The sequence below is a fragment of the Arvicanthis niloticus genome, chromosome 10, assembly GCF_011762505.2.
Source record: "Arvicanthis niloticus isolate mArvNil1 chromosome 10, mArvNil1.pat.X, whole genome shotgun sequence".
In the NCBI taxonomy this organism is placed as follows: domain Eukaryota; kingdom Metazoa; phylum Chordata; class Mammalia; order Rodentia; family Muridae; genus Arvicanthis; species Arvicanthis niloticus.
This window is the reverse complement of record NC_047667.1, coordinates 26645375-26789553: the sequence shown is the minus strand read 5'-3', so window position 1 is coordinate 26789553 and position 144179 is coordinate 26645375. Positions and strand designations below refer to the sequence as shown.

General features: G+C 37.9%; 1 long non-coding RNA gene across 1 annotated transcript; it reads left to right on the top strand.

Moving 5' to 3' along the window:
- The first annotated feature begins 40247 nt into the window (after window positions 1-40247).
- On the top strand, window positions 40248-84339 carry LOC143443791 (uncharacterized). The gene is made up of 3 exons (XR_013113081.1): window positions 40248-40360; window positions 41595-41729; window positions 82964-84339. It is a non-coding gene; the product is annotated as an uncharacterized LOC143443791 (long non-coding RNA).
- Window positions 84340-144179: the final 59840 nt, after the last annotated feature.

The window sequence follows — 144179 nt, the reverse complement described above, 5'->3', positions numbered from 1 at the left end:
AATTAATAGATCTTTAAAAACATCCTTTCTACAATTAAAAATATTTCTATATAACCACATGTATTTTATATTTTTTAAAATTTGCTAATTACATGAATCATGAAAGATAAGTATTTCAAAAATGTCCCTAAGCCAATGTCAAGTCACATTCAAGCACAGGTACAAGTGACAGTTGCCTTTAAGCCAGAACAGCTTTAATTAAATACCTACCTCAGTAGCACACCAGGTTCTGATCAGTTTCCATTTTTGGTTTGTATGGTATCGAAGATAAACACATATATCAATAGCTGCCTTCATGTAGATATCATAATACTCAGCATATTCTCAAAGAGCTCATTAGGTATTGGTGGTCTTATTCATGTGCTTTATTCCCTTCATATGCTTCATGGAGCTTACCCTTCATATGCTTCATTTTTGAAAACAGTTGCTCTGGAATTTAAATGCTGATCAAATCAAACAAAGACCTGAAATGAATGAGTTATGATAACAAGGGGGTATATTTGTCTCTGGGAAGACAAGACTTGTAAAAGTCCAAAAGAAACAATCATATTTGTCTTAAGTTGAGTGTCAGATTGGAGCTTTCTGCATCCCATTTGAAATTTGTCAGGTAAAGTATTTGTGCTGGCTATATATGGGGCCACAGACCCTCCGAAATGCATTGATAATTTTCTTAGAAATCTTAAACCAATTGTCAAGATTTCTTGTAACAAATTGAAAGTGAAGCCAGCATGGATGTGCTATACAGGGCTGTGTTTAACCAGCATGCCAAAATGCATAGTTGCTTTGCTCATTTAAGGTTGTGGTGATGTCAGTTTCCTTTAGAACAATGTTTTGCTTTGAAACATTATATTGGTAAAGTGTCTGACACCTTGAAGAAACAGGTTTAGCTCCTTTGCATAAGCAGTTAAAGTCTTTTAAAAAACTGGATTTGTAAGCCAGTTATCATTGTCAAGTTCTTCCACAAATCTGTGTGCTACTACAATCAAATTGATATCATGTTCCAGGTCATAAAATCTTTTTGAAATTTAGCCTTGACTTAGCCACTGTTCTTCCACAAAGTAGGTGATGTCACCACTGTCAGCCTCAGCACATTGAAAGAAATTCTCAGATCACTTGTGACTTAATACCTTGTCCCCTATAAAATTCACAGGATGATTGTAAGGATTTGGATGGTAGTATTCATTTTAATGCATGTGTATGTGAATTTTCTACACACACTATGCAACGATAACTTGCTAAATGTGAATTTGGGCCTGAAATTTTATTATCCTCTGTGAATTTTTCAGGTCTCTCTCTTAAAACCATTGCTGAAGCAACATCAACCACATCAACAACGAACAACAACAAAAACACTTTAGCACTGATCTTCTGATTTAGTTGTATCTTTTAGTGTATGTATAGGGGCATGTGGTGCATGTGGAGGTGAAGCACAACTTTGTAGAGTTGTGTCTCTCCTTCCATCTTCTTTTGGGTTCCCGTTATCAACCTATGATTCCCAGGCTTCTGGGCAAATGCCTTTTCCAGCTTAGCTGAGCCATCTTGCTTGCTCCAATGTGGGGAGCCGACAGATGGTGGCTATCATCCATGCAGCCATCTTGAGGCATATGCCCTGACAAGAGACTTGGTTGCAATAGCCTACAACAGCTGAGCACACTCTGATAACATCTTGTTTTAGATGCCCAGGATTTTCCCTTGGGTGTGTGAGACTTAAAGGTGTGTGACTTAAGGGCGTGACTTAGAGATCAGATTTAGAGACAAGACCTAAGGGCATGACTTAAAGGCGTGACTTAAAGGCATGTCTTAGAAGTGAGACATATGAAAGGCGAGAGGCAGACAGAAGAAGATTATTAAGTATTAGGCACTTGGAGTAGGCATTTGAGACTCAAGATAAGGAACTAGGATTAGACACTTGTACTTGGATGAGACTCAAGACTAGAACTTGGAACTTGAAACTTGGAACTTGTAGGCACTAGGGACTAGGAACTCAAGATTTGGGACTTGGACTAGAAAGAGAGACTGAAGAATAAATGGGATTGAATCACACTCTGTCTGGTCTCCATTCCTTGTGTCCATCCTCACTATCTCTCTTGCTGAACCCTGACCCACGGACTGGAGCAGCTTGGGGCAGTGTGGACTCTAACAGCTTAGCCCCCAAGGCTTTTGGCAGTGGCAGTTCCAACATTGACAGAGCGGTTCCCGACATTTTGGCCTCCAAACATGGGGCAGCTCGGGCCGTAACACTCCAATGCATAGAATTTTAAACTAGTAGCTCTAGTCTCTAAACACTTTGATTTTTCCAGCTCCTTCAACTCTTCTGACTATAGTTTGATGTGGAAACTAACTTTAGAAACACTCCCCCTTTGTCAGGGCATAGTATACCTACCATGTTTTTTGTACTTTGTCTAATGTTTTATCCATCAGTAAGTGAATTTGATTATTTTTTGTTTAATGCAATATCACAAAACTAGCTCTTACAGGAGAGTCTCAGTTGTGACTTTAAAATGTTTGTTGAGGCAGTATCTCTCCCATGATATGTTGAATTTAGCACAATGTTTTACATATAATAACTTTTCAAATTGTAGTCTTGGAAAGCTCATATGAATGCCCTACAAATCAAGAAGAGGCCTTCTTATTTGCTGTTTATAAAAAATAGTCATGTGTCTGCTTTTCATTGAAGAATCTCTTTTAGTCTTAAATTTTTTCAAATTTAATCGCTCAACTTTTCTTTTATTGGTATTATGTTATTTTTTTGAGGAATTATAGAAATCATGCTGGGATTTAAAATGTTGATAATTGATAAAGAAACACATTTACTGTTCTTATGAAGAATTAATCAGCAGGAAAACAATAAAGATTGGACCCTTTCTCATCTCAGTCTATGATGCTGAGAGGCACAGAGCTGAGAACAATTACAAATGCTGTGAGTAATGCCCTCAGCACTGCTGAGGTATGGAAGCATCCTTAATAATAAAATAGGAATTCTGTCTTCTAAAGAACGCTGAATGTCTGTGGTTTACATTGTTATGTCAAAACATTGCTAATTGCTGCATGTTACTGAGCACATGCCATGAGCACAGGAAATAATCTGATGGTGCTAATCCAGCTGTAACACTGGAAGGTACACACTGTTAAACTGAAGCCATACATTCTATGCCCATGCATGAGGAACACATTAATTTTCTTTGCATGCCACTGCCATGCTACCGTGTCAGCTAAAGTGTTTATATAGTTATTAATATTGTCCCTGTGTGAAAGTTCTTGATCCTTGCCTCCACAATCTATGTAGCTCCTGGCTCTAGTTTCTTTCAGTATCCTAGGAGGAAAGCCTATCAGCTCCTGCTCACACCATTCAACTACTTTTTTAGGGCAAATTCTCAATGTTTACAATATTCGTTCAAGACAGCATGGTCAGGTCTGTACAGCAATTGCCTATTCTCTAGTACAAAATTCTGTCATAGTTACTTTTTCTATTTCTGTGACAAAACAAAATGACAGGTAAACTTATAAAAGATAGAATTTAGACAAGCTTATGGTTCCTGGGGTTTAGAGCATGACAAACACAGCAACAGAAACAGCTGGTAGATAGATAGCTTCGTCCATAACCACAAGGAAGAGAGAAGATGATGAGAATTACAGGAGTCTTTTAATGCCTCAAAGCCTGCTGCCATTGACACACCTCCTCCAACAAGACCATACTTTCTAATCCTTCCCAAACAGTTCCACCAACTAGGGATCAAGTATTCAAAACAAATGATCCTTTGGAGGCCATTCTCATTAAAACACCACAATCAATTTATATACATTATATATTATATTAAAGTAACTATTACATAATGAAAAGCACTATATAAAAGATTACTGAGACTGTAAGGGATTCTATTAGCTATATTTTATTTAGTGCTTATTTTACTCAACTGCACTGTGTCTGACACATTCTTGAAGCCCATTATGTAGAATTAAGTTTTAAAAAAAAATAAAAACAACTGTTTCATCTAGAGGAAAGATCCATAAGTAGGCCAGCAATAGAGTTTGTGTCCCAACTGTTCCTTAATTGAGAAATTCCACAAAGCAACAAGTAAACTATATGTCCAAACAATAGCTATTTGAGCATGTTACCCTAAATTAGTAAGCACCAAAGCAGCTCAATATAATATATTGTCAGTCACATAAAAACTTGACATAGTTGTTCTTTTTCTATTTGGAGTTTTTTCAGATTTATATACGTAATATGTTATTAACTTTTATTTTATCCTCAAAATATTTTATGAGAAATTAAATGATCATCTATAGAGTTCAAGGAGAAGTGATTTTTCACAGAACACCACAAGTTGTGCACCATCTAGACAGAAAAATAATTTTTCTTGCTATACTTTGATAGAGGGATACAAATGAGTTCAACAAAATACATAAAGTTAATGTAGAAAAATAATAGATGATAGAGATATATAAGAATGCATACTTACATACACACACAACTGATAGACACGGAGTAGATTGATAGATTGATATATATATGTATATATGTGTGTGTGTGTATGTGTATATATGTGTATACACACACACATACACACACACACACACACATATATATATATATATATGTGTTTCTTTGTGCATTTCAGATCATGAAGCCCAGTCCATTATCCTGTATCTGTCCTCCACTCTTGCAACTTTCCCCCTAACAGAGAAGAAGAAAAATCTCATTGTGGAAGCTATAAGGTGTCATACTATGTCCTACAGTATACAATTTTGTCCACATGTCTTTACTTGCAAATATTGCAATGACTCCTTGGTCTAGTACAGGGCCTCCTCTTCTACTCTATCAATATTGGAACCTCACCTGGACTCCTCTTGGATATCCTGTTATTGCTCAGTGTCATGGAGATCCTGTAATTTTGGATCTGTAGAACTAACCCTTCATGTACTCCAACAGTTCATCGATGAGGTAGATATTGGAATGGGCCAATTCAAATCACTGAATCTGTGCCTGAGAGATGTCTGAACTGGTCAGCCTGCCAGCTCTCCTGCTCTCATGCCCTCAGGGATGTCTCATTGGCAACCCTGTAACCAGGGCCAGCTCTACCCTGCTTTCATGTGAAGTTCATGGTTTGCTCTCCAGAGTGTTGCAACTAGTGAGGGACAGGGCCAGTTTTCCTACTCCTGTAACACCAGAGACAGCTCTCCTGCCTGCCATAGGTAGTGAAGAATGAGGAATGGGAGGAGGCATCTCTCCCTCAACAGGGCCACTGCACAGCCGACAGGAGGCAGGGCTAGCATGCCTACACTCATGCACATGAGACCAACTCATCTGCAACACCATGTCCAGGGCCAGCTCTTCTATGCTACCCAAGAAGGGGTGCAAAGTCCACTCTCCTGAGGGCAGCAGCAGGTGAGGGGCAGGGCCAGCTCTCCTATTATAGGTAGCACGGGGTGAAAGTGGGGGAAGGCACCTCTCCCTTGCTTATGTTGCCACATGGTAGAGACTTTCAGGGTCAGCTCTCCCATTTGCATAACCCCCAGCAAGGTTCTTCAGCTTGCTCCCTACCCTAGAGCTGATCCTGGTAACACCAGACCGAAGGTTATCTCAGGTTAGCTCCCTGGTCTAGCCTGGCCGCCTGGTGCCTGACTGGTGGTGGTCTCAAGCTTGCTTTGTTCGGGGAATGTTAGGCTACTAATCATTGAGATTTTCCACACAAATTTCAAATACCTATGGGTTACACAAGGGGATTTTTGTTTGTTTTGTTTGTTTGTTTTTTCTTTTTTTTCAGTTGTATGGATGAGCTTGGGACTAGAAGGGAAGTTTTCACTGAAGTTGGAATCATTCATTCCCAAGACTATGCAAGATCATGCCACCTGGTATTTAAAAAGACAAGAAGAGTGAGACTGCAAACCTGGGACTTCATTCTCTACCTGTTTCCTCTGCCACATCTTTTACAGTAATTCTTTTTAACTTGAAAGAGTAACATATTGTTAGGTATTTGGAAGTACAAGTGAAAGCAGTCTCTTCCTTTCTTCCTCTCTCTCCTCCTACCATCCCTCCTTCCTCTTCTACCATCTCTCCTTCCTCTTTGCAGTGAGTCAATGAAGGACATGGTTTTCATGAACTGCATAATTTAGGAAAACAGAGTGTGTTTTGCTATGGGATAATAGTGAAAGTTAAATAAATTTACGATGCTATTTTGCTTTAAAAATAATAAACATTATCATTAAAATTACATGGTAATAATGAGACAAACTTTCTATTTCATATTCTGAGGGATGCTATTAGCTCCCTTCTTGAGCAAGGAGGCCAATGGTTATCTCCTGTTGTTTATCCAGGGAGAGCATGAGAAATCATGATGCACTGACAAAAAGTGGCACTCTACAGTCTCTGGACACAGATAACCACATCATTCTGTATCCTATATTATGCTACTATATGTGATACTGTTTCCTGATGCTATTTGGGGATCCTCTCCTGGTACCATTGTTTGCTGGAATCACCTTGCTTCTACAGTAGAGTCAGAATCAGCAGTTACAGAGCTTTTTCTGCAATAGCCATTGTCCCTCATTAACTAGCAGGGAATTCCGTTCCCCCCATTTTGACACAGGTTGGTAACTCCATACACCAACTAATGAAAATTAGTATACTCCAAGACATTTGGGTTTTTTTTCTTTCTGTTTAAAATAATATAAACTCTGGGAAATATTCATTAATCAAGGTCATAATTTTCCTCTGTAAATGCTATCGTTTTGGTAATGAGAGTACAGTTGAACATTTGATGACTCAGATTAAGCAGAAGAAAACTAAATCCCAACCATTACAGTAGGTAACACATTCGTGATCAAAAAAGGATCTAGAAAACACATTTAAATTCTTCTTATGCAGATATTCCAAAGACTGATCACAATAAGTACACAGAGTGTCCATTTATCTATGTTTGCAAAGAGACATTATTTTAGGCAATATCACATTGCCTAAAGAAATGTATCACATGGATGTGATCAATTTTTAGTCAATGCAGTAATTTTGAAAAACAATACTGCTGAGTACGTACTCATCAATACAGAATAAATAGCTCATCTGGTAGTCTTGCCTTAATCACTAAAGTGCGTATCTTTAACAAATTCAATTTGATCATTTATATGGTAATCAATTATTTTGTTATTGATCTGTAAATGCCATATCAAGAAAACCCCTAGACTCTTCAGAATATAACTCCACCACACACTTAGTTGCCACTGTGTGGGACCGTGAAAAGGATAGCTTGGTTTCTGGTAGAGCACTGGCTAGAGATGGCTAGAGACCCTGCAAGAGACGGAATACATTTCATCATGCTCCCAGACTCTAGGCTCCTGACACACAGTCTAAGACCTCCATTGATCAGCACCTTTCAGTCACATAGGGCAATGCCCCTCCCAGCCCCTCCACAGATAGAGGGCATGACTACAGGCTTCAGGGCCTCAAGAGATCTACATACTAATGAGATACCTAAAGACCAGAGGGTGTAGCCAATTAAGCATTCCTTCTTAGACCCTTCTCCTTCCTTCCTCCCTATTTAACTCAGGTCTGACCTGAGTTCCAGGGTACAGCCAGATCCATCTACCATCTACCATGACAATAAATCTTGTAAAACCATGGACTTCATCGTGTCTTTGGGGCCTGCCATGGAGGACCTCTGAGTATTGAGCCACCACCTAATCTCTCATGAAGGACTTCTCTTTGTTCCAGCCACAGAGGCTGCTGATTCAAGCAAGCTAGCCCAGCCAACAACCCAGCCAAGACAGTCTCAATAACAAAGAGTCTCCTTCCCACAGTGTCTGGGAGCCCCAGGACAGAGACCAGGAGCCCTGTCCCCATGGGAACTTCAGGCTGAGATCGCTCCATGCCCGGGCAGAGCCCCAAGCAGAGCCCCTATTGGCTTCTCAGCCCAGTGTCCACCCAGTGCCACGTGGAGGGAACTCTGTTAAATTTCCGCACTTCCACTCCCAAGAGCTGCTTCCAGCGGCCTGGGGTGGCAGGCACGATGGAATCACAACTCTGCCCAACAGGACCCACACACACACACCCAAGAGCGAACTAACCGCCCCACAGCCTCTAAGTCACAATTCCTCAGCCTATATTTGGTTCACATGAATACATTTACAAAACCAATTTTTAGTCCATTAAATGTCAAAATTGAAACTATAATTTGAAAACACTATGAATTTATTTCTTTTTCATTCTTCTTTATAAAAAAAAAAAACCCAAATGCTCATAAATAAATTCGAGTGGAAACATTAAGGATAGAAAGTCACGATGCTTTGTTTTGGCATACATATTCAAGATTAATTTTAAAACTAAGAACTTGCATAAAGAATGTTTAGAAAAGCATATGGAAACATCATTTATGCCTACTTAGAACTATATATACACATATATGTATATATACATATATATACACACATACATATATATATTCACATAAATACATACATAAACACACACATATACTGAGAGACAAGAAGAATCTCCATAAGAGCAGTGAACTATTGACAAAAACTGCACTGCTATGCATAGGAAATAGCTTTTTGATTTATTGGTTAAGGACGTTCAAGATCTTCCAAAACATTATAGCTATTGTCATTGGTGGTAGTTGCCTCCGAGGACATAAAGTTAAAATCCTATTATGCAAATATTAAATACTCTGGGCACAGGACATATATAGATAGGGCTAGAATTGTCCTGGAAGCCTCCTCTCTAAAGAATATCTCTCATAGTATCTGAAGGTGCTTTGTAAGTAGTCATTGAAGAAAAGAAACCATAGTGATCCTCAGTGCTAAAGTCTATGAACCACAACAATTATCATCCCATCAAAGGGGTGCATAATGTCATTTTATTTAGAGAATAACTAAAAGCTGTATAATTGAATTTGAGCCCTGCTCAATAGAAGGGAATTCATTTTCAGTACTGTACAGTTACCATACTACTGCCCAGACCTGGAGAGGTCATGAAATGAACCATAGAGAAGAGTCTACTACTATCCTTTGCCTAAACCAATATAATCTTAACCACATTCTGAATAGTTATAGTCACAGATGAGTATAGCTGTCAATCGTCATCAACAAATCCTCCTCTTTTTTCAGTAGAGACCATTACATAGATCCACAACTTGTCAAAATACAGAAAACAACCTACTGTTGGGCTCCAAACCCTAAATAATATATCTACAATACAATTCCTATATCTAACACTCAGAGAAAACTGATAAAGAGAGGACAGAAAGTTTGTGTGAGACAGAGTACTAGTACACCTGCCACAAGACAGTGTACTATACAAGACAAGGGAGCTATATCCATAAAGTCTCAACAATACGGTTGCAAAACTAAAGCCTGAACACTGACAATAGTGGTTTACATCCTATATGGATTGGAAAATTTTCAACAGGCTCCACCTCTAGATGAAAAACTACAAGTAATCAATCAATAGGTGCTGTGATAGACTCAGTCTTTGTCAGATATGAGACCCCTAAGAGATTTTCCAATATAGCTTACCAAATAAGGCTAATGTGTGTGTGTGTGCATGTGTGTGTGTGTGTGTGTGTGTGTGTGAAAAGTCATGAATTTGAAATGGAATTGGGGGCATAGGGGAGTTGGAGTGGTAGAAATGATGTGAAGGTGGTTCTCATGTATGGTTTCTAAGACAGTAAGAAATGTCGATTTTTTTAAAGTGCATTTACTTAAGTTTCTAGCACCTAGATGCTTAATTATAAATGATAAGCATCATTTAAAAAGGAAGAAAGGCTTTTCCATGCTATAGAGTAGAAGAGAGCTTTAGATATAGTAAGATTATCTATCTATCTATCTATCTATCTATCTATCTATCTATCTATCTATCTATCTATCTGTCTGTCTATCTATCTATCCAGGGCTCATGTAGCCTAGACTAGTCTCAAACATACTATTTAGCCAAGAAATTCTAATTCTCCTGCACAGCAGCACCCACTTCGCTCAGTGCTAGAGCCAGAGTAAAGCACCTCTTGCCTGAGCTACGTTTTCAGCTAACTAAAAGATTTTGAAATTAAAAAAAGATTATTTCTGCAGTGAAGTAAGGCTATGACCAAGCTTTATACTGCTTCTGTTGTTTTGAAATTTTTTATTCTTATTTTTTGCACTAGACACTCATTGGTATAAAGTAATGCCACCAATATAAAGTAAGACACTGCCTCCAAGAAAAAAGAAAAAGAAAAAAGAAGAAAAAAAACAAACAAAGAAACTAAACTAAAATTTACACTCACATCTTCTTAACAATAACTTTAATTTAAAATTGCTTGGTGTTTACCCTGTGATTTCTCTGAAAAATGAAGTATCACTGATCTCTATTACTTTGTCAGATGGGTATATCAAAGACTGGCTCAGAACAGCCTTATGAGTCAGAAGTCGAATCAGAATGGAACATGTGTGTTCATGGCAATTCTTTCCAAAGACCAACATGGAATTTGTAAAATCACCTTGTTACCAACAACTTCTGTTGCTTTAGCTGCATCAACTCTCATTTAATATAATTATTTTTCTTTTCTGTTTTGGTTACTTGTGATAGTTTATGCTAATTAATTCTAATTAAGGAACTGGAGAGATGGCTCAATGGTGGTCACTGGGTAGCCAGTGAGTCAGATTTAATTCTTAGCACTTGTCTAGCTGCTCACAACTGTCTGAAACCCCAGTCCCAACGACTGATGAGAAAGATCACTGAGAAATCTGTAAATTGAAGACACACAAAATCCACTAGGCTGAATCTTCTGGGGACTTGGCTTGGCATGCTCTTATTTTCTGCTTCTATTTGTAGTTTCTTCAGATGTTTGTGATGTTAATACCAGGAATTTTACTGAAAATATTATCTAAAACTGTTAATATTTTCTTAGTGTATAAAACATTAATATTTTCTTAGTGTATATAAAAACTTCTGTTTCATTTTAAACATAAAGAACACATATTTTAGTTTTGCTTTGATCATTTATTCTTTTATTTTTTAAGTTTTTATTGGATATTTTATTTATTTACATTTCAGATGTTATCCCATTCCCCCATACCCCCAAGAAACCCCTTATCCTGTTCCCCCTCCTGTTACTTCTATGAGAGTGTGCCCCACCTATCCACCAATTCCCTACTTCCCGCCCTGATATTCCCCCACACTGGGGCATCCAGCCTTCATGGGACCAAGGACCTCCTCTGCCACCAGTGCCTGACAAATCCTTCCTTCCCTACATATACAGCTGGAGCCATGGGTCCCTCCAAGCATTTTCCTAGGTGGGCAGTTTAGATCCTGGGAGATCTGGCTGATTGGTATTGTCGCTCTTCCCCATAGGGCCACAGGCCCCTTCAACTTCTTCAGTCTTCTCTCTAACTCCTCCATTGGAGACTTTGTTTTCAGTTCAATGGTTAGCTGCTAGCATCTGCCTCTGTATATGTCAGGCTCTGGCAGAGCCTTTCAGGAGACAGGTATATCAGGCTTCTGTCAGCATGCACTTTCTGGCATCCACAACAGTGTCTGCATTTGGTGACTGCACATAGAATGGACCGCCAGGTAGGGCAGTCTTCAGATGGCTTCTCCTCCAGTCTCTGCTCCACACTTTGTCTCCATACGTGGTCCCGTGAGTATTTTGTTACTTCTTCTAAGAAGGACTGAAGAACCCACACTTTGGTCTTCCTTCTTCTTGAGCTTCATGTGGTCTGTGTGTTGTATCACAGCACCCTTATTTAGGACAGCCAGAAGCTGGAAAGAACCCAGATGTCCTTCAACAGAGGAATGGATACAGAAAATGTGGTACATTGTTACAATGGAGTATTACCCAGTTATTAAAAACAATGAATTCATGAAATTCTTAGGCAAATGTATGGAACTAGACTATATCATCCTGAGTGAGGTAACCCAATCACAAAAGAACACACATGGTATGCACTCACTGATAAGTGGATATTAGTCGTTTGTTTATTGTATGTGTGTGGGGTTTTTCCTGCATGTACACCTGTGCACCATGTGGATGCTCTGGGGTTGGAGTTCTGCAGGTTGTGAATTGCTATGTGGTTCCTGGAAATTGAACCTGGGTCCTTTGGAAGAATAGCCACAGTGCTCTTAAACACTGCAATCACTGCTCCAGTCCCATGACTAGTTATTATATAATTATCTTAGAAAATAATTTATTTCTGTTATCTACAAAAGCATGAATGACAATGTCTAGTAACCCTAGCTTCCTGTGTGTTGCCAGATATAAGACCAGAATTCTGCCCTAATAAGTAAAATAGTCTAATGTCAGGGTTGCTGATTTAACTGTTCTTAAATAGGTTATCCTTGAGACTTAAAATTCCATAAGACAAATGTTGATAAAGGTGTTAGTCTGAACTGAGATCACATTTTAACTGCTTCCATTCTTAGGCTTACTGATATAATACCATCTATGGCCAGCAGCTTTAGTGTTTGAAGAAGTGATTGAATTGTTGGATTGGATTGTCTAACCATGCTTTCAATGTGAATATCCTGGCAAAAAATGAGTATTTAGTTAGCCACTATAGTAGACCTCACATCTAGAGGTGTTACATGATTGTCTTAACGTGAAATGATGAGATAGGTCTTAAAACTTTTCACGTGAGGAAATTGTTCAAGAAACTACTTAACCTGAACTTTGTTTATCATTGCTGTGGTTGCCATGCAAGATGAGTTTCTTTGTCCTTGAAGCTGGTGACAGTTTCAATGCATCAATTTTTCTCAAAAGGAGAAACACTGTGTGCCTAAGGTTTGTTAGAGACTCTTGTTAGGGAAAGTTTCAATACATTTGATAAATCTGATTGACTGGGATTTTAGGTGTGAGAGGAGCTTAGAAAATTCCAGTGGAAACTGAACCTTTGATGCTGTCTTCTGGCCAACAATGATGTTTGGAACTAGCCTCAGTCCCAAGTTCATCCCTCTCTCAACTAAAAGACCAAATACAAATGTTCTTTTTTTTTTCTTTTATACTCTTTGTATTTTATAAAAACTTGTTCCTAGTGATAAAGATGAAGAACTCTCTGAGAATCTGAATATTTTCTTAATAGTGGGTGACAATGTAAATAATAAATTTAAAAGCTATTTGTTAAAACAGTAGTGTCGGAAAGGTAATCAAGATGATAGGTATGACTCACTTATAAAATCAAATCATCTTGGGCCATGCAAGATGGCTCAATAAACAAAATTTCTTTTTGCCAAGTTTGGCAACCTGAGTTTAATTCCCTGGACTCAGACAGTGGAAGCTGTTCTCTGCCCTACACATACACACACACACACACACACACACACACTGAAATAAACAAGTTGACACAAATATGCCTACTTCACACAAGATAAATAAGTGTAATGAATGAATACAGGATCTTGAGAGAAGACAACAAAGACTTAATCAAGCACTAGAAAATACACAAGAAACAAATTCTGCCCCCTGTGGTAAGAGTATAAACCTTGACTGTGAATGAGCATTGCGAAGACAAGAGCTGAGTCTAAAGCTGTATGAGAAAGACAAATGTTATAATGACCATAATGATGTTAGCTAGCTCTGCACCCTATGAAGTACAAGACCAACCTGCCAGGCAAGATGTAATCACTGGTAAAAGAGTGTTTGACTATTGTGGGAATAAACAACCAGCATCTAATTTCATCTAAAGCCTGCTTTGCATGTGAGAATTCAGGCATGACACTGAATACAGTAAAGAAAAAAAATGGTTGATGAAGTCTTAGGAACAAGGAGAAATTCACTACAGCTATGTTGCTAAATTGACATAGTGGCAAATTACCTTCCAAATACCTAAGTATAATCTAAAAGAAAAAAATGCTACTCTTCACATTTACCTGAGAAGCTTCTCTTTGCAATGTGTAGTGATGGATACAAAGATATAGGGCTGGCCAAGGTGCTGAGAATAAATACTAAATATAGAATATATATCATCTCTTCTGAAGCTCAGGAAATACCATGGAAAAGGAGGTTGAATAGAAGCCAGAATATACTAAGAAGTTGTGAAATACAATCTTCTGAGCATTAAACAGTCATCATAACAACAATCTCATAGTAACAACAGCTGCCTGAAGTGGAAATATACAACATGAGGTTTGTTAATATATACTCTGGTAGAGTTTATGGTACTCTACCTCTTTCTGGTGAACTATTAGCTACTGACAGATTAAACTATCATTGTCTTTGGTTATATAACCACAGATGAACCTACCAGGTTCCCATAGATAGTTCCAAATCTATGCTCACATAAGCAGCTCTGATTAACGTCAATATATCACCAACAAAATAAAATATCATTGTAGGGAAGGGATATTCACAGAGAAGAGGATATGTTGACAAGATAGGGAGAAAATAAGAGAGTATGGAGATCAAAGGAAACAGAATACTCTGTGTGTGTTTGTGTGTGTGTGTATGAAATTATCAAAGAATGAATTTAATGAAAGCTATTGTTAAAATGATCTATAATACACACACTTCCACCATTGCTTCTTTTGTCAACCTAGGGAAAAGAACTTAAAACTAAGTGAAATAAAAATGCAATATGATGAAAGTCCACACATTATTAAATACCTTTCACAAAATAAAGAAAGGACTCTCATTCTCTTTCATTCTGTGCAATCTGAAGTTTAGTAGAGGACTCTAATGGTGTAGCTGACTAATGACATTTATTATATTTCAAGGATATTGCTGCAAAAGATGAAGGACATACTCCTGTGTCATGTGTGACATAGAGTAAGACAAACGGAGTGTTTAGCCTGAGGGGAAGAAGTCAGTATATATGATAGTTATCTTTTTCAATTTGACAAACTGTCTTATATAAAATGGATAGACTTATTCAAGGAGGCTACAGGGTTTGAGATGAGAACAAGGAAAAGGATCTTTCAGGATTTCCATCCATCCACAGTGGATTCTGTGAAAATTAGAGAAAAGTACTAGAAAGAGCATCAAGCAACACCAACCTGACTGTGCAGAAGACTAGAGATGAGGCTCAGTGCTCTGCCTGACCTCTGCTGCCCCATGTTCTTGCCTGGCTTCATTTTCATTTTACTATTAGCATATGGCCACTACTTAATAAATGTTCTTCAATGAATCAATATATAAGAATTTATCACCATGAACATCAAACATGGATTCCATATTCCAGAAAGAACAGCATTCCTTTTTCTATTATTCCCTTTGTCCCATGATCAACTTACATCCAAGTCAAGCTAGAGAAAATATGCCCCTGGCTAACTGTGACATATAATTGAGGATTTTTTTCATTGGTAACAATGTATAGAAGGTAATTCTTAAGTTTGTTGCTTTTACACACACACACACACACACACACACACACAACCTATTATTGAACAATATAAGAAAGGTCAGTGCTAGAATAAACATCTATCAGATAAGGGAATATGAAAGAAACTCAAACTTCAAAAGGGAAAAATTGTGCTATTACAAATAACTCCTGACTGTAATAAGATGGTTGAAATACATAGCCTGACATATGTGAAGAACTTTAAAGTGATTATTCAAGTCTATCAGAAAACTGTGCATAACCATAAATACACAAGCCTTCCAGCCCAATGATGTATAAAATGCCAACAACACCATCATTTGTGTTTTATTTAGTTTATTATCTGTATTCCTCATGTGAACATCTTGAATCAGGAAAGATGATTCATGCTTTCAACCTCTATAAAATATCTACTTTATTATCATACAGAATATACCATTACTTTAGTGGTTGCTGAACAATAAATAGGCTTTCCCCAATAAATAAGGTATTTGTAAAACTCAACTTTTATTTGAATTTTAACTTTGATTATTTTCATTTTAGATGGCATAACATATTTTAAATCCTACTCAGTATTTGTATGCAGTGCTTTAGAGTTTCAACGTAAACTATCTACTCATGCAGTTCAGTTGTAAGCCTCGTATAGCACCACATGTTGTAACAAATTGACCTCATGGCTATTCATATATATGTGTGTGTGTGTGTATGTGTGTGTGTGTGTGTGTGGTATGTATATTAAATTATCATTTATCTACTTAATAACTGGATTACTCTTCTGTTATGTTAAGGAGTCCTCTGAATTCTGAGTATCAGTCTTCTGTCAGATGACTCTTTAGCAAAGAGTATCTCCCACTCTGTCTCATCACTCTGCTTACTATTGGTACTGCTATGCAGAGGATTTTTTAAAATACAGATTTATTTGTAACAATGTTTTTTTTTTCTTCTAGAGATAATACATTTTGGAAAATGATCTCTTCTAATGTCTGTTGATTTTTAACAGGGTAGGAGGTAATGATCTCATTTTAGTCTCTTCCAGGTGGAAATCTGAACTTCCTTGAGTAATTTATTGGGAAGTTATGTCTTTTCCTTAATAATTCTGTAAATAATTGGTTAGCTGTAGGTATATGGGCTCATTGCTGCTTTATTTCCATGTCTCTTATATGTCCTATTTTATTGGTCTATGAATCTGTTTATATGCTGACATTATGATTTTTCTCTCTATGACTCTGTAACCTGGTGTTATGGATCCTCCAGCATTTCTCATTTGATTCAATATTTCCTTGACTAATTGCTGTCTTTTTGGTTCTACATGCCTTATATGATTATTTTATCTATCTTGACCAAGGCTATTATTGCTATTTTGATGGAGACTGTACTAAATCTATAAAGTATTTTCAACACCATGGCCATAGCAAAACTGATTTTTTCCTATCCTTTAACATAATACTTCTTTTCATATTTTGAGTCTTCTTAAGTTTAGTGATTTTTTAAAAAAATTTCCTTGTAGTGTTCCTTTACCTCTTTGGTTAAGCAGTATGCTCAGTCTATGAATACCTTTGGTGGTGAGTTTCTTGCAGGCAGCAAGTTGCTGAGTTTCATGTTTTAGTCAGGTCACCCACTGTATATTTTAGTAAAGTAATTCAGATTAATTAGATTCTGTGCTATTTTTAAAAGGTGTATTTCTATCATTTTCTCTGTTTTTTTTCTGAAGTTTAATAATAACATATGTTTATTTGTTTCATTTTAGAAGGCTGATTGTTTATAAAATTAATCATGGTTGATTTTTATTTTGTGATTCTAATTTGCTTTTCTGATCTACTATGAATTATATTTTTTCATGCTCCTGTAATTGTACTTGTCTCAATTCCATTTTTAAAGATGAGATTCTTTTAGTGTCTTCTGTAATGATAACTTACTGCTTCTTAATCTCTTTAATTTACATTTGTTCTGAAAATCCTCTTTATAAAAAAAATTCTATGGATAAATGCTGGATGTTGTAATCTAGAATAGCAGTTACTTTCTTTCAAGGCTTGAAACATGTTATCCTACCCCAACCTATTCCAGTTGTTAGAATTTCTGCTGAAGAATATGTTATTTCTTTGACTGACTTGCCTTTCTAAGGGGGATGAGGTTTTTCTTTTCGAGATTTCAGTTTTCTTTGTTTTTTACTTTCAGTAATTTATTATATTTTTTTATGGAGGGTCTTGTAGCACATATGGATTCAGAGATGACAATGGTGGCCTAATATCTATACTTTTCTCAACATTTGGGGAGTTTTCTGCTATTATTTTATTAAATGCATATTCTTGTCAATTATCTATGCATCTCCATTGTATATATTAGTTATTTCTAATTATAATCTGTCTTTAATTATAGATATGCTTTTTCATTTGTGTCCCATATGTCTTGTATCCCTTTGTCATGATTTCTTACATTTCTTTTATTGTGATCTGAATGTGATAATTTGTCACCCCCAGCCTCAATACCAACTATTATTTCTTTTAATTTACTGGTTTAACTTTTACTGAGGATAGTTGTTATTTTTTAATTATTCAGCTTTTTATTTTTATAGATTTCAGTTTAGTTGCTTTAAGAATCTTGCTTTATTGATCTTTTCTCTTTTTATCTGTTTATTTTTTCTTTTTTTAAATTTTATTTAATCTTTTTTACACCATATTTTATCCCCCTCCCAGTCCACCCTCTGACTGTTCCACATCCCATATGTTCCCCCGACCCCTGTCTCCATAAGGATCTCCCCACCCCTGCCCACCCCAACAAACCTCCCCTGGGGCCTCCAGTCTCTTGAGGGTTAGGTGCATCTTCTCTGACTAAACCCAGACCTGCAGTCCTCTGCTGTGTATGTGTTGGAGGCCTCATATCAGCTAGTGTATACTGCCTTGTTGGTGGTCCAGTGTCTGGGAGATCTCGGGGGTCCAGATTAATTGAAACAGCGGGTCTTTCTACAGGATCGCCTTTCTCCTCAGCTTATTCCAGCTTTTCTCTAATTCAACCACAGGGATCAGCAGCTTCTGTCCATTGGTTGGGTGTAAATATCTGCATTTGACTCTTTCATCTGCTTGTTGTGTCTTTCAGAAGGCAGTCCTTTTTGTGAGTACTCCATAACCTCCATCAGTGATAGTGTCAGGCCATGAGGCCCGCCTTGAGCTGGATCCTACTTTAGGTTTATCGCTGTACCTCCTTTTCCTCAAGCTCTTCTCCATTTTTGTCCCTGAAGTTCTTTCAGACAGGAACAATTATGGGTCATAGTTCTTGACTGTGGGATGCTTTGTTTATAATCAATTTGAATTCATAGATCATGTTTTTAATTAACTTTTTAATATTTTTGAGAATTTTATAGATAAATACTGTATTTACATCATTTTCACCTTTCTCTTCAACTCCTCCTATGTCTCTTTCAACTTTAAAGTTCATGATCTCATGACATATTATTCTAAAATTATTGTTGTATAACACACTTTTGTGTGTATATATGTAAATATGTATATATATGTGCATATGTGTATGTGTGTATGTGTATATGTGAATATATGTATATAGATGTGTAGGTCTATATGTGTATAGGAGTATATATGCTCATATGCATATATGTATACATATATCATCGATTTAGTGTTGATTTTAAATATATGTCTATAGGAATATACTTATAGTTCTCTCTATTACAATAGTCATTGATTAGCTGTGGCTCTTCATCTAGTCATTGTCATATTTTTAAAATTATTTTTTATTCTTTGACTACCACTCCACCATCTTCACTATCTTTTCATTCACTTTCTGAGGAGTTACAAACTTTTGGAGAAGTCATTTTGTCTTCTTTTTTCAAATACAATGTATTTCATTATTAATATTTATACTTTTTTTGGAAAACCTTTTCTTCTCTTCTAAAACAACCTTCTCAGAAAACAATCATGAGGCTTTGTTCCCATGATTACTCAGAGAGAACACAAATCACAGGAGCAACGACAATAGCATTTTAATAAGAATAAAAGATGTGGAAATAGAACTTCTCTTTGCTTCCTTTCATGTTGCTTTGATAAAATACACAAGAAAAGCAGCTTAAGGGACACAATTCTCATTTGGCTCACAAGTCCAGGTTAAAGGCTATCATTGCAGAGAAGTCAAGGAAGCAACTAGTTATGTCACATTTGCATTAAGAGTAGAAGTGTATGCATACTAAATCTCAGTTTGTGTCCCCACTCCTAGATAAGCTATCCAGAGAGAAAATAGAAATAAAGTCAGGAATCCATGTATAAAAATGGGAACTCTTACATGAACAGGTCTTCCCACCTCAATTAATTCCCCAGAGATATGTTCACAAACCAACTCCATCTACACAAGCTCACTGAGAATTCTTCCACAAGCAATTTTATATCTTGTTACATTTACAGTTAAAACTCAATATCACAGAGCCTACCAGCTGAAAATGAAAATATATATCAAAAATAATGAAAGAAAAGTGGTGATCAAGATGTAATAACCTAAAAAGTTAAAAAATAATAAAGACATGAGAAAATGGAGAAGCAAGAATAAAAAAGCAGGAAAAATTAAAACGCGAGAAAATAAATAAATACATGATTTTGAAAAGAAATCACTAAACAATACAGAAGGTGGGCAATTAAGATCATGAAAATGAACATTTAAAACCAAATTGACAAATAAAAATTCCATATAGCCTATGTTCTTAGACTAGTACAGCTTTCTTCTGGGTCTTGTAATACCAGAAATCATCTAAATATGACAACAGTGAGTCACAAAGAAACCTGGGGGAGTTTTTTTAATGCCCACCTCACAGGTTGGTACTATATGAAGGTCAATCCCTTCTCTGTGTTTCTCACAGCACAGATTAAGAATATCATTTCTGTATTCACTCAAAGGCTTTGAAAAATGTATCTGGAACTTCAGAAGTTTGTTGACCTAGTAAATGACACTGGATTCAATGTCCCTGGGTCTGTGTGCCAGGAGTTATTTCTGAACCACAGTATAGAAGATCTGCTGTAGCTAAAGCAGCAGGTAAAACAACTACCCACGTATAGCCACAAGTGCCTCAGAGAGCAATGAACACAAACATATCACTGAGTCCTGTGCAAGAGGAGGAAAGCTATAGAGACTGAGATATCTGCTGTGATCTGGCCATCACAAGGTGAGACCACTGGCTACTATGTCTTTCACAACCAATCTATTTTTAACTTCTATATTGCTTTAACTTCTTAAAGTTTTGCAACTTGCCATCTCTTTCCCTGTGTCTCTTATGGATATATTCTACCTATTCAACATAGCAGGGCACCCCTGAGAACTCTGAATTGTGTGTACTCTTTTTTTCTTATCCCCAGTGTACTTTAGTCCCTAACAATAGGCCCTTTCTTCAGATAGGTCCTGGATAGATCACTGAGAAATGGTTAGTTTATTGGATTTCTCTATAGCTAGCATCCCTCATGAAAGACTACTCTTAGTGCCCACAGTGAATTTACTTTGGAAGAACCATGTAAATCTCCTGAGGATATGATAACCAGTCTACACTGTAGCTGCCTACACTCCTGGGCTTAGCACCACCTCTTTAGGTTCTATTCCTTTCTACTTCCTACATTTTTGCAAGGCCCAAAATTCAAGTTTCAAACTACTTTGTGCATATTTCTAAATTGTCTTTCCTATTTTTTATGCTCTCTAACTTCCTTTCAACTTTTTTTGAATCCCCCCTCCCTCCTTCTCCCTCTCATTTCTCTAAATGTTCTTTCTCCTTTGTCTCCCTGATACTTCTCATTCATATATTCCTGCAAAGGATGCTTTTATTCTGCATGCTATCATGGAGATTCTGTTGTCTTGTTTTGACTTAATCATCTCTGAGAGACTAGTGAGACTTTTTTTTTTGTTAGAACATAGAAAGCCCCGAATATTTCATAGACATAGTTACAAGCTCTACTTTTAATATGTCTTTGTTCTTCCAAAATTTACTCTAAGCAGAAAGAAGCTTTAATACTCTGCAACATTTTTCATGGCTAAACATAAGTTGTTATTGCTTTTTATTATCCTTAGGGGCAATCTATCTGAAATTTTTTCACTGTGTGTAGAACACAGATTGTTTTTACTCCTGTCCATCAATATTTTCTTTCTTGCCATGAAGCTCTCACTAGCAACGCCACTGATACTCATGAAGTTTTAAGACTTTGTGCACTGCTCAGCCTTCTCTCATACTTTCTTCAAGACTCTTCCAGTCCCCCTTTATCTACCTCTTTTCCTTAAAAATTTGGGTATGGAAGTACTCATTTCCTCATAAAAGAAAATTACTTCCAGTTATTATGTTTGCATAACAAGTCATTGCCAACATAGTGGAAGAAATCAACATCGCAATAGTGTCCTACTTTCTGTCAGGATTCAGACCAAGTGAAGCAGAGAGGCTCATCTCTACTTCCCTGGACTGAAATTCTATGGCAGCTCAACCATAAATCTATCAGATAGAGACTAAAATAGCTGAGGAATGGGACAGCTGAGCTCTTTGAGCAGATTCCTTTGAGTTTAAGCCCTGTCTCCCATGAACTTTCTAGCATACTGGCATATAGGTAACCAGCCTGTTCAGACATAAGGTCAAGGATCCTCAAGTGTATATCTTGAGATCCTGTCAAAAGCTTGGTGTTTTCTAAAACATACATTCAAAGGTCTCATGGAATAATTTATGTTATATCCAAATCATTGCAAGTAAGTCACTGAGGCTGAGTCACCTTCTCAGGAAGGAGAATTAAACTCCGCACCTTGTAGCAGAAAGCCATCTATTGAAAGCCATCACATATGTGTAAATAAGAGAGAGAGAGAGAGAGAGAGAGAGAGAGAGAGAGAGAGAGAGAGGGAGGGAGAGGGAGAGGGAGAGGGAGAGGGAGAGGGAGAGGGAGAGGGAGAGGGAGAGGGAGAGAGAGAGAGAGAGAGAGAGAGAGAGAGAGAGAGAGAGAGAGAGAGAGAGAGAGAATACATATGAATAGAATAGTTATATTGACTTTTTATACAATGGCTGCATTTATCATGGCCTTTGAGAAGTAATGAGAGCCATAGAAAGAAAAACTAATGATGTTAGACAATGCATCACATTCCTTAGCTCTTACTCCCCAGAGCTTAACCTGGTTTCCCTCCTCTTGTAGTCTCAGCCACCTGCTAATTCATAGATCATGCCTGATTTATAACAGAAGATATTCCAACCTTATATTCCTATCCTCTAACTCGCCACTGTTTAATTCTTCATATGAACTAATAAGCTGCATTCTCTGAACTCTACCTTGAGTTCCCATTCTTACATAGGAATTTCTGACTTTATTTTCATTTTCCTTCTACATATCTAAATCTGTCAGTTTGATGGACCATCAAATTACGCTTGTCATAAAATAACAATTCTAATGAAGTACATGTGAGAAAAATAGTTGGAGCTTATTGAGATTGATTTCTAAAGCAGATATTTTCATTGGCAGGCTGCATGAAAAATTCCTTATCTCAGTTTAAGAAACACAGAAGAGAATCTTCCACGTTGCACAAGATTGTTGTGTAAGGTTGGAATTCTGAGAATATACACTAGATTAAGAAGTAATACTGTAGGCCATAGAGAAAGAGAGTTAAAATTCATAGATATGTAGACCAGAACAATGCATGTGGTATTTCATGTAGAGCCATAGTTTACTAAATGTTGGACTCCACAATCATTTCTAGATTCAGTCATATCCCTTATGCCTATAACATCCTGGCTTTCAATACTTAATTATTAAAGTAGAAAAAAACATGTGTTGGGCTCTTGAGCATTGGTTTAGCAAAACAGAAAATGGGATCTCAGTAGGCAAACAATCCTAAACCCAAATCTAAAGTTACCTCTAGTTCTAACTGACCTGCTCTGAGTTCTTAGGGTTGTTTAGGCACCATGAGAAAGTCAACAGGAGCATGACTTTAGTCTTCATGATTATGCTTTCTCTGAGAAAGTAGGAAGAGACTATATCTTGATGAACCATAGTTCTCTTTTGCTTCTCAGTTTTTTTTTTTTTTTTTTTTCAAAAAATTCACTTCATCTGGGAGACAATGCAGATCTGCTTTGTGTGGGCAAAGAAGCAGATAGTAGAGTTGAGCTCTGGACCATTACTACCTGAGACCTTTCCTTTTACAACACACATAAAAGTGAAGGCCATTTTCCCTGTCACTTGCATTTCATTCTATATCCTATTGTCCACCACTGACAACTCGCTAACTTCAGAAAATGCAATGATTTTTAGGCAGAGACACCTCAGCTCTTATCTCAGCTTGGGCAAATTTTAAAAATTATAACCCTTATTATGTTTTACTTCACTGTAATAACCAGCTAGAATTCAGTTTTCATTCTCCCTTGCAGCTATGAACATTAGTGTGATGAGGTCAAGCCAATAGTGCAGGAAAGGTGATTTATAATAAAACCATTTCATATTGATATTATCTGATGCAGTTATCTTAGAACTAGAGAGTGAAGATGGTAGGTGACAATGGAAGGTGGTTTAGCTCCTGTATTGTTACCAGGATTACAGATGGTTAAATAATCACAGTTCCTATCTACCGTATTTGTGATATGTAAATTTACATTGTGTGGTACCTCTGAGAATTTTGAGTATATCTTCTTGTTCAGTTCTCATAACCTTAATGAATAAGGAAGGTGTTATAGGATAAAGGCAAGGAGATGGAAGACCTATACAGAAAAAGAAACAATGTAATATGTATAGAAATATTTTGAAAAACGACTCAAAATAAGATCTTAATATCACTTAATACCTAGAAGAAACACTTCTATTCAATACTTCCCCACACAAAGTAAATCTAGGTCTACATAATCTAATTGGTAAATTATATCAATATTTAAATAGAAGTAGCATATTTACACAGTTCTTTCAAAAGGTATAGAAAAATTGTATATCAAGTAATCTTTGAGAAGCAATATGCTGATAACAAAAATGAGAAAAGTCATATAAGGAAATAAAATTTAAGATGAAACTCTATCTAAACAAAGCTCTTGCCAAAATCTTCAACCAAGTTTTAGTAAAATAAATCCAGCAACATAAAAATTACTAAATGGGCTCAATTTAGAAATATCAGTTTGGCCGGGCAGTGGTGGCGCACGCCTTTAATCCCAGCACTTGGGAAGCAGAGGCAGGAGGATTTCTGAGTTCGAGGCCAGCCTGGTCTACAGAGTGAGTTCCAGGACAGCCAGAACTACACAGAGAAACACTGTCTCAAAAAACCAAAAAAAAAAAAAAAAAAAAAAAAAGAAAGAAATATCAGTTTGATTTGACATTTGAAAATCAATAGAATTCATCATAGAAATATGATAATGGGAAAAATAATAACGATTAATGGACAAAGTAATATTGATCTGTAAAATTCATAAGTGAAATTACATGCATATTGTCAATTGATTTTTAACAAAAAGTCCAAAGTATCCAACATTAAAATCTTATCTTTTTCAATAATGCTGAATAAATTAATATTCATGTAAAAATAAAATAACTTTAACATCAACTTTTTAACATAAAAATTTATTTTAAAATAAATTATGATTTACCTATAAAAGTAAAAGCCATAATATCTCTTGAATAAACATAAAATATCTTTGCTCTGAGAATAGAAAATACCTCTTACGTGAAAAGAAAAGGAGGGGAAAAGGGGGAATGAGAGAAAGGAAGTCCAAATAGAAGAAGAGGGAGGACAGAGAGGAGAAAAGAAAAAAGGGGGATGGAAGGAAAGAATGAAGGAAGGAAGGAAGGAAGGAAGGAAGGAAGGAAGGAAGGAAGGAAGGAGAGAATGAGGGTTGGGAAGGAAAGGAAGGAAGGAGGAAGGAAGGAAGGGAGGGAAAACGGAAAGGATATAGGGAAGAAAGGAGAGAGGAAGGAAGAAAGAAAAAAAGAAAGAAGGAAAAATGGAGGGAGGGAAGGAAAGAGCAAAGAAGAGTAAAAGAGAAAGAAGAAAGCAGGCCAACTCTTGGGTAGATTAAAGGCAGCATTCTGAAAATGATAGCTCATGAAATTAGAGTCTTGTGGTTATTTGAAGAAGAATGACCTCCATAGGCTCATGTATAGGAAAACTTTATTCACAGTTGGTGTAATTGTGTGAGACAGGTTGGGATGTGTAGCCTTGTTAGAAAAGATTATGTCACTAGGGGTGGAATTTGAGGTTTCAAAGTTCACAGAATTCCATTTTAGTTCTGTTTCATGTTTGTGAATCAGATGTCATATCTCAGCTAATGCCCCTACACCATGCCTGCCTGCCTGTCTGGTGCCATGCTCTGGACAATGTTGGTCTTAGACCCACATTCAGGAACTGTAAGTCCCAATAAATTCTTTCTTTGATAAGTTGTCTTGGTACCAGTCGCTTCACTGCAATAGAAAAGTAACTAAGACAAGAGCCCTTTTGCTTGTAGAGAATTTAAAAATAATTATAATGCCACTGGCTAAATTTACTGTACTGTTTCTTTAACCATAACAGCTGCATAATTTTAATAGATACATGATGAAGTACTCTTTGTGTTAGGGTTTCATTTTGAAAATAGCATCTGAGCAAATCAGTTGAAGGGGTGATGAAGGACATGTTAACTCTGAGTGTCAGAAGTGTCGGTCTATCATGGTGGAAAGAGAATGAAGGGACAGAACAGATCTCACATCATAGTCAGGGCATGAGAGTGAGCCTAAGAAAGCAGGCATTCTATTTATTTTCCACTCACTCTAAGCAGACTTTCAGACTGTGAGGTGGCTCTTCCCATCCTTGTTATCCCTCCAGACGTGCCTTCATAGCTGCATCTACAAGTGAGCTGTACTAATCTGCTAGGCACTTCTCCAACACCATTAACTTGATAATCAAGATTAAAAATCTCAAACACATCTCTCATCAGTGTGATATTTAAATACATCTGAAAGCAAAATATTCAACATGTCTGCCCGAAGAGGCTCATCACCAATTCATAACGTAGATCATATATATTTTATCTCTAAGAGTCTTAATACCTGTTAACAGTACTAATATTTTCAAATATTTAGATAGGGAGTTTTTTTCAAGGCTCAAAACAAATTTTTTGCTGTGAGAGTCTATACAACCAGACAGAAAATTATATAGAGTAAATACTACCATTACAGAAAGGGAAAGAGGTAGTAATAACATTAAGAAAGGATAAGTCTAAAGGAAGGTTGAAATCCTGGAGCTTCACTATCTAGAAAATATTTATATCAATATTCAATATCTAGAAAATATTCAATATCTAGAAAATGTAGTGATATGCAGCATTCTGCAACAGACTTGGGGACCCCATCCCTATGAACTTGTCACTTTAAACTCTCATGACCTTTCTCCATAATTCCTCAGCAAATGTGCTATTTTCATGTTATGTCTGGGACTTTCAAAGTAACCTATATTTGAACTGCACAGCTGGACACATCACCCTTTCTAGAAGAATCTGTAAGATTTCTAACATATCCCACGGCCCTTTGTCCAGTCCTTCTTTTGAAATCTGAGTAGATGCTCTCAATATTCTATGACTCCTGAGCTTACACACCTGCACCACCAGTATCATGTAGATAATATCAAAGTTGGCTGCCAGCTCAATCAGAATCCTGGCTCCTTGGTACCATGGATATCATTTCCAGATAGTAGATCATCAGTACCACTTTGCCTAGTGTCTGTGCAAGCTGGGAACAATGGAGGTCCTCCCAGCTTTCTAGCCACTATCTAACATACTCAGTGCCTGTTCTACATGCTCTTGGCGGGAGGAAACTGGTGTACTTGAGAGTTAATCAAGCTGGTAATAAGCTCAGATGTCCATGCTCACCCCTTTGCTAGTGCACATTCCCTGCTACTGTATTTTTCATGTCTACACAAGAGCTTTGAAGCAAAAAAAAAAAAAAAAAAAAAGATAGGTCAGAGAATAACTACAAGACAAGGAAATACCCTGAGTTAATTTAGCCTTTTCTTTCCTTAAGAATATTTGGAATCGCATGGGTGAGGATAATTTAAAACCATGAAACAGACTGTGAATTATCAGGTGCCATATTTCTCCTTTTAAGTGAAGATACTGATTTAGAAGAGTTTCTGAATTTGAACATCTCAAAATTAAATTTTTCTCTAGTTTGGTATTAAAGGAATAGTGAATCAAAAGAAGTGAAAAGGGGCTCATAGTTTTACTATTATACCAATTCTTTGATACTATGATCCTATGGTCCTGTGATGCTATAGTCCTATGGTCCCATGATGCAAGGCTACACGTACAGGCATCTAGATACCTCAGCTATTTAATCAAACCAGAACTGAGAGGAGGCAAATATCTCACATGTTAGCACTTAGAACAGGACCTGGCAAGTCTGGGAATCTTCTTCACAGGTCCTCAGATGTCTCAAGGTGAGCTGACCTCCAATTATGACATGCTATGACAATGGACAAGTTGAACAGCACCCTCAATAATACACGGTCATTAATCCTTACCACTCTCCTCTTCCTAAACCTTCCCTTCCCCAAGTAATTAAATTAAATCTCAGGTTCTGATTCAGACTTCAATCATGAGAGACTAAAGTATCTAGCATATGAATGTTTTATATATAATTTTTGTTTTATAGATCCTGAATCCAGTTGTTAATGAGCTTTTGTAATATCTTTTTGTCTTGTTTAAGATGCACCACTTTCTTTGTGTCCCTTGCCAGTCACATATCAATTTGAACTGTGTTTGGCTATACATATATTCTCATGATTATCATGAAAATAAATTGTATGTGTTATCTTATAATTAAAGATTATCCTCTGGTCCCATTTACCTATCCAACTCTATTGCACATTTTCTCCTAATGAAGATCTTTATTTAATTCTTTGTAAATCTGCTTTCTCCTCTCCCTGAAATTTAAAATTCATTGTGCTTCAAAATATTGCCACTTCCCTGCCACTTCTTTATCATATGCTACCTGTTTCTCAAGTGTGTGCAGCTACTTAGTATTTTGTACAGATTGCATCATGTATTTTTTTAGAATGAATAAATGTCTTTACAGACAGGTAATGGGGATTCTGAGAGGCATGTGAAGTATGCGATGGCAAAGCTAACCTATGCAGCAGGATCTGTTATGCAGGGTACAGAGACAGGGAAAAGACAGACATGTTTAGAGAATTTCTATTCTGTTGATGTTATGTTAAGACCTTAGAGAGATTAAGAAAGTAATTTTGAAATCCACTGCAACCCATGCAAAGAAATGTATTTGAGCACTGCAATCTTCACCAGTAAGTACAGTATTTTAGAATTCAGCCCCATATGATGTTGTCTAGAAATGGGAAAATTAGAGATAATTGGAGGAAATCAAATATTAGCAAGCTTGCACTAGGCCAGAATGTTAAGCTGAACTGGGAACTTCATGTTTCATCTAGGCTGACTGTCTAGGGATATCATATCCTAGGATCTTCTCAAGGCATGCACAGCCATCCCTGGCTCTATTAGATGGGTTCTTGGTATTCAAACTAGAATCTGGATGCCTACATAGATTGTTCTCTTACTCACTGACTCATCTCCCTAGGCACAATATGCAAATGTTTAAGGAGCTGCCAAGATGGCTAACTGGTTAAAAGTGATTTCTGCTCTTCAAGAAGACCTGAGTTTGGATACTAGAGCCTACATTTGTTTCTTAATAATCACTTTAACTTCAGCTCCAAAGGATCCTAGATTCTATTCTGGCCTTCATGAGTACAGTACCCTTGTGTACACACATACACACACACACACACACACACACACACATTAAAATAATAATAATAAATGACTAAAACTTTAAAAATACATATAATTTGGTGCAAATAAGATTAATTATCAGGCAAAAGAACCACTGCCAAGCTTGATAACCTACCTAACTTTAGTCTCAGTGACCCACAGGGTAGAAGGGAAGAATGAACTACAGAAAGTTGCTCTCCGATCTCCACACATCATAGTATGTGCCCCAACAATATACAAAATATTGTATATTATATTAACTAATATATTAACTAAATATATAAATATTTATAAATATATATATATAAATATATAAATTAACTAAAATATATTTAAAATTAAAGGACTATTTAACACATATGCCATAAAATTAGATTTTTGAATTTACCTAAATAGTTTAGAATTACTCAGGGTTAATTTTTTTTTCACTCCTTAGAACCTGTCTCTAATTCTCTGTATTGTTTCATTATATAATGTCCCTTAATTTTTGTTGTTCCTGTTTTGTCCTGTTGGTTGTTTTGTTTGTTTTGCTTTGGTTTTGGCTTCTAGACAATTTGTGTTTGTGTCTGAAGTTGCTCCATGTCTCATGGAAAAAGAATGTAAGAATAAATGTAATTGTAGCTCAATATTTTTGAAATGAAAATCCAGTTTCTCCTAAGAAAAACTTCAGTTTAACCTAAGAACTTTAGATTTTATTTGGACATTAAGAACCATTGCAGCTGAAGGGCAACTCAGGACAAACTAGTGTTCTCAATTTCCTGATTTACATGTACTCTACAGAAATCTGAGAAAGACCTGTGAGTTGATACATTCTAGAATAGCTTTGTAATGGTGATTACTTGGATTTGAACCCTTCAGAGGCAAATGTAAAAGCAGTCCCTCCTGGGAAAATAATCCAGGAACATTGTCAATCAGCAAAGATTCAATATCATCATCTATGTATCAGTTTGTTACAGAAATAAACATGTGGTGAGTTCTACCACTTTGGGTCCATGTTTTGTTTCTAGTAATATTTCTCTGACTCACTATCTCCTTGACAATGTAACTGTATTTATGCTAATGGCTGTTGCCAGCAATACTGCAAAACAAATAAAAATAAGATTTTTAAATGATGAACAGATCCCAAGTTGCAATCAACAATTGGATGGAAAGTAAATGCTAAATTTTCATCATGTGAAACCAATTTAGTAAAGAATATTTGAAACTCTTAGCTTATTGGTTCAGCATTTTCATGAGAATTCATTATATTGCTAAAACAATTTAGTGGAGTTTGCATGTAATGTTTAAATTGGCATAGTAATTGGTACAAAGCAAAATGATACTTCTGCACATATGTAATAATTTTATTCTCTTCAGTGATACTCACTCCCTCTATTTCTTATTTCTACCTGATCTCCACCTTATGGTTCCCTCTGTATCATGAAAAGTCTGCCTTTTACTCTGATGTCCTTCTCCCCATAACAGAATCTATATATGAGAGAGAAAAAAAATGATTCCTGTCTTTATGGTGTCTATTTCAATAACATAATTATCTCCAATCCCACCTATCTTCCTCTACCAACGTAATTGCATTCTTCCTTATGACAAAATAACATTCGTATATATCACATCTTCTTTGTTCTTCTGGTAGGTACCAAAGCTGATTGGGTAACTTGGCTGCTAAGAATTGTGACAATAAACATGAGTATACAGATTGTTCTCAGCAACCTAGTTTGACTTCGGTTTATGGTTTCAGTAGAAAATATCCCCCACAACATACTGGTTTATGCACATGCTCCCAAGGTGATGGTATTATTTGGGTATGATGTGGGGAACCTTTAGAAGATACAGTGTACCAGCAAATGGATGATTAGAGGACATTGAAGGGTATAACTCAGCCTCTGGTTGCAGCCTTGCTCTCTGCTTCCTGGTCCACTGGAATCTAAAGAGTCTCTGTCACATGTCCCTGACACCATGAACACTTTGATGTCTTTCATATCATGAAAGAGTGAGATAATTGTATCATTTGGCCACCATAATGTACATGTAACTATCACAAATCCTTCATATATTCATAAGTAATTTCACTGATCTTCAAGTTCTATTTTAACATTTTGAAGAGCTTCCTTACTGATTTCCTTAGTGTAGAGACATACCTCAATCATCGTAGGAGCTCACAGGGGCCTAGTTAGTGTGTGTGTGGGAAGGGTGTATGTGTCTGTGTCTATGTGTTCTATTTTTTTTTGCCTCCATTGTTATCTGCTTTCTGGATTATAGTCATCCTGATTGGATCAATGGGAAATTTCAACATAATTTGGAGTTGCAGTTCCACGTTATCTAAAGACAAATATAATTTTTAAGCGTACAGAGCTAAATAAAGAATTCTCAACCAAGGAATCTTGAATTGGCTGAGAAACACCTAAAAGAAATGTTCAACGTCCTTAGTCATCAGGGAAATGCAAATGAAAATGACCCTGAGGTTCCACCTCACACCAGCCAGAATGACCAAGATCAAAAACCCAGGTGGCAACAGATGTTGGCGAGGATGTGGAGAAATAGGAACACTCTTCCACTGTTAGTGAGATTGCAAGCTGGTACAACCACTCTGGAAATCAGTCTGGTGGTTCCTCAAAAAACTGGACTTAGTATTACCTGAGGACCCAGCTATACCACTCCTGGGTATATACCCAAAAGATGCTCCAACATATAACAAAGACACATGCTCCACTATGTTCATAGCAGCCTTATTTATAATAGCCAGAAGAACCCAGATGCTCCTCGACAGAAGAATGGATACAGAAAATGTGGTATATATACATAATGGAGTACTACACGGTGATTAAAAACAATGACTTCATGAACTTCTTAGGCAAATGGATGAAACTAGAAAATATTATCCTGAATAAGGTAATCCAGACACAAAAGAACACACATGGTATGTACTCACTAATAAGTGGATACTAACCCAAAATATCACAATGCATATGATACAGCCTAAAGACCATATGGAGTGTAGAAGGAAGGAAGATCTGAGGTGGATGCTTCAGTCCTGCATTGGGGAAATTAGGACAATTGTGGGATATGAAAAAAGAGAGAAAGAAAGGAGGGAAAAAGGAGGAGGAGGAGGAACTAAGGGTGACAATATCAGCATCTGGAGGAGATGTGAGAGAGGTACAGAAGGACAGGAACTTGAATAAAAATAAGTAGCAGGGAGGATGAGGAACTGGGGAGAGCTACTGGAGGGTCCCAAACACCAGAGAAATGTAAGACTCCCAGGACCCAATAGGATTGACTTAAGCTGTAATGCACAGAGAAGAAGGAGGTGGAATATGTGAAGACCACCTCCAGTAGAAAGACATGGACCTTGGTCAAGGGATGGAGTCACTCACCCATATCAAAGATTTTTTAACCCAGAAATGTTTAAGTCTAAAGGTAGAATAGGGACAAAAAGTGGAACAGAGACTGAAGGAAGTTGGGGCCAGTTGGGGAACAGACATACCTGGGGATATGTCATGTCTGTAGACACCAAACCCAAAACTGTTGCCATGGTCAAGAGGTGCTTGCAGAGAGGGATCAAATATGGCAATTCCTGGGGAGGTCCGGCCAGCAACTGACCAATGCAGAGGTGACTGCTTGGAGTCAGCCATTAGGCTGAACTCAGGGAACCTGGTGGGGGAGCTGGCAGAAGGACTGGAGGAGCAGAGGCAGATTGCAAGCCCACTGAAAGAACAACATAGGCTGGCCTGACAAGCAAGTTCCCCCAGAGACTAGACCACCAACCAAGGAGTGTACCTAAAGGTATCTTTGGCTCTAAATACATAAGTACCAGAGGATGGACTTGCCTGACAGCAATGAGAAAGGAGGCCATTGGTCCTGGGGAGGTTTGATCCCCAGAATCCCCAGAGTGGGGGGATTCTGAAGTGATGGAGTAGAAGAGTTTGCGTGAGTAGGGGAGTTCTCTCAAACAGGCAAAAGGAAGGGGAGGGCAGATGTGGGATGGGTGGGGGGGCAGAGGGGTAATTGGGAGGTGGGATATTATTTGAGATGTAAATGAATGGAATAATTAATAAGTTTTTTAAAAGAGTTAACTTTCAGTTATCTGTTTTCAAAGGTGCAGATTTCTAAAAGTACTTTAGTACCTACATATGTTTAGTGCCTTATATGTTGGTATTAAGAAATCCTTGGTGGATTTCTGAATTTTAGGCCAGCCTGGTCTATAGAGTGAGTTCTAGTACAGCCAGGGCTACACAGAGAAAACCTGTCTCGAAAAACCTAAAAAATAAATAAATTAATTAATTAATTAATTAAAATAAATAAATAAATAATTTAAAAATTAAAAAAAAAATCCTTCTGTTAGGAACTTTCTGCTTCTCTAGTCTATGACACTCTATAAATAGGCATACTTATGCATAGGTAAAAGGGAAGGATCCAATTACCGGCATAAAGGCATGATCCTGATCAGGTATTAAATATGAGGAAGAGGGGGCATGTCGTGTTTTTTCTGCAGGATGCTAAAGGAGCATGGTGACCATCAGAGCAACAGGTGAGGCATGCTCATGCCAGGATAAAGAATGATGCTGACTTGTGAGCTTGTTGAGAGTCCTGACAATGGTGACAAGGAAGCTGTATTGGACATATGCTCCTGACCCACAATTGCTTACTTATACCCCTGATGGGACAAGCTGCCTTGCCTCAAGTTCTAAGACCTTGTGGAACAGAGGATCAAAAAGAGAAGTTTACAATGCCTCTTCTCTTGTTATTAAATGTGACCAGTTATTCAGACTCAATCATGGACTGGTCTAGAAATCAATCCAATATTGGAAATAACAGTCTTCATTTGTAATTCTGGTTCTGGACATTTTCAGAGACATATATGGAAATTAGCTACAGTTCTCCATGATGTTATGTTAGCAAGAGATAAAGTTGGGGCACGATCTAGATTTCAAGTGGGTGTTAGCACATGTGTTAAGGCTCTTCTAATTGTCAAGTTAAATTTACTTTTCTTTCTTTTACAGTATTTAAAATAAGTTGCATTGATTATACACCTTCTAATTGTGTTTGTGTTTTGAAATCCAGCATGTCAGTTATGGAGGTCTATCAACTAACTTTTGTTTTAGTGCCCTGAGTATCACAGAACCTTGGTATTCTAAAAGTAGCTTGCAAGTAATAGAAGAAATGAGTCAGGTTTTAAGCCAAGCAAGAAGGTAGTAGGCTTGATTATTGCTGGCATAACAGTTTTAATTACATTAATTGCTAGCACCACTGCTTCTGCAATTGCTGTGACACAAGAAGTTAAGACAGTTACTTTTGTTAATCATTTAGCCAAAAAAAAATGTTACTAATGTGTTGAATATACAAGAGGATTTAGATAGGCATTTGGAAGAACGGATTGATGCTCTTTGTCCTATTCAAATTAAAGAGAGAAGTTAAGAATTAAGGGTAAGGAGCCATCTCGAGTGTCATGCCAAATACCATTGGATTCATTTTAGTTCTAAAATTTACAGTGGTAGTCATTATAATTAGGAAGAAGTTTAAAGACACTTGCAGTGTATTTGGCATAATTCTAACACCTCTGGAAGTTTTAATGATATATAGGGAGCTTATGAATTTTAAGACTGCTGCTCCACTGAGTGCTAATGAAGTAGATACTGCAGATAAAATTACCCATAGCCTGAGGTCAGTATTTCTATTTTGGTCAAGTTTCAAGAATGGCATATATAGCTTGATCATGCTAGCCCTTTTGGTCCTGGGAATACTTTTACACCTGCCCAACTTGTTAAAGCTTTTCTTTAACAATATCAACATGTTGGCAGCCAAAATACATGGCTTGAACCTGAAATCCCCCCCTCCCCGACATAATTATTAAATTAACAGTCTGGCAAGCCAAGAACAGGTAAGATTCTGCACAGAGCCTTACCAACCTAAGACATAAATGCATTGCTTTGGATAATGCATATTCCATGATGGGTAAGAAAAGCATTCTTGTTAGAATGACCTAAGACAGGCTCAGACTTGTTAATGAAATAAAAAAGGGGGAGAGACAGAGAGCCTTTGGGTTGCTTGGAAAAAATCTGACATGGGCCAAGGACAAGGAAATAGGCTGCTTGACAAAAATATGACATTGCCCAAGGACAATGAAGTAAGCTTCAGGCAGGAATTGCACATTAGGCTAGAACAAAGAAGTAATTTCAGGTAAGAATCTAAATCTTAGGCTAGAACAAAGAAATAATTTCAGACAGGAATCTAAATTCTAGGCTAGGAAGTAGGCTTCATACATGAAAGTGTCTTTGGGATAAGACAGGGAAGTAGGCTCAGATACTTTGGTCATCCTGATAAACCCTTAGAAACAGTGATCATGGGAGTGTTCACGTAATTGAGTTTAAGGCCTTGCTTGTTCTTTGACTACTTGTGTTTATTGTCTTGCTTGTTCCTTGACTATTTGCATCTATTGTATTGCTAAATTCTCAATCTAGAACTGACCTTAATACATGCATGTAATTAAAATGCTATAAAAGCAAAAAGCAAGAGGGGGAAGGGATGGGGGCTCTAGGGAGGGGAAATAGGGAAAGGGGATGACATCTGTATTGTAAATAAATAAAATATCCAATGAAAAAATAAAAAAAAATTCTCATGTTTATAATTACCTTAGCCTCACAGTAATTAGAATTGTTGGAGGAGAAACAATGAACAACGTGAAAGCATCTCCAACTTCAGAGCCAAGACATAGAAATATGAACATGTATGAAAGAGAGAAATTTCATTCCAAAATATACAACAAAAGAAACACTAAGAAATGCCAAATGTTGCTTCTTTACAAAATCAAAACCAGTGAGATGGTTGGGGACTCCCTGGCTCAACTTCTAAAACATCAACAGGCTAATGAATGACTCTAGCACAGAAGACTGAAGAAACTCTAAAACATGAGAGTTGTATTGGAGCAGAAAACCAGAGTCTTGACTTCTGCAAACCACTGCTCAAGTGCTAGCCCAGAAGTTTACAAGCATACCAGGGCACATGTAGTTTTCAGGTGTTTTATTCCCAAAACTTTAGCTTATAAGATGAAGATCTATTAGAAGTTTCCAGGTGTTTTAAATAGAAAAAGAGAAGGCAAAAGAGAAGGAAGAAAAGAAATAAATAAAAATGAAAAGAGGCAACTGTTCAGGTAAAAATCCCAGGGGGGAGGGGGCAGCACACAGGAAGCAGGGTAGCTGAAGCAATTGGCTCTGGAAGAATGGTTTATAATTTAGAATTAGTATTGTATGATACATGAGTTTATATACATATAGATGTATATATATACACATATATCATACATGGCATCTGTCCTCATTTGCTGTACTACAAGGACATTGCACATGCACCCAGACCTTGATGTGCTCCTTCTATAAGGACATTTTAAGAGTGATGAGAGAGGCATTTAGATTGAAACAGAGACATGAATAATTCCTGGTCAAATTTTTAGAAAAAATCTGATATTTTTCTTAAATTTAAGAAAAATTAATAACTTTGAAGAGTTAACAAACAGACCATTTTGAACCATACAAAGGAATCATGATGATTCTACAGAAAAATGATAATCTACTCAAAATCAAAAATTACATATATATATGTATATATATATATACATATATATATATATATATATGATTTAGTTATTTTTATGTGTTTTGACACTTGCTACATGTATGTCTGCATTCTGTGCAAATACAGTATCTTATGGAATACTGAAGAAGGGCATTAGACTGGAGTTACAGATCATTGTAAGCTGTCATATGGGTGCTAGTATTTAAATATAGGTCTTCTGGAATATTTGCTGGTTCTCTTAACCACTGAGTCATCCCTCCAGCCCCTCAAAGTCAAATGTCTGAATGTAGGGTATTTTAATTTTAATGTATTTAATTGTAAGGTATTTTAATTGTAAGGTATTTTAATTTTAAGGTATTTTAATTTGCATTTGACAGATTAAAAGAAATATAAACTTCTAAGACTTCCAAAGCCATAGAACTTCACAGAAGCAGAAAAACAGATTATGGTGGCAATGACTCTTTTTGTTTGATTGATTGGTTGGTTGGTTAGGTTGGATTGGTTTGGTTTGATTTGGTTTGGTTTGGTTTGGTTTGGTTTGGTTTGGTTTGGTTTGGTTTTCTTTTTTTGGATGCCTGTTACTGGTTGAAGAATGATGGTTGGGTAGTTTACCATTAGCAGTAGCAATATTCTGTCCTTGGAAACTTACCAGCAGGAGATCATATTCCTAGATATCACAAAAAGACATTTTCTGGAATGGCATTTCCATACCAGATTCAACAATGATGACAGATAAAAGAACTTAGATTTGTGTTCTAAAGATTAAGAATCATTGTTTTAGTTTTTTCAAAGTAAGTTTGTCTAACACTTACTTTTACCATATGAAAATGAGGTTATAAAACTTTGCTTTTTATGTTTTGTAAATTGAGTCTCAATGCAGCTAATACATATTAACTAAATCTGGCTAAATACTTCTTGAGGAGTCAATAATATTCAATCAGTTTGAATTGTTTTGTTTTTCTTTTATTCTTAAAAGGGCATTTTTTAAAAAACATCTTCCTGTGGCTTTATCAGTTATTTATAGGAGACTTTCTGATAGGAAGTTTAAAATAAGAGGACCTACAAACACTATCAATTAGGAGAGCTCATCAGTTATTCATACTGTGAGTCTGAACATTCATCTCTCTCTGCAATGGTGCCAAGCCATTTTAAGGTCGTGGATCATCTTGTGATCAAGGCTCATATATTTTCATCCCAAAAATATATGCTTCCTATTCACAGTCATTGCTGAGATTAGCTCATCCCTTTGAATTTTATTATAATAGACACATTGGGGTTGGCTACTGCTCAGTCTATCCTTTCTTGTTAAGAACTCTGTCATCCTGGCCCAACAGCTTTGTATATGATTCCAGTGTTGCTTTTCACAGAGGCAACTTTTAACCTACAATGCAAACATCCTCATTATGGGAAGGCTGAGCACAAACGACAGCAGGTACAGCTGTCTTCTGGGCTGTGCTCTTATTGACCTATTTACCAATTATAGCTTTCCTGTTTTAACATTGCACATCACAGATATTCATAAAGGACAGTAAGTAACTCTTCTGAAAGTACTTATTAGCAAGAAGTAGAAGTAATGCCATTTTCTATACAATTTGCTTAAAAGAATTTAGGACATAGAAATGAATATGAAATTGAAGGTCTGGTAAGTCTATAGCCATTTCAATAGTGGATATTGAAACAATGTATTTAATAAGATTTTTAATATTATATAATTAAGTCATTGATATCAAATGTGCATGCTGCTCCTGGATTTGGTGCTACATACCTATAGTTCCCACACTTGGGACACTAAAATAGAAGAATTGCAAGCTTGAAGTCACCCTTGATTGCATTGCTATCAAGAATAGCAATGCCTCCATAGCAAAATCACATTCCAGAAAATAAAGAAGGAATATAACAATAATATAGTATGTGAATGAGTTCATGTGTTTATTTTTCTAAATTTTTGTATATGACTCCAAAATATCAGAACTACTTCCCCCTGCTCTGGCAGGTTACAGTTTGGCATCTTGAATGAGAAGAAAATCACTCCATAGTATAAAGTCTTTGCCATTTCTAATATAAGAAGTGCATCCTTGTACATGCCTAACAAAATGAATTAAATAAACTTTATGTAATTAAGCTCTGAAAAGCCAACAAGGTTACACACACACAAAAGAATTAAAATTGAAACCTATGACTTTTAAAATTTAAAATTGTCATAAGGACCAATCTTATTATCTCTGCTTAGAAATTGCCAACAATATATCAAATTAGGCCAGAGTTTGTTAGTACATTGAAGATATTTTAATTAATATAAATATTTACTCTCATTCTTATAGTAATGTGTGGATACTGAACAGGACTAATGCTCCCTATATCAGAGAGCCAAAGTATGTAAATAATAAAGAAATGTGGATGATTCATTATTTCAATTATAATTTATAGAAATCTCTAAGAAATGAAAGTTTATTTTAGAAACCTACTGACTAAATTATTAATAATCTCAGACAAGATAAATTACCACCAGCAGAAAAAATAAACCTTTTATCTTTGCCTAAAAAATATAGTAATCATTGAGAAAGTGGGTCATTGAGGCAACCGGGTCAGTGCAAATAATCTCAACTGACAGGGGTGTACCAGAAGTCCACATGCTGTGCATTTGGGGTTTGAATGTTTTTGTTAATCTGACAGTTTATTTTTGAAAGACAGATGAGAATTCACAAGATTATGCTAATTTATAGCATAAATTAAAATATTTTACAGGACTTGTGGTACAGAAAACCTTTGCTGGGTAATATTAAATAGCTAAGTAAAATTTAGACATTCTAATTTTGTATTTATCATACTTGTTTGTAAATCAGAAATCTTCCCAAATTGGCTTATATTGATGCAATTATTTGTGCATATGAGGATAACTGGGGCAAATGTTTCAGGACAATGAACATCAAAATGATGATGTAATTTTAAATGCTATGATATGGTTCAGTTCACACAGAGCCATCTCGGTGATGTAAAGAGCATCTGAATACCCAGTCCTGAAAGTGTGCCACATAAAAAATAAGGTATTATTTGTTAAATTAAAGAGGAAAACAGGATAGACTCCTCCATACGCTGTCACCCAACAAGCAAGCACAAACTCTTCTTTTTTTTCATAATTTCTACATAAATTGAATCTTTCTGTGTCAGTGCTTCTACAAGTTTAACACATTGATGTAAGGCTAAAATTGCAGAGCAGAATGAGAGTGAATTTTTAGATGAGGTCCCGTGTCTTTAAGTCATGTATTAACTGAAATGACTTCTAATCCAAGTCAATAAGTGAAACATGCTCCAAGATTCACATGGATGGTAAATGTCTTTGCCCCCAATTGAAGATTCTGTGTCAAAAATGCTGTCTGCAAGGAAGTACAGGGCTCTAAAATATATTTCAAATCTATTAATAAAGGAACTTTCCACCCTGGTAAACTGAACAGAACACAGAGAGGCACAGAATCATGATATGCCCTAGAGCTAGATGCTAATAAGGGCACAGGGAAAAGATTCCCCCCCCCCCCCCAGATATGTCTGCATAACACCCCTGACTCCTCTAAAACAGACCCAGGAACCTCTGCTGTTCTTATTGAGCATGGTTAGAGCCTTTTCTGAGAAAGCATCCTTACTACTTATCCATACTGTTTTCTCCTCATCTATTTTTAGGACCCAAAGCAGCAGGGTATGTCAGAAGGGCTGCTTGCATGAATTATGTATTTGTCCTTTCCTGATGGACGACATTCCCTTTACTGTATGAAGCTTTGGAATTCTAAAATGGTAAGTTTGGGGTTGAACTTTTAAAGTCTCCCAGCCAACATGCTTCCTACCAGTTGCAATGTTTCAACTTGTCCCTTGCTCGCAGAAAGTTGGTTTTAGATCTGTTCTCTCAAAAGTGTTCTAAATATTTTCATACTTAAATAAAACATGTGGATCCCTTGCATTGCTTCCATTAGCACTACAAAATTGTGAATGACTGTCTCTGTTTTTTTACTTCCCCAAAGATTGTAAAGTTCCAAAGTCCTGTAGTTTGTTTTTTTGTTTTTTGGGGTTTTTTTTTAGGAATAAATTATTATGAATGATTCCTATTTTATACTCAGTTTACTGCTTTATAGAAAAAAAATGATACCAAACTTTGAAATTAAGTAAAATTAAAAGCAAATGAAGTGAATGCATCGTAGGGTTTTTACTTGTTAAATCATATACCTATAAAAGTATAAACACTACACATGCAAAATTCCTACACAAAGCATTGTTTAGGTAACAAAAAATGTTTCTGCTGATGTCTATGATTTCGATTCCTGAATAAGAGAGGCTTATTTTTCCTGGCCTGAAGAGAGCAGTCAACATAAAAATAATGGTTCCTTCTTTCTTTTCACAAAAATCTGGCCTTGGGCTTGAGTTCAGGCATTTCTTACCAAAAAACTCTCCCTCTGACTCTCTGCAGCCTCTGTCTTTATGTAATTCCATCCTCTCAGACACCACAGCTGACTCCCTTTCACAATGGCCACTGCTACACATCATGCATGACCTTCTGGACTTTGCCTGCTCTTTTCATTGCCCATGGAGAAGCTGAAAAGCAGGATGGGGGTGGGGAGGAGTGAGTGGAAGGTTCCAATTTAATCCAGCTAATGTTTAGTGGTTCATAGGAGGAGGTCAGAAAGACCCAAAACCTCCCTGGGCATAGTGTTATCTTTAACATTAGAAATCTCCGTTGGACTTATGTAATGTACCCAGAATTACTTACTATTTATGTTTTAACCATGGTTCCACCACCACAAAACTATAGAAAGTCAGCTTAGCTATGTGGCAAACAGTACACAAAAACTATTCTTTCTAGACAAAACTTGCATGTGTTATTTTATTTTCTATCCTGTGTGTTAATGTGACATGTGTATGTGATCATGTGTGAGAGTATGTGTGTCGTAGCATGCATGTGGCGGTCACAGGACAAGCTCTGATGTTGGTTTTCTCCTTAAACCTTGCCTGAGGGAGGATCTTTTTGTGTTCACAGCTGCATGTGCCAGTCCTGAGTATCTAGGAATTCTCCCCTCCCTGACGGCCATCTCCTTGGAGAAACACAGGGTTACAGATCATTCAACCTTTTGCATGGGCTCTGAGGATTCACTCTTGTCCCTCTGCTTTTACAGTAAGTGCTTTATTCACAGAGCCATCCCTTTAACTGCACACACTTTATTTTATATGAAGAATCAAGAGAGGGAAAATGATATAAAAAGAGATGGAAGAGGAAGAAAATGGGGAAAGGATGAGAGGGCAATGAGATGTGGATATGATCAAATCCATAATGTATTATATGCATGCATGAAAATATCGTGAGACATCAATTTGTATAATTAGTGCATGCTAATAAACTTCAAATATTAGAATTTCTAAATTGTAACAAGATATTTAGTAACTGTGAGCATAAAGGAATAACGTGAATGGACCATAAAATTTAAAGAGATTTACAAAGTTGATTGTAGTATTTCTGTAATATTTGTGATTTTAAAAATATCTATTATGAAAATAAAGTTCTCATTTATACATATTTATTTTAACTAATTTAGAAATTATGCAGTGGGGGTCGAGAGATAGCCCAGTGGTTAAGAGCACATACTTCCTCTTGCAGAGGACACAGATTCAGTTCTCAGGCCCCATATCAGGTAACTTACAACTGGCTGTCACTCCAGTCCTGGGAGATCCAACATCCTCTGACATGCATGAGCACTTGCATACAAATGATGCACATAAACTCTTGTGGGCGCACATACATACACACAAAATGAAAGTAATAAATCAATCTTTAAAGGAGAGAAATTATGCATACTACTTCTCCATTCTGTGTGTTTACAAATATGATTGGACCTTTAAAAATTACTATAACTATAGTAATTATGGTTTCATTGTGACATTTTCATATGTGCATATAATGTATTTTGATCATATTCTCCTTATTCCCTTTTTTTATCTCTTTCCATTTCTTGCAAATCCCTTTTTCCTCTTCCCAAATAGTCTCTCATCTATTTCCATGGTTTATTTTATGTAATTAATTAATTTGTTAATTTATCCAGCCGGTAAGTTTAAGTTGCTATGGCGGTTTGGATAGGTTTGGTTCCCATAGATTCATGTGTGTGAATGCTTGACCATAGGGAGTTGTACTATTAGGAGGTGTGGCCTTATTGCAGGTGGTGGGACCTTGTTGAATCAAGTGTGTCACTGTGTAGACAGGCTTTGAAGTTTCCTAAACTCAGATTCCACCCAATGTGGAACCCACTCTCCTCCTGGCTGCCGCAGAAGACAATCTTCTCTTGGCTGCCTTTGGATCAAGATGTAGAAATTTGGCTCCTTCAATATCATGTCTGCCTAGATGCTGTCATACTTTCTGCCATGATAATAATGGATTTAACCTCTGAAACTCTAAGTCAGCCACAATTAAATGCTTGGCTTTGTAAGAGTTGCCTGGTGTATCTTCACAGCAATAGAACTCTAACTAAGACAGTTTCATATAGAAACATAAGTAGTAAGCATAGGCAATAAGCCAAATGTTTAGTTGGTGGTTTTACCTCTTTTCCCATTCTTCTTCTTTACATTTACTAAATAAAAATAAATATAAACAAAGAAAGCGGGTGCATAATTACAGAAAAAAATCACTCTTTAAAAAAAGGCAAAGAAGTTAGACGGGAGAATCTATGTTTTGATTATTCAATTTGATTCTGTGGTGTTGCGTTTGTTGCTAAAATGGAGGCCACACCATTTGTTTAATCCTCCATATTAAAATTGTAGCTTATTTTGTTGTTTTGTTTGTTTGCTTTTGCTTTCAGTGGTAATAGAATTCCCCATTATAAGACATCACTTCTGAAACAATATTCTTTTCATGTGCTGTTTTTCGAATTGTTCTCCATTTACTCATATAATTCTTTTTTATACTTTGTATACTGAACATTGCATGTGCCTCCTGTTGGAGATAAGCAGAGACACTTGTGGTTATTATGCCCAGACACTCCTATTTTAAGAATGATGCAAAGAGTTTTTTGAACCCATTCATCAAGGTGAGAATAAAGAGATGTTGACCAAGAAGTAAAGACTGTCCAGTCAATTTATTGCTATTGCTTTCCATAAGAGCAAATTATGTGTCCATTACTACAAATCTACAATCAAAGCCCAGAACCAAAACTAACAAAGGAGCTTAAATGTGATATTTGGTTCTCACTAAATTGTTGATGAAAATGCACAAAGTAGTTAGAGAAGAAAACCGGAACCAGCAATTGGGGAAAACAGCTCTTCTAATTGTCTGTGCTTTGCCATTTTTGTAATGGTTAAATTCAGGTATCAATTTGCCTGGACCACAGGGTGCCCAGATATTTGGTTGAGACTTTCTGAGTGTCTACATAGGTGTTCTGGATGAAATCACAGCTTGAAATGAAAGACTGACACCAGCTATCATCACTAATGTGATAGCTCCCCATAGTCTGATGAAGGCTGATGAAAACAAAAGGCTGATTATAAGAGAAATCACTTTTTTTTTGCTTCATATCATCAAAATGAAGCATTCTACCTTAAACTTGGGCTAGAATATCTGAGGATGCACATAGTGACACATTTGATTTGGGTTATAGGACAATGGATTAACCCAAGTGCTTTCTTTATATACTTTGAAGATCTATAATCAAACAAAAAATAAATATTGCCTTCTACAATAATGATTCAGTTATTGAAAATGGTTTATGCTCCTGAAATTACTGTTACAAAGTGAATTAGTGGATTCTAACCATAACTGATCGATTAATTTTGTAACGCTACTTGATCTAAGGACAACTAACTTAACGGCTGCATAGAAAACAATTCCGCATGACAGGGTGAGCTCACCCACTTTGTCCCTGTGCCAGTGGTTCATGGAGCTTCTGAGAGGAAGGAAACAGCCCCCCTCAATTATGTCTTGCTCAACTCTGTCATTTATACCATTAACCTATGTTTAGTCAAGCTGCTTTCAGATCGCTTGTCATCTTCCCAGGCAAATGCAGCTCTTTTCACAATCTCTTCCCTCTGGAAATTAACTTAGATTATTTTCAGATCATTAACACTGAGGAAGCTTAGCAGATATTAGGCTCTAGTTCTATGGAATAAAATAAAAATGCCCGGAACAATAGCTTACAGATAAACCCAATAGGACAGTTTAAGTGTCTACATGGAGCATGTATCATAGAGCACTGATGCATATATGTCTCCAAACATCACTTACAGCAGCTCACTGTGGCTTCTCACATTGTCAATAGCATCCTCAAAGCACTGAGAGGCTACTCATTAAGACACTGCTTTTGATTTTATTTTGAGAGTGTGGAGCATGTGTGATGGTGACGTGTCAATGCAGGTTCATTGATTTTTAGCAAATGCACTGCTCTGTGTGGAATATTCACAGTGTAGATAGGACTACATGCTAGTATCAGGAATTGTATGATGAATCTACTTTCTGAACAGTTCTACTATGGGCCTGAAACTGCTCCAAAAGTAATGCCGATTAAACAAACAAACAAACTCGCAGGGATAGTCAATAATTCAACCGTGAAATCTTCAGGGTTAATTACTGTGCATGACTGGGAAAGTAGCCTTTCCAAGTAAAAGTTGTTCTGAGTCTGTTGATGAAATCATGAGTACTTCTGATGCTTGTTACTGAGATCTATGCACAGGGCCATTTGGTATAGTTGGCATAGGAAGGAGGCATCTAGACCTTCTTTCCCTCAGGTCTAGAATGAATTATAGTTTAAAAAATGAGACAGACAGAACAGGACCTTTCTTTCCAGGAACTTTACGGTGAAGACCCTTTCAAATTATCACCATTCTTTCCTGTGATAATGTCTTTATATATTACTCTCAACTACTAAAAAAGAGAAGTAGGTCTACATCCCCAGCAGGTGCAGGGTAAGAAAGTGTTGAGAACATCAGTAATACATGTGGTTAGAATCCAGTCCTGTTTAGTTCTTAACTCTATCTCTTAATAATCTCTCTCTTAACACTTCCTGTTTCTAAACTCTTTCGATATACGTTGAAAATGACCCCAAATACACTGCTTTATCTACATTTCAGAGTTTTATTTTTATTATTCTTTGGTCACTTAGGCAAAGACTGTGGCTCTAGTCTGACTATCCAGTGAAACTGAGGTCTCTTGCTTAAATCTAAATGACTCCCCTGGGTGAGTGGTCCATTGACCGTTGCTTAGCACAGCAGATGGACCATCACATGCTTGACTTGAGTCTCAGTGCCCTGGCTTATGAGGACAGTTGCTTAATTCACAGTGTGACTTCATATACAAGCTGGAACCATCTTTCAAGAGTACTCAGCTACTTGGAGAAGCTATGAACTAGTTATTAAAAGGTAGGTACAGACCCCTACAGCAGACATGTAGTCAAGAAATAGTTTCAGTAAGATCATATAATTGGCTTAGTCCTAACACAGAAATGGTCTATAGAAAAGATCTACAACAAAACAGTATTTGCCAGACATGACACAGACAAAGCACACACAACCCCACAGCAGCTATGGCTGCAGACATAAAAGCTGAGCATCTGGGCAAGATCAAGTCAGGCAAAATCCCATCACGGAAGAGGAGAGAACTCATGAAGCCCCTTCCCTAGCTGGGACACTACAGGCAATTGATGGCTGGAGGTAGAACGGGACTCAATTTCGCCAGGAATATGGTGAACTAAAAGAGGCCATATTCTCCAGTAAATGATCTACACACCCATTCCCATGCAGGCAGAGCTAAATGGACTCAGTTTAAAACAAAGCACATGAAAATAGGAGGAAAATGTGATAGGGGAGTAGGGAAGGAATTAGGGGGAAGGGATGGGGGGAACAGCTTTGATTCAAATGCATTATATGCATAGATAAAATTCTCAAACAATGAAATTAACCTATTCTTTTTAAAAGAAATAAATGGTTAGCATAAATGAAGGAAAGAATTCCTTATTTAGATATTTATTTCTTCTGCATTTATTTTAATTACATCTGAAAATTGGTTGTAAAATCCATATGTTGCTACATAATTTAATAATTGATAGAAAACACGAAGTGTGCCTCACGAATCACAAAGGCTGCTGGAGGACTGAGTGTTGCCTTTCCTGAGTCTTTGTTTCTTGGCATGGCATTCGCCAGGCTCTTCCCGCTGAGCTCTGCTTATTTCTCACGGCCATTCTCTCAGCTGCCTCTCCTTTTGAAAAGTGAAAAATTGGAAACTTAGATATGAGGAAAGTCTGCTCAAATGTATGCAGTAGAGAATAAAATTAGAATATGATATAGTTGGCTGTTTCATATTACCATACTATCAACCAAAAATGTGAGACTTGAAACCCTCTCCTGAGCACTCATGTTCTTTGACTCTGTGTCCCAGGAGCCCCTGAGAATTTTCTTGAGTGAGAGCAGAAGTGGCAGCAGATAACAAAGTGCACTGAGTCACTTGTGGATGCTGATGCCAAGGAGGACAGGACGGTCAGAGATACCACACAGCAACTTAGGAGAATTGTACTTAGGGAAAATTCTAAACTGCTCAGACCTCCATTTCAACATCGTATAATCCACTAGTATGTAATTTCAGGAAGAAATAACACAAATCTATAGCACATTTTGTAATATGAAAAAAGTGTACATGAAGTGTCCCAGCAATCCTGGTCTAATAGAAATGTTTTAGAAATCTTTTTTTTTTTTTTTTTTTTTTTTTTTTTTTTTTTTTTGTGTGTATTTAACTGAGTTAAGATCCAGTAGACTACAACATAGAAGATGGTATAAATACAAGAGTAATAAAATAAAAAGAGTCTTAGAAAGCCAAAACTTTCTGGAGCCATTTGTATAGTCTACTACAGACATTCTACAGACTACAGACTACAGAATGTGAAGAGAAGCTACAGGGTAATGCGGCTTTCTTTCCCATGAGCCATCCTTGTATTGTTGTGCTGAACCTTCCAGTTGCCATGACTGATCCTTTTATTTCTCTAGAACTGCAAAGAGATGAGACAGTCTGAGTGGGTTTTTTGTTAAAATTTTGGGTGGTGTGGCCATTCAAAAGATGTCACCATTCAAAAGGTTGAGGTAGGGAGATTGACACAAGTTTGAGGTCAGTCTGCTCAATGTGGTGATTTCCAGACCAGCCAGGGTAACAGAGTAAGACCTTGTCTCAGAACAAAGCTGTAAAATGATGGCTAATGACAGAAGTCAGCAGTAGAATGCTTGTCTAACATGTGCAAAGTCCTGAGCTCGGTCCTTAGATCCATACACATGTGCTCCCACACATGCACACATATACTTACACACAATTTTTTCAAATGTAAAGTGGAAGGTACAAGGAAAACTAGCATTAAAAAGATAAATTAATTTCATGAGAGGAAATCACCAAATTTCTTCATCCCCTGAAATCTCTGCTTCTCAAACATAGGAATGATGGAACCATCATTAAGATGGAGAACAGTCATCCAAGTTCCACCCAACAAAAAGACAGTAAAAGAATACAAGAATACTTGACAATTAGACAAGTAATGACCCAGCCAATAAGGCCAGTGGAGCCATTGTATGTCATCAGCCTACAGAGGAAGAGAGATGAGCTGCGGTTTCAAATTGCAAGGTTCTCACCGTTCTGTTCGGTTTTTGAATCACCTCACGTACCTGAAAAGATTTTGTCATCAGACACAGACACCTTTTCCCTGCAGTGCAGCTCTTTCCAGGGAAAAATAACCAAGAAAGGAGGGACGAAAAGAGGAAGAGAGGGAGGAAAAGTGGGAGGAGGAAAAGAAGGAGGGAAGCTAGGAAGGTGGAAAAAAAGGAAGGAAAAGTTATCTAAAATTAGCAAGCCATTGGAAACCTGGGGTCTAGGAGCACTATATGATTGGTCAAAAAAATGTTTTTCTCCACAGTGCTCTGAGTACTGAGGAATGCATATCTGACTGAGGGATTCTCTTTTACATCCTCCCCAATATCCTCCTTCCATCGTTCATATCAGTTGAAACCGACCTCAAATTTAATACAAAACACAATTTAGATAACTGCCTCGAGGTGTCTTGATTTTTATTAAATGATGATTTAAAATACTACTTAATAATATCTAAATATTTTAACTAAACTTTCTCCTACTCTGAAGTGTTTTGTTTACATTGACTTTCTCCCAGTTTGGATTGTATATAGTTCTGTGTTCGATACCTATGGGAACATTTGTGGCAGAGAGCAGCAAACAAAAGTAGCAGCCTTTGGCTTTTTCTGTTTTTAATTAATCTCTCCAAAGGAGGAGAGATTTTTCCCTCAGAAACATGACAGAAGGAGCATGCCAGCCTATGACTTGGCATTGTATTCACTTAGCCAATAAGCAAATGTTTCTGCACATGTTCCAAACATGCATGGGTCAGAGTGTTGTGAATGTTGTATACTAAGAATAAAATATGTTGAGAAGACAAATTCCCATTTCATGCATATATAGGAATTGCTTGCATTTTCTGTGCCACAAATATAAACCCTGTGAATCGTGAGATTGTTTGGATCTGTAGTAACCCCCTGAGAGGTCTGAATTTAAAACTAGGTGTCTCATGCAGCTGAGTTAAGAGGTGGTTGAGACTGAACTGGATCCTGAAAGATCTGGTCTCATCAATGAATTAATCATTGATAGTCATAGAAGTGAATATACTGTTTAAAGCACTGGGCGTTGTAGGAAAAATGAACAATTTAGAGGAAGTGGGAGATGGTGGGGTATGCCCTAGAAGTTTAGAAGCAGTATCCTGTCCCCTGTCCCTGGCTAGTCTCTCTCTCTCTCTCTCTCTCTCTCTCTCTCTCTCTCTCTCTCTCTCTCTCTCTCTCTCTCTCTCTCTCTCAGGTCAATGAGGTGAGCAACTACACAGTGCCTGTTGCTTCTCCTCATGATGCTTGATCTCAGTACAAGCCCAAAAGCAATGAAACCAGGCAACAATCAGTGAAATCCATGAGCCAACTTAAGCCTGCCCTGCATTGTTTCTCTCAGGTGTTTGTCATGGAGCTCAAAAGCCACCTAACACAGAGATACAAAACTACACCAACAGAGAGACACAAAGGTGAATGGATAATACTTCCAGGCTGAGACTTGTAAAAGTGTTTTCCCCAAAGACTAACCTTTCCCAGAGTAGGAGAAGAAAACACAACAGAGTGCCAGGCTTTCCTTAATTGCAGAAGGCTTCTGGTGAGCTTCATTTCCTAGGAAAGTGCAACACAAAGAAGATGCCCTCTTTGAGACCAACTATCCTTCAATTAACACACATAAATAACCAGGATACTCTGCTTCAAACCCACATCTCACAGTGAGACTTCCCTGTTTCCTTCGCTGCTCTCTGCCAAGGGCTCTGCATGGACAATGGACTTCTGTCCCCCATTCTTCTCCAGTCTCAGGTTCCTTGTTGTTGTCTGAGGGGTTGGGGTTGGGGGAGGTTGTACTTTAGTTTATTTGGTTTTTGTTTGTTTGTTTGTTGCTGTTGTTTGTTTTTTATATTTGTTTAGTTTTGGTTTCATTCTCTCTCTCTCTCTCTCTCTCTCTCTCTCTCTCTCTCTCTCTCTCTCCTATCTTCTGTTGTCACTTATGCCATTCACGCTGCTTGGAAGCACTTTTGCTTCACATTCATGTTTGCCTAGTTAATTTTGACCATTCAACTCAGGCATCACTCTCATCAAGAAAGCATCTGGTCTCTCTGGTCTACCTCCTGCAATGCAGCTGTAGCTTTGTAATAATTGCACATACTGCATTTTGTACAGTATAAATGCATCTTCTCATAGATAGAAAGCTCTCTGAGGACAGGAAACATGACCAGCTCTGTAAGCCTCTGGGACTTCAAATTATATCTGGACTTACTAGATATTCAAGCCATGTTTGTTAGGCTTCATGAAATTGTCTGCTCAATAATCTGACAGCACATGGGGAATCTTTCATCAAGAATCTAATTTTAGAGAATCCAGCTGTTTCTAGGCAAGCACATAAATGTGCCAGTAACTCTTCAGGGACCATCAGTGTATACTTTCTCTGATTTAAGGATGCATCAGCTGCAGTGTCACAGACTTGAACTTTAAGAACTATGATTCCTCAGGAAAGACTTTGTAATTAAGTGGATGTACTGTTAAGAGCTGAGCTCAGTTCTAGTATCATGATTACTGTGGTTATCAGAAGCATAATAATGAAAGACTCCCTTGAACATATCTAGAATCTGAGTGTGCCAGAATACTAGCTCTGAATGGTAAAAAGGGGTAGACATTATGACTGTCACTTTATAGATGTGAGACCTGAGGTCCCTCAGGCATATTCAGTTACAAAGCCAGAATTGAAGCCATTTGTTAAACTTTGATTCCTGTTGCCTGTTAAAATACCAGAGAGAAATCACATTTTTCAAGAGGAGTTAGGATTTCCCATCTTAAATCGCATCTAAGCATCATTTCAAAAGTAGATGCAGGATGTTCTCATGGAACAATGGAAAAGAATTATATTTTTGCCACACATTATTGTTTTTGCATCTTGTTAGTAAATCACCTGAATTAGGTAGGCTTTAGTCAATGAGTGACATGGTGATCATCACTGCTCATCAGAAGTCACGGTAGAACTGGAAGGAACAAAGACTAGTCTTTTGGGAGCATATCGATCTCGGTGGTCTGTGGAGGTGGCATGTGTGTATGAGTGTGGGGTAAGCTTGCCTATGTGTGTTGGGAGGGTGTTATGTACAAGTGGCTATACCTACACTATCTCATCACTCTATGTAATAAACCAATGGCAACTAGCTTCTCTACATCCTTCTCCATTTTATTTCCTGTTCTAATTGTCAACAACTAAGAAATGTCATATTAATAATGTAGTTTTATCAAATCCTCCAACAAGCATTTGAATATTTGAATTTGAATATTAAGTAAATTATTTGCTAGATTCTATGTATTCTGTTACTGTGATTTGTAAACTAGCCAGTCTTGGCTCTTCTGTAGATCATACAATCCAACAGAGGAGAGGGATATAGTCCCATTGTTACAGAAGCATGCAATATCTATCACAACAATAGACCAATAGATCAAGGCCATAGTCAGCTCAGCCTAGACAATGCCAAATATAACACTACAGAGAAATCATATGATCTTAAGTTTAATTATCTTATTAAGCATCTGACACATATTAAGTGGTCAATGAATACCTGCTAGTTGATCAATGAGAAAATCCCATCCAACTGTTTTAAAACTGCTCAAGGCAAATTAGAATTATATAATCATTATATTCCTTCTCTCAAAGGCATGAATTTGACAATTTCATCAAAGTTTATGGAATTACAAGTTTCATTCTCAATTCATTTCAGAATCTCCCACATCTGCCAGTGTTGGGGTATGACTCTGAACAGGGGCGCCTTCCTTTCAGTTCTGTTTGACAAGCCTTTCCCTGCTTATGCAGTGCAGACAGCCTTGTCTCAGAGGTGCGTCACTCTGAAGGGATAAGTGGCTCTCCGTGTTATTAGAGGGCAGGGTGCTCCTATTTTAAAAAAAGGAAGGAAGAAAGAAAGAAAGAGAGAGAGAGAGAGAGAGAGACCCTTCTTGACTGATTTAGACTCTTGTTTCTGTATTCTATCCATTTCTAACCTAGATGAGCCAAATTGAAACAACAAAAGAATGATCTTTACTTGACAGTCTCTGGGATTTCTTAGAACCCTAAAATGCAGCATGCTTTTTTTTAGGTAAAGGCCAAGAAACCAAAATGGTTGACATCTGCTCGTCTTTGGCAAGCACTCTCCACACACCTGCTTTAAAACAAATCTTTTTAATTAGGAAAATAAAATCGATTCCAAAATCGAAAATATTTGAGATTTCCAAAATGGTATAAAAACCTTTTGACAACATACCTTCCTGGTCCTGGAAAATTCTAATAAAAATAGTATCTGAAAACATTAGCAAATCCCCAAAGGTGCTGTGGTCTTCTGGAGCAAATGTGAAATGCCTTCAGCCCTCTGGGTAGATTTTTCTGCTTAATTCCAGTTTAAGAATCTCCTCATGGCACTGACTGTGGGACTGTGCACTGACTCCTTAACATAAATAAGCCGGCAAACCCAACTCATGCACAAACAATATGCTGGAAGCTTAAATTCTCAAATTAAATAAACCCCTTATTCACTGTGTTCCTTCATCCTCCCCTTTCTTTGATTTCCACCCCTTCTCTCCTTCCACAGCCTAAATAGCAAGATCAAAAGGTGGAAATACTAGTGATATTTTGGAAAGAAGAATAGATGGAATCCAGATGGGTAGAAATTTTTATATGATTTTTACAAACTTGGCCATAGTTAAACACTGCTTTAACCTCTCTCTATGTCATTTGAGCTTCTTTCGTTGGGTAACTTCCCCTGAAATTTACCTGCAGAAGTATATACTTAGACACCAAAAAGAAAAAAAAGTTTGTAGAGCAATTAATACTGTTCTCTCCAAAGAGTCCATGTGAAAGTCCAAACAATTAACTTGCTCATTATCACCAGTGAGGCAAAGAGCACCATTTTACATTGTGACCTTGGTCATGGGAGATGGAAATGATTTGCTCAAAAGCAAACTGGAGTCTAATGACATCACACATCTCTCATTTGTGTTGTTGGTAGTGAATGAACACTCGCTTGTTATTAAGACATGAAAGAGACTTCAGAAAGAAGCCCACTGTGCTTTCATCATGGAAATAAGCATGCTCAGTTGTTATATATTGATTTTTAATAAATTCTCTGTGTGTGTTTAATTATTTAGAAGAACAGTTATCATGTTAGTACAAAAAAACAAAGAACTAATGTTACATATCAAATGAAAATGATCAGTATTTTGGCCCTATATCTGCTACATTTTAGTTCATTGCCTAAAATGTATTGCTATATCTCCATTTAAGAAAATAAAAAGAAAATCCCATGGAACATAACTCTTCTGAAAAAAACTTCATTAGGTTCTCATATGATGGTACATTCATCATCTAGAAAGTTAGACATGCCTATGTACACCTGAGTGTGAATTACTGCATATAATTCACAAGCACAGACATTCTGTAGATAGTCCATGGTAACTTTGATTTTATTTCTAACATTTAAATCCTATAGCATGGAAACAGGACACATTACATAGAACTAATGGCTGAGATTTTCTGAAGCACAATGCACTAGGTAAAAAGCCTGTTCCATCTGTTATATTTCTAGTCTGGAGGGCACCCTCTATGCTGCAGATAAGCAAACTTGTGTTATTTGTTGTTTTTGTTATTCTTTTCTGTTTGCAGAATTTCAATTTTTGGCATACTGACAGAGTTTCAGTCATTAACATCTGAGACTTCCCACCAAACAGCTAGCTGAGTAGGGCTGACATGTCAGGAAATACAATGCTAATAAATCTTAGAGAGCTCTCTCTCTCTCTCTCTCTCTCTCTCTCTCTCTCTCTCTTTCTCTCTCTGTCTCTCTCTCTCTCTCCCTTCTCACACTCTCTCCCTTTCCTTGTCTTTCCCGTTCTCCCTTTGTTTTCCCCTCCTAATTTTCTGTTTCTATAAAGTGATATACATTGTTGGGAGAACTTGTTTTCGTAAATTCATACAGCCAGGCATATTAGTTATGTCATTTTCAACTTCTTGTAATTAAGTTAACTCAAACATGTAATGGAATTTTTATGACATCCAAGAATGCATTTTTCTAATTTAGGAAACAAAATTTAGATAGATAGATAGATAGATAGATAGATAGATAGATAGATAGATAATAAGATAAATATCTTACATCAGATACATTTTTATTTATCTAAACATGAATAAGTCACTTACAGTGAAATGAGATTCTATTGACTTTGTTAGTACATTATTATACATGCCATCAAAATTAGAATTTAAAAGTGTCTCACTATAGATATTTTTAAAACTACAATTTCCATCATTTAATAGGGCCAGATACTCATCAATTTGGAAATAAATGTGTTATGATTTTTAGTATCTATGATTGAAATAGGAAAGGTATAGTAACATTACTCACAGCTTTAGAAATGAAATAACTATTGCACATGAAGTTTTCAGTTTTTACTCAGATGTCTGGGATCCAAGGAAATAAGACAGAAGTTGCACACATAAATTGCATAAGTAAATTTCACAATATTATATGCTATTAAATTTTCACAGAGATTAAATATATTTAAGGTAGATAAATTAAAAAACAGGTTCACGTTTTTGACTGTGGAATGGTAAACCCATCCCTCCATGTGATACCTCCAGGCTTTTTACTGGAGGTAGACTCTACAAAGTGACCTCTCCCCACTGTAGGACATTTCATCTAAGGTCCCTCCCTTTGATTCTTGAGAGTCTCTCACCTCCCAAGTCTCTGATACATTCTAGAGGGTCTCCTCACCCCCTGAACTGGCTGGTTTTGTTTATCAACTTGACACAAGCTGTGGTTATCAAGGAGAAAGAGAGCCTCCTTTGAGGAAATGCCTCCATGAGATCCAGCTGTAAGGCATTTTCTCAACTAGTACACAAAGATAGGAGGTCCTACTCTGGGTGCTACCATCCTTGGGCTGGTAGTCTTGGGTTCTATAAGAAAGCAAGCTGAGCAAGCCAGGGGAAGCAAGCCAGTAAGTAATAATCCCTCCATGTTCCTGCTTCCTGACCTGCTTGAGTTCCAATCCTGACTTCCTTTGGTGATAAACAGCAATATGGAAGAGTAAGCTGAATAAATTCTTTCCTCCCCAACTTGCTTCTTGGTCATGATGTTTTGTGCAAGAAGAGAAACCTTGACTAAGATATACACCTTCACCTCCTACCTCCTGAGGTTGCCTGTTTCCATTCCTTCTGCTGGCCCTCCGGCTTCAGTCCTGTTTCCCACCACCACCCCAGTACCTGATCATGTTCCCCTTTTCCTCTCCATGTCCCCTCATGATTGATTTTTTTTCCTTCCCAAATTGGATTGAGGCAACCTCACTTAGGCCCTTCGGCTTGTTAACTTTCTTGAGTTCTGTAGATTCTATCTTGGGTACTCTGTACTTTTGTGACTAACTTATTAGTGAGTACATACCATGCACCCAGGATTGTTCCTGTCTAAAAGAACTGCAGGGAAAAAAAAAGAGACTGCAGGAAAGAAGGTCCAGTGACAGGCCCAAATTGGGATCCAGCTCAACGGGAGGCTCCAAGGCCTGACACTAATAATGATGCGATTGTATGCTTACAGACAGGAGCCTAGCTTGGTTGTCTTCTGAGAGGCCCAACAAGCAGCTGAAAGAGTCAGATACAGATACTTACATCCAACCCACGACAGAAGCTGGGGATTCCTGTGGTTGATTAAGGGAAAGCTGGAAGAAGTTGAGAAGGAAGGTGATCCTATAAGAAGACCAGCAGTCTCACCTAACCTGGACCCCTCGAAATCCCTCAGACACAGCCACCAACCAGGCAACATATACCAGCTGATATGAGGCCCCTGACACATATACAGCAGAGGACTGCCTGGTCTGGCCTCAGTGAAAGAAGATGTACCTAACCCTGGAGAGACCAGGGAATGGGGAGGTCTGGTGGAGTGGGAGAGAAGGGATGGGGAAATTCTCTTTGAGACAAGGTGGGGGAGGTTGAGGGGGAGGAAGTATGGAACTAGGAACAGCCAGAGGGAAAACCAGGAAGGAGGGTAATGACTGGACTGTAAAAAAAAAAAAAATTAAAAATAAGTAAAAAATAAATAAAAATAGTTCAAGACTATAACAATAGCTATTTGTTGGGAATCTTGAACAAAAGAGATCTGTAGACCAGCAGAGTGGAATGAGTAAATATTGCACGTGGGCATAAACTTCACGTTTACGATTACCATGACATGTGAACCTTAACACAGTGGCTCATGTAGAATATGATGAAGGCAGAAAATTGAGATGGATTTAAAGCTGGGGTCATAATTCAAGAGTCTCTAGCAGAAACATCATATAATATCTAATATTTCCCAGTCTGAACTCATGCAGTCTATAAACATTGATGAATCTAGTGTGTCTTAGGCTACAGATGATGCTCAGTGACAGTGGGCCACCTAACAAAGACCAGTGCTTTAGAATAGGTTTACTCAACTTTCAGTCTCCACTTGGGGAAAACAAAGTAAGCATCCTTTACCTTAACCAATTCAGTCAACAAACGTTTGGACAGCCCTATGAGGTGTGAGACTGCAAAGTGAAGATAGTCACAATATAGAACATTGACTTTGTATTTACATCAAGGACACATATGTTTCTTCTTAATTGAGATGATCGAAGTATTCTCCTGTCTTAACCTTTCTGGTCCAAGGTTTTAGTCAGTTGTTCACCTTCTGTCAGGAAGCCTGAGAGTATCCTTCAAAGAGAAGTGGTAGGTACTCTGATTCTATCCTGGGAAGACAAAATAGACTAGCAGAGGCAGACCAGTCCCTGCTCCAACAGGAGACAGAACACCCTGTTGCTTGAGTTTGGAAGAATGATGAGTGTTTTCCAAGGATAGAATCTTATTTTTCCATGGATATATATGATTGATCTGGAACCAGTTTTGCTTTCTGGCCACTGAACTGAATGTAGGAGAAAATTCATGAAAAAGGAAATCTGATCAGATCATTGGAAAAGCAACCAATGGTTAACACAGCAGAGAGCTGTGCCTGGGCATGCTTTCAAGTCAACAGAGAGTCCTTCTGAAAACTCTGCATAAATGCATGCAGAAGAGGCAAGGCAATCTTCAGACACCAGCCCTGCACAGCTAGAATAAAATCACCCTAGGTCGATTCCTCCAGGCTGATGTGAAGTTGCCCTCAGTAGGAGTCAGAAATTACTACTGACTCAGCAAGAAAGGAACTATGGTACTGTGAAGCATTTCCACATCTCCAGCTCCACTTCCTGTCACTCAAGCTAGACAACTGGGGACAAAAGAGAAAGTTTATACTTGAATGAGTTTTGCCATGCTAAGTATTAAAGGGAACTATGGATAATATTCAGAATATATAAGGAACTCAAATATAATCCAACATTAAATTCACAGAATCATTGATTGTGAAATTGGAAGGGGTTCAACATACTTAGCCAGGAAAGTGAATAAGCACCTCTAACTAGAACAGCTATTAGCAAAAGAATACTATAGTAAGTACAATAGATAATGGAGAAAGAGGAACTTTGCACACTCTTGGTGGGAATGTAAGTTAGGGTGACTCTTATGAAAAACAGTATCGAAAGCATTCAGATAACTCAAATTAGGACCACCACAATAACCAATAACCATATTATTTGGCACACAGAAAGAATTGATACAATCAGTGTGTTTAATAGATTTCTGTACACTCAGGTTCATTCCAGCGCTATCCAGTCACAACGGCCAAAAATGGAATCAAGCTGAGTGTCTCTGAACTGATGAGTATAGAAAACTTCGGTACATATGTTCTACTGAGTACTGTACTGCAATCCTGTCCTTTGTGACAAGTTTGGCTGAATGAAGGTCATTATGTTAAGTAAAATAAACTGGATTCACAAGACATGTGTCATTTGATGTCATGCAATATAGATCCAGTACAGCTCATTTCTGGGCCGTTGAGAATAAATGACAATTTCAGAGACTGGGAGGATACAAAAGAAGAAGGAAAAAGAAAAAACTTGATGATAGTATTACTACATTGGGTAACAATAAGAATTTCTGTTGTGCTGTTGCTCTTTATAATAATGTTTTGATAGTTTAAAAAGTGTATAAAAGAAAGGATTCTATATATTTTTAATTTCTAACCATAAAAATTATAAATGTTTGAGGTGATGATAAGGATGATGGTGTGTGTATGTGTGTGTGTGTGTGTGTGTGTGTGTGTGTGTGTGTACTTTGGTACCTCACAATATACATACAAAATGTTATGTGTTTAAAGAATTTTTATCAATTGTAAGGAAAACTACAATTCAGCTTGGGTAAGTTGTAGAGAACCGTCCAAAGCATGCGAGAATAGCCTGATAAAACTACCACCATTTTATTCTTCCTTCTTTTCTTTGTCAGTATATTTTTCTCCATTTTGAGGAATATAAGGCCCCCATGTTCTAACTTCAGTTCTATGCTTCAAGTCTCTCTTCCCTTGGTACGGTAATCACACTTGCTCCTACAGATTCTAGTGATGCTGTGCTGGGTGTCACTGGCAAATGTGGACTGGCATCTTGACATCACTCTGACTCACAGGTCTGATTTCTGATGCCTGGATGCTTTTTCAGTGATCTATACTCTACACCTACACACAGAACGTCAGCCTGCTGGTGCACCAGGTGCAATGCTTATTAATGGCAAGATGCTCTGATCCTCCAGTCACTGATGTGGGACACTACTTCATCTCAAATCTACCAGCTACCCAGGCACTGGCCTCAGCTAGAGCCTTCTCAGCTATGGCCCAATTTTGTATGTTTGTTTGTTTGTTTGTTTGTTTTCAGTAACTTACCTCTCTCCAAATCTATTGCTTCCCAAGTAGAAGAGTTACTAAATCCTTGCTCATTCTGAGCTGGTCTTTGTTGTTTTTGCTTCCTATCTAGCTCCTGCAGTAATTCCATCACATAAGAAAAGGTATGATGGAGGTGAAATGGCAATGCACATTGGAGTAGCACTGTGACTGGTGCTTCCCTAACACCCACAGACTGTGAGCGCACAGGCTTCAAACAAGGTTTTTCTACTTAAGAATTTAGAATCATTCTTATACTTCAAAAGTAGTGTCTCTAAATCTGAAAGAAGTCAGGTTCCCAAAGACAGTGGATGGGGCCCAGGAGTTGGAGGAAAATCCCTGGCCCTGCATTTTATGAGGTACAGTGCTCAAATACAGAAAAGAACTGAGAAATTTGACTTAATGGGGTGACAAGATTGAAAAGAGTTTCCTTTCTTTAAAAAACAAACAAACAAACAAAACATTACAGTGACTTACTTCTAAAATATTTATTGATTGAATATTTGAATGAATGGAACAAAACACCATGTGACACATGAATAAAAAAATATCCTCAGAGAACGAACTGAATGCCTGTCTTGCCAAGCTCCCTGGAAGTTAACTGTCATCCTCACAGCTGGCAGAGCTGAAGCAGTTGACAAGAAACAATGTGTATCCATCCAAGACTGAGTTCACCAGTCCCTTCACCAATCTCCCCATCATTTCAAATTCTCATATTACTTTTATAAGTGTTCTTTTATAAGCAAGAGTTGTTAGAAGCTCAGGTTGCCCCAAACCTTAGGTATCTAGTACTAATATATTGTAGAAATTAATCTCCCAAATAACTATTCTGGCAATTTCTGTGGGTTGAGTTGGGCACGGGTTAAAGCTACCACATCAAACCACTGCTAAATTGTTTTCAGGAGCTGTAATGTCTGAGGGCTTGAACACTCCCTCTGATGGGGGGAGGCTCTATATTCAAGCTCAGTCATGGTTGTTGCCATACCTTGGTCCCTTGCCATGAGTGCCTGTCTCTAGGGTTTCTTTGTAACGGGCCAGCTGGCTTCCCTCTGGGTAAGTGATGCAAGATAGAGTGAGAAAAAAAATTCCCTAGATGAGCGCCCGTGTCTATTTATAACCTAATGTTGTATGTGACAACCTATTATATCTGCAATATTTTATTCATTAAAGTCGGGTCATTAAAATCCAGTCCATCCTCAAGCAGGGGAGCTAACCCAAGGGCCTATAGAGGGAATGACTACACAAAGATAGACTCATAGAGCTGGCTCCAAAGGTACCATGCCTGAAAGAGGAAAAACACCCACTGACATCATGCAACTTCTCAGGAGTAATGGCTGTATGTGGTTGAATTTTGTAGAGACGCTCATATCGGTGTAGGCTCATCGATCATGACTAATAAAAGACCAAGTGGGAGATAAAACTGAACTGAACCATCCAAAAGCAATCATGAAAGCAGATGAAGAGAGTAGGGCATTATAATACATCAACATGATGCTCAAATATGCTCACAAGAGACAGTATGATAATTGGGTATATTTTTCTCAATGTGACTATATATCTTTTATTTGGGGTTTATTCTCACATGGTATCAAATGCCATTAATAGTCCTAAATGATGTCAGTGTGATAGAATCTTTCTCCACGGCAATTATCTAAGGCTGCCTATATGATGAATGCTCAAACATGCCTAGAAACTTTACAGACAGATGGTTATTCGGATCCTCCCACAGACTGTCTGCACGAGAGTGAAACTCACAGCTTCCTGTGATCTCCCTTGCCTCTACTTCTTCCCCCGCTTAGCATTGAAGTTGATTTTAAGTTTTTTTTCTTTTTTCTTTTTATTTTTTTTTGTCACACCTCAGGTTTGATCATCAAAAGTAGGTCACTCTGTGGCATCTAAAACATTCACAGCAGCTATGTTCCCAGAGTGCGAAGTCAGGCAGCTTAAAAGCGTTCAGAGTGAAAAGCCTGTCTTGCAAATGGAAACATCCAGTGTGCATAAAGAGAATCTAGTGAAACAGGTCTGACTACTCCCTCCTAGAACAAGGCAATAGCATTCTGTGGTGTCTTCTTCACACAGCTGAAATGAAGGCTTTTGTTTGGCCATTACAGGAAATCTTACCACTGCCCTGCCCCCTTGTCCCTTAGCTACTCTAAGCAGTCTGCCATTTTTCAGTGCTAGGACTTGAGCTCAAATTTAAGACCAAAGAAATATGTTGAGTCAAGCGGTGTCCCTCAATAACTAAGCAGAAGCTAGAAAAGTAGCCTTGTTCAGAAATACTCTTTCCAAATGTAATCAGGTTAAGACTCAATAGAGTTGGGTTAGACAGGTTGCTAAATCCAGTACAAATGATGTCTTTAGATGAAGCAGAAAATTTGGATATTGAGACCTAGCACAGAGGAGTGAATCTGTGTTGAAGGCAGATGCCAACTAGAGTTTTGTCTACTGTCCAAGGTCAGTAACTCCCCTAAGCCCCCTCAGAGCCTCCAAGAGGCATAACGTTATACTATTGGCACCTATGTCTAGAATTGTCTTTCCATCCTCTGAAACTCGAAAGGGTACAAGAAGAGATATCCCAAGTCTGGCTGTGGGTTTTTGCACTCATTCCCTCTGCCCAGTCCCAGCCTCTAATCTTTCCAAGCTGCAGTCTCTCAGATTCAGCCTCAGCTCAGTCTCTCAATCCAGCTCCAGGCCTGGGTCCTTCTCAGCCTCAACCACAATCCCACGGGCCAGCAGGATGAATAATGACTCTCTAAGCCTGATGTCAGGCAGGAAGAGCTCCCTGCCTTGTCCCTCTTCTCTAATGCTCCCTGAGGCTTTAAAAGCAAGGTTTATTGTTGTTTCAAGGAAAGCCCCTTCTGTTATAGAGCCTTAAAATAGTCCTATGAAAACAATATGCTTTCAAAAGATCTATAGGATCATTCATTCTTCCTTTTCCCTATTTATTTCCTTTATTTACATAGTTTCCTTTCCTTTTGGAGAAACCTTCTTTTGTTTCATCTTTTATTTTAAGAGAAAACCAAAATAAATAAATAAATAAATAAATAAATAAAATAAAATAAAATCATCCCAACTATTGTAAGAAAACACTAGACTTTTCATACTGTAGGCTAGGTAAGCAACAGTTTCTTAAACATGACATCAAACAAGCAAGACAAAGTAACTTGGACTTCATCAAATTTCATTCTCTCTCTCTCTCTCTCTCTCTCTCAGACACACACACACACACAGAGACACACACACACACACACACACACACACACACACACAGAGAGAAACATTTTTTGTAAATGTATTGGTTGGGATTGGGCTCCAGAATACTGCATTTAGATTGGTTGTGGTTTTCTGTAGTAGTCTCTGTCTTTTACAAAGAGAACCTCTGAATTAGAACTGACATGAATGTGCCCCCTGAAAACTAGCTTTCATGATACCAAATGATGCCATGAAAACTTCCAAAGGAGAAAGGAAAATGACAATCCTACCTAGCTATGACACCTATGAGCCATATCAATGAACAGCATGGCACAATAACCCTAAGGTATAATAGTGTCAAACATACATTGGGAGTAACTAAAAAATTCTCTAATTGGACCTAAGACCCACTCAACAAGAAGGAAATCATGCCTAGAGCTGGAAACCTAGCTGAGCACACAGTGCTAGTGAAGTCATATTTATTGGAGGAGAATCTTCATCTACTACTTACAAACTAGGATAATCCCTAACATCCATTTTTAAACATACGTCCCTATATTTTACTACCCAGAAAGTTTTAAGAGTTCTTTCTATATTCTTTATACAAATTCCTTTTAATGATGTGACTTATAGGATATATATATATATATATATATATAATATGATTTTGATGAATTCCAAGTTGTCTCTTTCTTGCTTGTTCTCATGTTGACACTATTGCATATATATGCATGTGAAATCAATTAATAAAACAAAAGCCCATGTATTTGAAGGTCAGTGAGGAGGTTATATGAGAGAATGTTGAGGGAGGAAAAAAATGGTGGATATACTGTAATTACGTTATAATCTCAAAAATTCTCAGGGGGAAATTGAGCAATGCATTTGTGTACAGATTTCCTCAAAGTTACTAATAATCTCAGAAAAGTTTGATAGAATGTGAATGAAATATAAATCAAAATATAAGATACTACATAATATCCAATGGGAAGGTTACAGGAAATATATATATAGAGAGACAATGGCAGTGTTGTGGAGGAAGAATTAGAACCCTTTGAAGAGCTAGTGGGAGTTTAAAATGGAGTGCAGCCATTTGGGAAAACCATTTGGCAAAGTGTTATGCATGGCATTGTCATATGTGACTTCCCAAGAATCACATAAATAAGAGACACAGAAAATACATCTACACTAAACATATACATGAATATCTAGGTCATACTTAACAGAGAACAACCAATGGAAGCTACCTATACATCTTAGCAACTGGAGATTATATATACAGTGAATATATCTAGCCATAAAGTTAAAATATATAGGACACTGAGTCAGAAAACAGAACATTGAACACTGAAGCTCATTCTCTTCTTTTCACTCAGCACAAGACCACAGCTCATGGAAATATGCTGCTTACATTTAGGGACGACTGTCTCAGGACAGTTAACCTAAACTTAGAAATTCCCTCGCAAGCCCACACAGGCTTTGTTTTCTAGAACATTCTAGACTCTCTCAAGTCAACAATATTAACCATCACAGAGAGTGATTCAAGATCATTTTTCATTGTTTACTTTTTTTTAAACATACATTTAAAAATAAATTGTTTAGAGAATCTAAATGAAGAACTCTCCTACAGTTGGTCATGAAAATGATGTATCTGAGTGAGCTACCAATATGGCAAGCAATTTCTAAGTCTCCAGTGTCTACATAGGAGGTTTTTAGATCTATGTGTAACAGCTCACAGCTGCCTAGGTTTCCATTTCTTGCCCTTCCTTCACCACCTTGGACTTGAGACAATAAATGGGAAGCATAGACAAGACCATTTTCTTGTGCTTGCAAGCAATGTTTGATCTGGAGTTAGGGATGCCTCCTGCAGAGTAATGTCATACTTTGCAGGGACATCTGGGGTTTCATGCTAGAAACAGGAATATGGAAACTAGAGAGTTTTCTTCTCTATTTTCAGATTTTCTTTGTTAAAAAAAAAGGGATTGTGATGCAACATAATTTTATCTTTGTATAATAGTAGGTTTGTCTTACCCAAACTAAAGTGTTTCTACCTAAGCTAAAGCATTTCTACTTTTTTAAGTTTAGAATTAGGTCCCTGCCATTTGAAAAACTCTGTCAGTGGAATGTAAATTTTATACATGGGAATAAATATGAATCAAGAGGGCAGTTCATTGCCATGTGTGGATTTCAGTGTGTACAGTCTATGATGGTCAAAGGGAGGAAGAGCCATCTTGTTCTTCTGGTTGAATACTATAGATTCCACACGCTAGACACTGCCCCACGGTAAAGGGAGCCTGGAAAGATTTTTTCCTGGAAAAAAAAAAAAAAAGAAAGAAAATATGTGGGTGGGAGTGCAAACATGATCTCATGGAGATAAAGAATGAGGTTGTATTTATAAGTAAAACGAGCTCCTAAATTTCATAAAAGCATAGACACACTCTATTTTCTTTTTCCAAAGAATATGGGAAACCCTTCCTCCCCAGGTCTCTGAAGCACTGTTATGGAATTTTCCTTTTGAAGCTTAAAAGGCCCAAATTTTCCAGCAGGAAGATCTCTTTGAAGTCATGCTCTGAGAAGTGTCAAAACATATGGGAAACAACCAAAACCATGTAAAAGACTCTTAAAGTGTAGAAAACCCTTTTCTAAAATAATGGCTGGAGAGACGCTGGGATCCCAGTATGTGTAAATTTTACTAGTGTCTGCTGTTTTGTTTTGAGTTGGGGGAGGGAAGGGGGCTTAGAAAATCTGAGATATTTTTCCTCTTAACAAAAACCAAATTAGTGATTTCATTTGCTCCAGTTTAGACATAAGCATTTTCAGATTTATGCTCTCTGTTACTTAAAATAACCTTACATTCTGAAGACAGAATTTCTGGAAGTGTTTAAATTTTTATCCACTTATATAGATTCCAGATTTGACTTTACACATTATTTTATTCACAATTCCCCCAGGTACTCTAGACAATTAAAATAGCATAGAAAATTAATAGCTATTAAAATTAGTTGGAGCCTGAATAGGGTAGAATGGTATGTGTGACTGGTGGCTGAGTGGGTGAGAAAGATGTGCCCAAGAATTTGGAGGTCCCGTAAGATCTGCTTTTATGAAAGTGTTTATAAAATTCACATTCATACTTGTTCCTATAAAAAATCTATTAATTACTTGGGACAGACTCATCTGGTAGTTCCCCTTACAAATTGGAGATAACTGAGTGAAAACTTCAGAAGGCTGTAGGAAAAGTGCATGGTTTATAGGCTCTGACTCTTGCTGAGTGTTTTCACTTATTCATTCTACTAACATCTGAAATTCAAACTATACCAAAAGTAATGTGTTCTATTTATCCACTTCTTAACCCAGTCCCCAATCTTTTCTCTCTAGTCTTTGTCCCTGTATATGCTATGATGTCCCTCAAATTAGCAAGTGTGGAAACTTGTGTTCATGTGTCCTCTCTCATACACTACTTTCCTATAGGTCAGGTGGAACAGGTTGAACTTCTGTGAATGTTTCCTAGGCAAATCCAGCTGTACGAGAGTTACCTATTTCCCAGAATATTCAAAACTTTCTACAGTTAGTTTATTTATGATATGTGTTTATCCTTCCAAATACACATCACCAGGTCCTTGCAAAAAAAAAAAAAGATAAAGAAACCCAGATAGCAGCTCACTCTTGAAATCTCAACCCTTGAAAGGCTGAGGCAGGAGAATTGAAATGAGATTGTAGGCAGCCTGGGCTATAATATAGTAAGGTCAAGGTGGTTCTGGCTACAGAGTAAGGCCCTATCTCATAAAGCAAAAAAGCAAGATCATAACATTTGAACACATTGTTTCATTTAAAAGCTCAATGTTTTTCATCATCTAGACATGGCCAGTGTTCATTGTTACAACTTTGTTATGTTCATATGGCAACATTGGATCCACTTAGAACCATTCTTTTATTTCTACATGTATATATGTTTGGCCACGGTCATCTCTGAGTCTATTTGTCTCTCAAAAATGCCATGCTTTAAAAGATTATATATATATATATATATATATATATATATATATATATATATATATATGCTTTAAAAGATTATATATATATATATATATATATATATATATATAGTAAAATTTTTAAAGTTCAAGTAAGAAAATATTCACCACCTCTAGCTTTTACACTATGCACAACTATCATCACAGATGCCAAGGTGCTAGAATAAAAATAAGTGTAGACTTGGTGGATTCTGGGTGGATGTTAATATGTTAAATTAACTTCTCTGAATCCTAACAGATTTTCCTTCCTAGTGGTAAAATGGCTGTAGCCCTCATCATTATAGCCTAGTCTGACCATTGCTTAAGGCATAAAATGTCATATTTCCCCAGCATTTCCTGGTTGCTCGCTGACTGGCTGCATCATACACTCTGCCTAAGGAAAAAGAAATAACCATTGCTGGCTTCAACAAGCAGGAATATAATCATTCCTGGGAGGATCATAACTGATAATTAAGACATGAAAAACTTCTACTCTTCTTGATGTACAAAGAGTAGCTATGAATACATAAATAGATGTTTATTGTATCTGTGGGATTAAAATGCATGTGGGAAGATAGTTAAGAAAATGATGTCTAGAAAGGCTTTGAAGAGAAAGATAAGAGGATCCAGGTCTGTGAGGATTTGTCCCTTGGCAAGAAAGTAGACTTCATGACCACTTGACATTGCATTGAAATCAACAGAGATCTCATTAGTAACTAGAGTATGGTGCCTATTGTACTATCTTCTATAATACCCAACAGAAACGGTACCTACCTTTGGAAAGCATCTCTTGCCACCTCTACCTTGCATTGACTACATCCTACTACTCTTGGACAAATATTATTATTTACTGTATGCCGCTTTTTGTTATAATTATATCTAATTCCCATGGAGCCTTATAATATATTCCTGACACAACAGAGCAGTGTGATCACTCTCTTAGATCCTTTAATGATCCGTGAGCTAAGAGATACTTAAATGTTTATAGTATAAAATTAAAATACATGCACACATGCTTACTGTGTTAGTCAGACCTTTGTTTCAATGTGAGAATATGTTCTCTCAACTTAAAGTAAAATTTCGTTTTGGCTTATGGTTTTAGAGGTTTCATTTCATGACCTGCATGCTCCAATCCTGTGGACCTATGGTGAGGGAGAAAAATGAAAGCAAGTGTATGGTGTATAAAGATGGTCAGGTTATGGTGACCAGGAAACAGAGGAGGAAAGGAAGAGACCAAGAACAACATAAAGCCTCTAAGGACACATTTACAGTGACCTGCTTCCTCTAGATAAGCACCACTTTCTAACAATTCCATATTTCCTAACATATTACCACCAGCAGGGGACCAAAGTCTCAAAGCCTATGGGTGACATCTCAAATCAAAGCACAATGCATGCATACTAACTATTACGGGTTGACAGGTTGACTATGTACTCACTTGAAGCCATCTTGCAAAGCTTCCGCAGATGGTATTTGGAGATGGTAAGGAGTTAGGTTAGGTCCAGAGGGCCTTGAGGCAAGACTAATGTTCTTTTCTTTGCCCTATCCCTTTTTCCATCTTGTATTCTTCTAAACTATTCACATTCTCCACAGTCACTATAGAGGGGACATATGAGGTCACAGAGTCCACAAACCAGAACTTAGTTGTTCTTGATCTTGGGCTCCTCCATCTTACCAATAAAGAGCACCACGATCCAGATCATCCTCAGATCCAGCACTGTCATTCAAGAATGTTTAGTAACTGGTTTCCATTTTGAAAAAAAAAATCATTTTTTTTTTTTTTTTGTAAAATTCACTTACTCAGTTTAAGCTGAGTAGGCTACTACTTGGTTGTCTTACATCAAGCAACGACTCAGAGTCAGTTCTGTGTCTACATAGTCCACAGCACTGGTAGACAGATCTGTCAGGGGACTGTGCTGCTTTGTTTGAGCAGTTCCCTTTTGGTTTTGCTCTGCTGAAGCACTGAGCCCGCCTTCTCAACACCAGGCTACATTATCAGACTTTGTGTTTGTTTTTTCTGAGACAGGGTCTCAATATTTGTTCCAGGATGGCCTTGAACTCATGACTCTCCTGCTTTATCTTCTCAATGTTGGCATGACAGGTGTAAACCACCAAAAATGATAACCAGGGTAACTTTAAAGCTGACCATGAATCATAATATCAGACACATTTTTATTTCCTTCTGTTCCACCAGGTCCTTCTGTGTGTCTAAAACCTGTCACCCCTTGGAAGAGATGTGATGTACTTTCAAAACCTGCTTAGTTGCTTTCAGATCAGCAGTTACAGTGATCAACTCCAGATTAGAATGAAACCCCAACATCATTTGAAGAAATAGTGTCCCCCTTTTTCAAGCTGCCCTTAAGTCCACCTACTTGTAACAGAAAAGGAGAAGGGGAAGTCTCTCAATTGTTCCACATTAAGCTCCCTGTCTCAGTGACATAATTAGTAACATCTCTGTGGCTAGAGAGCTAAATGATGAGGGACAAACTGGAGCTGTACAGGTGGCCCTGATGCCCTCTGGCATGGGAGTGACTGACAGTCTCCATAGAATGACTGTAGTCACTGAGGGTCTGTTGCATGCCATGCCTTTGGAAGAGGGAAATAGCTCTTGTGGCTGCCATTTTGTGGGGTTTAGCAATATGTCTGTATCCCTGTTTGTTGCAGAAATCCAGAAGAATGACCTCAAGCAGTATACATTGTACCTGTCTCTTATATTTCTTAGAGTGAGAGTAGGATGCAGCACTAAGCATGGTTTCACGGAAGTCTGTGGCTTGACTACTGGGCCCAAATACCAAAGACACAAAACAAAACAAAATAAAACAAAACAAAACAAAAAAAAACAGAAAACAAAACAAAAACTAGGCTAGTGAAATGGCTCAGTGGATAAAGGAGCTTGCCACCAAGATTGAAAACATGAATTTTATTCCCAAGACCCACAAGTTAGAAGGAGAGAACTAACTTCTGTAAGTTGTTCACTAATCTTTTATACATATGTAACACATACAAACACACACACGCAAATAAATAAATTTCTGAAAAGTTTTAGGTACAAAATGTAACACAAATCTACGTTCTGCGGCAGTATTGAAATCAGCATATCAGTTTATACATAAAGTGTCTCAATAGGGATACAAAGTCAAAAATGTTTCACTCAGCTGGAGAATGCTCATTTACTAAACCTTCATAGTCAAATTCTGACTTCTATCCACAGGTTGCATTCAGATTAGTTAGCAAATTTATTATTCAGTTTGTTACCTAATTCTTTTTATTTGTTTCTGTTTATAATGCATTATTGAACAACACAACATTTCCCCAAACCCTAAATAAGTGGCCCAATGCCATTGCATTTGCCCCCACAAAATTGTTGAGCTATTTGTCCTTTCAACATAACATAGTACAGAAACAAGTCCATTATTCATTGATAATTGCCACTAGCAGGAATGTACACTGCTAGTTATCTGCAGCTTCATCACATGACTACATGAAAATTTCCAGCAATCCCTAACTTTGTAAAGAGTTCTTTAATTTTTAATGTTTCATTTTAGAAATTGCAGCAAGGTAAAAAGAAAGCTTTAAAAAAAATACCCATATGTCACATCTACATGCAACCTTGAATAAAAATCCATGAGATATTTTTGTTATTTCATGTATATTTAAAAAACTACTTAAGATAAATTATTGAGATTTTCACTGCACATATTCCTGGGTAAGTCACTGAAAGGCAAAAGTAAAGCTTTTAGAGTCAGACATGAAGAGTTTATTTCTTTCACATTCTCAACATCTCCTGATGCTCCCTCCCTTCCCTCATGATATGACTTCAAACTATGCAAAGGCTTATACATCTGTTATTTCTCTTACTGTCACTTTACCACTTCAAGGCATAAGAAACTAAGAGTAGACTCAATCTCAAATCGTATGCCTGAATCCCAGCTGAAGGATGTTTTCTTCCTTAAGATCCTTCCTTAACGTTTCCTTCCTTAACGTGATTTTCAGATTTAACCAAATTAAAAGTACTTCCTACTGATTTTTCAGTATGAAATTTATATTGAAATACACTAGTTATCTTAAGACATACTTTACAAATTGTTATCCAAACCGGTCTGTAATTGCTGGCTGTAAATTTCATTGGTTTATGTTTCCCAAGGTGTAACAGGGTAACATTTATGAGCATTCTCTCTGCGTCAAAAATAATAACCCTGAATAGCATAGTCAATACAAAAAGTCCTATTAGCATTCCAGAATCAGTTATTAATATTTCAGTTTTATGGTGTAACGTCCCCTAAACATCATGGTTACCATCACTAGTCACGTTAGAGCCCCATTTCTATTAAATAGAAATAAACAAGAACTTACTGATAAATTAGCAGAATGAATGCAGAAAATCTGGTGTTACACACTTTGCAAGCAGATGATGCTAGTGTGCATCTGCTTTTCCATCAGATTCAAACCTGCTCTTCTAGAACACACCTAGCACCATCTGAATTTACTAGGTTTGGTTGAGCCATGATTTTATAAAAAGCATAATCAACATGTGTCGTTCCAAGCTGATAAGTTGGATTGAATTTGTAAAAATGGGAGGCAAAATTATAAAATGTAAAATAAATCATATTTTAATGCTCAAAAGCAAAATATCCCAACTATGACTCATGTACTTCAGCATGACAAAGTTTTATAACATTTGATAATAAATTATATTCAACCTATAGAGCCTTATATTCCGTCTGCAAAGTAAGATTTTTAAAGGTTGGTACAAACTGATATAGTTTCATTAAGTATAAGTCAGTCTTCAGAGGCAAAGAAGAAAAACTGAGCTTCAAGAATCTAAGTCAAATGTGATGGTGACTGTTCACAGCATCATCTGCCAGGTAAATTTGTGTTATAAACTTTTCAAGTAGACTTACAGAGTGATATCTAAAAGCAAGTCTTCAGAAAGCTATTCTCTATTCTCTTCTGTTTTCTACCCACTAAAGAATTATTGGACAAAGTCAAGATGAAGTATGAAGTTTGATTCTCTCTGTCTCTGTTTCTGTCTCCTTCTATCTTTGTCTCTGTCTTTTCTATCTCTGTCTCTGTCTTTTCTATCTCTGTCTCTGTCTTTTCTATCTCTGTCTCTGTCTTTTCTATCTCTGTCTCTCTTTCTCTCTCCTATCTTCCTTTTGTCCGTCTTTTTTTTTCATTTTAGCACTATAGATACTCAACTAAGAAAGCGCTATGAAAGAATCCACTGAATTAATTCCTGATTAATTCCTGATCAAGCACTTTTCATGAATGAACTTTTACCGGCAGTCACAGCTTGTCAGCCCCATAGCAGCTTGTGCTGTAGAGTGTTCTTACTGATCTGATCTAACTACCAAACAAAGGAAACTTGAACCTGCAAGGGAAACAAAAAAGGGGCATTGTTGATCTGTCTAAAAGTGAGTGCATTCATATTCAAATGATGTGGCAGATTAAACAGCCGCCGTGAACCACTGATTGTGTGGAGTGTAGGTCTATTTTGGTGGAAATGAGGTCAGAGCCTCAGAATAGATTCAGCAGTTCGTGAGTATAATCATGTCTCAGGTTTTAGTGCCTGCCTGAGATAAACTTTCAGCTTGGCTCTGCAATATCATTATGTTCCTCATCAGGAAGGATTAGCTACAAATTAAGTACCAAAAATTACTACCAAAATATCCTCTTAACAAACCGTAACAAAACAAAAGCACAGCATTAGCTGAACCTCGAGGATGCCACTATGAATCAAAGCATGACCTGGGCGCAGTGCCGACCAGGGCTGTGAGATGGATTCCAGCTCCTTTGTGATCCTGAGAATGAGCAAGTCCTCCCTCGTTGCCTCAACACCTAGCATTGTCTCAGACTTGGGAATGAAGGAGTAAATTAAAATGACATTAAGTATAGGTGTTTTCCACAGCTAGATTGAAATTACTTAGTAATTCATTTTATCTCCTAACAGTGCACTAAAACATACACAAAGTTGAGTCCCCTGTGATACCTAATTTAAATATTTCCAAGGCTTTATTCACTACTTCTGCAAGCAAACTATCCATCTGGCAGGTCACAAACAAAGTTATGACTACATAAGCTGGTGACAACAGTGGTATTCTATTAATAGAGAGCATGTAGTGACACAAAGTATCTGGCTAATAATAATAAAAATCAAAATGTGATCTGTTTTATTTGCAACATTTTTATCATAAATGTGATTAGTTTTACATTTTATGTTCTAATTCATGGTTTGTCTCATAATGCCAAGTTTCTAAACTATGCTCTTAATATGTTTAACTCTTTTAGATCATTTCAGTTGTTCTTTAGTAAATACACACTTAAGGAAGCTCGTCACAGGAATAGTCTCAGCCACATTCAAAGATTCACTGTCTAGAAACAGGCTTCCTCCATGTTAAGTGATCCCATATTCAGTCACTTAGATCTGATAGCAGAGAGGTAGAAGTCACATGGGTGAGAACAGGTTCCACCCAAGACCCCATCAGAACGAGTTCTGATACTAACAGTCCAATGACTTGCACACTTAATTTAACTTCTCAGATCTCAGGGCACTGATCTTCTGAATGGGGAAAAGGAATCATTTTGCTGTGGTTATCCATGAAAGACTGAAAAATGACAACTCTGTTTCGAGTATAGCGTGGGGCAAATAATAATCTTTAAGTGATATTTTTATTAGAGTGAACAGCACTGAGACACTATGGGGTTTCTCTAGCTGGGCAATTTGTTATCTTCTCTTCTTTGTTTCTTTACTTCTTTGTTTGTGATTTTATATTTCATACTTGATTGAAGAATGAAATGTGATTGTCCTAGTTAGGATTTCTCTTGTTATGATAAAACGCCATGACCCAAACAAGGTTGGATAGGAAATAGCTTACTTGTCTTGTTTCCACACCACAGTCCATCTTTGAAGGGAATCATGACAGGAACTCAAACAGAGCAGCAACCAGGAGGCAGGAGCTGATGTAAAGGCCATGGAGGGGTGCTGCTTACTGGCTTGCACCACTTACTTGGCTTTGCTTTTTTAAATTTTACTTTATTTTTATTTTTATTATAAGTCTACTTTTATAGGACTCAGGACAACCATATAAGCTGGGAGACACTCGTAGCTACATCTTTCCCTCTTGTTATTCCATCCAAAAAAGGGCCCTCTCTCCTTTTCCTCTCTTCTTCTTTCCAACCCAAAAGCCCCTCCTACTCACCCAATGATTAGCTCCTTTATTCATTAGAGGATGGTTCACAAGTCACCTGAGTCGTGACCTACTACTTGTCCATAGCCCCTCCCAGGAGAGTGGAATTAACATCAAAATACAAGCAACCCCGGGGCTATCCATAACATTTCCCCCTTTCTGTGGACTCTTTTATCTCAGATATAAATTGAGCACAATTATTACCATTTTGTAATTAATAAAGCTTAAGACAAACCTAACACCCAGTCCATCATTTTTTGTCAATTAAATAGAACCTCTGTCATCTATCCTAACTTTAAAAACTTATAATTCTACACCTGACTCATGTCCTGAATTTAGATTGTATACCATCTGAAAACCATCCTCTCAAATCTCTATTATCTTTCTCAGTGCTAATCAGCTTGGGTTGGCTATGAGACTACCACTCTAGAACCCAGTCAGAAATCCAAGAATGAATAATATTACCTGAAAATATGAGAAGCACAAAATATAGCTTCCAAAATATAGCCAATTTATAGAGACCACTGATCACCTAGACAGTCCCTTATACTTCAAAATGTTGGAGCATATTGATTCTGGGACAAATGAGAACGTGAACATGAACTAGTTCACATTTCAGGTGCTCTATTGGTTCTTTTAGCTTCTTCAACAAGTCCTTTATCAGACCTGCATACAAGTAAAAATGAGCTTAGAATTGAGTTTGCTTCCTTACATTGTGTTTATGTGAGCATGCCAAAAATTAAAGTGAAAGTCAAAATATGATTAAAAATACCAATGCTTGAATATTTCTAAACCTGAAGAATTAACACCCATGTATTTTTAATATGCCATATTTATTGTTTTATTACTGTTTATTTAATTTTTATTTATATTATGGGAGGGTTTTTTTCTAGCTATAATTCTTTAATCTCAAAAGAACAGGATGCACTCAGATAACACTATTTTCTCAAAAGTTCCAAAAGAAGCTATGAGTTCTTGTATCAGCCAGATTTCCTATAGTGTATATTTATATAGCTTAGTCCTGGATTCTTTATATAGAAAACGGGGAATTAAAACTTCAAAAGAAGTTTTAGCTGAGAGCTTGTAATTCAAGCTTCTTGGGACAAAACGTTTTTACTGTGTGCTCATTTTTTTTATTTAGAATGAAAATACATATTTTCTCAATATGCCATTTCAGTTCCACAAAGAAAAGCAGTCAGGAGATTTTTATGGTGAAATATTTAAAGAGAATCTTGAACAGGAGCCAAGAAAACACTTTTAAGCTTTGCTAAAGCAACTCACATCTGGGACTTTATTTGCTCATTAGGCTTGTAAGGGGCACAGGCAGACTTTTTTATAAAGAAGGAAAAATTCCTCTCTGGGCTATGACTCTGGTGGCTTTGTGAACCTATTTAAAAAACAAAAGTGAGAACAAGAGAGACTGATGGTTTCAAGTGTGGCTCTAGAAAGACAGACAACATCCTTGGAACAGACTTCAGAAAGAACATGAGCAGACTTCAAACATAAGGAACATGAAAACTCATTTAATAACAAAATGAGGGATTCTGGTTGGGACTGGAACTGTGCATGGACTTGTGCACAGATTAGCCAGTTTCACTCACTAGATATTTTTATTAGCATGTGTTAATTTCAGAAAGTAATGGGTTTTGTTGTAACCATTTAATGCATGCAAACTAGATATTAGGATCATGTCTGGCCCTATCATCTATTCTTTCTCTTCAGCTGCCCCATCCCCTTCCTCGTCTTTGCAGGCTTAGATTTTAAAAAAAAAATTACTTTTAATAAGAGTTCACAAGTACTTTGACCTTCCACCATCCAAAGGTAGAGGAGAAAGGATGGTGAATAGGACAGGCACATGTGGACCTCTTCAGAAGTAGTTCCTGGGGTCATTGCAATCTCAGGTAGTTTTTCGTTGCCCACTCTGTACAAAATCCAACCAAAAAGGATGAAATATCTTAATATACAACATGTCTCATTATAACTTCTAGAGGAAAACATAGAAGGGATATTTCAAGATATTGGCATATAGATACAAGATTCCCATTGTTTAGGAAACAATAGCAATAATTGATGATCCGTATTATATAAGACTGAAACTATAATGAGAGCAGGAGAAATGTCAGAGTGAAGACAGCCTGCAGAATATAAGAAAAATCTTTAGTCTGTAATTTTAAAAATAGAATATCATCCAGCATATATAAAAAAGCAAAAAAAAAAAAAAAATGTAATGTCAATAGAGAAAGTCCTCGCCAATCAATAAATAGGAAAACTAAAAACTACTGTTAAAGAAAAAAGTTCAAGTTGCCAGTAAATATATAAAAAATGGGTTCAAAATGCTTAGTCATGAGTGAAATGCAAATGTCACCCTCGTCAGAGTCACTAAGATGTGAAATATGTAAACTCTGGTCCGATATGAAGTAATAGAGTCTTATATATCATAAATTGGAGTAGAAATCAGCCTATCCTTATGGAAATTAGTATGGAGTTTCAAGTGGAACTCCCAAATTTAGGTAGGAGCAGCAGTCCCAGGAATGAGAAAAGTCAGCAGACAATAGCTATATGTGCATATCATGTTCACTGAACGATTATATACAATGGTAAAGTCATAGAGTCACCTAGGTGCCCATCAATGGATGAATGGATAAAGAAGTCACACACAGACACACATACACACAGACTACACACACACATTCACACACACACATGCATGCATGTGCACCCTTGAGTACACATGCATTCATGCACATACTCTCTTTGTCACACACACATACTCAAAAAATTTAGCCATAAAAAGTCTAAAAACCGCTTTATTTTTCTCTTATATGGAATCTGGGGGTGAGGGTGGGGAGGAAGTCGAAGTGACATAAGAGATATGAAATGGAAGTCTCTAAATGTCATGTGATGCAGACTCATGTGGCATTTTACTAAGACAGACTCGGGTGGTTTTTGCTGAGACAAGACCAGTGGGAGGACATATGATGTTTGGAGAGAGTATAAATACGACTCAACAGTGACAGCCCTCTTGCATAGCTAGCCTTGCAGTGCTTCCTTGGTCTCTTGTCTTCACTTCGCTGAGAGAGACACAGCAGAGAACTTCTGGCTTCCCTGGCAGATCCTCCTTGCTCCTGATGGCTCATGTCGATTGGGTGGAGCCTGGCTGTTTCTGTTGGATTGTGCCACAATTGCTGATTTGTGTTTGGTGACACAACTGAACTGGACTACTGGTATTCTGACAGAGATTGGAATGACCCCAGGGAACTACTTCTGAAGAGGTCCACATGTCCTTGTCCTATTTACCATCCTTTCTCCTCTACCTTTGGATGGTGGGATAGAAGGTCAAAGCATTTGTGGACTCTTATTAAAAGTAGGGTTTTTTTTTTTTTTTTTTTTAAATCTAAGCCTGCAAAGATGAGGAAGGGGATGGAGCAGTTAAAGAGAGAAGATTACAGGGACAGAAATGATCCAAATACATAAAATCTTAGCCAAAGAGACAAAAACTCTATAAAATCAAAGTCATGAAAGACATTGAAGAGAGAAAATAGAAAGAACTCTATATGAATATAGTTAAAATAGCTTACATTGCTGACTCAGTAAGTGTTAAACTCACAAGGGATAAATACACCTGTGAGCTGTTTTGTACATGTCTTGTGTGTAAGTATTTAGATGTGTATGTGAGGGGGTGTGTGTGTTTGTGCCTGTACATGTGAGAGTATATGAGTATGTGTAATGTGTTATGGCCATGTCTAATTCTTTCCAAGACTTCAAAAACCTCCCTATTCAGAATTTCCGCTATGCTATGTAATGACAGGATGGAATTGGAAACAGGTTGAATTCCCATTGATCATTTTTAAAAATGGAGAAACATATTACATGCTTATTTTCATCTACATTTTTTTCGATTATATACTGAATAGTTGCAGCTGGCAAATTTTCTTCAGTTCATTTGGCAGTTCATGAAATGGTCAGTACAAAAAAAGGGGGGGGGACAGAAAAATTACCACAAAGCAAAGAATGATAAACCAATAGCTATATATTTCAAAATATAGCAACAGAACCAATGTAAGTACAGTGTGCTGCTGTTTAAGAGACAGACTTATAATTGTTAGTATACATCTAATTTTAATTTGAATATATAAATTAGAATAACAGATACAGAATGATTTAGATTTGATTCACATCACCATAGGAACTAACCCTCTCTCAAGTACATGGGACACACTAAAGATGTCCCACGGTTTTTAAATTTCAGCATGCTTAGATTCCTTTTTGATCTCATGAAATTATATCTACACAAGATGGAATCACACGCATTGGTAATTAAAATAAGCTGGTTGAGTAGAGGGTGGGACATCCAAAAGAAATATGTATAGAATAACTATTTTAACAGAACCATAAAAGAAAACCTTCTGATTTAGTCTCAAACTAAATTTAAGACTAATTTATTTCACATAACGGCGTGATTTAAATAAATGTGAAATATTAACAAATCTACTATGATAAGGATGAGCACAAACACTTGTATTTGCCACGTGACCTTTCTCACCTTCCATCACAGACAGGGACCCTTCCAAAGTGGAAGAGGAGTCTGAACAGAAGGCTCAAGAAGCTGCAGTCTCTAGGAAACAGGCAAATGTTTCTGGAGCACATTTACATGTGGATACTGAAGGCGTTTCAGAAATGCCAAGGTCCAGGCAGCAAAAGCATCTACTTTGTATTCAGAGAAAATGAGAGACATTTAAATAAAATAAAATTAGAGTCGAAGTAAGACAAATTGGACACGTACAGACTTGGCAAATGACCTGTCTCCACTTCATAACTTGTTTAATTAATGATAAGAAAAATTGAAAGGTTGAGACATCTGAGTTCCCTTAAAATACTAATGTGTCCTTACTGCTTTTTGTGACCCTTTGTGAACAGGTTAGTAAGAGGCATTTAACCTTTTAGGAAAATCTACAGACTACATATTTCTAGAACGCATTTGGACACTCTGCTAATATTATCACATGCAAGTTTTAAAACTCTCTAAGGAAAAACATTGAAAAAAAATGACTTTGACCAAAAGCTTATGACTGGGTGTAAAACAATGTGGCATATCAGAAAATAAATGTATTTGATCTTGGTGAAGCTGTGTGGGAGCTGGAACCACCTCCTTCCAGCTGCTGTGCAGACTCCAGGTGCTTCCTTTCAGGAGCCCCCCCAGAGGAACCAGGATATTGGTGGAGAAAAAAAGTTATTTGGCACAGTAAAAGGAAACTGGACATGAGGAAAAACACAAAACAAGTATGTTAACTCCCTACGTCTTATCAGCATCCAGAAAATAAATTCTTCACTCAGCCCAGGCTTCTGCAAAAGTCCAAATACCTACTGTCCCATCTCAGAAACTCAGAATGACTCCTCAGAACTTTACTGGGGTCCTGTTTCTTAACATCCCCCTTCCAGACACATCCACTACTCACTTCTTTCTGGGTAAAGACTCCATCCATAGGCTTGTCACATTTTGCTCTGTATCTGACATCCTCCCCAAATCCAAATACAGTCTTAGGACCTATACAAGACTGTCCCTGACACTTAGGTCAAATGAATTTTTAGTTCTTCGTACATTGTTATCATAACATTAGCAGTGTTTTATTATAAATAGATCTGTCTGGCCTGGACAGACAGAGAAGGAAAGGATAGTATATTATGCATTCTCTAATCCACTAGGCTTAGCAGTTGTTTATCAACACTGAAGAATTCCAGTGTTTACACATGAAAAAATTCAAAACACAATGAAATCAGTGCTCTAAACAGAGTTAAGTGAGCATCTATACCATATGGTTTCTTAGAATCTGAGAATCTATGCTTTTTTGAATCTGCCAGCTAGAAGGTTTGGTTGCATACACAGAGGTAGGTGGCCCAGGATGGAGAATTTCGTAGTTGTCAAGCTATAGACACCTACGTAGGAAGAATCCCTCTTTGACCACAATTTGGTACTTTCCAGAATATGAAAGATAGCGAAGGAAACATCTTATGAATAAATAATTATATTTTTTTTCTACTTATATTATCACAAAATTTGGATGTCTGCAACACTGCTCCGTGGTTAACTTGAAAAATTGCTATTTCTGTCTGTCCTAGGCTGTGGGCCCTATGACAAATCACGCAGCAAGTCTTACTTCTCTGCTTGTGCTGGTGTACAGCAGGTAGCAATCACTTTAATGGTGCTATGGTATATTTTAAAGTCCTCTATTTGAGTGAAGTACAACTTGAAGCAAAGATATATGATTACTGGCTGGAGCCATTATATAAAAGAAATCACAGTGTGCTTTGGTATGGAGAAAAAGACCGGGTCTGTGTCATTTTTGTCTGAGATATAATCAGTATTTTCAGTCATGAAGAATAAACCTTTCATTTTGGTTTCGTGGTAGTTCTTATATAGACCAAACCATGTCCTTGAAGGAGGTGGGGGAGTCTTTTTTACCCTAAACCGTCTACCATAACTAATTCCTTCAAAGTCATTGGAAAAAAATCGACATATATTCTTTGGTTTTTGGTTCAAGATTGCACTAAGTTCCCTGAATATATTTAATTAAAACCTTCATACAAAAATCTCATGAAACAGATTTCTGGAGCCCTGTAATCTAGGCTACTTGTAGGAGTGATCACCTTACTGCAAACGGGACATCTCTCCCTGGAAAATTCTTCTGTACTTTCATTTTATCATTGCTCAAGCACACACTGTGCTCAGAGTTGCTCCAGTTCCAGCTTGCAAGGGCTCCTGGTTGACTGTGAATCTTTCTTACATTGTAAGGTAGCTATTAACTGTTCAATTAAAGTGCCTCTCGGTAGGGGGAAAACAAAGATTAATCAAATGTAGCTCATTGTACTGCCAAACTAAGCACATGTAACTAGAAAGACGAAATCCAAATGTGAATACTGCACACAAGCAGAGCTTGTAGGTGAAAACACCTGACCATCGGCTACTTCAGACCATGGGCTGTTTCAGCACTCTCCTTGGAAGCTGAGTTTCTGAATTGTCTGTTCTCATGGTCTTTGTTCTTTCTATTTATTTCCTAGCAATTTGGTATCCATGGAGAATCATCATTAGAGCACAGTACCGCAATTCCTTTGTACCGGGGTATGTTAGGAAAAGGCTAGAGAGCAGCACACTCCGTTCACACTTACTAACCAATGGCAAATTAATCCATCCAATAGTCACTGACTCTGTGCTTGGCACTGCTTCTGTGTATTGATTCGGCAGTAGTCACTTTCATCTCTGCCCTGATGAACCTCACATCCTATTCCTGGAGCTCAGCAAGATATGCTGATTCTGTTCTTCTGCAAGATCTGTGTGTCATTCTAACTTCTTAGCTACTTTATCCTCAAGAAGATCTTGCACTGTCTGTGTACTTTGGATATACTCAACTCTATAGTGAGAAAACTAATAATGCCAAGCTCTGTGCAGTATAGTAGAACCAGGAGATGACTTAAGAAAGAAATTAGTTGATTCTTACCTTATTATAAATGATAGAAAATTCATTCAGATATATATCTGAATATTTCTAGTAATACTAATTCATATATACATGAATGAATTTTCTATCATTTCTAATAACACTAACTGGCTATATATCACATAAATTACAATCACTAAAGTAAATGTAACATATACTTTTTCTACCAGGTACCCAAGTATTTCTTCAGCAGAAGATGACCTTGGCGAAACATAGTCACTGGCAAAGAATAGTTGATTCTTGTTTTAGTTGGTTTCTAGTGTATAAATATATGCAGAAGTTTAAGAGGTCATAGTGTATAATTTTCTCTTAAATGAAACTCCTCCAATATAGGTGCTTAGCCTTGATGCCTACACACAAATTGTAGGAAGGGATGGATATCTTAAGACCTTGCACAGACAGGTTCAGTATTTTAGGAGGTGGGAGAAGTAACAGAGGTCTTTGCCTTCTACCTCAGTTTCTTTTACATACATATGCAAGCTATATGCTTCCTTCCCAAGTGTTCTTTATAGTAGAGAGAACAATGGCAATATACCAACCAACAGAGCTCGCTCTCCTCTGAGTTTCAGCAAACAGCATGATTTTATCATGAGGCTCTGACTTGCTTTCAGTTGTAAAGTTAGTATCTTCAAGATATATTATTATTTCCAAAAATGTGTTGAAGTGTAGGACTACTGGGATAATGAAACCAGTTTCCCCTACAGCAATGTCAATTTCTTTAATCCAGTAACCAAACGAGCTTCTCAGACATTTTCCATTAGATCTGAGGACCACTTTGCAGAGCCATGTCATTTGTCCTATAGGAAGCTCTCCTGCACTCTTTTTCTCCTTGCTGATCAGATTGATGGATCTGCTTTGCTCTCTCTGTGTTTCTTTTTGTTTCTTTTCCTTTCCACTCACCAGCCTCAAGAATACCTGTCTACCCAGTTACCCTATTTCCCAGATGCGTGTTGATGAACACCGGCTGTCTCTGTTTCTAAGGAAAAAGATTATAATTTCACTGCAAAATATAATAATAAAAAAAACTTGTCAATGTAAAATAGCTCCTAACATTTAGTGAAAGGATGTGATGAATCCTTTGAGCATCCACAGTTTTGGGTTGGATTGTGCTACGTTGTGTTTATGGGAACTTGTATCTTGCAGATCATTTCAATACTATCCTAATGGCCAAACCTGTAAATGGGCTTTGAGGGTCTACAAACGGCCACTCAACTTTGCTAAGAGCACAGCAGTATTGCAAAGGTTTCTAAGACAAGTCTCCAAGTAAACAAAGGCAACAAAAAAGTTCCTATATCTGGGACTGAGGTTGCACCAGAGGAAGGATGGGTGAGACCTGCCAAGTGCTGTTAACTTCCACACTATCGCTTCTGCATGAGGTACAGCTGTCACGAGTTGGGGTTTTGGAAGCAAACGTTGGGGTGTACTTTGAGGTGCACAATGTTATTATAAATTCTATGGACAGGAAGATAAAGTTTCCGCCTCTGGCAGGCAGAGGAATAAAACCATGTGAACCATAATTCTGACCCATCAAAGCCTCTTCCTTCACAGGGCTCATGTTGGACTAATGAGTTTGGCCTTCCTTTCCTCTTTGCCAGGCTGCAGATGCAGGCTGCCACCGTTCCTTCCGTTCCACATTTCCTCAGGCTCTCAGCAGCTGAGGCAGACATGAAAGTATTGGCAATAGAGACTGTAACTGGACAGCACGTCCCTCCTGGAAGGAGAGTCTGAGTACACATCTCTATAAGCCCCACAGTAGCTAAGAGAGATTACATGTCTCTTACAAGTGCCTGTTTTCAAATTAAGACCATGTCTCCAGGCTCTCTAGTACCACAAGGTCCAGGCATCAGTCAACAATAGGAAAATTCTTTCCCACACACTGGCTAAGGAGAAAATAAAGTCAGTGTGGCTCCAGGGATCACCACTGTCCCTTCTTCAAATGTGTAGATTCTGGAGCTGCTCAGTAGAGTTGCTCTGAGACCTGACAATCTGGTAACCATCACTGCATTGTCCTCCTGGCTCGCGTTTTATAAAGCTTATCACATGTGTTCTTGTTCATTTGCTCCTCTTTTAAGTAAATCATGTATTCCTTTTTTTTCCTTTCTACTTTCAGAGGTTATCTGATGAATCCAGAACTGGAAGATTTCCTGGCAGGCCAATCGTGCTGTTTGCTACACACCAGACCTAAGGATCATGACTATCTACCCAGGAGTTTACATCTACGTATTGTCTAAATACTATTAGAAGGCTTTATGGTTGATTCTTAATCACAACTGGTTATCACAACTAATTTATGTCAGAGTCTAAAGAAGTTCTGAACTCTGAAACTTTACATGGAAAAGGCAATCAAACTAACTGCATCTAAAGTTATCTTCTGTCGATCCCTTGTTCCATGCACAGACACCATAAAACCAACAGCTTAGCTTCGTGTCACGTAAGGTGCTGTTCTAGAGCAAATACACCTAAACATACAAAGACATGTGTGAAAAATAATATTGTTCAGTGTGTCTAATTCAATAGTTAAAAGCAGTTTTAAATCAATTTCCTCAATTTACCATGAGCATAGCCAAATATGCCGAAGTATGTTATGCCATTCGTTTGCTCATCTTGAATATTACTGTAGATTAGCGGAGCTAAGTGAATTGGGTAAGCCTAACCGTGAGTGAATTAACTGTGTTGGCTTCTTACCAAACTAATTCTCTGGAGTACACGGCTCCGTGTGTGTGTGTGTGTGTGTGTGTGTCTGTGTCTGTGTCTGTGTGTGTGTTCTGCCATTTGTGGCAGAAAATTAGTTCTGTGACAGTGCAGAGTGTATTGAATATAAGAGAGGAAATGTAAAGGCCTAGAGATGCCACATTAGGTGTCAGTACTGAGTGGGTGTGTGTCAGTGATGCAGCATGAATTTAGCATGTGTAAAGCCCTGGGGACGAAGGTCAAGGGGAAAGAAGGGAAGAGGAGAAAAGAAAGAAAGTCTCTCAGAAATGAATTCTTGGTCAAAGCTACAAGTTTTTGATTCAAAGAGACATTTACTTACATAAACATAATCTTCTGAATTGAAATATATAATTTTTTTTACAAGAGATATTTATTAAAGTCTGGGAAATTCTGCCCTTTTTCTAATCTTAAGGGCAGTGTCCTAGTTTACATTTGTGTGGGTATGGCAAACACCAATGACCAAAAGCAACCTGGGAAAGAAGGCGTTTATCTGTCTTTCAGGTCCTGGTCACAGTTCACATTACTGGAAGTCAGGGCAGGAATTCAAGCAGAAGCAAAAACATGGCAGGAAGCTGCTCACAGGTTTGTGCCTTAGACCCCGTTCTTCTACCTTTCTTACACTGCCTAGGGCCACCTGCTCCAGGGTGGCTCTGCCTACTTTAAGTCAGGCCCTCCTATATTCATTATCGTCAAGAAAATACTCCCCAAAGTCTCATCTATAGACAATCTGATGGAGCAGTTTTTTTTTTATTGGATATTTTATTTACACTTCAGATGCCATCCCCTTTCCCCATCCCTCCCCCCTTAGAAAACCCCTATCCCATGCCCCCTTTTCCTTTTTGCATTTATACACTTTTTAAAAATGTTAATCAAAGGCTTTATAAGTTTGGTAATGCTCAATCAGAGGTGTAACCCACTACCCAACCTAGATATATCAACTATCTTTGTCTGGTGGAGACATGTGAACATCTGCCTCCCTGTCTCCCCCCCCCCCCCTCTTCTCTCTCTCTCTCTCTCATCACCTAGCTTCTCCTCAATGGAGCAGTTTCTTAGTTGAAGGTTCCTCTTTCTAGATGACTCTAGTTTATGTCAAGTTGAGAAAAATATTAAGTAGCACAGATGGCTGCTTGCATTTAATGGGCAGAGTCCAGTGATGCTACCAAGCCATTCATGGCAAACACCAGTCTGTCCTCAAATGTTAATAGTATTGAGGTGCAGGCACCCTATTTCAGATCTGAATGACAACTGCTTTGTTCATTGAAGATAGCTCCCTCATGAAGGGTTTGTTGTTGAGCAGAGACACAAAATCATCTTGATACAAGGATACATACAAGGTTCCTAACAAATTATAACAGGAGAGAATTATTTTAAGCTTGTTCATCAGGAATAATATCAGAAATGAGTGATTTTACTTATCTTTCTTCTTATAATAACACATAATACTACATATAATAATACATATTCAAACACATTAACAGCATGACAGAGAAAATGATGGGAACAAAAAAAAGAAAAGTATGGTTAATTCAGCTAGGTCTGTCTGCAGGGGCTAATCTAGTCAATCCTCTGTTTCATCAAATCATGTCGGACCTTTAGCTGTACCATGTTTGAAGTTACCCAAGCAACTTGAGAGATAAGAGGCTAGTCAGAGCATAATGAAACTGCAGTTTAATTGCTTTGATCCAAAGCAAAACGAAGCCTGAGACTAAATTTCTATCTATTTCCTCAAGACCCATCCCAAACACAGATACTCCTTCTGACCTTCCGACTTCTCCTTCCAGGTAATACACACTAGAGTCAGGCAGTATCTTGACAGTGAAGGCTATGAATCTTATGAATTAAGAATATGCCTTGGACACTTAGTACTAATGCAGAACAAGCAAGAAATATTGGAAGATGTTTTTAATAAGTTGGCAAATTATCATTTTTCTATAAATAAATTGATATGATTCACACAGTAAAAAAAAAAAAAAGTTTTGTCTATCTTAATACAGCCCTATAAAAGAACATGAGGCCCATGTTTTAATTTGTGTCATGAATAATTTCATTTTTCCAGCCAGAGGGAGAACTCTGCAATGCAGAAAGAAGTCTTTTGGAGATAATTTTGACATGTCCACATTTGGGAGCTGCTAGTGAATACAGTACTGCCCTCTCTGCATAGCGCTGTGCTACTGAAAACCAACAGCAAAAAAGCTGAAGACAAGTGAGGAAGACAGAGAGAAATAAAAGAAGTGCTGGGTCACTACAAGCCTTGGGTCAAAGTGATGCAAGCACAAGAAGATGTTGCTGAAAGGGGGGGATAAGGTTCTACTGGCTGGTTGTGGACCTTTTGTAAGAGGGTGGCATCCCCTGGCTGGAGAGATGGCTCAGTGGTTAAGAGCACTAACTGCTCTTCCAGAGGTCCTGAGTTCAATTCCCAGCAACCACATGGTGGCTCACAACTGTCTGTAATGGGATCTGATGCCCTTCTGGTGTGTATGAAGACAGCTATAATTGTACCCATATACATAAAATAAATAATCTTTAAAAAAAAAAAAAAAAAGAGAGTGGCATCCTAAACAAATTTAGTCCTCTGTGTGTGTGTGTGTGTGTGTGTGTGTGTGTGTGTGTGTGTGTGTGTGTGTCTCTATGGTTGAAAATGAAACCTGCTCTTTCATTCACTTGAATTATTTTACTTTTTTGAGTTGTTTTACCCAATGTGAGTCCAGCCCTGAGATCTGTGAGCTTTCACATTTTTTGCTACATTATTCTAATTCTGGAAACAACAACTTCCTACCCTGGTAATCAGAGCACAGAAAAATCTTTACTGCTGTTGTAACCTATTCTTTGGAACATTCTCTTCACAGACATTTCTCTATGAATTCCTCCTCTTCGGTTCTTTGGTTTTGATCCTCATTGACTTGAGTAGGCTATGTTGTTCTGTATCCTTGAAGAGATCCTGCCAAAAACTTCAGAGCCCCTGACCATACCCAAGGTCAACGATGGATGATTTTTCATCCATCAGTCATGTAACAAATATTTTTTCTGTACCTACTATATAAATCAGGTAATATAAGCTAATAAAGGCTTCAAAATTCTTAAGTTACATAACCTGTTATCAAAATGATACTGCCATCATATATGTTGCCTAAGTAGACAACAGTAAAGTACAGGATTTCTAGTTATCATTTCTGGATCTGGGTTATTTGTAATATATGCTTGATGAATGATGTGAAAAGTACTGGCATTTTTAAATAAGACTTTGTTAATTCATTTCCATTTCTACAACAAAATACCATAAATTGGCCACTGTGAAACTAAAAAGTTTCATTTAGTCCATGATTGCAAGTTGCAGCTTCTGCTTGACTCAGTGGATGGTCTCACAGCTGGTGGAATTAAATGGTTTGATTCTGTCTAGAATGGGGCATGTGTTACAAGAAGCCAGAGATTGAGGAAGTTGGCGCCTTTGTAACAATTGACTTATATGAGAACTAACTCATGTCCCTATAACTGTATTAACAATTATGGGAAAGAGCTGCTTCATCATCCAGTAAGCTCTCACCAGTTCTTTTTTCTAAGACCACTACCCCTCACTAGGTCACACTGAGGTCCCCACAAGCAGCAATGAACTGCTGCAGACGCCCCATGTCCTAGCCAAATATTAGATGCAAAAATGGTTCTTTGCTCTAATGTTATCTTTGTTATTTCCTTTGGGAACATTAAATCTATTCCCTTCTTGTAATCTTAAAGAAATCAGAGATGGAAGAGATTTCTGGTTTATTTCTATTTGCTATTTAAATTTGTGCTTGTCAAAATAAAATTGATCCTTTCTGTTGAATAGTCTTTTGTTTTTTATTTTTTTCTCTCTCTTTTAATCATCTGGACCGTGAAATACAGAAGTCTGAGCACTGCTGATTTACACGTTGAGGTCAAACTGAAAACTGACATCAGCTCTGGGAAGTGGACAAAGTAGCATTCAGTGTTGCTAAGCCCTGGCCACTGTGCTCAGCCAAGGATGAACTAGAGCTGTTCGTTCTCCTTGGGTTTACAGAAAAAGCAAATGTTTGCATCTTTGTTACACACTTCTTGTGGCTTTGTGTTTAATTTTTGCAAGCCATGGCTCTGACTACATTCATTCTCATCTCCAAAAGTGTCCCATGTGACTTCTCGCCAGGAAATATCTAACACATGTAGAATTAGCAAACTAAATGTAAAAAAATGGATCATAGTAAAGCCTCCCAAGATACAAGGTCTGAGCTACTTTAACCAGTAGCTTGTATTCTATCAAGACAGATTTTGTCTGGGATTGGGATCTAATTGGTAAAAGAAAAACCCTAGTCATTATGCCTATTTCCCTCTCCTATCTAATTATGTATAAAACCCTTGAGAGACCCCCTCACCTGCTTGTCGTATTCAGTGGCACCATTTCTTCTGTACAGCACTACTATTCATAACGTGCACTGTCTTGTCTGCCATTGCCATGTGTATTTTGTCACAGAAACCATAAACACATCAATCATTATTCAGATGTTTACAGGACTTTCCACGGCTGCTTCGGTAGCATTCAAGACCACTCTCCCAGCATGTGAAGCCATCCTTGATCTAAGTGATGTTTCATACTAAGGTTTGTACATGTGAAAGAAGAGACGACAGTTGACAAATAATTAGTGAAAGTGGACTATGTGTCTTAGCTCAGGATGCTAAGGTAAATAACTATATTCTGGCTGGCCTAGACAATAGAAACTTATTTTTCACTGTTGTGAAGTGGATAGATAGGGAGTCAGTGAGGCTGGCTCCTCAGTGTACAATTGGCTGGTTTCTTGTTATTTAAGTATAACTTCAAAAGAAAAGTCACTTATTCCTATTCTTTAAAAGGTGGGGAGGAATTTTTAAGGGTGAGACTAGAAGGAGAGGAAAGGGTGCTACAATTGGAATATAAAGTAAATAAATTAATTAATTAACAAATAAAGTGCTAATGTCATTCATTCATGACCTAATGCCCTCCCATGATCTTCACTGCCTAATACTAAGTCGGGGGGGGGGGGGGCGTGCCACATGAATTTTGTGAAGACACAAATATTTAGGCTTTAATTATACTACTTATTTTATGCCCAGTCCTACCTCTGTTCCTTCACTAGAATCCTGTGAGATGGCTTTATTACCTTTTCCCATCTGAGGAATGTGGGGCTTAGGGGTTCCATTCCAGGCAGTGCATGGTAGTTGATGGAGGTAGAGAATGGCAGGGCTCAGATAACATCTATCTGTCCCACAAATCTATGGATTTTTTTTTTTTATTGCCCACTAGTTTTTCCTTTTAATTTTGAGACTAAGATGACAGGGACCATTCAGAAGCACTGACATCATTGAAGTCTGACATAGTCTTCTAATCCCTGTTGCCAAGAGGACCTGAAAGTCCAACAGTTGACAGGGAGACTTTTTCCAGGATACAGAGAAGCAGCACTCTCCTGCAAAGTGTTTCTATTGCCCAGGGGAGTGTTTCAGTGTGACACCTCCCTGGCTCAAAAATGGGAGAGGAGCCCCTCCATCAACCCTTCAGTGGTAGGAAGTTCACACCTCTGTGAGAAAGCCCAAAGGCACTCAACCTTCTTGCCTGAACTGAGCAAATGAAATCCAGTGAAACCATTGTCCTTTCCACAGCAAGAAGTCATGGACAGCAGACCAAGGTGTCCACAACATCAACATATTTGGAACCTTTGTCACGCTGAAGTGTTTCTTAAATAGACTATAAGACCAAAATATGATGGATTGACATATATTAACTACAACAGAAATTTATTTTAAATTTTTATTTCTCACATATCCAAACATTTTAATATTAAAGTAATAAATGTACTGTGCTGATAAAGCCAAAAAACTTACTGAAAACTTCAAATATGTTTGAAAAACTTGAGGATCTTTTCTGAACCAGATCTTTGGAAAGTCCAGTCCCATCCAGGGAAAAGGGAGGAAGCAGATTATGGTTCTACATGCTCATAGCTATGTCTTCTTTTACTACTGAGACCTAATGTAACCCCTGAATCCTCCACACAGATCTATGCTCCATGGGTAGGTAATTTGAACTTGATTTCATTCTTGAACTATTAATAAGACAAAGGAGCCTCACAGCTATCAGGATGTGTATGGATGGGCCAACCCAAGGGTAGTAATTCTACAGGACACTTGAATATCGGTCATTAGCAATGTAGCATAAATTGAGTACCCTTCGTGAATGACATAATAAAATTAACACGAGGAGGCTTTGGGAAAAAGCTCATTGGACTTTATTCCTTGTTGTCTTCCACATATTGCAAGTCATCACTCTCAAAATTATTATACTTTTGAAAATACCTGAATTTCTGACCCTCTGCTGATTCTCATTTTGGTGAATATTTGGTTTCATTATTTCCTATCACTATGTGAATAATTATAGAATGATCCTGAACTGGTTTCAAATGGCTTACACACTGAAGCACTCAAACAGTGCTAAAGGAGTGCGTTCTTCAGTGTCTGCGCATACCTGGCCAGCAGAGCACAAGTGAAAGCGGGTTTTCTAAACAGAGCACTTCCTCATTTTCAGCAGCCTCAAAGCTCTGTCTGTACATCATATATTCCTGAAACCCCAATAGTGTCCAAATTGAATAATTCTGTAAAATGTGAAGAGCTTGAATAATTTTAAATTATCCTGCACATGGCTCAGGGTTTATGTGCCTCATAAACTGGAGAACCTCACAATGTTGGAGTCTATCTGTGAATTTAGATTTGCATGTTCCTGCCTGTTACCTTACACAGGGCAGCTGAAAGTAAAGACATTGTCACTCTGAGACACATTACTGGGTTATATTTACAAGGGTGTCCTTACTGTTTTTTCTTTCTTCCTTTCTTTCTTTCTCTTTCTTTCTCTTTCTTTCTTTCTTCTTCAGCATGTGATTATATTAACCTAGGAGAAGAATCATGGTTGTCCACAAGCAACTTAACCTAGACCACAGTCTCAACAACTGAATTTGAAAATGTCAATATAACAAGGTGCCTTGCAAAAAAAAAAAAAAAAAAAAAAAAAGGAAAGAACAAAAGATAAAGAAAAAAAGAAAGGAAAGGAAAAGGATAGAGAGAGGAAGAAGGAAAGAAAGAAAGAGAGAGAGAGAGAGAGAGAGAGAGAAAGGAAGGAAGGAAGAAAGAAAGAAATCTGTATTCTGTATTATCACTAAGGCTGGCATTTGAGACTATGAGATCCTTCAGAGGTTTTAGTTTCACATGTACAAATGATTAACTCCCCAGTAAAAAGAGGCCCCCTGAGCATCCTCCTCAGCAAGTGTGGGGGGTTCCAGGGCAGCTATACCAGGGAGAGGACAAAAGATCACCCACTGTAAAGTGGGATGCTCGTCCTCCACCTCCCCAAAAGTAGAGATGTTGGAAGTAAAAACAAAGGGGCCTTCCATCAAAGCTCACAGAACTCCGTGGGAACTCTCCACATGACCTACAGGATACATGGCCCGCCACAGTCATAAATTCTATTTACTGTAACAACCACAGAAACAGAGCAAAGGAGCCCCACAGAGGCAGGCCCCCAACTCAAGACTGAAGTTAAGGGTATTGATAATTTTCCTTCGAAATAAGAGCACAGAGCCATGGTGTGATTAATGAAAGCATTATGTGAGGAGCTCACCCCAACCCCAAAAATTTCCAACAGAAAACTGAGATGGTTTTACATGTTCAACCAATGTTCAATTTTTTAAAATTTGATCTGCCACATTGTCCTTTGGGATTGCAGAAGTGGTGTCATGAATTACTTTTCATAAAAAAGGGGGATTTATTTAAAATAAGTGTTTACATTTTATGTGTTGTGAAAGAGAAGCACACACATCACCTAATTGTGTACCCTGAGTTCTTTTTCTCTTACAGGAAATTCAATACAGTTTATACTAAATAAACAGAAGTAAATCGAGCCTGGATTCTCCTCTCCAAACTGGGAAGACTGGAAAACATCCTTTCCCACCCAGAGGTCTCAGATGAATGAACAGCAATGGAGTCATCATCTAAGCATCTGGAACAGAGTGGGAAAAAGATACATGGAAAATATACCTTTGTTTTTTAAATAAAAATGAAGACTTGATTTTAAGTAGAGGTTGGGGTCAGGCCACGTCAGACATTTGATTCCTAGGGTCAAGCCTCTCCAGCCTGTGACCTATCAGGAGAAACAGCGTGTTCCAAGCCCTCCCTGGAAAAAAAAAAAGCGCTGCACAAACAAAGCATTTGAATATAATCTGGACTAATTAAGCTTCCAAGCTAGAAGAAAAGAATGTGTGTGTGTTTTTTTTTTTTAAATTTAAGAAAAAAAAAAAAGGACAGGGTCTGTCTTATTTTGTGGCAATTAAAATGTACATTTTAATTTAAAAAAAATAATGGCATGTGTAGAACATGGCATGAAGTAAATGATCTGCTTCCAAATTTAAGGAAAATCATTTTTTTCCCAAATTAATATGATTACCCATCACAAGGAATGTCCAAAACTGCTATTTTATACGCTAGCAGATCTAACCATGGAAAAAAGAAAGCAGAACAAACAGCCCCGGGGAAAGAAGCATAAAGGAGAGGCTTGCGAGGAGGGGGAGAGGGCCATTATTTACAAGTGAAAAATCCCTTTGTTAGTTGAGTGTCTTGAACAAACTTGAGGGAAACCTGACAGAGGAGCCTCTGACCAGACCCAGTGTATAGGAACTGGACTGGCTTACACTAGGAGATCTTGCTCTCAAGCAGGGAACAGAAACTTTTGTGTGCTTTCTGAAAGGGAATTACGAATAATCGATTATGTAATGAGACCTCTGGCATATGATACACGACCCCCCATTTAGAAACTTGAGAATTTTGTGCTGGGGAATTTCTGGGGTGCCTGGGAGGCACAGTTAAATCATGAGACTTCAGAAACATTCTTTTTCCTGTGAGGTTTCTATTAAGCTCACTTATTTTTAGAAAATGAAATTAATCACATTATTGGCCAGAAAAACTATCTTGAAAGGTTAAACATTTTTTTTATATTAAAAAAAAAAAAGCCTTGAAGCAATCACGTTTGTCCTCCTATCTTCGAGCATAGCCACATAGATGACACTAACATAGTTCAGAAAGTTACAAAAAGAAATTAAAAGGCTAATTTTACAGATTCCATTGAATATTTTCCTATTCAATCGCTGGGCACATTATAAACATATTGACTATATTTATTTCTTCTTTCACTCAAGTGGAGCTATAATTTTAATTCAACATCACTTAAAGTGCATGCTCTGTCACAATGTGACCGTCTCCAAGCAAGCCAGTGTGGCATGCCAAGTTAAACCACAGTCCCCATACAGTTTAATTAGCAATAAGAAAATGCCCACAAGCCAATAGACTATCATTTTACCCTAACAGAACAGAAGTGTTTGTACAGAACCAGATACCACAGAGAAAGCAGGTAATATAGTAATGATCCCTCTTCTAAAACATGGATACTCATGTTTATGTTTATGTGATGGATATGAAGAAAAACTGTAAAAAAGATATGTTGCTGTGTTCCAATGCATATGTGTAAGAAGTTAATAGAGACCTCGGAGCTAATTCCAAAACATTCATGTCTAGAAGGCCGATGCTTAGAGAAAAGAAAAAAATGAAATGGGTTATGAGATGGCACAGTGGGTAAGGGGGCTTGCTGCTAAGCCTGGCCACCTGACTTCAATACCAGGCACCCATTGGATGGAAGGAGAGAATCAGCTACGAAAATACATAAGTACCATGGTTAATTTGTTGTACACTTGCTCATGAGTGTACACACACACACACACATATACACACAAGAAAGAGAGAGAGAGAGAGAGAGAGAGAGAGAGAGAGAGAGAGAGAGAGAGAGAGAGAGGTGGGGAGAAAGACAGAGATAGAGACAGAGACAGAGAGACAGAGGGAGAAGAGAGGGAGGGAGAGAGAAGGAGGGAGGGAGGGAGGGAGGGAGGGAGGGAGGGAGGGAGGGAGGGAGGGAGGGAAAGAGATGAAAACTGTGCAAAATAAATATGTTAAAGGATTCATGAGTACCCTGAGTGTATACAGAATAAACAATGTGCTATATGGGGTTTGCGTTTTATTTCTGGTTTTAAGTTTTAAGTTTTAAGAGGTCAGCGGTCTATAGCTAGGTGATGCCCACCAAGTCTAGGGAATTTTTCCTTAGACTTTGCACAAGTAGACTGTTCCAGACAGGAACCTAAGGAAAGGAGTTTGGAACACTTCCAAAGTTGATTTCTATTCCTCTTTCATTTTAACTGCAAGGCAAACAGATTTACAAGACAAGAAAGAAGGAGGGCCTTGGAGTCCTTGTTCAGACCCTCTCACTGATGCTGTGGGCACCTTCCCTGGTGATTCTGGGCTACGGTACCTCAGCAAACCCATCATCATCAGTGTTGCACTCACTGCTCTCTTGACTACTTCTTGAGCAGCCATTTTTACATTAGACTCTAACCTACCTCAGAAAAGAAGGTTTCATGAACAGTTTCCTGACGTAATTTTACAGTCAGGTTGAAATATAGCCACAGAGATGACTACAGATAAGATTATGTAAATTTATTATATGTGTGTTAGGCACTTCAGTATCCGTCAGTGAATGTGATAATGTTTGCAATCAGCTGTGTCAGCTCAGCCAGTCTCGACTGATGACATTAAAGTCAGCTTACATACGTTAATATTCCTGACCTAACTAAACTTAAAAGATTATATTTGAATGTCCTTATACAGAAGCCTGTGGCATGGAGATACTATCTTCAAATAATTAGGTTGGCCCTAACAAATAATTTGATATTTTATGTAAACTTTAAGATCATTCACTACATTACATTTTGAAGAACCGACAGCAAAATGAGATGCCAGAGTGCTTGTTACTTTTATCTAAACGGGATACAAGAAAGCAGAGGCCACATTAAGTGTGATGTTCCTGGCCCGGTGCATCATGCAGTATTCCATACCTCCCCTGTCAATGTTCAACAATATTTCAAAGGATCTGAACCCAATCTAAAAATTCAAATCTTAGTCAGCCTAGTTTGGAATTCCAATTTACATTGTTCTACAATATCCTTCGGTCTCTTTAGGAAGAGAAATGTATTAAAACATTAACAACTACAAAACCTTTCAAAAATAGTTTATTTGGTTACATAGCCAATTATCTAGTAAATACTTAATATATCTGTCTTTGTGAATGTAGGGAAGTCTAGGAATAATTGAGGAAACAAATTGTCTAATGTGTCAAGCCTTCATGGAACAATGAAATTCTCCTTTAAGTAAATAAATATTCAAAAGGAGGAGTGGTGTCCTGCTTGATCAGCATCTGTGAGGCCTGGCATCAGTCTTCAGCATGGAACAAGTGTGATGGCCAATACATCTTTCTGAAAGAGTTATCATAAAAACCATAAGATTGAAACAATAATATTTGTAATGCAATAATTGTAATGAAAGGTTTCATTTTTTTAATCAACATTAATATTTATTTATTTTAAAGTCAGGGTCTTTCTATATAGCCCTGGCTACCTGGAACTTGCTATGTAGATCAAACTGGCCTTGATTTCACAGAAATCCATCTGCCTCCCTCCTAAGTGCTGGAATTGAAGGTGTGTGCCACTGTGCCCAGGTGACATATTTTTCTTTTGTATTTTAATGGGTGTGCATGTATGTAAAGATGTGTGCACTGCAGCATGGAAGTCCGAGGGAAGCTTGGGGGTATCACTTCCCTATTTTTCTTCTGTCAGTTCCAGACAACAACCTCAGGTCAGGTCGCCTTGGCAGAAAGCACCTTTTACCAGTTGAACCATTGAACCTTCTCCTAGCAAAAAGGCTCCCTACTTCATGAGAATTTATTTTATGGCAAGATGCTGTTAAAGATGTCATGCACATCTTATTATAAATGTGTGTGTGTGTGTATACATTTATATATATGTTTGTGTATGTGTACACATACATATATATTATTTAATGTTAGAGATTAATTGTGCAAACTCTATCATTGTTCGTCTGTGGGAATATAATCTGTGTTTTGCACTGATAATCCTGATGGTTCCTCTGAAGCCACCCATTCTCTGTCAGAAATGGAGACAAACAATTGACAGGATAGATTTCACCACTCTTACAATGTATGATAAATGCAAATGGATTGGTAGTCTGTGGGGGGAAGAATCCAGGGGAAAGCTATAAACTGATGTCTTTGTGATTTCTTATATACTGTATTGCAGTACGATGGAATGAACAAGAATGACTCCTGTAGCCTTATAGAGTTAAAGGCTTGGTCACCATAGAGTGGTATTATTAGATATTGCCTTGTTGGAGGAAGTATGTCATTAGAGGTCTCTTTGGTGTGTTAAATGCCCAAGCCAGGCCCAGTGGCTCTCTCTTCTTCCTGCTGCCAGAGATCCAGATATAGACCTCTCAGCTACAATGCCTGCCTGGGTGCCACCATGCTACCTGCCATGCTGAAAATATCCTAAACCTCTAAACCTGCAAGCAAGTCCCAGTTACATTTTTTTTCTTTGTAAGAGTTGCCGTGGTCATAGCATCTCTTTACAGCAATTGAAACATTTACCAAGTGTAAAAGAAAATCAAGATATGAGAAGATAGGTGTAAAAAAAGTTATTGAAAATGAAACAAAGGTGATAAAAATAGCATGGGTACGGGAGTAACAGCAGGGCCAGGTGTGGTGACATGCACACTTTCCCATCACCCATGAGGCATTGGAAGGCACATCCCTAGCAGTACAAGACCAGCTGATCTATACACCATGCTCCAGGCCAGCTAGGGCTACATCGAGACTGTTTCATAAACAAAACAGGAAGGGTAAAAAGAGGTCGTAGTGGAGCAAAGGAGCAACGGCAGGGCTAAGAAATTAAAACTTAGGACTTTTTCTTTTCAAAAGTATTTTTAATTAAAAAATTATTTTTAAGCATTTCATAAATATCATCATATGAAATATTGTCATAGCAACCTTAGTTTCTCTCCTCTAATTTAACACATCTCCCTCCCAATTATGTGTCTTCTTTTTGAAAACACACTAAGTTCAGTTAGTGCTGCCAGCACATACATATGGGCATGGCCATTCACTGGAAGCATGGGGATATACCAGCAGCAACGCCTCCAAAGATGAATGGCCATCCTGAGAGGCCATCAACTGCCAATAGCTCTCAGTTAGATGAGGCCTTAGAATGCTTCCCCACTCCATGTTAGAATTTTGGATGATCTGAGCATGTGACTTTCTTTCACAGGTAACCAGCTGCTGTGAGCTCATGAGTGCAGGAATTTTGTACTGTCTAGAAAACATTTACCAGTGTTATTCCCCATCCTCTGTCTAGCAGTCCTCTGCATTCTCCTCCTCTTCCTCCTCCTCCTTCTCCTTCATTTTCTCCTCCTCTTCCTCCTCCTCCTCCTCTGCCTCTTCTTCCTCCTCCTCCTTCTCCTTCTTCTTTTTCTCCTCCTCCTCTTCTTCCTCCTCCTCCTTCTCCTTCTTCCTCCTCCTCCTCTTCTTCTTCCTCCTCCTCCTCTGCCTCTTTCTCCTCCTCCTCCTCCTCCTTCTTCTTTTTCTCCTCCTCTTCTTGCTCCTCTTCCTCCTCCTCTGCCTCTTCTTCCTCCTCCTCCTTCTCCTTCTCTTTAATGTCCACTGCGCCTTGTTGGAGGAGGAAAAAGCAGATATAAAGTCATCCACACAAAAATATCAAGAGTCACTTTGTATATGGTCCGGGGTAACTCACCCAAGTGAGGAATGTGCTGTCTCCAGAATCCACATAGGCCCATTAAACTTTATGCTTCTTTCTTGGTGGTGGGAGAAGCCAGGCACAATAACTTATCCTTCACCTTAGAAGATATATCTCTCCATGCCCCACACCACTGCCAACTTCTAATTATATCTATTCCAAGTATACATTCCGGGATTGGGGAAATAACCACAGAATGAAGTCTGAGACTCACTAGATCTACTGTGAGACAGATTTCAGCCAAACTCCATTAATCACCTGACCTCCATAAGCCCCTACTTTAAATGGAGGGCCATAATGTTTTTTGGGGGGAGGGGGGGTGTCTTCTGGAATCAGTGTTTGAAAAAAGTCTGACAGTAAACATTTTTAGGTATTTTATCAAGGCTGTTCCTCAGAAGCTGTCCTTTCCTTCAAGGGGTTTGGGGACTACAAACTAGCTCAGAAGTCTGGAAATTGGTTCACTGGCTGAGATTCCCTTTGGCCATGATCTAATGGAACCTTTCTCTCATTTGTTTGAGAATTGTTCTTCTTAAACACATCAATCAGAAAAGCAGTAGATGTCTTACGTATTTCATTTCTAGAAATGCTATCATTGATTAGCCAGTACCAAAGGTCCATAGAAGTTGTGCTACCATGAAAGTCATTTTGCCTGCGCTGCCCATGATGGGCCAGTCTTATGAGCATTATTTTGTCTATGCTTCCCATTATGATAACTACAAAAGCCTTGCCTTTGGCGATTCAGTTCTTCGACTGTGCAGGTACCTCTCTCACCAGTTTGTGTCTTATAGTGAAGGGCTTATCTTCTGGGCCTTCTCACTATGGAGGATTAGGTTTTACACCATGTACCTGCTCCAGCATTTCAATTTCTCTGAGCCTTAAAATCACTTCAACACTAAGCCAAAGAATATTAACATCGCATCTCCAACTCCTTTTCCATAGGCCATCATTTTATAAATGCTTCAGCCAACATTTCGGACAAACTTTCAACACCTTTCCTAGCTGTGAGAGTTTCCATATTTAACCTAGAATCTCCACTCAGTGGACCCACATCAGTAAACTTAGCCTGATCTAGTATTATGTTCTTCCACAATTAACCCACAACCTTAAAATCCATTCCCACACATATTCCCCAGACCTCTGTTTGAATGAATTAGAAAACTTGTTAAACCTTTAGTAGTGTTCTACCTCCTCATGGACTACACTTTCAACCTTCCCTCAAGAGCCTGCTTGCTTTACTTTAAGTCTGGTTACAAGCCTGGGGGTGGGGCAGAGGTTAGGAACAACAGTATGGTCTTGCCTGGCATCTTTTCAGAGAAGGTCACTGGTGGTTTAATTAGGACCATGAAAGGCAGCCTGGTTTGTGGTTGAACATAGGCTAGAAACTAATGGAGACCTCAGATGATCCTAAGGGACAGCATGCGTTTCACCATGCTCCCTGACTCCAGGCTCCTGAGACAAGACTGCAGCCTTTCACAGATTTGTGTCCTTTAGTCACATAGGGCAACGCCCCTACTAGACCCTCTACAGAGGGCGTGACTACAAGCCACTCAAGACAGATCTCCATATTAATGAGGTAGCTAAAGGCAGGAGGGGCATAGCCAATTAGGTATTCCTTCCCAGACCCTCCTCCCTGCAAAAGGTATTTAACCTCAGGGTCTCCCTGAGAAAACTGGGGTACAGTTTCTCATCTTTCTGCCATGGCAATAAACATCTTAAAATTATGGACTGCTTCTCTTTCATTGAGATCCACTGTGGGAAACAATGGAGGTCCTCACCTATAGAGCCACTGTCTAATCTCCTGCAGAAGACCTCTCTGCGTTCCCAGCTATGGTGACCACCAAGCCAAGCCAGCCTCTGTGATCAAACCAAGAACTCTCATCCACATGGACACAGCCAGAGTTTCTCCCTCTTTCTCCCCCTTTGGCTGTGAGCTAATCTGGTCCATACACCCCCACTTTGTTCTGGGTTCTATCACAGCTCCCAGCAGTGCCTGGAGGCCCAAGAGTCTGGGAAACAGCCAACCAGTCCCTGGCTGTCTTTGGGCCCCACGACCCCTCCCCCAACCCCTCAGTCATCTCTAGCAGTCCCCAGGGACCTCAGACTACCCTCCGTAACCCTGGGGTGCATTTCTGCGGCTTCCCATAGCCCTTGGGAGAGTGCAGCCAAACTTCCTGTGCCTCTGTCTCCCCGAGTGGCCCTAGCCCCGTGGTGGAACAGACCTGGGACACACTTTAACCCAATAACTGGTCTGGGACATGCTTTAACCCAATAGTTTAGCAGATAATAAATTAATTTTCTCACCCAAAGGTGAAAAAGACAATTTATCAGGTGGGGGTGTGAGTACATGTTGTGCTGAGGTGGAGAGACTTCTCAGGTGAGATAAGCCCTTAAGAATCTGAAGATTCAAAGTTCTCAGCTTTAATAGGGCCCTCCCACACATCCCCATCCTAAGTTTCAGGATCCTATTCTTTACCAATTAATGCCCTTACTTTGACCTCTGACACCCTTTGAGAGTGAAACTTAAACTTTTTTCTGTAATTCAGCTGACTTCATAGTGAGGGTTTTAGCTTGGTTTTCCACAACTTGAGCTCTGTGGCTACCAGAGAGAAGATTGTCTTCCAGGGCACACTTAGAAACCCGTACACTCTTTATATACATCTAAATCTGACCAATTTTATCACTATGTTCATTGTTGGTCAGTTTTATCCCTAAATTCATTCTTGTCTTTCACCATATTCTGAGATAACTATAACTGATTAATTTTTATCAATGATATCATTCTTTTCCTTTGTCAATTTATCTAAGGACAACAGGAGCAACTGATCAGCATCATGATTTTTCCTATTTTTCTACAAATTATCAAAAGTTTTATATACAGACTCACCAAATTAGTTGCTTTTTACCATTGCAGAATTGGTATTGCCTCCTTAAGTTTGTAAAATAGTTTTTAGACTTTCCATACTCTCTGAGCTTCCAGAAGAGGCTTCTGGAAGAGGCTCCCAGTGACTGGAGAGATTTCATTAACTGTAGGTATTGGCAAACTAGAAAGCTTATTCTAGTTACTTAAAATATTCATCCTAACACATCTGTTGCTCTAGAACCACTTCTGGAGCCAAAATTTATATTAGTCAGGGTTCTCTATAATAACAGAATTTATAGAATCTCTCTCTCTCTCTCTCTCTCTCTCTCTCTCTCTCTCTCTCTCTCTCGTACACATGCATGTACACATCACCCCACCACACACACACACACACACACACACACACGGGATTTATTCAAATGAATTATACCCTGTGGTCCATCTAACACACCAATGCATGTGTGTGAGTGGAAGGGTAAAGAATCCAGTAGCTGTTCAGTTCACAAGGCTGGATGTCTCAGATGGTATCCAGTATATGCCAGAACCCTGAAGAAGTAAGCTCTAAATCCATTGAAGGAATAAACTTGCTAGGTAGATGACAGTAAGCAGGCAAAAAGCAAAGCCCCCTTGTTCTATGTCCAAGGCTCCTAATAGAAGGTGTGGCCCAGATTAGGATTGGATCTTTCCACTTCAAATGATTTAATCAAGCAAAAATAGCTTTTTGGTTATCCTTAATTACAGATGTAGTCAAGTTCACAACCAAGAATAGCCAACACAAGTACTTTAGACTGTTTTTGTGTTTTGGGATCCCTATCTGGGTTGAGTAGTTACGTGTGTTATATATCTTTCCAGAAAAATTACCTCACAAGCCCTTTGCACAAGACATAGTTTCTATACACAGGCAAGAATATGGGCATGTGCACACAAAATAGATAATAATAATAATTAATAATAATAATAATTAAAACAGATTTGAAATGACAATGGCATGCTGTTAGAAAAATTTTTAACCTAATTACTCAAAGCTCTTGCAAAACTTAAAGCAAACTTACTTGTTTTAAATATCAGTTCATTAGATAACAGTTTGTATTTCATGATCACATGTGATTCAATTTGGTGACTTATTATAAAATGAAAACTGCATGGGAAGCTAACAACCACATGATAGAAATCTAACTTGAGAAGACTTCAACATAAGTATAACAACCCAGTAAAGACAGGTACAAGTATGTGTATTGCAGATTTTCTAATAATAGTAGTTAGTAAGCTCAAAATAACCAAAGTATTAACAATTCATATTGGCTAATATAGTATATAGTAAAAGAGGCTAACACAGCTTAGAATCACATTCTTATGTACAGAGGCCTGGGATAGTCTCAATGGAAGAATACTTACATGCTTGAGACTCTGGGTTTGAGTCCCAGAACCATACAAAGCATCGAAATAAAAAACAACAATTTATCACAGTGCTTGAGAGCATGAGGAGAATATGTGACATGATGTTGTAATATAAAATCATATGTAGGCTTATCTCAAAAATGCTCATAAAATATCAGTGAATGGAATCTCTGAGTAATGAAATTTTCAATAGCTTATTGTATTCTCATTTTTTACATGTAATCTAATATGTACGCATATCTTATATCTTACAACAAAGATGAGTATGCTATCTTTTTGATCTACTTTCTAGCTAAAACACAATTTAAAAGCATCAGCCATGAAAATCTAAGAACTTACACCAGAAGACAAATCAGTGTCTAAACTTTTCATGGTGGATATCTCTTTTGGAGAAGACAAATCAGACTCCACCTACACCTCCTTATCTAGAAAACAGCTCACAGTGCATTACCCTCCTGTAAACCATTCCCAAAGATAGTGTCCACTAGGCAGATAACCAAATGTGTTTTCCTGAAGCCAGTAAAATATGGTAGAAGAAATGGCACCCTTTAAAAACTAGTTAGAAAGGAGAATTAAAACGAATAAAAAAATATAAAATATAACACAAACCATAAAAAATGATCATAACATAAAGCCACAGACAATCCTACCAGTGATCAGGGGCATCAGTAAAGATATGTAGCAAGGACACAGGTATCCTTGTGTTTCCACAAGGACATAGCATCCAGTGATAGTTTCCTGTTGGCCAGACTGGTCTGCATCCCAGTGGAGTTTGTTTTGTGAAATTGGGCAAAGCATTTATTTCTGTTAACAATTTTCCATCGTGTTCAATAAAAATATACTACTCCATTTGCCACAAAGTTCTGTGCCCACTATGCTGCCCACCCTTTCCATGCTGCTTGATGCTCAGGTAGATACCTCAGGCAAGCTGCTTTTCTGACAACAGTCTTCCAGAAGGTTCAGCCTCTGGAAAGTACTGGGAAGGAGGAGGGCAATGGTAACAGGGGATTTTCCCTCACATCACCATACTCAGTGTTCTGGCTCCACTGTGCTTGCAGGTGCCAAGCCCTTCCTGAATAACAGTGGAGTACCTACCCTGTGGCTTGGCCCCAGATCCTCTGTGCTTCCAGCTCCCACCAGACTCCAAAAAAGTTCCTTTCTCTTGCCATTTCCTCAGAGACCATAACAAGCTTTTGTTGCTGTTGGTCTCTGGGTGTCTCCCTCTCCCTTCCTGGTTCCCTCAGAGCTCTGGAAACAGGCTTATGGAAGTCTTCCCAGGTGCACAGTCTAGGGAAAAACGCATTTCCTATTAGAAGCTTCATTAATGTAAGAACGTAAAAATTCAGATTTCTGGGAGTCTCATATAAGAAAATGTATCTAATGTAGCTAGCTACATAAAGGGTTTAGCAAATAACACCTAACAAACCTTAATTTTAAGTCAAGACTTCATTTCTAAAGTTTTCAAACAAAACAATTGGAAATCAACATCCCATTGCTATTTTGAAACTATGCATTACATATGATATCAGAGGCATTGTATCCTCTGCTTCCTCAACTCACAAAATAACCTGACTTTCATTGTCTTTAATTTTAATTAGATAAGCAGATATTTCATAAGTAGCCCATTCCCTGTGATTATTTCTCTCTTCAGATTAACAAACTTAACTTTGATTTTAACTTTACTCTTTGGCTACACTGACAGATGGAAATGAGAACATTGAATCAAGTTGGCTCAAATAAGTCTGTCCTGTTTAATAATTACAATCCTCATATTACCAAATAAATTGTCTTTGTGCTTTTATAAGTAAATCAGATGGACATTAATATTCCCATCCAAGAAAGCAACGATATTCATTTTCTACAGTACACCTGTGTGATTTTTTGGCCAGGCATATATCAGCACATTGGAAAAGACTGTTCCTTTTACTTGTGGGTCCACCACTCTGAGCAGCGGTAAACATATGCTTGAAAGGAGAGTGCATCAGACAGTGATGGGAATGACCATAAGACAGTGGCTCAGTGACTAATATAAGCTGCCTGTAAGAGTCCAGAAAACCTAGCCCAGATGACAAGAGAGAGGTAATTGTGGCAAAATTATTAAAGAAAGAAAAACGTAAGCAGAAAGAGCTAAATGCAAAAGCCATGTGGTGTAAGGGTGTGAGAGGATTAGACATTTAAAAACAAAAATCCCTATAGAGTTCAGCCCATCAGCCAAATTATGCCTAATCATGGGACCATTCTGAGTGGACTTTTCTCAGGTATACAGTATGAAATCTCTATATATTTTCTATGCCATGCTTCCATTTTCTGGATAACTGATGTATTTTTTTTTTTAATTTTGTAGAATATATATTACCTTGTGGTTGGTCTCGGTTGTCAACTTGACTGGGTCTTGAGTTAACTAGGACACATATTCTGAGTGGATCTCTGGGGGAATTTCTTGGAACACAGAGTGAGCAACACCTCCTGGCTGTGCTGGGCTGTACAAAGACCTGAGGAAAAAGGGAGTGCTGGCCCACCTTTTTCCCTTCTGGAAAGAACATCAACTTGGTTGTTGTTGCTGGTGCTGCTGCTCACTGCTTCTGTCTTTCACTGACTCTGGAAACCAGCTCTTTTGGCCTCGACAAAACTGAAGACCCACAACTCCTAACAATCCTCCGGACCTTCGGAGCCATATTGGGATAGCCAAGCCATGCAGAGTTCTCAGTCTCACCAGTGTGAATATAGCCATTGTTGGACTACTTAGACCACAGCATGTGAGCCAATCTAATAAATCCTCTTTTAATACATGTTCATCCTTCTCTAGAGAACTGTGACTCAATGGTGTTAAGAACATCTCACAATGCTGTGTGACTATTGCCACTTTACATCCCCAGAATGCATTCAATTATCTTAAATAGAAATTCTGTATAGCCCAACATTAATTCTCCACCCCTTCACTTGGGGCTGCTACCCTACTTACTCTGAGACTGGTGCATCTCCAGTATCTCTTGTGAGTTATTAATTTGCCCTCTTCTGTCTGCCTTCTTTCATCTGGATAATTCCTTCAAAGTTCAAACAAGTGGTTTGTATTAAGGTATCAGTCATTAATGCTGAGGAGATGATTCAGTGGGAAAGGGCGTTTGTTACACTAGCATAGGTAGCTGAGTTTCGATGCCTAGAACTCATGTGAAAAAGCTAGGCAAGGGCACATGTGACTAGAACCAGAGAGCCACCTGGAAGGTAGAGACAGCAGAATCACTGAAGGTTACTGGTCAACCAGCTTAGCCACAAAAAGTAAAAGAAAAAAGAAAAAAAAAAAAAAAAAAACCCAAACCAAAACAACAACAAAAAAGCCAGAGGATTCTGGGTTCAATGTCCCAAAGAAATACAATGGGGAATAATAAGGTATTGTAGTAAATATTATTTTGGGGGGTGGTTTCTACTCATTTTAGATCATTTAATTCTCAAATAAAAGACACAAAACCATTGTCTTTACAATAAGCCTTAAAGGAGTAGAGCTGGGTAATATCAGCCCTCTATGTTATTTTGTTTACTTCCCTGTCTATAATCCCAATATTACTTGCCATGTTCCACCTAGGCTGTTCCTACTTCAGCTGGATGGTTCTCATGGTGATATGCTCACTATCCACCTACCCCACAGTGCCTTCTTCCTTCATCCTCCTTCTTGGGCTCTCTGCCTCAGACACCAATGGGAACTGAAGCCCACCTCCTACCGAACTTTTCTGTCCAGCTACAGGCTACAGGTATCTTTATTCAACCAATAGTTTTTCATTAAGGAGCAAGGTTTGCACAACAAAAGCTGGTATATGTGAGAATTCACTCATCTTGAATCCTAAGACAACCAGACCTTAGGATACAGAATTTGGCATAACAATACATAGCAACAGACTAAACACCAACAGTAGGATAAGATGCCCAGTGTCTTCCTCTGACCTGTTTGACATATGTATAGGCAAGTACACCCTCCTCCCACAAATATGCAATGCGCACACACATGCTTATACCACACATATACACATATCCACCCCCCAAGCATATACACACATGTGTATATCACATGTACACAGACATGTGCTCCTCATATACATTCATTACTACATACATATCTACACCATACATATACACACATGCACCTTATACACACATGCACATACACAGACTTCAACCCTTTTATGGGGCTGAAGGATAAGCCTCTGTGTACACAGTACTCTGTGGCTGTTGTTCATCTGTTGACAGATATTGAACTGCATCTTCCACTGGCTGTGTTGGTAATACTCCTGAAGGTAGAAGTGGGATTCTGTTTGAGTCGTTTCTTTCAACTCTTTTAGACATTTACCTAGGAGCAAATGTCTGGATCACACATTAGCTCTATTTTTTAATATTTTGAGCAGTTGCCAAGCTGATTTACTCAACAGTTGCACTCTCCTACATTGCCACCAACAACACAGAGTGACAGTTCACATCTTTGTCAGCAAAATGTGGGTTTCCACCTTTGGATGCCAGCCTCTACGTGCCTATACAGTGCTAATTCACTGTGAATTTCATTCGTGTTTTTATAAGAATGAGTGAGGTTGGGGTCTTTTCAGTGGTTCACAGGTCATTCCCAAGGCTTCTTGGCAAAGGGGTCTGCTTCAGTACTTGGTCTACCTTTGAATCGGATTTAATATTGCTATTAATTTACACACACACATACATATACAATATACATACATATACACATGCAAACACACATACATATATATTCTAGATATTGATTCCTTGGTATTGATATGATTTCTACATTTTCTCCCATTTGGTAAGTCATCTGTTTACTTCCTTGCTAGTGTTCTTTTTTATATAAAAATATTTTGAGCAAGCCCATTCCACCTGTTCTTCTTTGATTGTTTCTGTTTTCTTTGTCACTCCAGGATATTACCAAATCTGACCTCATAAAAACATTGCCATGTTTTCTCTGAAGAGTTTTTATTGTTTAGCTTGTGCACTTTGTGAGTTGCTTTTCTATGGTGCCTCTTTTTGTTGTCATGTGGGGAATTTAAATAAAAAAAAAAACACTGCTGTTTCTCAGAGAGTTTTCTCTAATCTGTATTTTTAAAATATATAATATCTTTATAAGTCTTTTAGAATTTCATATAATGTATTTTGACCATATTCATTCACTACTTTCCCCCTAACTCCTCTAAGGTCTACTCCCACGCCCATCCAATCAATTTTATACCATCTTTTCTCCTTTTGAACTCATCCAGTGGTATTTGTGTTACCCAAATATTCCTGGGTGTGGGAACATTTGCTGGAGCATAACTGATAGCAGAGTGACACCTTTAAGGCAAATTAGCTGTCCCTCCCTCAAAAGCTATAAAGTGCCTTTAGCTCCTCAGTTCTGGTGTCAGAGGTCTCAGTTATGAGACCTTCCTCCTTCCAGGCTAGAACACTGACTGGCTTAATCTTGTGCAGATCAACAATCAGTTTCTGTGAGTACATGTATGTAGTCATCTTGCCATTTACAGGAGACCCCATTTCACCCCAGTCCTGGCAACCTCTGGCTTTTACAACCTTTCCAGCTCCTCTTCTACAATGATCTTCTGAGTATTGGGATCATTTGTGGGATTATTTGTACCCATTTGTGGCTGAGAACTTTATTGATACCTATTCTCTGGACTTTGATCAACTGTGAACTTTGGCATTGACCCCTGTCCACTCTACAAACATATTCCTCTGATGAAGTCTGCATGCTGCACCAATCTGCGGTTAGAAAGTAATCAATCTAGAGAGCAGATTGGTACTATGTCTATTTACTATAATTGTAATGGGCCCAACCCTGAGGCCTATGAACTCTACAGCCAAGTTCTTGGCCAAACTTATAGTATCAGGCATGAGCTCCCTCCTGTAGAGTGGGCTTTAGATCCAACTAGAAAGTGATTGGTATGGTCCTGATGCTCATGCCACTATTGCATCCATGGGTGTATTTTGCCACTCCGTTCATAGCTGTAGTTAGCAAGGTTTGTAGCTGAGGAAGACTAATTATTACTTTTCCTCCCAGCAATCCCCATAGGATCCTGCAGTTATAGTAAAGCTAGTCAGCAAGGGGGAAACTTCCTGGTCAGTGCCAACTTGATTGCTCCATGTTCTCTGATCACCATGTCCAGCATCTTCAACAATAGGCTTTTACCATCAAGGTCTAGTGGGTGAACAAGAGCATTGGTAATAAGTTGTGTGGCTTTAAGGGTCTATGGGATACCTCTAATCAACTGAGGAAAGTTTTTCATTGGCAAACTGACTTCTAGACATAATAACATAATTTCATTTTATTTGATAATTCTAATAAATATCATATATATTGTACATTTGTAAATATATATATACACATACACACATACACACACATATATATGTGATATATATATATATATATATATATATATATATATATATATATATGAATACTAGGCTCCCATAGCATTTTTGCAAATAATTTTAGTTTTAGTTGCTCCTTCATTCACTGTCCCATATAAATGATTTTTAAAAAAAATTTTATAGACATGTTGGTGCACAGCTGTAATCCCAGCACTTGGACAGTTGAGACAATAGAAGTGTGAATGTGAGGATAGTCACGCAGAGAGAGGGAGAGAGAGAGAGAGAGAGAAAGAGAGAGAGAGAGAGAGAGAGAGAGAGAGATTAAAAGGGAAAGAGAAAAGAAGGAAAATGATTTTCAGCTTTTAATATTTATTTATAATGTAGATAGATACTTTATTAAAACTCTGAAATATCTTTTGTATGTTAAAAATAACCACTACACTGTACTTTCATGATTTTTTTATTCAATTAATAAGTACAGGAATAGTGGGTAGCATGTGCGTGTGTGATTGTGTGTGTGTGTGTGTGTGTGTGTGTGTGTGTGTGTATGTGTGTTTACAGTTAACAAGAGTCATTGGATGGGATGCCTTTTAATGCCTTTATATTTTGAGTATCTTTTTCTTTGCCTGAAATATTTAAATGAAATCACCACTTAATACTTAGGCAGCCCACTACATAAACATTTCTCTTACTGCTGATAATGGTGGCTGCTTACATGACAGACTAAATTGTATTTATAACAACACAGCCTTTCAAGGCCCTTCTTTGTGTAAGAGAACAAAAATATGATAAATGACTATTTTGACTTGAATCAGAGAGAAAAAACCAACCTGCAAAACTCACCTGAATTCCCAGATTTCCTGAATACTGGATGCAAGTATGTTTTTCAAACTCTGACCAGTGTTTTTCTTCCAGAGTGAAGCAAGAGTCATTCACCTGCCTCAGTGCCTAACAGCTGATTTGCTTCTCAGTCGCTCCACAAGACTGTCTTACTCACTGACATATAAGCTGACAGACCATAAGACTATAATCTCTGGATATCATTTTTAAAAGGTTTATGTCAGAACTATAATTTGAGAAATGATCCTCAATGCAAATCCAGGGAAGTATCTTATTTCTTAAGTCAACACTCATAACAGATAAAGGAGAAGAAAGAAGGGCATGCAGGAGAACGGCACACACTGCCTGGCCCGACATTGTCAATAGTATTGTGATTATTGGAGTCTATAGAGGTGTGGCAATGAGCAAATATGATGGAGAGGAGAGCACAGAGTCACAGGACAAATGCTTTCCACTGCCATTAGCTGAGCTACTGCAAGCTATTCACCAAGATTACTCTATGATTTCTTAATTTCTTAGAAAATACTCTTATCTCAGCATGCACTTCAGTCCACACTGCTGCTGAGTGGCTTAGCAACATGCAGATGTACATCTACTGTCAGGGAGAGTCTCCGGACGCTGCTAAAATAGGGCCCTATTTGCGATTATGGAAATGAACCAATTAAAACACCTCTGTGTGTGGCTTAGGATCTTGAGTGCTTCTGTGACAAAATACTAAATTGTGCTGGTTAGTTTTTTGGCAACTTGAAACAAACTAGAGGCGTCTAGGAAGAGAGAACCTCAGCTAAGGAATTGCCTCTCTCAGATTGAACTGTGGACACGGCATTCTTGTGATTAATGATCGAGAAGACCTAGCCCACTTTAGATGGTCACACCCAGGGACTGTAAAAAAAAGTAACCTGAGCAAGCCCTGGAGAGCAAGCCGATGGCGGCACTCCTCCACCATGGCTGCATTATCTGCTGAAACAAAGCTCCTGCCTTGAGCTCCTTCCATAGATTCCCTGTATGGTGAACTCTAAGCTTTAAAATGAAATAAGCCTGTGCCCCTCCTTCCTGCCCCATCCCTTCCAGAATGCTCAGGCAGGGCTGAACTGAAGCTGACTTACAGCAGGCTGGCTCACCCATTCCCAGAACACAGCTTCTTCTCCGAGTGCTTCTAACAATTCTGCCCTGGGTGAGGTAGGTCCTGGGTTACTCTGAATCTTTGGCTTTTCACCTCCAGCCCTAACAGGTTCCCTGCATGAAAGCTCATGGGTTTTCTGTACGCCACAACACACCAAAGCTGGCAGGTTGCAGGCAGCCCTTCTTGGTGGAGTACCAGCTTGCTTGATAGACCTATTTGTGACTGCACTGGACCTGTGAACAGAGCAGGAAGTTTGCTACAACATAAAAGTCACCAATTTCCCATCAAAGGCGCACACTCTGTGGCCCAGTGCTCAGCAGGCAGGCTACCCTGAGTCCTCTGAGTCACTCACGTAAGATGCACAGAGACTACAAGAGCAAGGTGTTCTCACAGGTGGGGACACCAAGGCCTCTCACTGGCTTGGTCAAGATACAGACTATGCCCTGACCTCTGCCTATTCACTTGCCAGGAGACAAAAAAAAAAAAAAAAACCACCCCTATCAATGCCTGTCCCCCTGGGCTCTACCCTCCCCCATCACTTTTATGGACTGCCTCTGTAACTCCCGCTGCATGTGCAGTGAATGAGCAAGTAAACGGATCCTTTTTCAGAGGGGGGATGAAATAAGCCTTTGTCTCCCCAATTTATTTTAGCTCACAGTGTTTTTTATTACAGAAATTTAAAAAAAAAGCAAAAGACACTAACATAACAAAGAATTAGTTCCCAATAACTGTTCAATTTAACAAACATCTTTCAGTTGAATTTTAGGTATTATGTTACAAATTTTCCTGGTGATGTCTAGAAAAAGATATGCCAACTTTCAGTATATGAAAAAAATACAAGTATAAAGGAATATTTTTAAGGACATTAGATTGAAGTCATACCAAAAAAAAGCACAAAAAAATAGAAAGAAGAAATACAAAGAGACAATATGTAACTGCTCTTTCAAATACTAACCACTGGATACTGGACTTCATGGGGCTAAAGTCTGATGTCCTCAAATCTCTAAGGAAATTCTCTCAGATTTCCAGGTGTGTTGATGAGCAAGTCATGAGCAAGAGAAAGACATTTACAGAAGTCACACTGTAAAAATATTCAGGTTTAACTAAAGATGCCAGAAACAAAGCTATTATCTCAAGAAAATCAGTCACACCATTTTCTGTTAGTTTCAAACAGATAAAAGTTATGTTCATATTTCTAGAAAGTATGCAATACCATTATGTCTAAAGAGTGAATATGTATACCTGAAAATATGTATGATAAATATTATATATATATATATGCTTATATGCTTTCATATATATATATATGCTTTCAGTTATATGTAGTTGCAGGTATGCCAGTGATCTTATGGGTTGTTGGAAAAACATCATATGTAGGTTTGTTTTACACAAGGTTTTCATACCCTTTTAATTTCAGAACATTCCATATCTGTGAAGTGCCATAAAATGAGATGCAATTAAACAAGTTATTCTTGAATTGTATTGAAGGATGCAATGAGTGGTCCCATTCTTTGTGATTCTTCAATATTTTAGATATATACAAGATTCTGAAACAACCTATCACCTAAAATTAGATGACACATTGTCATCAAGAGACATACTTATGCATATACACACACACACACACACACACACACATAAACATACACATAATATAGCGCGCCATCATTCCTTGGTGTACTCAGAGAAATAATCTCATGGCGCTCCTTTAAATATCTACTTGTCTGTTATGTAAATTGTGTAATATTTAAATAGAGCCCATTTATATATTATCATATATGATAAATCATCTCTGAGTTACTTGAAAACCTAAATTCAATATGAGTGATGTTTAGTTCATTGTCATTTTGTGTTGTTTGCGGTAAATGCCTACATGTCTTAATATTCCAAATATTTTATCTGTGACTGTAGAAACTGTAAGTACAGAGGAGGGCACACCTGTGATTATAAGCACAATTGAAGGCAGATGACTGAATATAACAAAGGAGGTAGACATTTTTACAACAGTTATAAGTGCTTATGTTAATGGAATTCTGAAGTGAGGGAAATCTCTACTTAATTCCCTCATTCAGGAAAATAAATCTGCATGTTGAAAAAAAAATGGAACTGAACGTATGTTATTATTGCTAATAAAACAGAAATAAATTGCTGTAAATGTATCACCTTCATAGTGCAAGCAAGTAACAAAGAAGACAGCAGGGTGTGATATTCTTTTCTTCTGGTTTCTGGCTTACATTCATCTAATGACTTGCCTAGATGGGGAGCTTTTTCAAGCACTCCTCCTCATGTCTTATTCAGCATACATTCTGAGGACAGCTGGAGAAGCCTGTAACAATGTAACAAGCTACATTAATAACTGAAGATGAGCAATGATGGCCATTCTTCAAGGTAGCAGAGGAGGGGAAGAGAGAAATGCAGATGTCTGTGTACAGCCGGGAATTAATTAGTAATGCATGTGGTGCTCCTAGGACCACAGATGAGGACTCCATGAGAAGCATGGTTTTCAGCCCCACAGCAACATCCGATGTGCTGGAAGACCTCATCCTCGAAGCCACATGCACTGCAGTCTGGTCGGTCCACCTGAAGGAACGTGGGAGGAAGAGCTCTGTTGCTAGGGATTTGTTTAGTTTGATTTTATTTCTTATTTACCCTTGGGAGAATTTTAGGTGACGAGAAGTCTGTTTTTACTTGCAAATGTCAGGCAGTCTGGAAGAGGCCAGCGTTTCATTATCGAAGATGACAGGCATAAAAAGGGAAAGAATCTTGAATAGAAAACAAATTGAATTTTTCATGAAAATTGGAGAATGGTAAGGAATATGACTCAAGTTTTCCACTGTAGCCCATATCCAGTAAGAAAATCACAATTGCTTGCTAAGAAATTCATAAAAATAATTTAAGAGGTTTCAAGAGACAAACCTTGATTGAACCCACGCTACTTTCTATGTGTTTTTATCATCCTTCTGTTATGTGTATGTTTTTTATGTGACCATTAAAATCATTTCAGATATTGTTCCCCAGTGGCATCCACCTATTTATTTCTTTGGAGATAGGGTTTCTCACTAGGACAGGAGACTCACTGATTATGCTGCCTGGTCAGTGAGCTGAATGATCTGCCCATCTCTACCTCCCTGACATTAGGATTATAAGACTTGCCACCATTCCAGCATATATATATGTGTGTGTGTGTGTGTATGTGTATATGTGTGTATATGTGTATATGTGTATATGTGTATGTGTATATGTATATATGTATATATGTATGTGTGCATGTGTGTATGTGTGTATGTGTGTATGTGTGTATATGTGTATATGTGTATATGTGTATATATGTCTATATGATGTATATATGTATGTGTGCATGTGTGTATGTGTGTATGTGTGTATATGTGTATATGTGTATATGTGTATATATGATGTATATATGTATGTGTGCATGTGTGTATGTGTGTATGTGTGTATATGTGTATATATGATGTATATATGTATGTGTGCATGTGTGTATGTGTGTATATGTGTATATGTATATATGTGTATATGTATATATATATATGTATATATATGTATATATTACTGAAATTTTAATGTAGGCCCCCATGCTTGTACAGTGAGCATCTTACTAACTGAACTATTCATCAGCCCCTAAAGTTAGGTTCTTTGTCAGTAGAGTACCCTGTTACTGCACCAGCTCACTGCATACTTACATTTTACTTTAAAGTCTATGAAGAGGCTAAGGGAGGAAGAAGATATTACACAGAGGGCACTGCTGTCTCTATGTCTAAGAAATTACAATCTAATCATGTCATGTAGCATTTGTACTCCTACCTGAATTAGTTACTAATTATGGCAAAAATTGTAATGGCAAAACAAATGTTAGCTAATAATTCTTTGTGCTTATTAAGATATGGGAATGAATAGAACCATAATTTAAAAGGAAACAAGTAAGAAAATAATAATTAGTGACTAAAAACATATAAAAGAATGTGACTCTATGGAGAAAAGGTGGGGTACTGAGATGTTGGAATGAACTAGGAACTTATATGAACAACTTCAGCTATGAGAAGAGGCTGCATCTGCACGCAGAGGCCGTTGGCTCTGACATGCTACACACAGTGACCAAGGCACTCTAGATGATGGTATGGGATACTCTCTTGTTTCCAGCATCCTACAAGTTCATTTGTATTTCCACAGTCCTATCAGACACACTGGAGTCTATGACGTTCCTATTGACTGTAATCACTGAAAATAATGTATAAGTCACTAGCAACAAGAGGGAAGAAGTTTGCTACTTGTCACAAATGGAAAATAGATCTCATCGTTCTGTTAGAGTATTAATACAGCCATGGCTACACAAAGATTCTTCCCAGAGAGGGCAGTTGCTGCCCTGCTGAGGAGGACACAGTACAATAGCTATTCACACTTTGGATGTTTCACATGGGAGCGTGGCAGCTCCGAAATGCGCAATCTGAAAGACACACATATTAACAAGTTTGATGGAGAATTAAGGTGACTGCTTGCCTAAATAGTATGGCTGAGACATGCATGGTTTCAGAACAAGCCGTAATGTATTCTAAGTACAGTTTTCTGGGAAATCATGGAAGTATTCCTCACACTGTGAGGAAGTGGTCACAAAATCTTTTCACATACTGGTTTGATTAAGATGTGTTTAAAATGAACTGACATGTGAGCACAAGAGAACAGGAAGAGTGAAAATGTAGACCATAGCCAGGGGGTTAGAGGAAGGATGTTAATGAAGGGGAGCCTTAGAAATTTCCCATAAAGGCCAAGATAATAAAAGTTGAGGAAATATTATACATATACAAATATACTTGGGCCCAATAAAAGCTGATAGAACATAGAAAAGGACTTGGATCACTTTGAAAGTCATTGGAAAAGTATAATCTAGACACTATTCTGAATTCAGAGAACAGGGAGTGATTAGCAACTAACTTTAGCTAAAGACAAGGATTTTCAATGATATGAATAAATGTACACACGTGGAGAAGATTGGGAGAATTACTCTCTCTAAACTCAAACTCATCATAACCCTCAAGAACCTTCCCTTCTACTGTATTGGTGCATGACAGTTCCACAGACTCACAAGCTGCATATGCCAGAGCTTATAAGCAACGTTCAACATCATAGAGCGAATAATGAAATTTAATAGTCAATCTGCTATATAACTCTGTCAGTATAATCCCTTAAATGTGCTGTAAATTTCTCCAAGTCTCTTTGTATTCACTATTGTTTCTGTAGCTCATACTTCCATGCTTTAAAGTGTTTGTCACTAAATATCACTAAATTCTGGGAAATAATAACTCAATAATGTATTCAAAACATAAAATGATTTATTAACATTGCTATTTTAAACATTTTAATGCGTTTATTTGCCAAAATATGTGTATGTACATATGTATGTGTTTGTAATGTGTTTATGTATGTATGTATGCTCCACCTCTCTTTTTTTTTCCCCACGAGACACGGGAGGAGGCAGGCGGGAGCGAGAAGGATTCGAACACAGAGAGAGAGAGCACGCGGAGGTACCCGCACCCTCTGCAGGCGGACGCCTTATGGGCTGCGCCACCACCAGTTAGCTGCTCAACCTCTCTATTAAGGTTGCAATCTACCATGTTTGGACAACTTTCTGGAACTCAGTTCAAAATGGACGACTCCCTTAGTGGGACTTTGCTTGATTTGGGAAGTCCCACCCTAATCTTCTACCTGAGGAATGTCAGGTAATCCTTGACAAAATTACAGGTTCAACTTCCTAAAATGTATCTCCATGCAAATTAGGTATCCCCAGAACCTTAAACCTCAGCTAATAAAAAGTCACCCTAAGAAGAACCCCTTCCCACTCTCCAAGTTTCATATATATATATATATATATATATATATATATATATATATATCCCTTGATTTACTCCAAAGAAAGTGGAGGAGTCAGGTTTTTTCATTGATTGCCATCTAAGAGAGCTATTCTCTGAAAGAGCTGTAATACTGAAATCTTTGGGAGGAGATATTCTCCCATCAGCATTCACTGCTGGACCAGGATCCTGCTGATCCTGTCCCAGACTTTGCTTAATCCTTTACTACCCAGAGTGCATTGGGATCAGGCACACTAAGGGAAGAAGTAGACTGCAGAACCTGGTTCTCCTCCATTCTTTTCTGTCTAATATACAGAGTATGCAGCTGCAGCAGCACCTGGACACACTAAATGAAGAAGTAAAAAACAGAAACACACACACATTGTCACCTCAAATGGTAAATGTATCTGGAACATAGGAAAAATAATTATGTGATCAAAAAATCTTCTTGATTAAGTGACAAGTTTTAGTCCCCAAATCAGTGACTCTTTCCATATGTTTTTTTTTTCTTTGATGTTTTACCCTTAGATGCAATGTTTTAGGAAAAAGTTTCTCAAACATTTTCTACTCCTGGAATCTTTTTTACTCCAAAAAATTTTACATTATATATGTATATAAAATAGGAATATAAATCAACTATTTACAGATAATAAATCATAACAATTGGAAACAATTGGCAACTATTTTACACATTTTCATTTATTTATTTATTTATAATGAGAGGAAATTATGTACTAATGAAATGTATGTAATTTTTACATAAAAATTAAATCCTGACTAAAAAGATGATATTTTAGATGGTATGTCTTCAATGTTTTTCAAAGTTGATGGGTATTCTAATTTTATACTCATCAATGCTGAGAACACCACTTTGCATAAATATGTAATACAAAATGGCAGAAGGGTGTTTCAGGGCATTTCAGAAATTGTTGGACTTTCTACTCTAGTCCCAAGACAAATCTCACTTAACTACTTCTTACAGAACTCAAGTCAACAAATCACATGAAAACCTTGAAAAACCAAACATTCTAACACAACTTATAGATAAACTAATCTAATACTGAAACACTAGAGAATGATGTAAAAGAATATAAATAACCTTTGCTTATCATAATTAAATGTGTTTCTGTAAGAGCAAAAAAAGCATTGTCTATATAGCAAAAATGTCTATAATTATAATACAGAATACTCTAGAACTTGAGCTGGGGTGTTTCAGGAAGAATCTTTTGGCACTGAGTGGTAGAACACTATTACAGAGCAAGGTGAACATAGTATGTGTTCAGAACTAAGTACAGTGGAGTTAGGTAAAACAATACATATGATCATGGCCAGAAACACTTTGGAATCATTCTGACCTTTGAATTGACTTTTGGTTATTACACATTCAGAAGCCTTTTATCAGTGCCAATTTGTTTTTGCTACTGTTACATTCAGCTGTACATCCATAGTTTAACAAGGTGTGCTTCATTGCACTGAGTGGTATTCAAAATGATGACATTTCAGGCAGAAAAATAGTTGGAGACTTGTGGAAAAGTAGCTGTCAGCTAGTAAAGATGTCCTACAAGGTGTAATAGGGTTTGGTATTGGGGACACATGGAATATGGCATTGCCACTCTGAAAATGATGGATGATTTTTGTACCAGCCAAGGTAGGGACTGAGCAAAATGAAGCCTCTAACTTTTGTTCATTTAATCAGCAATGTATTTATTTCCCCCTATGGCTCTACAAGTTCACTGTAGCTCTCAAATGTCAAGTTTAACAGGCCCAAATATTTTTTATTTTTTCACCATGTCTCAAATAGAATAAACAGAAGCGAACAAAACATAAACTCTCATGGTATTTTCCACATGAAAGCATGATCCAACTTTGCACTAAAAAGGAGCAAGAAATTTCATGAAAAAAAAAAATCCAAGAGCTTAAAGGGTCACATAGATGCTACCACAACAAAAGTAGGAGGTTTTAATGCCCTATTCCCATAGTGGGTCCTCCAAACTAAAAAGTTAAACTAAATTTTTAACTAATTTTAAAAGTTTTAAGTTAAACTAATTTTAAAACTAAAATTTTAAAGCTAGATAATGTTAACCTGATTTAACAGAACAACTGTTTGCACAATGTCGAGCCATTATGGAACAAAAGAAGAGCTCAACAGAAAGAGATTCCTGAACAGATGGAGAAGTTGGAGAAGGGACTGAAGAAGCTAAGTATGTTTGCAGCCCTTTGGTGGGAGAAGGCAACAGTGTCAACCAGCCAAACCCCCGGAGTTCTCAGGGACTGGACCACCAGCCAAAAAGTACACATGGAAGGGACCCATGGCTCTGGCAGTGTATGTGACAGAGGATGGCTTTGTTGGACATCAGTGTGAGGAGCAGCCCTTGGTCCTGTGGGAGTTTGATGCCCCAGTATAGGGAAATGCCAGGGTAGGAAGGCAGGAGTGGGAGGGTAAGTGGGGGAGTGCCCTCATAGAGGCAGGGGAGGGTGGAAGGAATACGGGGTTTTCCAGAGGGAAAACAGAGAAAGGGGATAATATTTGATATGTAAAGAAAGAAAATATCCAGTAAAAGAAAAAAAGAAAGAAAAATAAAGATTTCTGAAAGCCCATGCTAATACCCAGAGACAGAACTTTTGAATTAATGTCATGTAAGAGTTCATGATTCATGAAAGAATGACACCCCAGACCCAAATAGTATGTAAATGCAAAAAGTGTTTTATTCTGCAGAAGTTCAGAATGCTGAGGTCTCCCATTATCAAGATAGACACCCAAGTGAACTTGCAGACTTGATTTAAAGCACATAGAGAATTCTGGGGTATGCAACCTTTACGTTAATCTGTTGGGGACATTCCATTACAGGTATATGGGGGCTGAATACTTGCTGCTGAGGAAGTAGCTGAGGAAGTCTGGAAACTGCTATTGACCCACTGTCCTTGCCTTAGGCCAGGTGATGGGGCAGCTTCTGAATCCCAAACTTGTCTGGAATTACCCAGTTCTTGGAAACAGAGATTTAGGCATAGTCTCCTTAGCTGCCAATTTGAAGCCTGTCATGGAATCAGCCTAGCCTTCTCAGTCGCTGCAGAAAACACAGAAGAAGTTAAGCAATTCCTGAATCAAATGAAAATGGCAGCATGAAAGTCTGTGCTCTGGAATGGAGCCAAGGCTGTGCCCATGTTAAAAAAAAAAAAAATGAAAAGAAAAAAAAGAAAATCAAACAGATTCCAAACAAATAACCTAATGATGCACATCAAATTTCTATGGGAAAAAAATGGCGAACTTTAACTAAATAATGAAATGTAAACCTAAGCAATTAGGGAATACTTTGAAAACTTATAGTCCACAAATCTAAGAAATCTAGAAGACATGGATAAATTTTTAAATGTATCACTTACCAAAATGAATCCAAAAGACATATATATAACAAGCAATAAGACAGAAGAAGTAATTAAGAGTCTCATCGCCTGTGCAGGTCTTGTGTGTGCTGTCATAGTGTCTGTGAGTTCATATATGTGTCAGCCCTGTTGTTTCTGTAAGATATTCTTTCCAGAGTGTCAGTTTTTACCTCTGGATCTTATCATCTCTTCTCATCCTTTTCCACACAGACCTTTGAGTCCTAAAGATAGGTGTTTGATGAAGATATCCCTTTTAGGACTGGGTGCTCCAACGTCTCTCACTCTTGGTACATTGTCTAATGTAGGTCTCTGTGTTAATTCCCATCTACTGCAGGAAAAAGCCTTTCTGGTGGGGATTGAGCAAGCACTGATATATGGTACTATGTCATAAGGAGTTATTTTATTGCTATGTTCATTTAGCAGAATAATAGTAGGTTTCCACCTAGGCCCATGACCTATCTAATCTCAGGTTCTTGGCTATCATGCCAGTATCAGGTATGATTTCTATCTTATGGAATAAATCTTAAATCCAAAATTTAAAAAGTAGTTAATTTATTCCCATAGGCACTGTGCCACTGTTTTAAGCAGGTCACTGTTATAGGTCACAGGGCTTGTATCTAGGTGATACTGATGATTACGTTTCTCTCTGACACCATGCAGAGTACCTTCCAATATGATGAATGCTAATAAATAGGGGTGAAGCTTCTAGTTAGACACCAGCTCAGCTCTCAGTGTTCAACAGCATAGTAAATGCTGTAGTTAATAATTGGGCTTTATCATCAGGTTGTCAGAAGTAAACAGTAGTAGGGATAGACTGTGATGTTTTGGGTGATTTGGGGGACCTCTTTGTCTACTGACTTAACAAGTTGTAATATGTTCCTGCCACTGGAGATTTTACCTAGCGGCATGAGTTGTCTAAAATCACTCTCTTGATAGATAGATAGATAGATAGATAGATAGATAGATAGATAGATAGACAGATAGAGACTCCATTTAAATTTCTTTAACTCATATATATATATATATATATATATATATATATATATATATATATGAACACATTTTATGTTCAGAATCAAGGAGAGTGGAATATAGTAAAATATATTCATGAAAGAATATATATATATATGCTTTTACAGTAGTAGTTTTCCAGTGCTAACTATCCCTGTCTGTATTTCCTCCTTTACAGTGTTCACATGCCTCTCCTCACTTAATCCTTCTATTGTAGTTACCCCTTTGTTTACTTTTAACATTATGTTAAGACCTATACAAGTTCAAACCAGAAAAAAAAAAACAAACAAACAAAAATAAAAAAACCTCCCAGCACAGAGAAAAGGAAGTGCATACAAAGTCCTACCCCTAACCAAGAAGGTATTTGCAATTGATCCCTGCTGAGAAAGGAAACAGCTTTTGTCCCCCAGTGTGGTATCATTGTGCATATCAACCACACTCCAGGGTAGGGTCTATGTCTAGAAGTAGTTGGGGAATAAAAACTGGACTCTGTGTTTTAGTGTGTGCACTTTTTTTCTTTCTTTTTTCTTTTTTTGTTCTATCTATCTATCTATCTATCTATCTATCTATCTATCTATCTATCTATTTTCTCCTTTCTGGAAAGGGTTCTGTTTTGACTACTGGTGGTAGTAGTGGTGGCAGTGATGGTGGTAGTGATGGCTTTTATTGTGTGTGTGTGTGTATGTGTGTGTGTGTGTGTGCACAAGTGTGTGCGTGCGTGCGTGTGTGCGTGTGTGCGTGCGTGCGTGTGTGTGTGTGTGTGTGTGTGTGTGTGTGTTTCTGACAGAAACAGAAGCTGGTTGGGTCGGGAGTTGCTGAACGTCTGGGAGGAGCTGGAGGAGGGATGATGTTGAGCTGGGAACTAGAAGCCAAATAAATCCTTTCTTTCCCCCAAGTTGATTTCAACTGTGTTGTTAATCACAGCACCAAAAATCAAACTAAAGCAATACCCCAAACTGGACAAAGACATATCACAAAAATGAAAACTACAGATAAATACCCTTAATGAACATAGATGAAAAAATTCTCAATCAAATATTTGCAAACTGAATTTAAAAACACATTAAGATGGGCTTTATAAGGTGTAAATTTTACTATTTGAACTCAAAAGAACATCTGAATTACATGGCTTTGAGTTTATTGTTAGGGTGTCTTCTATATTTTATTTAGACATAGCTGAGAGGAGTTAACAGACAACAATCCAGATTACATTACATGGATAGTTGGTTTTCAAAACGTCAGAAGTCCATAGAATTGACGTTACAAACATTTCTATATTAATGTTCATTTTGATTAGAGACCTGTCTGCTCCTGACAGCTTCCTGTCTTAGATTCTAAGAAGAAATAGAACATCTTTGGAGTTACTCCAGCTGTTGGGAGACAGCCACTAGGCAAGAATTGCCTCTTTCCATCTACAGACAAATTATTGTCCAGAAAAGGACACACTTGCAGAATAGTCGACTGATTATATCTGCCTAGACAGAGTAATCAGCCCTTAATAACTCTGCATCACTAAGGTCTGTCAGATGATTCTGGGCCAGAAGGCTGAAGATTTGATGCTTCAACGTTTGGTAGTATAGGGGCTTTCGAGGTGTTCAGCGGTCTCTATAAATTGGCTAAGTTTTAGAAACTATGTTTAGTGCTTTCCATAATTTCAGTTAACTCAGTCATTCTGGATTTCTGTTGGGTTGAAAACCTATAGCCTCCAACTATCCATGTAAGGTAATCTGGACTGTTGCCTGTTAACTCCACTCAGCTATTTCTAAATAAAACATAGAAAACACCCTAACAATAAACTCCAAGCCATGAATTTGCTATAGTCCCTTAACTCACAGGCTGACCATCTCAAATCAGTTAAAAAAGTTAAAGAAGGACTGGGTCTAAGCCTTGTATTCCTAAATGTGTTATACTGGTACAATGCGTATGAGAGTAACAATATTCATCTCACTTTTATATCAATAAGAAGCTCGTACCAATGAAAACCTTAAAATTTGTAATCAAAGTAAATTGGTGCCATTTAAGAAATTATATCTTTATCTTGATAATAATTGTACAGATTTCTACCAACAGGTTATGGCTATGCAATAAATCCTAGCTAATCCTCTCTATTCCCACAAAACCACTATTTTCCCTAGAAAGACAGCCCAACATTTACCACCTTAGCCCAGGGAATAGAGGCGCTGACTCTTCATTAGCTTCTTCAAGCTGATTATGGGCGTTGAGATATTAGAAGAGGAGTGGGGGGAAAGAGTAAATTGATAAGCCTCTGATGCTGTGTCTTCACTGCATCCAGATGGAATTCCAGGACTTCAGAGGTTTGAGCAGGTCTGCCCAGCTTGCTTGATGAGTAGATACACCAAGGCTGATTATTCTGCAATATACAATTCTCAAAACAAATTTTAGTATCAAGATAATTTTTTAAAAGAGGGCTGACATTTTATTAAGGATGTTGGTTCTAACCACTTTTCTTTTTTCCCCTCTTTTATTGGATATAATATTTACATTTCAAATTTTATCCCCTTACTCCATTCCTCCCACCACCATAGTCAACAAAATGATGGACTGGGTATTAGGACTATCTTGTACCTCACTGGTACAAATTGGCATAATTATGCTCTAATTGTATTTTGAGAGAAAAGTTTTATTTTAACAGGAAGGGTGATATGTAGGAGGAGCTAAGGTGGGAGGAGTACTGAGAGGAAGAGAAGGAATAAGGAGAGGAGGAGAAGAAGGAGAGGAGAAGCTAGGTGATGAGAGGGGGGGGGGGGGAGACAGGGAGGCAAATGTTCACATATCTCCACCAGTCAAAGATAGTTGATATATCTAGGTTGGATAGTGGGTTACACCTCTGATTGAGCATTACCAAACTTATAAAGCCTTTGATTAACATTTTTTAAAAAGTGTATAAATGCAAAAAAAGAGGGGGCATGGGATAGGGGTTTTCTAAGGGGGGGGAATGGGGAAAGGGGATGGCATCTGAAATGTAAATAAAATATCCAATAAAAAATGAAAAAAAAAAAGAAAACCTATAGTCTCATAGCCAATCCTGGCTATTTACTTTGAGAGAAAAGATCTGAGTGGATGGTTTTTAGCTGACATTCACTCTAAAGCCAAGAAAAAAGCCAGGTTCAAAACTAAGTGTTTTAGTTAGGAGAGATGACAGAGGTTCTGGTTAGTCAACAAAATGATGAACTGGGTATTAGAACTATCTTGTACCTCACTGGTACAAATAGGCATAATTATGCTCTAATTGTATTTTGAGAGAAAAGTTTTATTTTAACAAGAAGGGTGATATGTAGGAGGAGCTAAGGGGGAAGGAGTACTGAGAGGAAGATAAGGAGTAAGGAGAGGAGAAGAAGAAGGAGAGGAGAAGCTAGGTGATGAGAGAGAGAAGGAGAGAGAAAGAGATGGTGGGGCATAGAGGCAGATGTTCACGTGTCTCTATCAGTCAAGGATAGTTGATATATCTAGGTTGGGTGTTGGGTTACACTTCTTATTGAGCATTACCAAACTTATAAAACCTTTGATTAACATTTTAAAAAGAATTGTATAAAAGCAAAAGGGGAGAGGGGGCATGGGATAGGGGTTTTCTAGGAGGGGAAATGGGAAAAGGGGATGGCATCTGAAATGTAAATAAAATATCCAATAAAAAAATAAAAAAAGAACATCTGAATTAATACTGCTCTAAATAGAAAAAAGAAGAAAATGCAGAGATTTAAAGATTTGTTTGCATTTTCCCCCTTAGTAGAAAGTACAAGAAAGAAAAAAACAGATTCACTTAAGTTAAGCTGAGAGTCAAATGGATTGAGTGTAAAGAGGAGGAGGCAGAGAAAGAAAATTTGCCAATACTATATAAACATAGAATCGAGATTTTGTGCTTAATTGCACTAATATTTAGTGGGATAATAGCATGTACAAAAACAATATCAGAAATATAAAATACGTAGTATATTCTAATGTCTTTAGAACTTAGCTTGATAATCTATCTAATTGTGAGACTTTCTAAGCATTTATATTTAACATTTGATATTCACTACATAGACATTTAAAGTTAGAACTGATTGTAATAGGCAAGTGAACACGGACATCATTTGCATCAGCTATAGCAAGTGGATAAAGATGTCACCTAATTGTTTGAGTTGCACCTAATTGGTGGTAAGCTTGCTCTGGTGCCTAAGAATATGAGAACCCCTGAATGTCAGCACTTAACTCTGGACAAGCCACCCCTGTGTGTGACTAACTATTCTAACATCAAGTCCTTTTCAATGTGGAACATTTCATCTTAAAATTTAGAAAACTTTTATACGACTTTATCATTTCATTGTAACTCAACCTGTGGATTTTTAAAACCACTCAAAGCACACATATAGTCCAATGAAGTAGATATTTAACTGACACAAAGACATGAAATAGTATAAACTGTGACTATTTGAATCAGGAATAGAAAGTACTTCTGAACTACACTATATTCTTAGTACAGTGCTGGTATGAAGTGAGACTTAAGTGTGTAGTATCTACTTAACGTACTCATCAAATGCACCCATCGGTGTTCACCTTGCCTTTTTCTCTATAAAGAAGAAATCTTTTATTTTTCCCATTTTCTTGGGATGCTGGTGCAGGTAGCAATTCACAGGCCCTCCACCCTAAAGAGACTCAGCTGACATAGTGGAGCAGACTAGGATCTGTCTGCCACAGCACTCTTCATCTGGCACCAGTAGGGTCACATTTCATCATGGAGAAATGGGTATCTATATTGACTAGTGTTTTCAATTTCTGTTTTTTTTTCTTTTCTTCTTTTTTTTTCTCCCCTCCTCCACCTTTCCTCTTCTTTAGATCAGCCCTTTGTAACCTCTAGGTCTCAATCCCTTTTGAGGTCAAAGAACTCTTTCTCTTGGGATCTCCTAAAATCACTGGCAAACACAGATATTTACATTAAGATTCATAGCAGTAATAAAATTGTGGTTAAGACATAGCAAAATAAAATGATTTTATGGTTGGGGGTCATGACAACCTGAGGAAGTATATGATGGTCCCAACATTAGGAAGGTTCAGAACCACTTCTTTAGATACCAGCTTGCTCTGTAATCCAGGCAGATCTAAAATACATACTAAGTCATCCAGTCACTAGGACTTTTATTCCGGCTTTGAAATTGCAACTCTGCCTCAGCCTCCAGAGGACTGAGATTACAAACGTGTAGCAACATTATGACCAGCTCAACGTTTAGTTTTGAATATTTATCATAAAAAATATCTGAACAAAAACCAGATATGGAATTTTAAAAAATAAGCTTCAGGACTACAGAAAAATCAAGTGTACTTAGGGTTGAATTATGTTCTTTAAATATGAAATAAAAATAGCCATTAACAACTAGGACATGAAGTTTCAGTGTGTCTGTCATGGGTGGCATCATAGAAGGCAGGTCTATGCTGAAACTCTTGTTTGAAGAGCTTGGAATCAGGTCCTTGTCAGAGACGTGGCCTCTTGAAGACAAAACAAGACCCTTGGATGTGAGGCTTGCAGGGCAGGCTACTTCCCTGATGAAGTTACTGGTTATATCCTGACAGAGACCTAGGAAAGGGCAGTCCCAGGGGTCCAGTCCCTGTTTAAGGTTCACATCACCCACCACTTCCATCTCCCATCCTTCATTCTTTACCTTTTACTGGAGCCTCTTTTATTCCTAATGACGCCTAATAAAATGCTTTGCAAAAGGGTACCACAGTCAGTACTGTCGCCTGCTCCTCAGGGTGCCTGCTTCTCGGGGTGCCTGCATGTGCTCATTTCTAGGCTGTTCCAAGTTTTCTTAGAGAAACGTTTTCTATCAGTAACAGGTTCTCCTTTGTATTTTACTGTTTTCAGATTTGTCTGCAGAGAAACACCTGTGATCTTAGCTCTCAAGTGGAGCATGTGAAAGCCAGGTTCTGAGCTCACAAATATCCTTGCTAATTGCTTTACCATATTCAAAATTTCTGACCTAAGTTCACATGACTGTGATTGCCAGTAATTTTTTTTAATTACTCCTGTTTATGCCAACATAGGATTGTGACACAAATAGTCTTATTTCTCCCGTTGTTTTTACTTTTAGGGTCTGTCTTTCAACATTATTATAAATGCCAAAGATTGCTGGAGGTGTAGCCATACCATAGACTTATAATATTAGGGGCACAGTAAGCCTTCTGGGAATACTTTTATAGATCCAATTACTGTCTAATATTTTAGTCCTACCTACTGGCTGCTACTTTTCATTATAGGATTCAATCTATACTTAGGTCAGAAAGTCTTTGAAATACTTCACATAACTTTTTTTTTTTTTTTGGACAAAGTAATACCTTACTGATAGATTTCAAAGTGGACCAAAGAGACATGGAGAAGCTCCTAATCCAAACCTGCATCTCATGCAATATTAACACCATCACTAGAAAATCCCCAGGCAATGATGACTAATAAGGAAGGCATTTCCTGGCAATGAATGGTGGGCAGAGGAGAGCTAGCTCTTGACACAAAGCCACCAGTCCTCAACCCAGCTGGTGACTGCATAAACTGAACATGTCCAGGCTTCCCACTGAGGTTACTGTGTATTTATTTATAAACTGTTAGTATATGAGCAAGAAACAGAAAATGAAGTAATGTTTGGGTACATTATGGTACTTACACCAATATATTACTGTAGTGATTGCACATCAAAGATTGTTCTTTTGTTATATAGTGACTATGTATATCCATATATATTCAACTATTAGACTGTTGGATATTGCATGAAGCTTGTTTGGGGAGCATATACGAGGTAATAAAAGAAATAAAAAATGACAACAGATGTGACGATAGTAGCTTGTACTTAGGAGCATTTATAAGGTGGTCAGATTTATGATAAAAATAATCCTCATAGGGGATTTTTAGGATAAGTTCTATGATAAAGACACTCTTTAAGAAAGAGACTGAGGCAGAGAGAGAGAGAGGAAAGTGACTTTCCTTGAGTCTATAGTGGTAGGATTTGAGGCATGTGGCACCTTAGTATCTAATACCTATAATGCTTTATTAAAACTCCAACAAAAGCAGAAGAAAACAGAGACATTGAATCCATTGCTGAGAACCTTCCAGAGATGTGAGTCAAATCAAGTTTTCCCATGGTAACTTAGCCAGTCTTTTGTAGCAACATAGTAAGAATTAACAGAGCAGTAAATATGTGACAGAAAACACTTTAAAATTCATAAAGCAAATGAATAGTGAGCCTACATCTAGAATCTATGAAAATTATGTAACTTTCTTTCATTCTATTATAATAATACTGTTGAAAACCAGAATTAGATTTTTATAAATATGAATAAAGGAATGAGACTTAGTAGAACATGAAGAAAGTTTTTCTTTCTCTGTTTTCTTACTATCTAAAAATAGCATTGACTTTTAAAAATTACCTTATCTACTAATTGTCAATTTCCTAAAGTTAACAAATTTCCATTATTGAAATAAAAGTAACCTTGGAGAGTCAAGATGGCTCCTTCATTAGTCACTCACATTGAAGTACAAATTATTACAAACGATAATACTAAAACTTGCATGAAGCTGCAGTAACTCTTGAATCACCAAAGCAGTGTGAACCCAAAGAAGAAAGTTGAAGGTGATTCCAGAGTTCACATTATATTACACAGTTATGACAATGAAGACAACATGTACTGGGTCAAAGCTAGATATGTGGACTGTTGAAACAGAATAGAGAGCTTAGACTAAACCTATATCATGCTCAACTCTTGCTTACAGGATTACCAGGATACCTAATGGGAAATCTCTTCAATGATGCTGGGAGGACTGGATTGATACATATAAAAATGAAATTGGAGGCTTTTCTCAAACCTAATAAAGTTTAACTCTAAATGGACTCAAGATGTAACCCATTAAACTAAAAGAATAAAACAACTAGAAGAAAACATAGTGGGAAACCTCCTCGAGTTGGTCTTCACTGTGGTTTTCTGCTGTAAGCACTGAACACAACGCACAAGCACAGTACACAAAAGCAAACCTGAGGGGCTGGGACATAGCTTGCTTGGTAAAGTGCTTGGTAAATGATCGCTTGCAATCCCAGCACTAGGAAACAGAGACAGGTTAGTTCCTGCAGGCTTTCTGGGCAGCCAGTATAGCCTACATGCTGAATTCTAGGCCACACACTATACTCCCTAAACATACACAAGCAAAACTGAGTGGTATTTAATATTCAATGTATTAACAATGTATAACAGGCTCTGGCATCTATCAGGTCCATAGTGGCTAAGTGAATAAAGGCTAAGAATCAAGGACTAAGAGCCAGCCCCGTAGCTTAGAAATAAATGTCAAGGGGCTGGTTTTCTTTATGATTAAATGCATCACTAAGTTGAGAGTTCCAAATATATTGGGTTAGATTTTGTACCCCATGTGTTTAAAAATAGTATCTGGTGCCATAGTCAGAGACTGCTCTAAATCATGTAAGAAGATTGGGATGGTTTATAACATAGTAAAATGAGCCTCCTGCACTGAGAAACAGCAATGCTGTTAGAATCTACTTTCCTATTGACAACCTCAAGTTATTACGTACTACTTACTACGTTCCATCTGGATGCTCTTAACCCCAACTGGGCTGCCCTCTGGGCCACATTCTCTTGACCCTTAGCCCAGGTGGCTCTCCTTCTCCCTCCTGTAAGTTCTTCTTCCATGGCAACTTCTTCCTCCCCTTTCCCTCCTCCTGGTTCGCTCCCTGTGGCCCCAGAAACCTCAACCACTCCGATGTCTCTTTTGCCCCAGCTATTGGCTGTTGGCATATTTACCAATCACAATTAACTTCAGAGAAGGTCATTTATTGTCCTAGGAGCCCCAAATTATCATCAGAAAACAAGCAACATTAGGCCAACCCACTACACAGTAACACTTTCCTTAGGTGCTGAACTCAGCTGCCAACTACTTTGGACCTTGAAAACGCTGAGCTGAGAATCCTTGGGTCTGTAGCAAGTGACAGATGGCAGAAGGCAGCAACTGTGGAAGGGTCTGGAAAGAGCATGGCTCTAGGCTTTGGCTATGCTTCAGTAACAGCAGGTCAAGTGCCAGAGGACCTTTTCAGCCTACCCCAGGGCTTAGCATCTGTGGCAGTGATGATATGTTGTATATATTCAGAACCCATGATATGTGCATATGCGAAGCTGATATCATCTTTCCAATCTTTGTTTATAGGCTCCGACCTCCTTTTTAACTCTGACTTCAGGATTTCCAGTGACATGGTCTCGAAACAGCAACCATGACTCAGATTCCATGGCTCGTTTTATTATGTTATAAACCATCCCAATCTTCTTACATGGTTTAGAGCATGCATATATCAACAGCCCATGCTTCATGTCAACAACCCTTGGCAAACTGAATTACTCCAGATCTGGACAGTTAGGTTGGTATAAGAAAAAGCTAAATGATAATACTAACCAGTATTGGTAAGAAAAGAAAATTGGACCCTTCTACAGCACTATGGGTGCTGGACTGTGTGTCTGCCCTGCTGCTGGGGTACCTCGAGTGCTGCCAGTGTGCTGCTCAGGAGAGGCAGAACACAGTCTGAAATGGGAGTTCTCTGTGTTTTCCAGGAGTGGGAAACAGTAGATTCTTGAATGATTGCTGTGGCTGCCAGTGTCCTGTGTCCCCAGGCACCTCCAGTATACCACTGGGTCCCCAGTCCACACTTCCCTTCAGGCCATCCATGTGCCAGGAAGAAAGGTAAGGACAGAGCCTAGGACAAGGGTAGAACCCTGGTTAGTTTGATTACAAGTGAGTGCCAAGAATGCTGAGGGGCTGAGAGAGAAAAGGCCTTCGTTGATGGATTTAGGCATGGCTCTTTACAATGAAGGTCTCACTGTGACAATTCTTGATGAAAAGATGGTCCTTGATTGTTCAAACTGCTTTATTTAATGGTGGCTGTGAATGCATATAGCTCACTCAAAGTGTACCAGAAATTAAATAACCTTTTTCCAGGAAGGAATGCCCGAAGCTCATTGGCTAAATACACAGGACCTATTTAGATACCTCATTAGCGTGGAGGATTCCAGGTTTTTACGCTATGTGACTGAATGCCATGATCCTCTCAGTGGGGTGTTATGGTACATATTCCAGAGCAGGTAGAGGCAGTTCTGAGTTTCACAGAGTTTGGGCTCACTCAACCTTACCAGTTCTTCTGTCTGGTGGCATGGTCCACTTGTCCCACAGCTCCTCCTTTTTGTTTTTATAAAGGAGAGGTGTCATTGGAGTAACTGTCTCTTATGTTAACTGTAGTTAAAATTTTGGGTGGGACAGAGTGTAAGCATCAAAATAAAACATAACACAAGCCAGAGGTGTAGTGAGGGTAGGGGCCAGGAAGAGGGGTAGTGAGGGTAGGGGCCAGGAAGAGAGGTAGTGAGGGTAGGGGACAGGAAGAGGGGTAGTGAGGGTTGGGGCCAGGAAGGCAAGGGATTATTGAATCACCTTAATTGCTTGGTGGCTTGAAATCTTAAGAGCAAGTCTGTACAGAGTTTTTTGAGGATATAAACATCAGTATTATACAAGTTCCCTCAAATCTAGCAGTCACTAGGCCCTGTTAGCATAAAATTATTAGCAGATTTTTATTATTATTAATTATTTATTATTATTACTAAATATTAGCATAAAATCCTGCAATTCTACTTCTGGATGTTTATGAAATACCTCTGTTTCCACAATTGTTTTAGAGTTAACTAAGATAGCACAATCTCTATATTCATGAAATATCGAAAAAAGGTGTGATGCATCATCTATACCTACATATACATATGAACATGTATGTGTGTTTGTGTATGTTTATGTGTCATATGGAATTCTACCTTCACTATTAAGAAATACTGCTACTTAAGGTTAAAGACTATTGTGTCTATATAGCTCCTCTGAGCTCCGTGCAAAATGGAGGACTCCCCTTTTCCAGCAGGGCTTCACCTTCTCCGACCTTGTCTGGGGAGCCTGTCCCCCAATACTCTACCTGAAGAAGGTCATATAGTCCTTCCCAAACCAATAAATTCAACTTCCTCTTTCCCTACATGCCTAGCATATATCTGGGATTCCTGGAATGCTTCTCCATACAAATGAGGTATTTACAATATATTAAGCTCCAGCCAATGGTGTTACAATCACTCTGAAAACTCCTTCTCACTCTCCAAGGTCACCCAGAATACAGTGTACACACACAAGCTGTTTCACTGAAGATTGTTGGAGAAGGCCTTCATAAACACTAAAGTTCTGAGAGAAGTCCTTTCTCAGAGAAGCCCTTCTACCCCGCATCCCACTGACTCCCAGCCAGTCAGGACTCCTGCAGACCACTCTCCTTCTGGACTCTGCTTCATTCTTCCAGCCTGGTGTGCAGGCATCTGGATGCCCTGAGGGAGGAAATAAACAGAGGATGTGAACCACAGCTGGTCCCCAACACATACCATACCACTATCTTCAAAAAGAAGGAAACTGCCATTTCAAAGAATATGGACAAAGATAGAGAATACTATCCTAAACTGAATAAATGAGATCTAGAAATACTACATATTCTAATTTAAATGAAGTACCTAAAAATAGTCAAACAAAGAAGCAGAATAAAATGATGGCTGCCAGAGACTGGGGAAGGAGAATGGAATGTTTCTCGATGAGTTAGTTCATTCAAGATAAACTCTGCAGATGTAATGGACAACATGAATTATATATAGAGTTTATTTGGTTTTGAGACAGTCTCTCACTATGTAGCTTTGGCTTTTCTGGAACTCACCGAAATTAACTTTTACACACTGGGAGAGTGACTCTGTAGAACTAGATATATTAATTAGCTCAAATTCGGTGAGTATTTTATAATGTATACATGAATAGACATTGATTTCAATTTTATATGTAAACAATATTGCAAGAAAACTGATTGTAAAAATAAACCAATCAACTATCTCTGGTGACACAATTGCTTAATCCCAGCAGCAGGAAGCAGAAGCAGGGAGGTCTCCGAATTCATGGGCAGCCTGGTCCATATAGTGAGATCCAGACAAGCCAAAGCTACACAGTGAGCGACTGTCTGAAAAACCAAAGAAACCTGAGGCTGGAGTGAAAGCTCAGGCATTAAGAGAGCTGGCTGCTCTTGCAGAGGACTCAAATTTGGTTCCTAGCATGCACATGGTAGCTCACAGCTATCTGTAGCTTAAATTATAGAAAACTAACCTCCTTCTCTGTGGGCTTCTGCACTCATGTGCTGCACATCCATAATTACACACACACACACACACACACACACACACAATAAAATAGTATTTTTAACTTGTTAAAATCCAAAAACAAAAAGAGAAACAAACCAAACATGTGTTGACATTGGTTTTCGAATGTTAACAGTACTCTCTGCTGTAGCTGAGTGGAACAGCTCCGGCTATAGGAAGCTCCTTAGGGACCCAATTGTAACATCTTTCTTTAGAGAAAAGAAATTCATTGTACATGAATAACTTACGAGTGAACTTCAAGCCCACTGTAATTTTGTGGTTTGTTGCACCCTTGGTCATTTCAGATCCTATTCTAATGATTGTTACACTATCGACTGGAAAAATTGTCATCACATCTGATATGGAACATTTATCTATTGCAAAAACAAAATGTAAATTAATCAAGAATTAGTTAGCAAGTATTTCACAATGTATGTATGTATCAAAGCATTCTCATTTTATATATCTCAAGAAACCTTTTTAAAAGGAAAGACAGAAAGGGGACATACATACACACAGAGAGAGAATCAGACACACACACACACACACACACACACACACACACGCACACACCAAACCTTTACATGGGAAAAAAATTATGGACCTTTGTTATAGGCTCCTTCCTCTAACAATATGTAAAGGTCTTATTGTTAATCACATTAGAACATAACTGTGTTTGAAAACAAGGACTGTAAAGCAATAACAAAGGTGATATGAGGTCATGTGCATCGACTCTAATCCACTATGATGGGAATCCTTGTGAGAAAAAAGATTTAGACACAGAGACATGCCAAGGAAAGAGCACATGGACACACAGAGAGAAGTCCAAGTTCAAGTCCAGAAACCAGCATAGCCAACAGCTTGATCTCAATCAGAACTGTGAGGAAATAAATACCTACTGTGCCCCCTGACCAGGGAACCTAGTCACAGCTGCCCTCAAAATGGACACAACCACTATTAGATACAAATGGCGAATGAGCCCTTTGTCGGCTTTAACTCAGTTGCCTTAATGATTTAGTTAAATAACTTTCCTCTTAGTCTAAATTATCTCTTGTGTAGAATTTGCCTAGGTTTGATCTTGATGCTGTTAAGGCGAAACAACTTGATTTTTGCTAATATTCCATGTGACATTCTTACATAAGACTCCACTTGAAAAGGGTAACTTTGTTTGCTGAAGATGAATTTTTAAAAAAGCCATTGAACTAAGAATCCTTGAAAACGCAGCCAAATCCTACCCCTCCACTCGCCAACCATCTGCTTTGCCTTCACTGTCAGATGATAATTGTCCATCACTGGCTATGAAGCATGCAACACAGAGCGCGTGTGTGTATGGCACTCTATAGTTACCTAAGCTACTTGGGTCTTACAAGCACTTATCACTTAATTTCGAGTCAGCTGAGAGGTATTTTGTATGGGTAAATGAATGGATGTTGGACTCTGCAGAGGTCCTTCTTATCCTCATGACTAATTCAAGACAAATCTGTAGGCAGCTCTCTTATACATGCTTTTTATACTCAAAAAAATAAAAGAAAGAAAGAAATAAAATGGATAAGGAAAGCCATACAGGGTGCTGTACACTTGTGAATATGTGTTCAGGTTTTTGAGATTAATTTACTGGCATACAAACAAAATTCAAAGTCACCCCCGCCCCCAATAATCTCTCTGAAGTCTCAGGCTGTGAAAAAAGAAATCAAATAAATATTATCGGTAAACCTTTGAATCTCAGTAAGTGTACTTGTGGTAGAGAAGTTTTGGTTTTTAATTAACTGTTTTTAATGTATTTACCAAGCGATTCTCACGAAATAGGTGTGGGATCAGCTCTGAAAAACCACTGTGTAAAAGGAAAGTGAAGAGATGAGTATAGATGAAGCCAGCAGGAAGGGTGAATGTACAGACAGGAAGGCATCTTGTCATGGGTAGTGGGGGCAGTGAGGTAAAGAGATTGTACAAGTGAGGGGCAGGGATAAAAGGACTTTTGGGCAACTGGTATTTTTTTCCTCAAATCTGAGCTGAGGAGTCTTTTTTTTTTTTTTAGATTTATTTATTCTCTGTATATGAGTACACTGTAGTTGTCAGAAGAGAGCATCGGATCCTATGGTGGTTGTGAGCCACCATGTGTTGCTGGGAATTGAACTCAGGACCTCTGGAAGAGCAGGCAGTGCTCTTCACCACTGAGCCATCTCTGCAGCCACAACTGGTGTTTTGACATTTGACTCAAGAACTGTTTGAACTACTTACCAAAATAAAAAGAGAATACATTAGGTCGGAGAGATGGCTCAACCAGTAAGGACACTTTCCACAAAGCCTGATTTTGATCCCTGAGACCTACAGGTGAAAGAAGAGAGCTGGCTCCTGCAAGTCTTCTGAGCGTTGTACGTGAGCCAATGCAATTGCCCTCCCTTGGCCTCTTTCCTTTCAGAGAAGTTTGCATTTTCGAAAGTTGAAGGCTGTGGAGGGTAGGGTCTCATTCTCAGAGAACATTTGCTGTGTCCCCATGCAGATCAGAAATGTTCCCCTTCATCCTTACAACCCTATTGTCATTATACACCTTGGTTGCAGATTGGACCTTGCTTGTGCTCTTGTCCTTAGAGAAACTCGCATTTTGATTCTGTTCTGCTTCAGGTCTTTTAGTCTCACTCCTGGATGAGAACAAATGGAAACCAGGCCACTGCCTACATGCTCTTCTGCTGCAAAACTTTTGCTACCCAAGAAATTGGTCTGTCACTCAAGGGACTGGGGCAAAGGCAGAGTACTTCCAGATTTTTTTTTTCGACATTCCGTGACTGGAGCCTAATCCAGTTCCTGGGAGAGTCCTTATTTCCCTGTGAACCCTCATGAGCTGAGTCTCCCCTGTCTAATTTCTTTTGGTACTCTTGTCTTCCAGACTTCAGAAGAATGGCCCTTTATGATCTGCTTTTGGCATCCAAGAGCTTTTTAAGCTCAGAGTGCCAAACTCTCACAATGCTTCCGTAAACCAGATCCAGAGGTCTAAGCCAGTCGAGTCAGGCCGACCACAGCAGCGTTCCCACTTGTGTGGCCAGTTTGTGGTCCTTAGTTGCAATTCCTGCTGTCTGATAAAATGCTCTGAGAAAAGAAACTTAAAGAAGAAAGGAATTGGTGCTGCTCCCTTTTATGATGGCTCTTTCTGATCAAGATGATGCCTCACAGGCATCCTCGGAGGCTTTTCCTCCAGACCCAATCGAGTCGATAATCAGAATTAACTACCTCCTTTGACAATATACTAAACTTGCTCTAAAACAATAAATACCTAGATTCAAGTGGAAGTCCAATAGACAAAAGTTACCCTGAAAAATCTTCTTTAGACTACATTCCCCCAAAGGAAAGGTGATTCAGAATAATTTAAAGAAGTAATTTGACTCCAGATGTCAAGAACTGCTAAGATGCAGGCAGACATTTCTAGTAGTCACTCAAGAGATGTTTTTATTAATTAACACACACAAATATTTCCTTTGAAATTTTCACCAATCTTTCAAACTGCTAGAGAACTGGCAATCTCAACATGAATCAAAAAAAAATTTTTTTGGAAGAAGACAGCAGTTACTGATTGAGTTTGTGTCAAAAAGTGTACCCTTCCTGTCTCAGTTAGCATTTTATGTCTATAAAGAGATAGAGGGACCATGCCAACTCTCAGATAGCATTTCATTGCTGTAAAGAGATAGTAGGACCATGCCAACTCTTATAAAGAAAACATTTAATTGGAACTGGCCTACAGTTTCAGAGGTTTAGTCCATTATCAGCAGGACAGGAAGCATGGCAGTGTGCAGGCCGACATGATCCAGGAGAAGCCAAGAGTTCTACATCTTAATCTGCAGGTTGTGTATCACACTGGGTATAGCTTGAGCATGGAAGACCTCAAAGTCCACCCCTACAGTGACACACTTCCTCCAACTCCCACTCCAATAAGGCTTCATCTCCTAATAGTGCCAATTCCTATGGGCCAAGTATTCAAACAGGAACCTATAGCGGCCAGACCTTTCAAACAAACATATTTCTCAAAGTACTCATTCAGACCATTGCACGTGGAACTGGGCGTCTCAGGGATCTTTAGGTTGAGCACTATAAACATTCCCCTGTCAACCAAGTGAGCATAATGTCTCCAGCTCATACCCATTATTTACTATATAGGATACAAAGTGTGTGATAAAAAGCAAGGCTTGAAGATTCTTGCCTCCTCTTCACTACAAATTTAATTAGTAAATTAATTTAGTGATCATTGTCACTAGCAAACACTTCCATTATCTCTTTGTTATGTTCTTTGAGACTTTTCTCATGTATAGCATCATCTTCTACTATTTGGGTTAGAAAGCTGAGCCAGTAAAGAAAGCTACTTCTAGAAAGCTCTGTGGTTTGGGAAAAGATTTGGGTTTATCCTAAGGGCTGCATCATTTGGTTCATCAAATGTACTCCATAACTAACTTCTGTGACTGTAAATAGGGAGAAGTGGTACTCACCACCTCCACCATGTACCTGATAGGGTTAATACAAGATGGTAAGACTCTGTTGAGAAACATTAAGTGTTCTTAGCCCTTAGCGTAGTGGGCATCAAAAAACAGTGCTTCTCAACAAATAACCACACTAACAGGGAATTCTAATATTGCCTTCATATAATGCAAAAGAAATCTCTATGAGAAATGCCTTTCTGGATTCAGTTTTAAACTTGAGGTCAGGATTCTGATCGTTAGACAGACTATATTCTGCTTCACCTAAGACAGGCTGGTGTCTGTACTTATTTAAACAATTGTTTTTGTCCTGGTTCTTGTATTAATGGACCAAAATGTGTTTCTCCTCTTAGACTCTGAAAAAACTGTGAGTGTCTCAAACTAGGATCAATGGAAGAATGAATGGCTGTACATCATTGTTGGCCAGTCATTTGACTTCTTTCTCTTAGGCCAGACTCATAGGCACTGTATGTGCAACTTAATTTGATGTTTAGCCTAGTGTTTTTCTAATTCTTTCTGCTGCCAGCTGCATGTGGGTACAAAGAAGAGTAGGTCATAGTATTTCTCAGTCAGACCACGCATGGAAGTGATAGAGACCATCAGCGCTTAGAATCCACCTGTAACTGTGTACTTTATTGTAACATTTTAATTACTTAATTGCATCTCCAAAACAGAGGGCCTGACTTCAAAATCTGTGCAATAAACACATCAGCAGCTCAGCTGGAAACTGGGTCAGTCATTCATCTGAATTTATATTCTCTGTGCTTTTGAAACACAGAGTCAGAGTCTTATTTTTATTTATGTATATATGTGCATAAGTTGTGTGTGTGTGTGTGTGTGTGTGTGTGCATGTATGCACATGGGTGTACCCAAGGAAGCTAAAAGAGAGCTTTGGATCCTCAGATCTTTTGGAACCAGAGCCTCAGGTAGCCGTGAGCCATTTGATGTGAGTTCTGGAAACTGAACTCAGATCCTCTGAAAGAGTAGCAAGCACTCTTAACTGACAAACCTCCCCTGTTCTTTATGTTTTAATCTCTAATTTAGACTCCTCTGTCTTAAAACTATTTTAAAACTACTTAATACACTTTCAATTGCATTAAACAGATGCAGAAGAAACCATTTGGTAATTCATGATTACTCGGAGACATAAGTCACAAGGCTCTACGAAGACTTCATTCTACCTGTATCCTTCCACCTATCCTTACAACCACGATCATGTAGAGTGTCAAAGCTACTCAGTACAATTCTCGAAATCTTGGTATTTTATATATTAGGAAAGAAATCAGCAGCTCAGAATTTTGAACATTAAACTAAGCATATGTTATCTTGGTAAATAAAATTTTGAATAATTTTTTAACATTTAATTGAAAAAAAAAAAAACAGTTGATAGTTCAATATTTGCAGCCAAATAGTCAATACACTTATTGAACCATTTTTTGAATGTTTTTTTTCATAATTTTTGGCTATGGCTTGGAAGCTTAAGGAAAATTGTATTTTGAACTATGCATAGTAATATGTGCCTAAAATCTCCATATTTTGGAGATGAAGGCAGGAGGATCATGAGGTCAATGATAAATTCATTTCTATCAGGAGTTCATGGGCATATTGAGCTATGCTATGAGATTTTGTCTCAAAAAAGAATATATAAATTCTTAAATAGCATGTATCTGTGAAACAGATGTGCTAACAACTGATTTTAATTAGTATAAATGTTGTCATTTAAAGTTAAGATCTTAGAAGTAGTAAAATATATTTCATTACATAGAGTCACTATTCTCTCCTTGTCCATACAGATTTTTATCGGCATTCCAAATCAGTGTGATTTTATTATAGTTACAAATCAAGAGAAATTCACACTTGCATAAGTCAGTGAGCTTGGAGCCAGAGAATATTGTTCTAAAACTAACCTTTCAAAAATAGCACATAGATTCTGAGCTCCAAAGTCCTATAGTCCACTTATTCAATTATACACCTAGCAAATATTTAATATTTGCATTGTGCATACATTGTGCCAATTTCTGGAGATGTGAACAGAAAAAGAATACATAGATGTCCAAAATAAATGGTATCATGATTTGGTAGGTTAGAAACACTCTTTGTTAAATAGAGAACAAATTAGAAAACAACAGTAGCCAATCAGGCTTTGTGTGAGTTTGGACATGCTCCTTGTACACGGTCTCAGAATAGCGTGAAGAAAAGCTTTGAGGAAAAGGAGGTACTTGAAGCAGTACCTCTAATTCACACAAGAATATGTGGAAACAAGAAAACTTTAGATAGTCATCAACAAACTGAGACTTGCTGGAAGAGGTACATCACGGAGAACTAGTTTTGAGAGTCAAAAGAGTCAAAACAGTTGTTATCTTTGCTTCCCATTTATGGGTCCAGATGTAAGTCCTTAGGCCTGGACCTCCAGTTTTAATAGTCATGTCTGACTGTTTCCACCCTCACTCACAATGATACTGATAGACTCTTATTTCTCTAGTTCTAAATAAACAGTTCCTTCTCAGGTTGTTTGATCATCTCAAAAATGCAATAATAAGTGAGTGATTCAGATAGTTCAAAAGGAGAACCGCAAGGAATGCAAGAAGGAAGCTAAGGCCAGGGGTTTCAAGGTATAACATGACAATCTAAGGTATTTGGCTTTAATGAATCATAGACAATCAAACAGAAACTCTATCTTTGATTTGCCTGAAATGTAGCCTTGAGCATCACAAGCGTTTATAAGTGCTTCATTAGACAATGGATTTACCCTGGACTATAACCACCTGCCTCAGTCTTCTTCCCATTTCCTAATCATAATAGACCGATTTGCTCACCTTCCTCACAGCTAAATCTCTAGCTTTGCCACTCTGTTTACACAGAACACCCATTTTCCTCCTTTTGCCCACTTTAGTCCTTAACATGTTTGTTTATTTGTTTATTTGTTTGTCCCCCATAGGCCCTGATATTTGGATACTTGGTCCCAGTAATTAGTGCTGTTTGGGAGGCTCAGGAGGTAAGGCCTTAGTGGAGGAAGTACATCACTGAGCGCTAGCGTTGAGCGTTTATAAGATTCTAGATATCTGTTATCTCTGCTTCCTGTTTATGGGTCCAGATGTAAGTCCTTAGGCCCTTGACTTCTAGTTCCAATAGCCATGCCTGGCTATTTCCACTCTTACCCGCCATGATACTGATAGACTCTTATCCCTCTTGCCCTGAATAAACAATTCTCAAGGTGCTTGACTCTGGTGTCTTCTCACAGCAACAGAAAAGTAACAACAACCCTCTATCATTAACTCTAGCTCTTCCCCACTAGACATCACCGCCTTCTTCCTAGTCTTTTTTTTACAATTTTCTACAATATGCTCCAATATGGTACAGTAATTAATATATCTGTAACATTTTTCATGGATCATAAACTTAAAATACAAAAAGGAGGAAGATTTACAACACCTCCCTGATGAATTTTTTTGGTGTTTGTTTGTTTGTTTGTTTGTTTGTTTTTCCCTGATGAATTTTTATGCAGTTTCAACCACCATGATCAACTGAGGAACTGAATGTAGGAAAAGTACAGCAATGGGCTGAGCCAAGAGGATCATAACACCAAGAGGGAGCCCCGCAACTGAGTGGGAAGAACCTAACATTCAGGGGCAACTTTCCAGCTTAGTTTAGAGAAACTTAAGTCTGTATCATAGAAACCTAAGGGTTTAGCGAGTGATTACAATCCGTTGGGTAGTTCTTCATTACAGAAACGGTGAAGGTTATAAATAATAAAATAATAAATAAATAAAACAATCAGGTTCAAGTAGAGATTTAGACAACGACTTCAACTGCCATGGACCCCAAGAGTCCTGAGTAAGCAGTGACCTGTACACTCTGTGAACTCCCTTTACTGAGCTATTTTTCAGTGCCTGTGCCAGGAAACTGAGAGAGGGTTTAACTTAATAAGTGATAGGTTCAGAAGTATGGTCCTGGTATCCAAAACCACCAGGTGAAATCGCAGACTTCCAGACACTCACAGCTGGATCTGTTTCACTCCTAGATCATCCAAGTTTATTGCACGTCAGTCCAGCAGCTGAGGGTGGATGGGAGAGGATCCAGTAGGACGAACAGCCAAGCTATGCTGGCTGCTGACTCGTGGAGCGCTCCTCCTTGACCTCCCAATCCATCTCAGTCTCAGATGTTTGTGGTTTGTTTGTCTTTTCAGCTGCGCGGTAGTGGTTAATATTGCTGATGGGAAAATAATGTATCCAACCTGGGCAGATCTTTCAAAGTCATAAGTTTACTGATGGCCAATTTGCAGGTGCCCAAACAATATGCTATTTGAATATATGTGTCATCGTTGCTTAGACTAGGATTTGTAGCCATCGATGATAAGTGCTGGGTGTTCCTTCTACTGTTTGTAATCCTTTTCTACCTACTGAGAGTGGCTAAATTTAGAAGTATTCTACTGCCTGCTTTACTCATTTAAATAACTACAGCTACCAGTTGACCCATAAAATAAAGACTCAGAAAAGAATGCTTCTTTACATCACGTACAACCTAAATATATGTCAGAAATGCAAGTATCTTAAATGTTCTCAATAAGATGACATCAAGACTATAATTGAAAGAAATCTACTCTGCAACTGGCCAGGACAGAGATTATGAAAAGAAACATGCTTGCTTTCATTTCCTCTCTCACAATATCAACCCTTTTCACTAAATACTTTATTTCTTTTCATAATTTAACCATCTAACCATTTTTGTACTTGTTAGTTTTTGGGACATATTTACTCACCCTCCTTAGCACCCCCAAGACTTTCCAATGCTGGCTCTTTGCTGATCTCTCTGTCCAGGTTCCCAGCACTCTGTGAAGGTTTGGTTTTAACTTTGAAGCTGAAGCTCACATGGCTTACTTGTTGTTGTGAAATGAGTGGTATAGAACCCAAGCAGAGGAAACCTAGCAGAGGCAGTTCAGTTATGCAGTGACCTTGTTAAATACTGGGAGCCTACTACAAAGCCTTTCAGTGCTGTTGCTTTCATTTGCATCGGGTTAAAATGATCAGAAATCTAACAATTCTCCATTTCCAGAGACCGTGGAGTTCATTTTCATGTCAAAAGCTTTCTATATACATACTTTCTAACTTTGTATACATATACACATACATAGAAAATAAACTTTATATATACGTATATATGCATATATAAACTTTATATATATAACTATATTATATATAAACACAAGTATATTATATATGTAATATATTATGTGATATATTATCTATGTAATATTATGAGACCTATAATACTTATGATACCTGAGCCAGTGGCTGTTCCCTCAGGCCTTGGCCTTTGTTCTACTTTTCATTGATCCATTTGTCTTCTTCTGGGTAATTTTTTTTATAACTCAACTGCCCATCTCAAATGCTAATCCTATCTTTTGAAAATATTTCCTAGTAATACTTTGAAATTTTCATTTAACACATTTTGATCATATTCATTCCCAACTCCACACCCTTAAATTCCCCGATATGATCCTACCTCTGATACCTACTTATCAGCTTCTTAGCCCATCTTTAGTATACATATGATTGACATCTTCCAATTTTTGTCCTGCAACTCAATCACTTTTATTTTTGTATATGATCTCATTTTGTCTCATATGTATTGCCTTTTGTTCCTAGACTTGGTCCTAAGATCTATTTTCTTTTACTTGATATTCATGACATTGAGGGTAACAATTTACTGTCCCTGATGTACCACATACAGTAGTCTATTTTCTGTTGCCAATGGTAAATGCCAAAGAGTGGACAATTTATAAAGAAAGAGGGTTTTGGTTTATTCTGTAGGTTCAAGGCAAGGAGAAAGAATCTAGTGAAGGTTTTTTCAAAGACTCAAGAGAGTGCCGAGCATCACAGAGTATGCAGAGTCTATGTTAACTATGCTGGCTTCTGGCTTCTCTCTCTTCCTTCTAAAGCCATCGGGATCCCATTAATAATTTTTTCCACTCCATTAAATTCCCTCTAGACAGCACAGTTAGATTGTTCTGACTATATTAATTTCTCCCAGTGTATATTAAACTCAAGCATAGGTTTCACCTGGGGCATATTTAAACTACAGTACCTTCCTTACCAAAGACGGACATCTAGATCCCTGGAAGAAGTAAAGAAGCCCTTGAATTCTTCTATTCTTATACTGACCTGTACTAAATCATGATTATTTGTTTATATTCATCGGTACTACAAAATCCTCAAGGAGAACTCTGCTTTTCAGCTTCAATAGCTTTGTAATCTTGTTTTTAACACCCACAGAAATATCTTTAATGACTCTGCAACTTCTAAACACACCAATAATGCATATGATGCCATACTTTTAAGATAAAGGGAGAAGTTTAGTAGCTGTATATGGTAGAATGTATGGAATAATGAAATGAATTGAATCCTGTTTGTCCCTCCGCCAAACCCCAGGTCATCTACAAGTTTTTATTGTGTGGTTCTTACCTTAAATGCTATGTACAAAATTAAATCTTATTTGCATTTCAATACTTCGTTATCATTCTGCTTACATCTGCTTTGGAAAGAATAAAAGCTATGCAGTCTGATATTATATACCACATGCACAAATTATATACTTTACTTTGTTATCATTTCAATGCTGGACATAAATCCTAGGGTATTGTACATGGTAAGAAAACATGGTAAGAAATTGTATTTCCTGTGTCCCCACCATTGATTTCTGTTTGAATTTGACACAGAGTCTCATTTCATAGCATAGGCTGGCCTTGAACGTACTCTCCTGAGTGTATGTTTTTGATTAGCTGAATGGTCTTCTGTTCCAGAATAAAATGTCTTTGATACATTAATAGTGAACTAAGGAGAATAGCAAATGTATCTGAATAACTTTATGGAATTTCTCATGTTGTTTATATTTTGTTCAATTTAAATACATATGCTTTTTGTTATTAGCATTCATTAAAATGATTTGGTAACTAAGAAGAAAATGAATACCAAATAAATACATTAGGATGAAACAGATGATTATTGATAAAATGAATTATGTAATGGAAATAATTTTGTTGACCCATGTTTTCCCTAAATTTGACTCAGGTAGAGTAACTTGCAGAATTCCTGTAATAGAGTCAGGTCATTCACACCAGAAGATAAATTTTTTTTCTTCTTCTGAAGATCATAAATTCATTCCAGGGGAAACGTAAATGAAAGATGACAGTGCAAATCCTTAGTTTCTCCCCAAGGAATTCATATTTCATGGACCCAGTGTCTTAAGCTAAACAAAAATCAAGGACAAGGGAGAGAACTTTAAGGGTTAGTGACCCAAAAAAGGAAGTGTGGGGAGGGGTCGGGGGAGTGGGGAACTTTTTTACTGCCCTAAGGTAATGATGTGAGTAGCTTCTTGTGACCC